Here is a 125,169-nt window from a genome sequence, read left to right on the forward strand (position 1 = left end):
AAAGATGTATTTTCTGGACAATGAGGAGTTTATGTGAAGCTGGGATTTTAAAAATTTTTGTTTGTCCCATCACGCATTGCACGACTGTTCATGATTTCTTGTCTTGTTGGCTTTTTATCTAAAGGGGCCATTATATCCTTGTGCCGAATACACAGAGGACTCTTGTCATACTTTAATTCAATTGCTTGAAACATGTTAGGTGTATTTCTAAAAAGTATAGGTCTAAAAATTTATCATCAGACAACATCACAATATTTTAACAACTGCAAGTCAATAATAGAAACAATCTAAAGCTGTTGTCGAAGGCTTTCATGGCCAAAATCATTGGGTTGCTGTGAGTTTTCCGGGCTGTATGGCCATGTTCTAGAAGCATTCTCTCCTGATGCTATGGCAGGCATCCTCAGAGGTTGTGAGGTCTGTTAGAAACCAGGCAAGTAGGGTTTATATATCTGTTGAATGTCCAAGGTGGGAAAATGAACTCTTGTCTGTTTGAGGCAAGTATGAATGTTGCAATTGGTCGCCTTGATTAGCATTGAATGGCCTTGCAGCTTCAAAGCCTAGCTGCCTCCTGCCTGGGGGAATCCTTTGTTGGGAGGTGTTAGCAGGCCTGGATTGTTTACTGTTTGGAATTCCCCTGTTTTCTGTCTGTTGTCCTGATTTTAAAGTTTTTAATACCAGATTAAAAGCCAGATTTTGTTCATTTCCATGGATCCTCCTTTCTCTTGAAATTGTCCATATGCTTGTGGATTTCAACAAATGTTCTTTCTCCCACCCTGGACATTATTCCACAGATATATAAACCCCACTTGTCTAGTTTCCAGCAGACCTCACAACCTATGATCATGTTTGCCATAGATATGGGAGAAATGTCAGGAGAGAATGCTTCTGGAACATGGCCATACAGCCCGGAAAACTCACATTAACCTAATCTAAAGCTGGATCTTCACTGCCCTATATCCCATGATCTCATCCCAGATTATCTGCTATGAACTGGATTATATGAGACTACACTGTCAGATAATCTGAGATAAGGAGATAATCTGGGATAAAATCCTGGGATTTAGGGCAGTGTAGATCCAGCCTAAATTCCCAGGGTTTACATCACTGGAAACTTACTGGGTTACTCTGGACAGGTCACACTCTCTCAGCCTCAGAAGAAGGCAAGGGTAAACTTTTCTGAACAAATGCCTGTGATAGGTTTGCCTTATGGTTCCCATAAATCAGAAATTATTTGAAGGCACTCGATAACAGCATAGCAGGCAGTTTTTCATTTGCCTTTAGCAAAGAACTTTGTGTTCAAGTCAAGATATTCTTTTCAGCTGTCGCTTCCTCCCTTACTTTGAATGCTAAATCAGCCCTAGTTGGTCACTACTTTGGCAGGTCACTTGTTCATCAGTAAATCTATAACCTGTTTTGGATGGGTGGCTATCTATATCTATATCTATATCTGCCTTGTTTCTTTTCTCTAGTTATGTCTCCCAAGTGCCTTTTGCTTTTCTCTCTCCCGCCCCTTTGTGCTTCCAACGTTTTGAAGTAAGTTTATCAAACTTATCCTTCTCGTGATTCTGAATTCAGCTGCCAAGAGCGCAAGTGATTCATTCTCTAAGAGAAATTAAATTTCCTTTGCCCTTCCCGCAACTCTCTCCTTTAAACATTTACTATTAAATGTAATCAAACCACGCCAATTTTATTTTACTTTGAACAAAGGACATTCTTCATTGCATGACAAATAAAATTCCTGAAATGCTGGATGGCCCTTGGGGTCTCTTCCAACTCTATGACTCCACCTCACTCAGTGCTGAGTCCTCAAGTGACTTTTTTGTTCTTCTAAGAATAGATCTGTTGTCGACCGCGTTTTAGGGGATCGGGCCCTTAAGGAGAGACCCGATCCGGTCCTGAGAGAACGGACCTTGGCGAAGCCAAAAGGAGAATTACGAGCCGCAATACAACCTGAAGCCGAAATGAAGAAGGTCCGCCAAAGTTGAAGGAAAATCCGCCAAGGAGTCTTTATTGAGCAATTCAGCTGAAGAGGACTCTAGTAGCGATCATTCGGTCTACTAGGGTACCATACAATCAAAATAAAGCCATACTTATACAAAATTTCAGTCTGACAACCCTTTGAATTTCCCGCCCTGCTTCCCCGCCCATCTGATCGTTGATAGACTAGAAGGTTGAACGAGGCGGGCTTTCGTTTCCCGCCTTGCTCCGTTGGCCCAATAGGAAGCTGCCTTTTGTCTCTACTCGGGCCAATCAGGAAAGAGAAGGCGGGAGTTATCGAAACAATGAGGTGACGGGACAGGAACTAGCGGATTAAGTCCTGCTAGACCAATTTCTAAAGGGTGCTTAATTTATTAATGGCAGCAATCAAGGGTGTCCGGGTTTCTGTCACGTATACAGATTTTAGATATGCCTTGGGGTGTCAGAGATGGAAGCAAAGATGGGTGGTGATGAGCCATATTGACAGGCTCTGCAGGGTGCCTTCCTGAGGTGTCCTGGTTTTTCCTTTGGGTGAGATATGACAATGTTTGCCTTGGGGCGAATCACCTTTAGGTCAGCAAACTCCGAATTCGGCGACTCAAGCCCTATATTGTCCATGCAATTTGAATTTGATTGGATTTAGCGGTGGCAGATTATCCTTTTGTTTTTGGGAAAGGAAGCCTGGGTCATAGGAAATGGGATAAGTTCTGGGGTTCAGGTTGAGTTCAAAATATTTCCTATTTGATTTCATGATTTGACAATTATATGAAATAAAATGAAAAATAAAATAAAGTTGGAATATAAACCATGCTGGGAAAAATACATATTTTCCGGGGATTCCAAAGAGTACAAATACATATAGGCAGATAGATAGATTTCATGGAAATAAGGGAGAACTCATAAAAGTGAGTTACATTTCATAAAGGGGAATCATGAATGATATAAACAATTGAAAATATTTGATAAGAACGAAGTTCATAACATCTGGAGAACCCAGCGTGGAAATCCATAAAAGTGGAGTTTTAGCAGCATGATTTTACAATTCATGAAGTTGTTATCTCTTGCCTCAGAGTGCAGAGTTTTAGTAAACCACAGTAAACTCCAGTAAAAAGTCTCAATCACCTTCTACTATAAATATATGGAATATAGAACATAAAGTCTTGATTTTTGAACTATCTTTTACAAAGTCCTGGGGGGGAGGGTGGTCACCTCGATCACAGATCCTCAAGTCACTCGCGGTCTCAGCATTGAATGAGAAAGAATGATAGAGTTGGGTTGCTGTGAGATTTCTGGACTGCATGGCCATGTTCCAGAAGCATTTTCTCCTGACGTTTCACCCACATCTATAGCAGGCATCCTCAGAGGTTTTGAGGTCTGTTGGAAACCAGGTAAATGTGGTTTATATATCTGTGAAATGTCCAAGGTAGGAGAAAGAACTCTTTGTCTCCTAACAAAGGATTCCCCCAGGCAGGAAGCAGCCAGGCTTTGAAGCTGCAAGGCCATTTAATGTTAATCAAGTTGGCCATTTGCAACATTCATACTTGCCTCAAACAGCCAAAAGTTATCCCCCCTCCCCGCCGACATTCAACAGATATATAAATCCCCCTTGCCTAGTTTCCAACAGACCTCACAACTTCTGAGGATGCCTACAACAGATATGGTTGAAACATCAGGAGATGATGCTTCTGGAACATGACCATTGAATAGCCTTGCAGCTTCAAAACCTGACTGATTCCTGCCTGGGGGAATCGTTTTTGGGAGGTGTTAGCTGGCCCTGTTTCCTGTCTGAAATTTCCCTGTTTTCTGAATATTGTTCTTTATTTAATGTCCTGATTTTAGAGTTTTTAATACTGGTAGCCAGATTTTGTTCTTTTTCATGGTTTCCTCCTTTCTGTTGAAATTGTCCACATACTTATGGATTTCAATGGCTTCTCTGTGTAGTCTGACATATGTAGAGGTTGTAAGAGTGGTCAAGCATTTCTGCCTTCTCAAATAATATGCTGTGTCTAGGTTGGTTCATCATGTGCTCTGCTATGGCTGACCTCTCTGGTCTACACTGCCTTTCATATTCTTTGATTCATGTTTGGGCAATGCTGCGTTTGGTGGTCCGATAGACTCCTGTAGATGTGAGAGGATCCCTCTTGTTCTTTGCTGATTTTTTATGGGTTTGTAGATAGTTTGTATGTTGTGTTTCTTCATCAGCTTCCCTATGCGGTCAGTAGTTCCCTTGATTTATGACTTTTCCTCTGGGTGGACCTTTAATCTTGTGGCTTGTTCTTGGCTTTGCAGCTCTTCTGATGTTTGTGGTGGAGTATCCATTGGCCTCTGAGGATGCCTGCCATAGATGTGGGCAAAACGTCAGGAGAAAATGCTTCTGGAACATGGCCATACAGTCCAGAAAACTGACAGCAACCTAGTGATTCTGGCCATGCAAGCCTTTGACAACATATAGAACAAGATATCATGCTCTCAACTCAGATGTCTCTGGCAGGACTGCCTTCCAGAAAGAAGAGGCCTGCTCTATATAATAAATCTGTGGTGGGTGCAATCCAGAGCTCTCCAAAAACCAGCTATGGGCTGTTGGATTTAGTGGAACAGCTTCTCTGCTGTCCATTGGGGCAGAATTCACACAGCCTAACATTTTCTCAGGTGAGGATCCAAAGGACTAGAGTGGAAAAGATGGAAGGACTCATGTGGCATTTTACAGCAGAGCTGTGTAAAAGAACTACCCCACTCCTGCTTTGAGTATGTTACGTAAATTACATTGAATGAGGGATGGTAATGCAGTTAGTAAAAGGTAAAGGTTTTCCCCTGACGTTAAGTCCAGTCATGTCTGACTCTGGGGGTTGGTGCTCATCTCCATTTCTAAGCTGAAGAGCCGGCGTTGTCTGTAGACACCTCCAAGGTCATGTGGCCGGTATGACTGCCCCCACTTTAATTGCCATGAATCAAGGCCATGTAATTATGGGAGTTGTTGTTTTACAAGATCTTTTGCCCTCTCTGCCAAGAGTGCTGTTGCCTCAACAAACTACAACTCTCATAATTCCATAGCATTGAGAAGATGACCAGCTCTCAGAAGAAAGCATGAATTTATGTTTTACACCCCATCTTTCTCCTGCAATGGCATGGAGTATGTGTGGCTGCAGCCCCCTCCACACAGCTGAATAAAATCCCACAGTTTCAGCTTTGAACTGGAATATATGGCAGTGTGGACTCAGATATCCCAGTTCAAAGCAGATATTGTGGGATTTTCTGCCTTGATATTCTGGGATATATCGCTGTGTTGGGAGCCCCGGTGGCGAAGTGTGTTAAAGCGCTGAGCTGCTGAACTTGCGGACCAAAAGGTGCCAGGTTCAAATCCCAGGAGCGGAATGAGCGCCCACTGTTAGCCCCAGCTCCTGCCAACCTAGCAGTTCGAAAATTTGCCCATGTGAGTAGATCAATTGGTACCGCTCCGGTGGGAAGGTAACGGTGCTCCATGTAGTCATGCCGGCCACATGACTTTGGAGGTGTCTACAGACAACGCCGGCTCTTTGGCTTAGAAATGGAGATGAGCACCAACCCCCAGAGTCAGACATGACTGGACTTAACGTCAGGGGAAACCTTTACCTATACCTGTGTGGAAGGGCCCTGCAACTCCCTTAAATACTGGCCAGAATGGGTAAAGATAATGGGATCTGTAGTTCAATATGATCTGGCTAAATATTCCTGGCAGCAGCAGTTTTTTAAACTTTAATATTTTTAAACTTGACTAAACTAGAAGTTTGCAGTTTGATCTTGACCCTGAAAATATACTTGAGTGCCACCTAGCTAACCCTCAGGGTATTTCAGATAATCAATGATATCTGTGTGCTGGCTAGGACCAGTCAAGCCCTATGTGATCTGGGTCTGGAATAATTATCTCTCTCTATATGTCTGTATTCTAAGATCTGTAGGGGAAGGTTTTCTTTTGGCCCAAGGGGCATCGCAATCAGGTCCCAAACATCAGAGAGAACTTTCTTGGTGGCTGCTCCCAATCTATGGAACTCCTTTCTGCCAGCAGATAAAGACCTTTTTGTGTTGTCGAAGGCTTTCATGGCTGGAATCACTGGGCTGCTGTGAGTTTTCTGGGCTGGATGGCCATGTTCCAGAAGCATTCTCTCCTGATGTTTCACCCACATCTATGGCAGGCATCCTCAGAGGTTGTGAGGTCTGTTGGAAACTAGGCAAGTGGGGTTTATATATCTGTGGAATGTTCAGGGTGGCAGGAAGCAGTCAGGCTTTGAAGCTGAAAGGCTATTTAATGCTAATCAAGTGCTAACCAACTACAACATTCACATTTGCCTCAGGCAGACAAGGGTTCTTTCTCCCACCCTGGACATTCCACAGATATATAAACCCCACTTGCCTAGTTTCCAACAGACCTCACAACCTCTGAGGATGCCTGCCATAGATGTGGGTGAAACATCAGGAGGGAATGCTTCTGGAACATGGCCATCCAGCCCAGAAAACTCACAGCAACCCAGAAGACCTTTTTATTTAAAGAAGCTTTCAAGTTTAAGCATATGCTGCAAATACATTTGTATTGGGGTTGTTATTTATATTTTCTTATGTTTTAAATATATTTAATGCCATTTTCAACTTTTTAAAATGCTGTTTTGGACTGGTTTTTTTTTAAACTTGAATATTTGAAACAGAACTTTGGTCTAATTGTGTTTAAATTGTTTATTAGTATTTAAAATTGCATTGTACTTTTTAAAATGTTGTATATTGCTTAGGATCCCATGCTGGGAGAAAGAAATTATGTTTACATTAACTAAATCATAGTTAGGTTTTGAATCCTATTGAGCAATGACAACTAGGACTGCCTAATTCTGGTTCAAAATTACCTGTCTCCCAAGGAAAGGTGTGTAGCCACTGACATCTCAGGTTCAGACACATTTTTTGACAATTACTTTTGTGACTGTGATCCAAAAGCCGGCAATATTGGCTTCACAAAAGATTAACCTTCTTGTAAAACACTTAACAGGGATGATACCATATATTTTGCAGACTGTTTAATTATACTTTTAAAACACAATAACTTGTCTCTAACAATCGTTCGGAGCTCCATAAACTTATGAAGCGGTGAATCACCATAAAAACTGAACCTTCCTCCCTTGTCCTTTTTCTTTTGTGCCAGATCATGAAAGGGATTCTGGCTGTGGGATTCTGGGAGTTGTAGTTCAAGAAGTAACTTTTCCAACTCTTCTCATTGAACTTGAACTGGGGAACCTGAACCACTGGTTGGGTGTGTGTGTTCTGGAATTTGTCGTTCAAAGAGGAACTTTCTCCATTAAACTGGAGAAGGAGCTCCCAGTGGCGCAACCCTTGTGCCAGCAGACTGCTGACTTGAAGGTTGGGTTGCTGACCTGAATGTTGTCGATTCGAATCCAACCCAGGGAGAGCACGGATATGCTCCCTCTGTCAACTCCAGCTCCACGTGGGGACACGAGAGAAGTCTCCCACAAGGATGGTAAAACATCAAACATCTGGGCATCCCCTGGGCAACATCCTTGCAGACATCCAATTTCCTCACACCAGAAGCGACTTGCAGTTTCTCAAGTCGCTTCTGACACGAAAAAAACAAACAAACAAAAAACCTGGAGATTATGAACTGCTGGTTGGAGGATTCTGGGAATTGTAGTTCAAAGAGGAACTTTCTTAAGCTCTGTCCATTACAATTGAGATGGGAAACTTGAACTGCTGATTGGGGAATTCTGGGAGTCATCGTATAAAAAATATGTTTCTCAAGTTTTGTCCATTCAACTTAAACCGGAGAACCTGAACTGCTAGTTGGGGGATTCTGGGAGTTGTAGTTTCTGAAGCGCTGCCCATTCAACTTGAGCTGAGGCAGCTAAACTGCTGGCTGGGGGATTCTGGGTGTTGTAGTTCAAAAAGTACCTATCCCAAGCGCTGCCTAATAAAACTGGGGAAGTTTGGTTTAAAGTCAACCAAAAAGCCAGGAAAACAACAAATGCAGAACAGAAGGCAGATTATGACCCGCATGCCAGAGATTTCTGGTGGATAATATCTGTCTACTGTTTGGTGGGATTCTTGCAAGGCACTATAGTCTAGACAGACCCAGATCTTATCCAAGAGACACTACTGATGTTCTTACATGCTTAAAGGTGAAGAGCACACACAATCCCACTTAACACAGATTTGTCATGCCTTATCTGTGAAAAGATGGTGGTCATTCATGCCTCTTCGTTTCGAACAGATCAGCAGGCTACGGAAAGTCTAGTTAATATATTTATATACAGCCCACACATCACTGCAGTTGGACCACCACGGTTGCACAATATGGATTTCTTTTTCTTTATGCTGGGAGACTGGAAAATCTCTGTTGGTGTGCAGGCCGAAGAGTAAACAAGAGGGTCAAACAGCTATAAAACTGTCCTAACAAAAGGACAACACAGCTGCTTTGAAAAGTACACAAGAGATCCATTTTCTGCCCATCAGGATTAAATCACATCCCCTCTCAACTTTAAAATGCCCTGCCTCAGAATAGTGTTTTTGTTCATATCTGAGCACTCTAGTAATAGCTGCATAATGTTTTTTTCTGGCTTGTTGAATGACTTCCCCCACTCCCCAATTCAAGTTCAATGGGGAAAGTTAAAGAAAGATCATTTTTAATTGCAATTCATAGAAAGTTCCAACCAGCAATTCAGGTTTTCCAGTTCAGTTTCAATATGCATAGCTTGAGAAAGTTTCTTCTTGAACTATAACTCCCAGAATCCCCCAACCAGCAGTTCAGGATTAATTGGCAGAGCAATAAAATCTCATCTATAGGTTCAAAGAAACAGCCCTTGAATGGCATTGTCTGCTGAAAAATTATGGTTGCTATTTTCTGTGTGTGTGTGTGTGTGTGTGTGTATATACACACATAGTTTACACACACATACAGTGTGTATATATATATATATATATATGCATTATATATATATACACACACACACACACATACACAGTATATATACAGTGTGTGTTTATATATATATATATAGAGAGAGAGAGAGAGAGAGAGAGAGAGAGAGAGAGAGCGAGAGCGAGAGAGAGAATGTAGTCTTACTCCATACTTTTAGTAAAAATACAAAATACCAGGCAGCTATTATTAGAGCACTGAGATGTGATTAAAGCTGGTATTCTGGTCCATAGTAATTTAACATTGTGAGCTCATATACAGTAGAGTCTCACTAATCCAAGCCTCACTTATCCAAACCTCTGGATTTTCCAAGCCATTTTTGTAGTCAATGTTTTCAATATATCGTGATATTTTGGTGCTAAATTCATAAATACAGTAATTACAACATAACATTACTGTGTATTGAACCACCTTTTCTGTCAATTTTGTTGTATAACATGATGTTTTGGTGCTTAATTTGTAAAATTATAACCTAATTTGATGTTTAATAGGCTTTTCCTTAATCCCTCCTTATTATCCAAGATATTCGCTTATCCAAGCTTCTGCCGGCCCATTTAGCTTGGATAAGTGAGACTACTGTATTGATACTGTTCATTATTGGGTTCTCCATAACAATTTAGCCATCCTTTAGGAGGAATGCAACTTGAAGACAAATAAAGCATATGCCTATGTATGTATTTATATACTGTGTGTGTGTATTTATATACTGTCCTCTTTGATATACTTACCCTGCTATACAAATGCAGAGTTTGGTGAGTCACAAACAGAGACAATGCTGAATGTTTAGGCACAAGAAAGAATTTGGTGGATAACTCTTTCCACTTCATCACATAATTAAATACTTCTGGGTGCTGTGAGTTTTCCAGGCTGTGTGGCCATGTTCCAGAAGCATTCTCTCCTGATGTTTTGCCCACATCTATTGCAGTCATCCTCAGAGATTGTGAGATTATGATTTGTTGTTCTATTTATATTCTGTGATATTGTATTGTTCTGGGCGTGGCCCCGTGTCCCCGTTGGGGAGATGGTGGCGGGGTATAAATAAAGTTTATTATTATTATTATTATTATTATTATTATTATTATTATTATTATTATTGTTATTGTGAGGCAAGTTTATATATCTGTGGAAGGTCCAGTATAGGAGAAAGAATTTTTGTCTGTTGGAGGCAAGTGTGAATGTTGTAATTAATCACCTGATTATCATTAATGGTCTTGCGAGCTTTAAGGCCTGGCTGTTTCCTGCCTGGGGGAATCCTGCGTTGGGAGGTGTTAGCTGGCCCTGGTTGTTTCTTGTCTGGAACTCCCATGTTTTTGAGTGTTGTTCTTTATTTACTGTCCTGATTGTAGAGTTTTTTTAAAAAAAATATTGATAGCCAGATTTTGTCCATTTTAATGGTTCCCTCCTTTCTGTTGAAATTGTCCACATGCTTATGGATTTTCAATGGCTCCTCTGTGTAGTCTGACATGGTGGTTGTTAGAACGGTCCAGCAATTTTGTGTTCTCACATTATACTGTGTCCAAGTTGATCCATCAAGTGTTCTGCTATGGCTGAGTTAGTCTGTAGTGCCTACCATAGATGTGGGCGAAAGGACAGGAGAGAATGCTGCAGAAACATGGCCATACAGCCCCGAAAACTCACGGGAACCCAGCGATTTCGGCCGCGAAAACCTTCGACAACACAATACATACTACATCAGTGGGACCACAGTAGTTCATAATGTTTTAGTGCAGGCATATTGGGCAAGCTGGGGCCCTCCAGGTGTTTTGGACTTCAACTCCCACAATTCCTAACAGCCTACCGGCTGTTAGGAATTGTGGGAGTTGAAGTCCAAAACACCTGGAGGGCCCCAGCTTGCCCAATATGCCTGCTTAACAAGCTATATTCCCAGGCTCTGGTTTTCCTCTCGCGAGAGTTCGCGGTCCCATGTGACGCCTCTTGAATTTTTTTCAAGAGGCCGCCATCTTGCCTCGGCGGAGACATCAGGGACGGTTTGTGGCGGTTTTCCGGGCGTTTGTGAAGAAACGGTGGGCTCTACGCGGCGGGAAAGGAGGCTCGGGCCGGCGGTGGTCTTCCCCCGCCTTCTTTGAGGGGCCCGGGTCCTTGGCCTTGTTTCCTTGGCTTCCTCTTCCTCGCAGAAAAGGCTTGGTGGAGGAGGAGGCGGCGGTGGCGGCAAGATGGCGGTGGAGTCTCGCGTTACTCAGGAGGAGATCAAGAAAGAGCCCGAAAAGCCCATCGACCGCGAGAAGGTAAATAGGGAAGAGCCAGAAAGGGGAGGAGGGAAGCAGAGAGAGAAAAAGAATATCAGAAAGGGAGAGTAATAGGAGACAAAGAACACATTCACAGGTTACACCGGGCCTGGGCAAACTTGGGCCCTCCAGGTGTTTTGGACGTCAACTCCCACCATTCCTAACAGCCTCAGGTACCTTCCATTTTCCCCTCAGTCGCTTAAGTAAAGATTTCAGATTTCGATAAAGGTAAAGGTTTTCCCCTGACGTTAAGTCCAGTCGTGACCGACTCTGGGGGTTGGTGCTCTTCTCCATTTCTAAGCCGAAGAGCCGGCGTTGTCCATAGACACCTCCAAGGTCATGTGGCCGGCATGACTGCATGGAGCACCCTTACCTTCCCGCCGGAGCGGTACCTATTGATCTACACACATTTGCATGTTTTCAAACTGCTAGGTTGGCAGAAGTTGGAGCTAACAGCGGGCGCTCATTCCGCTCCCGGGATTTGAGCCTGGGACCTTTTGGTCCGTAAGTTCAGCAGCTCAGTGCTTTAACACACTGTGCCACCAGGGGCCCCCAAGATTTCAGTATTAATGTCAAAAATACGTAGTCTGGTTTTACATAGATTTTATGCTACATTAGAACAGAAAAGATAAATACAACTTAAGTAAAAAAAAAAAATTAAATAACAAAAAATAAGGTGTAAACACTAAACTAATCTGGGAATCTGCTATATCAACGCATCCAGTGAAGTCGTTTAATAGTAGTAGTAGTAGTAGTAGTAATAATAATAATAATAATAATAATAATACTTTATTTCTAGACCGCCTTCTCTCCCCAGAGGGACTCAGGGCGGTTTACATACATATAAACGGCAAACATTCAATGCCACAACTACTTCACTAATATCAAAAGTATAAAATAACAATGACATACTCATTATAATAAAAATTCCAAACTAGAAAAAAACAATACATTTAAACAGGACACTCAGTAAAAACATTATTGCACAGAGCAAGCATATACCTGGTCCGATTTACATGACCAAGTTGCTGAAAATGTTCAGTATTTGTTGTAGTTTTACTTAGACCATAGCTGCTATGGGGTGGCAGTTATGTTAATCCTCCCCCTCTCCATGTGCTAAGGTGCATAGATGTATCTTTAGCTGTTTCTTAAAGGAGAGGAGGGTGGGGGGCATTTTTATTTCTTTAGGGAGGGTGTTCCAGAGGTGGGGGGTGATCACGGAGAGGGCCCCCTCTCTTGTTTCCACCAACTGTACTTGTGACGCAGCTGGTGGGAACTGGTTTAAAACCAGTATAAAAAAGATTAGGACTAAGTACATTCCAGTCAACTTGGAATACACAAAGCTCATTCCAGATTTCTGTTTAGGAACTGGTCCAAGAGTCCAGAAGAGCCTTGACCCCCAGTGTGACTATCATCCCACTTTCTTTGCTAGTTAACTTGTACCCAGTATGCTTTATTATGCTGATTGCTTGCTTTAGATACTTGAGAAAGTAGTTTTTTTTCATGGTTTCCTCTCACTAACATCGGGGTGAAAACTGGGGGTTTGTTGGCGATTCTGTGTAAGATTTGAGTTTGTATGCAGCGCTTAAGCGGCTGAGGGGTAAAAGGAAAGGGCCTGAGGCTGTTAGGAATGGTGGGAGGGAAGTACAAAACACCTGGAGGGTCTAAAGTTTGCCCATGCCTGGATTACACAGGCCTGCAGAATTGACCGCCATAAACACTCCTGAAAAATGTATCCCAGTTTTATAGGAATTTAGCATCTTTCTTGAGAAATTACCTCCTTTAAAAAGAATATAATAAAGGATTCTAAGTGGTTCTCAAGAGAAACCATCTTATAAATCTTGTAATTTTTTCCTTTCTTTCTGGAGAGCGGTCCGACTCCATTTGTTCCACAGGCGTCCTTAGATAATCTCCTAAAGGTCATTAAAGGTTCATTAAAGGTTAAGTATCCCTTATTTGAAATATTTGGGACTAGAATTTTTTAGATTTTTGAATACTTTTTTTTTGACTATACAGCAAGTGTGGGCAAACATTGGCCCTCTAGGGGTTTTGGACTTCAGCTCCCACAATTCCTAACAACTGGTAGGCTGTTAGAAATTGTGGAAGTTGATGTCCAAATCTCCTGGAGTGCTGAAGTTTGCCCATGCTTGCTGTACAGTCATAATGAATAATACAGAAATATATCTCAGCGATGGAACCCAAGTCTAAATATGAAATTAATTGATGTTTTATATACATCTCATATACATAGGATCTATTTAATATGTATTTTATAGAAATGCAGTTTTAATGTGGACGTTTTGTAGAAATATGTACGTTTGTTGAATTTTTGGTGTTCATGTTTTTAAATTGTGTTGTAACTTGTCTCGGGTCACAGGGAGAGGCGGATAAGAAATAAAATTATTATTATTATTATTATTATTATTATTTGATGCACAGTAAGATTAGTGCACAGCAAACAAGATAACTATGTTAGCTTTTGGATTGGATCACATGTCAGACACTTCCGAAGTGTGGTTCCCAACCTTTGGGCCTTCAGGTGTTTTGGACTTTAGCTCCCATAGTTCCTAACAGTTGGTAAACTGGCTGGGATTTCTGAGAGTTAAAGTCCAAAACACCTGGAGGCCCAAAAGTTGGGAACTATGTTCAAGGACTATGTGATGTGTCAGCGAATAATACATGCAGATCCAAGTATGGTGGGCTTTTGCAGCTGTGAGGTGGTAATTTTGTCAGTGCCGATTGTTTTCCAGTGCTGATCAAGGTCTCAACATGATCTGTATCTCAGGATTACACAGGTTGCTTTTGTCCTTTGCATCTTCTTCGCAATTTTTTTAATGCTCAATATTTTGACATGCAGACCTGTCCCCTCTTGCTGAGGGTTTTCACCACCAACAATGGACGCCATCACCGAATGGATGAATTTGCCCGTGGAAATGTACCCTCCAGTGAGCTGCAGATCTACACTTGGTAAATGGCTATGATTCTAGGCATCTGGTGTGGTCCTACTTTTTAATGGCTAGAGACTGTAATAGCCAATGAAAGGTGAACTATCATCATGTGAAGCTTTGATATCTTCTCTTACCATGTTGAATGCAAAGAGCAGGGGTCCCCAAACTACGGCCCGGGGGCCACATGCGGCCCATCGAAGCAATTTATCTGGCCCGCACAGCGGTGGCTCCCTCCTCCTCCACCGAGTGCATGCCTTCCAAAGCTTTGCTTGTTTATAATGGTATTTTAATTATTATTTAACGAATAATTAATTTTAAGGGGTGCTTTGCTAGTGCTTTTGGTGTACAAAGGCAGAAGGGAGTTTGACTGGATGTCCCAAGGGGTCACTCCCAACCCTCTTTATTATTATTATTATTATTATTATTATTATTATTGACACAAAGACACAGTATAACACAGCAAACGAGATATATAAGCTGGATTTTGTATCACAAAATCACAATTCAAACACTTCCAAAGCATTTAGGACTGTGTGATGTATTATTATTATTATTATTATTATTAACAACATTGAGGCTGTGTGGCCATCTGTCAGGGGTGCTTTGCTTGTGCTTTTGGTGCACAAAGCAGAAGGGGTTTGGACTAAATGGCCCAAGGAGTCTCTTTCAACCTTCTTTATTATTTTATTATTATGATTATGATTAACATTGAAACTGCATTTGTTCCAGTTTTTTTTATTTACTCAAAATAAGATATGTGCAGTGTGAATAGGATAGGTTAAAAAAACAATTATAGTCCGGCCCTCCAACAGTTTGGGGACTCCTGGCAAAGAGCCTCTGCTATCTTTTTATGGAAAACTGATACAGAATGTGACAGAATGTGTTATCTTACCAAACTTGCCATGCACCTGAGGTAGTTTACATCCACTGTGTATCATGTCTAAAATATATTTATAATATTTATGAAGTTCTTAGGATATTACTTTTCTATTTGAGGGAAGGCAACTTGTCGGTCTATGGGATATATTCAGCTCATACCCTAGTTGTTTTAGATTTGCAGAGTGCTGAACTTGGTTTTTTTCCCCCCAGGAACATATCTCTTAAAGCTTCTGTCTTTTCTGTGGCACAGTCAAGGCCTTTTTGTGGGTTATCTGTTGGATGAGAATTGTTATTGATAGAGGAGTTAATCTCATTGGGGAGTGGGAGGAATTGTCTTCTAAGTGTGGTGTTTACTGGCCTCCCATTTCCAAAGGAAATGGAGAATTTAAACATAGTTCCCATTCCACCTTAAAATATAACAGTTGCCATCCCACCTTAAGATGCTTTGTTTCAGCTCCATCTTTGAAGTGAAGAGAAACTATAAGATGCCTCCCCCCCCATGGGATGAGGGCCCTAGTCACTATTAGGTATAGATGCAGAACTTCTTTTGGTTTTGCACCTAATAATTGTTGGGTCAAGCTGAACATCTTGTATAGCATTTCTCACTCAAATAGGAGCCTCTTCCAAATCAGAAATTCCCAGCCTCTGATGTGACTTCACATTAGAATGAGCTATAGGTACCGGTTCCTGGTGTTAGGAGATTAGTTGGCAGTGGGAAAGAAATGGGGTGACAAAATAAAAGGCAATTTTGCTATGGCTTTTTCTCCCAGCTGGCTAGTACACCTTTTGGCATGAAATGTGATGACAGTGCTTAAGAAACTTCTGCATTGTCTCTTAAGTTTTTGAGTAATGATGTAACATCTAATGTGTTGGAGGTAATGATTATTATTTGGTATTTGTTGCTTTTACAACTGTAGCATATACAGTTTTTAAAATACCTAAATCTTGAATGTCAACTTCTTGTTTAATGCTGGGCTGATTCTCTGGCCAGTAGTTTAAGTGTTGAGGAATGATGTCATGCAGATTTAGTCCATCTCCTTAAGTTGAAGGAATTGTGTAAACCCTCTTTGTAAGAGACATCCTAAGCTACAATTAAATGTGGAAACATGACTCAAACCACTATATCAAGCTTCTCTCTTGCTACAGATTTTAGGAGACAATAAGAACAGATGATGTAATTTTTATCATCACCCTCACTAGGTGTCTTAAGTGTAGGTTTAGTTCCTTAAAATTTAGTACTGTGTTAAAGAAGGATTAAGGCTGGATTTTCAATGTATTTCTAAGGAAAAAATGTGTCGATTTCTACTTAAAACTGTTAAATTGAATTTGATTAAAAAGTTACTTCCATATTTTTCTGCAGTATTGTTTGTGAGAGCTTTACAAAGACTCTTATTTATTTCCCGCTTTTCTCCACGGGTGGAATTCAAAGAGGCAAACAAATGGTTAAAAACAATTACATAATGCACAAACACATCATCCCCCAACTTAGCCAAGTAAACAATAAACAAACACATTAACTAGATACATTATATAAAATATACATAATAAACATTAATTATCATTAAAATTATTGGGCCTCAGGCCACAGAGGTTGCCCTTAAAATATACTAAAAATTACAAAGCTCCGAATCTTTAGCCGTGTGGATCTTGCCAGACTAAGATGGCCTTCAGTGATGAGTCTTGGTAGAGATCACTGCCTAGTCATAGCTTATTATGGGTTGTCGGGGAAGGTCTGTTTCCATAGAAAGGTTTTAACCTGGGAGTAAAAGGCTGAAAGACCCTATCTTTATTTCTTTATTTGTGTGATTTTTGAAAGAGAATAATAATAATAATAATAATAATAATAATAATAATAATAATAATAATAATGGGTACCGTGCCAAAAGATCTCAGCCGGCATTTGGAAACAATAGACATTGACAAAATTACGATCTGCCAACTGCAAAAGGCCACCCTACTGGGATCTGCACGCATCTGAAAATACATTACACAGTCCTAGACACTTGGGAAGTGTTTGACGTGTGATTTTGTGATACGAAATCCAGCATATCTATCTTGTTTGCTGTGTCATACAATAAAATAATAATCTATTTATGATGTTGCCAGTTTTATAATTTCTTATTAGATAGGTTTGTGATGTGATGATTATGCTTATTTTTATGCTCTAATGTTTTTTTGCTACATGTTTGTTCACTGCTTTGAGTCCCGATTGGGAGGAAAGTGGACTAGAAATAAATAAATGTTATTCTTAAGACAGAATGGCAACTGGCAAATCCAGACATTCTTCTTCCTCCTCCTCCTCCTGTTCTTCTTCTTATTATATGGGTATAATTCATTAGTTTATTTCCCCATAATTAGACAAAAAGATTTGGCTGAACAACTCTGAGATTCTTATCCTAATAGAGGATTTCTCAGTTCATCATCCCTTTAACAGGTTTGACTTAATATCATGATGTAAAAATTCACTGTTGCTATATCTATATTTTAGTTTATTCTCTATCTTCCAGGATGGATGCAACTCTAAAGGAACTAACCAGTTTAGTGAAAGAAGTCTATCCAGAAGCAAGAAAGAAAGGCACACATTTCAACTTTGCTATAGTTTTTCCAGATCTTAAAAGACCTGGTTACAGGTAAATAATCAGCAAGAACAACAAATACATGTGTTAGAAGCAAAATCTAAAAATTATAGTGAATCCTAGTGAAGAAATGCTCATAATGCTTTACTACAAATTCAAAAATATTATAGGTTTTATACTTGAAGTCCAATAATTAATTAAATCTCTTTCTGGACTGAGAAATGCTTTCATAGATGTGATTTTGCAATTGCTAAAGAACATAAATGCTTTGTCTTTGTATTTGTCTCAACTGAATAGTTCAGAAATCTCTCATCTATTAGTTAAAGTAGCAAACGTAAGTTACAGTCTGGAGAGAAAAGTCCCCATCTAGAGAGGTGAAATGCGTCTTATATTTTGGCAGCCATAAAATGAATATCTGGTGCAGCAAATAGTAAATGGCTAGAGGTGTGTTAGGTTCAGGTTTAAGAATTATTCTTCCCCAAAACTAGTTTCTAGTAAGAGAGTTCAGAAGAGTCACATAAAAGATGACAGGATACACAAAAAATCAACAGGCATTTTTGTATAGCATGCCTTTGCAGCACTCTTCTTGTTATAGGGGGCATCAAGAACAGACTCCCTCAGCATACTTCAAATCTGTATTCAGCGCCTTGATTTGCAGCACCTTAAACCCTTTAGTTGAGATATGGCCAGGCTGAAAAGGTGGGTTTGATGGGGTCACATTTGATCATAGGTGACCATAAACATGAACTGCCAGCACTTATGAGATTATAAGTCCAGTGTACAACCAGGAAAGGGTCTTGGCATGCTCTACATGCATTGCATCAGAACTTGGCAAAGTTAGGTTTTGGACTGGTGGCCATGCTGGCTGATAGATTATGGGATTCTTGTCCAAAAGAAATGGCAGTTCCAGGTTTTGCATTGTATCCTGGCATCAGCCTTTGGCATCTTCATTGAGAAATGTCTTGGGCAGCAAAACTGAGAAAGACCTTTGGAAAGCTGCAGCCAGAACAAAGTAGACAACACTAGGCAAGAGGGAACAGTGATCTAATTTAGCATGAGGAAATGCCCTGAATTTAAATTGAATTTTAATCTTGGTCTTGATTTTTACAAAGGTGAATAATAAATGCTTCCTTTTTTCTACAGGGTGAAGGAAATTGGTAGCACAATGTCAGGGAGAAAGGGCACAGAGGACTCCATGACACTTCAGTCTCAGAAGTTCCAGATAGGGGATTACCTCGACATAGCGATTACTCCTCCAAATAGAGCTCCACCTCCATCTGGTCGCATGAGACCTTATTAATGTTTTCATTTCTCTCAGTGCCATACCTGCAATGATGTCATGTTAGAGGATATTTCATTTTAAAACTGAAAATACTTGGAAACTCACGAAGCCTGGAAAATGCTGATGGTATTTTAAAGTGTTACTGTATATTTTCAGATTTTTCTAAATGGTTGACAATGGGACTCTGCAGTGTTTGTGAAGCATGCAAAGCATTGCTACAGCAGCCATTAATACATGTGCATTTTTGAAATTGGTGTGAAACAGATTTGTATGATCAATTGTTAATGTGTGTGGTGAAATTAAAGAAATCAATGTTATTTCATAAATACACTGTTCACATTAATGTGGATTATCAGCATTATTTATTTTCTATTTATTGTGTCAGAAGCGAACTGAGGATACAGTTATGATGTATATATAAAAAATCAGGGAATCCAGCTGGAGTGACAACTGGCAGTTCAGGCTTGCCTGAAGACTTCCAGCAAAATCAAACACTACTCCGCCCAGTAGCTGAATACATTGTCACATTTATCACTGATAACTGTCTACCCTTTTATGAATCTAGTTTGATTGCTCCCCACTGAGATAGTAGAAATCAACTGCTGTTATCAATTCGTTTTTCTTATTCTTGACATCCTGATTTCCTGCTGTAGGCAACAGCAGTCTATTGCCAATTCTTTTTTTTTTTGCCATGACTCAGGAGCAGCACTTTGCCTTTGCAGACTTAGTAAAGATCTCCATGCCTCTTGCAGCATAAAAGTGGTACCCATTCCTTCCACTTGTGTGAGATGTCAGTTGAACCTGATCCATATATATACTGAGACAGGGATGGTTCTCTAGCCAAACAATCAAAAGTTATGTGATAAAGTACAAGATACACCTTGCTGCAATATTCTTACCACTGTAAGGAGGGATGATGCAACTGGATGTCACCTAAAGGACCCTGGGAGTGAATTATATTAAAAATAGCATTAAACAAGAGGTAAAACAATAGTTTAAAAGCCTATTTAATCCAACATCCTCCCCTCTGGGAATCAGCTGGTGAAATACTCCCAAGAGCTGAGATTTTACTTCTGTTTAAAAACCTTCAATAAAGAATGCCATCACTGAGGAAAGCCATTCCTTGCTTTTACAATGGTATTACTGATTTTCTTTTTTGTAATTAGAATCATTTTGTCCAGGTCTTCTGGAGCACAACTAGCATTTAGTGGTGGTGCATCTGCACAGATAACTTGTCTTCCATAAGTTGCCAGCAATGTATTGTTTTTAATGTATTCTCTCTCATTATAGCTGAGGAACCACATTTGTTATTTTGTCTTACTGACTTTATTTTAAGTGCTTGAGCCCACAGACTCATCCTACTAATATTCATTAGAATGGTATAAAAACACCATATTTCCAAACTTAATTTTCAGCTGTTAGGATCATGGGTTCAAATTAGTTTAAAAGGGCCCCATTAATTATACTGATCCTTTATTAATAATCTTGTGCTCATATTTAGTGATTCTGTTTTTGCCAGTGTGAACATGTAAGGGCTTATAATAGTCGCTTTTAAAAGGGGGGAGGGTACTTTTGACTCATCCAAGGCACTTTAAATATACTGGTTTAGTTTCAAGTTACAAGCCCGAAATGCCGTATTTGTGGTCAAAAAAAGTTCAGGCACCAAGATAGTATTTTCAACAATTTCCTGTGACAATTCAGGCATTAAAATAAAATAAATGATTGTGTAAGAGACTTGTAAAAAAACATTCTAACCATTCTTGACAATGATAGAAAGGGAACAATTTGTCAAAAGCGAAGTTTTATTGCTGCATGTCCTCTTTCTTGCCCTTTTGTCTAGACATTACAAAGGATGAGGTAGTCTCCCTACGTGATGGAGTAGTTTCTTGTAAAAAAAAAATCTAGGTGCCACTGTTCCAGCTATAGTGGTAGCACTCCTGCGTATAACAAAGCCAGTTTTATTTTCCATATGAAATACGGAGATTGTTTTTTTTTTTAAACTAATATTGCCATAAAATAACAGTCCAACCTACAACGATTAAAGACTGTAAAGAGCATCTCTAAATAACAGTTGCATTAGATGAATATAGCCCCCAGTTTAAACACCAAGAAAATTTTCCCATTAAATAGCTAAAATAATAACTAATTCTGCTTGAATGACATTTTCCTTGAATAATGTGAAATGTACACATGGACACTTGACATGCTTAAGTATCTCAATCCCTGAGGCATTTTCTTGTTTAAACTCTCCTATTAAGAGTCAGTTTAGCTACAATAAAGCACTAACACAGATAAAAACCACCTTTTGCATGTGAAGCTACTTCTCATTCATATGGACATCACTGGAAGATATAAGGAGATCTGGAAGCTGACCATAGGACCACATTAGAGGACCTTAGAGATTCCCAGAAAAAACTGCAAATGTTTGTATCGAACTGCTGGAGAATGTACAAGAAATGCATTCATTTTAATCAAATTGATATTCTTTATTTTATTCTTAAATATGATCGTAATCAGAAAATAGTTGTACATACTGTTTTAATTGCTTAGCTATCATAACCAATGCTCAGTGTCTATTAAATGTTTTAAACTTTTAAAAACAGTTGAAATCACAAAGCAATCCAAGCCTCATATTCACTTCATCCTGAATACTTCCTGTAAATGCAACAATGAAAAGAAGCAGTTAACAACAACAACTACTACTACTACTTTATTTTTGTATCCTGCCACCATCTCCCCAAAGGGACTCAGGGTGGCTTACATGGGGACAACATGGTTTAAAATAACACAGAGCAAAATTCATAAATCATCATAAAAGAGCCATCAAACAAGCAACCAATAGCCTGACATAGCAAACAAACACTGAGCTCTGATGGGTGGGTTGATGAAATATGAAATAGAACGCTATATTCAAAGGGTAGGGAACAGTAGTAAAGTGCCAACTTCATAAAAGAAAATGTGCCTATGAAACGTGCCTCTGCTAACCTTAGCTATTGCTTTACAAATTGATTTCCTTGACTGAAATCCTAGTCAGTTTTGTTAATGTATTTGTTTTTAACTCTTCCTTTTTTTGTGCTTGTTTTAAAGTTTTGATCTACTACGTACTGTTCCAAATTCTTAAATATGGAATTTTTCATACATTCCACACATTACTATAATTATTAGAACAGTTACATTTGTTCTTTACCCAGGCTTTTAAAATATCTTTCATGACTTTCTGCAAGAAACTGACAATGGGATGTCAATTCAGCCAGTTAAAAAAACCCCAAAGGAGCTTTTTTCCACCATACTCCAAGACAGTGAGTTCCACTTCTGAACAGCTCTTATGGTCAGGAAGGTCTTCCTAAGAGAGATACCTTGATGGTCTGTTTTTATTGAACTAACAGTAAAAATGTCATGTGTGTAAGGTGAAACTGGATGGGTAAGAACCTGCAGATAAAGATTATTAAGACGTGGTGCTACCCTTTGCTCCAAACCCACAATTATTTACACTTATCACTAGATTTTTGCAGATAAATGTTTTTTATTTACCCTCATGGGAGGACCACCAGAAATATACTACTTACAATGGATATTTAGATTAAGTTATAAATAGGCAGGAATATACATCTCCATGCTGCAAACTTACCAATTTTCCTTGTTCCCAATACCAAGGACAGGCGATATTTCAACCTGTGAAGCAATTTGTTTCTTAGTTTCCTCCAGATATCGGGGCACTTCTCTATTTGGATTGTACTTGGACAGAATCTAAAAAAATAAATCGGTGATATACTTTGAACAAGTTTTTGAAATGTTAACAAAATGCTATACCCCAGCGCTAGTTGCAGAAAATAAAGTTTCCAACCTGAGAAATATTATTTGGAATCACACTTATTTCAGGAGGTGGCGGTGGACTACCGAGTAGGTTAATGTAGTCTGATAATACTGGAGGACGGAGCTTTTCTTCACATTTCAGACATTCATTTGAATACAGGACAGGAACATCAGCACCCTTTGCAACATCTTTCTTTGATGATACTGCAGTGACATAGATTTGCTACATATGAAAAGAAAAGACTCCTAGTATGATACAGAAATAAAATGGCATCTCAATTTACCAAAGCTGTTCCATTTCTTACTTCAGCTTCTGTTTGGAGAGACTGTGAATCTGCCAGAGAGTTTCCTGATCCACGATCAGATACATCCGAAGTCGTAGGGGATTTTGATACAGCTGCATTCTTCCTGCGGGGAATTTTCACGCCAGGGGTGCAGAACTGCGGGGACGCCGGTGAAGCCATATAATCATCATCTGAAAACCCAACATCTGAGTATTCTTAAATGTTAACTTGCCAAACTAAGACTTTTGTTCTTAGGACCAAGAAAAATGAAGATAAGCATTGTTTCCAAAAGAGCCATGTATTAGGAGTCCTAAATAAACACAGAGCGTTAATGAGAAAAAGCTAGAAATACCTGCTGTTAAAAACTTCCTGGTTGTAAGAGCTATTTGGCAGTGGAATTTGCTGCTTTGGAAGCTGGTGGAGTCTCCTACTCTAGGTATTTTTAAGCAGAGGCTGAATGGCCATCTGTTGGGAGTGCTTTGATTGTGTTTTTGTATGATGGGGGTTGGAATGGCTAGCCTGTGTGATCTATTACAACTCTATGAAGAATATGATTAAGTATACAGTAGAGTCTCACTTATCCAACATAAATGGGCAGGCAGAATGTTGGATAAGCAAATATGTTGGATAATAAGGAGGGATTAAGAAAAAAGCCTATCAAACCTCAAATTAGGTTATGATTTTACAAATGAGGCACCAAAACATCATGTTATACAACAAATTTGACAGAAAAAGTAGTTCAATATGCAGTAATGCTATGTAGTAATTACTGTATTTACGAATTTAGTACCAAAATATCACGATGTATGGAAAACGTTGACTACAAAAATGCGTTGGATAATCCAGAACGTTGGATAAGCAAGTGTTGGATAAGTGAGACTCTACTGTACTTATGAACTGCTAAATTTACATTCAGATCCTGAGACTGCATTCCACAGATAGCTTGTATAGGTTCCTTACTAGACTGTAAGTTCCAATTTTGCGCTGTAGAAGTAAGATGATAGTGAGAACTTGCTTTCCCAAACGTCTTTCCCCATTTTTACCTCAACAAGATATGCAAAAAACATCGGGCTGTATTCTTCTGTCATTTTTTTTTAAATGAGCAACCAGAGCAGAAGATACAATCTCTAAACCCCGTGAGAGCTAAGCCAGACAATGAGGGGATGAGCGGGGTAGGTGAATGGGTCAGAGGTTCATTTCCTAACCCTCTAAAGAAAAATTTCAGGGATGCAAGCAAAGAAATGGCAGAAAAGGGAACTACAGATATGTATACTGAGAGATAACCAGAACTTTGAGGAGGAGGGAGATAAAGGGTTAGATTTTGCAATGGCTCAGCATTTGGTTTGTTGGATATGCCATTATTTTGTTATGTTTCTAGCTGTAAATAAGAGATTTGCTAGATTTTCTTAGCCTTAAAGGGCTTTTTTATTAACAGAAAGGCAGGATATAATAACAGTGATATAAAGAAGGAAGAGGAATGTATCAGTGCAGAACCATCAGATCAGAAAAACAGATACTCCTGTAACAGTAGAAAATAGTAACATTTTAAAATCAAAGTTTAAAACTGCTTAGTGCTATTCTGGTGTCTATTGGCAAAAAATACAGGATGGAGAAGCAGACTTATTGCTTATGTTTCAGTCTTAAAACCATATACTATTGAATAAGCCATTTATTCAAAGTGGAACTTGCCTAAGAGTAAACATGAAGAGGATTATGTTGCTTTACACACCTTTCTTTGCATCTCCATTAAATGAAGAAGCAAGATAACACCCTTGACTGAAATATGAAAGCTTAAAATTCAATAGCGTGCTTGGAATATCCCTAAGGAGACCAGGCCTCCTTAAGATGCATAGCAGGTTATATTTTTGGAAAAAAGTGGGGAGTATCAAGTTATGCGAGTTTTCACGTACTAGTTTTATATGCTCTTGCATGTATATATAAGTCTTAATGTTTCCTCATGAATCTCCTATGGTTTTCTTAGGCAAAGAATACTCAGAGATGGTTCTGCGAGTTCCTTCCTCCGAAATAGAGCCTTTGGGTTATGTAAAATCCAGTAAGTGAATTTTTGCTGGTTTATCAAATAGGTTTCTAAAAATAATATAGAAATGCAACATTTCCAGCATTTGCTACTGAACTGTGAAATGTATTGGATGTATTGCTTTGAAATGCTTGAGACTTTTATTTGTAGAATGGTTATTCTCTTTTTCTTGACCCATGAAGGTGTCAGTATTTTCAGAACAAGAGGATAAGAGAGGGGAGCATTTGGCTGTAATCCAGTCCAAGAGTTTGGTCTGCAGGGCAACAACTATGGTAGTTCACTGTGAAGAAGCTGGTGAACATCAGGGAAGCTTTGGTCATCTGAAGGGACAGAACCTATCTTTCACTTTAGGTTTTATTATTATTCATTTTCATATCTATACGCAATCAATAAAATCACTTCTTTGCAGAACTGCTGAACTTAGTTCAGTTAGTATTTAGGTTGTTTAGGATCCCATATGACTTTGCCTGGACGTACACGCATTACAGTTCATTTTGAATACCTAGACTTACCACATATAGTCTTGTTTTTGCTTGGTGTCGATACCTCTGCTGATCCACTCAGTTTATTTGCTTGCCTAAGCAAAACACAGAAATCAGATCCACAGCCTGTGCCAAGGGGGTGGGGAAGGGGTTCAACCCCCCTCCTCAAAATTTAAAGTAAAAAAAAAAAATGAAATTCCCAAGCTAAGTCTACTCATGAATGTTAACTAGTTAACCAAATGCCCATGCTAAGTCTATGAGAAACAAAAATTAAGTTCCCCCAGAACTGCAAGCACTATCTCAAACAAATTTTGACAATTTGTTCACACTGTCATTCCCTATCTTTCCACCAATTTACATAGCAATAGCAGGAATAGCTGATATAGTGGAAGCAACCACAACTGGCAGACATAGCCTAAGCCCCTAATGTGCAGAGGGGTGTTTGAAGCCTCTCATGAAGAAGACCAGACCTGGTGGGGATGGTTGAGAGGGGCAGAGCTGCAGGCTATTTAAGGCTGCTCCCCGCCCCCCTGCTGTGCTCTTTGCTTCAACTTGAGGTAGGAGGCAGGTTCCTAATGGGGGATTTCTCTCCTTGCTCACTTCCCTCCTCTTTTCCAGAGGATAGTAGGGTTCCCATTGCTATGCCTTTGCCCCAGGGATTCACCCTAGAATTTGGGCAATTCTTTTGGCATTTATTGGCATGGATTTTTCCTGTAGAACGTAAGGGCTGGCAGTTTGGGTGGCTGGACTAAGCAGAGTTCAGTTCCCCTCCTGGTTTGCCTTAAGGAAGGCACATCCTGTAGCAGAAGTTTGACCCACCCTTAGAATAAACTCCTAATAAATTGTTGCCTGCATGAGTCACTCTCTCTCAGCCTCAAGTCAAGATTGCTGGGCCACATAGGAAGATTGCAGACACCTCCTTCCTTTAAAATAATGGTTAATGAATTGTTGTCTGGAGTGAGTTACGTCTCTCAGCAACAGCAAGGTATAAGCAATTCCACTCATTAACTGTGCCATTGCATAGTGGGGCCTACATTTTATTGCATGCCTCATGTTCAGAGTTAATCTGTGGCCTCATGTTAGGCTTAGTTCTTGCAATTATATTAGGGGCTCTCTTTTGTTTCAGGTCTCATGTTAAGACTTTAAATCTTGCCATTATATTGGGAAGTGTCCATCTTGTTCTAGGCCTCGTGTTCAGCTGTTGTTGCTTCAGGCTGGGGCTGTTTTGGAGGCCATGTGGTCTTCCCCTGTATCTTGAGAGGCCCTCCCAGTCCTGCTTGGTCAGACTCATGACCTAACAAACTAGAAGGCATCAGATCTGGTCTGTTCTGGAAGCTGTGCAGTCATACTCTCTTAGCCTCAGAGCAAGGCACAGACACACTATTGGAAGTATAAATGTTCATTATGTAGCCGACTTCCTGGTTTGGGGTGGGTATCCTGGCTGTGGCCTTCACGGCTGTATTTTCACCTCATGCTAGGATGCATGTTGGGTCCTTCCTGGAAGAGTCTGTTTGCTTTGCTGCCACAGGAGTTGCCATTTTCTACAGTGGAGAGAAGTTACCAAGTTCCGCTTGCTCAGGCTCATAGTCTAACCCCCTTAAAGGCCCAGAAGTTAAGCAGTCACACTCTCTCAGCCATAGAATAAGATACACACATTCAGATTAAATACAAATCTTCATGATATTACATATTCATTATGATGAATATCCTGGCAGTGTCTTTCAGGGCTGTGCTTTTGTCTTATGCCAAGCCTCATGCATTTGGGGGATTGCAATCCCAAAAAACTCCATAAGAAAAAACTTAAGTTTAAATACAATTTCCAATGTTTCCAGGTATATAATAGCTATAATTTGTGCTTCCTTTAAAAGTTTATAATTTGATTTCTCCTAAACTATCAAGTGTTTTTGAATAATTAGCTACCAGATTAAAGGTATTTTATGTCGTTTCTAAAATTTTGATAATATGTATGGGTTACTGGATCTTGATTTTTAGATATGCCAATTTAATGTGTGTGTGTATATATACATAAATAAATATAAAAGCGATATTTCAAAATGCTGTATCTCTTATTCTAATCACCATTTTTGTGGAATTTGAACAGTTACATATTTTATTATGTAGTTTCATTTATTTTTTATCCATGTAATTACCTTGATATTCCTTGAAATATTATTTTAAAAAAACACATGAAACTAGTCATATCACTGTTCTCTTGCTTTTCCCCCTTTCAGAGCTCTCTTATGTTACCTTCTTGAAAGCAGCTGTGGGTTATGTCTTACTGTGCAATTGATCTGCTAGCTTGAGTTGTTTTTCTGAGACTTAAAGCCCTGTTAGCTGCTATTAGTGTTTCCTGTCATCCACCTAACTTGAGAAGATGCCTAAATGTTTATCAAAGCAACTGAACGTTTTTGAGTTCATAGCAAAAAAGAAAATGCCAAATATTGAAGACCAAGAAGACAGCAGGTTGAGAACCATTGCAGTAGCTGGAACTGATGAAGACCCCAAAACATGTACGTCTGAACTGCAGGTGAAAACTGTTGAAACTACGGTGTCTACCAGTGGTTCATCAAATCTAAACCTTGCTAAAGAAAACCATGGAACAGGAGCGAAGACAAGAAGCTGTGTCATTGTTAGACCTTGGACTTTATGTGAGTAAAACTGTTTCTGATGACCAAATAAAAGCTCAATTAGTGCAAAATCCAGACTCTACTGCCAGGGTAAGTATTTCCTGTGGAAAAGAAGAGCTAAGTTTTCAGCCCAAATGGTTCTGCAGATTTCCCTCGCTAACCTACTTATTTCATCTACAAGGTGCACTCTGTAAGTACTGTGTAGTGTTTGGAGAAGTTGGGGATAAAGGTGGTCATCAGCAACTTGATGCATTGGTTGCTAAACCATTTGTGCGATTGAAAGATGTTTTCAATGGACACCAAAAAAAAGGACCATCATAACAACTTGTGCTTGGCTGAAAGCTTCTTGCTAATTCACAGTGGAAAATGTACTGATGTAATCCGTCATTACGATAAAAGAAAGTAGAAATAAACTTCTGCCAGTTGTGGAAACAATTGTCCTTTGTGGCCGGCAAGAGCTGACTTTAAGTGGGTGCAAAGATTCAGGATCTATTACCTGTGAAGAACTTTTGCACAGTGATGGTAATTTCAGGACCTTGTTGAGATCTTGTGCCAGATCAGGAGACATTGACCTATAAAGTCATCTTGAAGCTGCAGCTACAAATGCCCAGTATACTAGTCCTCAAATATAAAATGAACTAATAAACATGTATGGTTGAAATATGCAATGCATCACAGTGTTTTTCTGTTTTGGCAGATTAAACTTTGGATGTGAATACCTCAGAACAGTTATCGCTCTCGGTAGGTACATTGATGTTGAAGTTGAAGTTTCTCCCCAGGAGAAGAACAAAATGGAATATGCGGAAGCTGACCATGTGGCTAGAAACTTTGAATAAAAAAAAGATGTGTCCCTGAGAAGTATCAGTCTAACAACAGGAGACAGCAGGAGAGACAGAGAGAGAGGCAAACAAAAGAGGGGCAACGAGGGAAGGGCTTTCCCTGTCAGCTAACTTATCTGCCTATTTCCTTGATGAGGACTATAAATTTGTGCAGGATGTGGCTGAGTTCCAACAAATGCTCTCTGAAAGTCCCCACAGTTGTCGTCCCTGTTCTAGAAGCTGTTTGATCCATCTCTCATTCGCCCCATTAAGTCTTATCACAGACTATGAAAGCTGTGATGTTCAGAAAGGGCTGCAGTTTGCCCAACTCTGATCTACGGTTGAACTGGTGAGAACTGTAGCAAGTCTCACCAATCCTTCACCTGCATTTAATGGTGAAACATTTGAAAATACAACTTTTAACTTAAAAGAGATACATACACAACTGAAGTATGCTACTCACCTAATATGTTTGGCATTATTAAGTAGAAAGATGGTTTGATCATCTATAAAACCTGTTGTTTCACACACATCATTCACACACAGGTCACGACCACGGATATGGAAATTTTCTGCTTTGGGTGATAAGCACTTATTATTGTCCCTCCTTGATTCTTTCTTTGGCACACGCACTTGGGGTTGAGTGCACATTGTGGACGAAGTGCTTGGTAGAGCGTATTTTGACAATCCAAAATCTGAAAGCTGTGGAATTTGCAGCGGACTAACAGGGCCAGATGACTTCCCAGAATAACCAAGGTCTTTTGGCTCCATGTGATCAGTCGTAGTAGTTCTGGAGTGGATTTCAGTTTCATTCCCCATAGCTTTCAAAAGAAGAGAATTAGTGCATGCTCTCACAAACAGCCAACATTTTAAAATATTTCAAAATCCTACATTTGTAGTTAGTGCAAAAAATACCTCACTATGAATGAACATTACCAATCTTCTAATTTTAGTGAAAACATCAGGATTGATCCAGGCTGACTGCTTTCTTCTTCTTCCATACAGATTCTACCCTACAGTACCAACTATAGCTCTTTAACCATACTATAGAATTAATGCCTAGGTTGATCCTGATGTAGATTAATAGTAACTAAGTATTGTAAACCTAATTCACATTCTGATTTTGAATTCTAATCGTGAAAGAAGTTTTATTTATCATTAATCACAGGTATAGTATTTAGTTATAATACCGTAAGCGATAGAAGAGAAGGAAAATAGTAACAAAATAATTCATGCCATGATCCCTCTCTCCTAAGCATCAATTAGGTGAATGGGAATATAACACTGAGGGTGCATCTATAGCGCAGAATTAATGCAGTTTAACACCACTTTAACTGCCATGGCTCAATGGGTTTTGTAGTTTGGTGAGGAAGAGGTGGCTAATTACAATACAAATCCCACGATTCCTTAGTATTGACCCATGGCAGTTAAATGTTGTCAAAATGCATTCATTCAACAGTGTAGATGCATCCTGGGCCACCTTCTGTTACATTTGAAAAAAAATAAAGCAGTATTTTCAGGAGACCTTTTCCACCAGAATGCTGATGTAAATGTCACTTAAAGCAATGCAGAACTAAAGGGGGAGAATATTTATAGATGAAGTTCTTAATCCAGTTAAATGCTAACATGTAGATGCAAGAAAAAACAGTTTAAGACATCAACCAAAGTGTACAATTCCTACAGTTTCAATGCTAAATGGAGTGGGCTGGATCCTTGTTGCCACGCAGATGAGTCCCACGGTCCCTGTTAGCCAAAAGAGCTGTTTCATACCCAGTGGCATGAAACAGCTCTTTTGTATTCGTGACATTGTATTAGTGAGCTGTATCTGTTTCTAAACATACCTAGCATATATTCCATATCTAATCTTTAAGCCAATTATAAAATATAAAGTGAAGCATAGAACAGAGCAAAACAAAAAATTAAAACTAGGGTTGTATTAAAAACATTCAATCCTCCCAGACTTAGAAAAGGTACCTGTATCTTTGGGAGCAGGTGGCTTGTAACCATATTTCTGGATCAGTTGTCGTATTTCCTCAAGATCTCCTGCATTTCTTTTCATCAGAACTTTGCTGGCTTTTAAGAAGTCATATGCAGTATCTCTTTCTGAAGAACTCTTCTGAAGTATATTGTCAGCTTCACTCTTCAAGTCAGGAAAAACAAAACCAAGTTACAGTCAATGGATTGTACATTAGCAAATGATCTCTCAGACTCATGATTTAAGCTGCACTTTCATGACCACTAACACAGAAGCAGCAACAAAATGCTTCCCAGTCCAAGGGGTGAATTAAAATGTTTTATTTAGATTGGATTTTTTTTTTAAAAAAACCATTAAATATAAGTTGCATATGAAATTGGCTAACATTAAATTATCTGATAGAAACTTGTTGGATCACTCAGTTTTGAGTATTGTATGTTTACACTGTGACTGTTAATTTCCCCCTCAATCAAAGGAATTTCTGTAATTTTCCCTCAATCATAGTTCATGCACATTTATTTTTTTTGTTTGCTAATGTAACGGAATGGCCTACCTTGCAAGGTTGGTGTGATAGGAAAGGCAGAGCCAGGCAAGTGAGGAGTGATCAGGCAGCTCCATATATGTTAGTGGAGTCTGATTGGTTGATGGCATTGGAGGGAGTTGCCTAGCAAAAGGAGGTAGGCAGCGTCAGAGAGAAAGAAAGAGCTGGTCAGACAGAGAATTCGTTCAGTGAGGGAGTGGAGTTTCGAAGAGAAAGGAAGAGTTTGAGAGATGTTGGTAAAGAACCTTTTTGAGGAGAAAAGTGTAATAGCCTTTGGGGAGAAGTGCTAGATATTAGAGAGAGCCTCTAGGGGATAGAGTGCTTAAGTTTAGTGCCTTTGGAAAGGAAGACTGTGAGGTTTTAAAAAGCCAGTTTTGTTCTATTGTGAGGGAACATAGTTTCTGAAGAAGTCAAATTAAAGTACCATTTTATTCTAAGGACCAGCCCGTTTTCTTCTGTAACCAATACGCAACCTTTTTGTTCAAGTACAAATAAACTTCACAATTCAGTTTTTATTTCGCCTCAAGTTTTCATGTTCCTTTCTGTTCCTCATAATAAAGAGTTCACCTGTCCGTTTATTAACCATCGCTCCATAAGTCAGTTTCCCTCCATTTTTGGGTCTCTCTGTGTGCTGGCTCCGGTGAGCGGTGGTACATATATGTTATAACTGGTGGCAGCAAAGGTACATATAATATAATTGGTGGCAGCAAGTGGCCTCGCCCGCTAGAGCTACTTTGTTCTTTAGGGCATGACTCAACCGAAACAGAAAAGAAATATTAAAAAGAAAAAAGCCAAACCAGTCCCTCTATATACGCTGCCTCATAAGGTACCATGAAGTTATAAGGAAGATCCTTTTTGTGGACTGTATTAAAGATCAGAAAGAAAAACGTGGATAATGATTGCAATACAAAAGCTTTACTGGATGAAATAAAGTGTAAACAATATTGTCTTTAGTTTGGTGCTTGCTCTTGTATCAGTTTTAAAATAATACATCCCTTTGTTTCAACGATTCTGCAATATTAACTCTAGATCCTTCCTTAGATTTTTGGTTTCAGTCCTGACAGCCCTATTTGTTACCAAGCTTCAAATATTCTTCATATATTCTATATGAAGCTTGAGACTTCGTGGCCGCTTAGTGGGCCTATCTTTGACCGATTTACTCCGCTTGACAAGGAAGATGTCGCTAGAATCCTAGCTGTTGCAAAACCAACCACCTGTTCCCTTGATCCGTGTCCCTCCTGGCTGGTGAAGAGCTGCCTGGAAGGTCTACTCGATCCGTTGAGTAATATAATCAATGGCTCTCTTGAACAGGGGGTCTTCCCGGACAACCTAAAAGAGGCAAGGGTTCGTCCCTTGCTAAAGAAGCCTAGCTTGGATCCCATGACCCTTGCCAACTATCATCCTGTCTCCAATCTCCCATTTTTGGGTAAGGTGATAGAGCGGGCTGTACTGGGACAATTGCAACAATTTCTGGATGATACAGCCGGCCTGGACCCTTTCCAGTCAGGCTTCCACCCTGGCCATGGGACGGAGACAGTCCTGGTTGCCATTACAGATGAACTTTGTCGCCAGTCTGATAGCGGCGGATCAGCGCTACTGGTACTTCTCGACCTTACTGCAGCGTTTGACACCGTTGACTACGATCTAATGATTCACCGTCTCGCCATGTCCGGAGTTCGCAGTCAGGCCCTCAATTGGTTCAACTCATTTCTGCGAAACCGGAGCCAATGCGTGGAGTATATGGATCAAGTCTCTGACAGATCTCCCCTCCTATGTGGGGTACCCCAAGGTGCCATTCTCTCCCCGCTTCTCTTCAACATCTACGTTAGACCCCTTGCTAGCTTGGTTCGGAGTTTCGGCCTAGACTGTTATCAATATGCGAACGACACCCAACTCCTTCTGTGCTTGGAGCCTGGAGCAATGTCAATACCAGACAATTTCACCTTATGTCTGGAGGCTCTGTCGAACTGGCTACGTGCTAGTAGACTGAAGGTGAACCCGGCGAAGACTGAGATTCTCTGGCATGGCCGCTCGACTGGTCTGACCCATTTGCTACCCACCTTCGATGGTGCTGCCCTATCTCCTTCGCCTACCATTAAGAGCCTGGGTGTCATTTTGGATTCGCAGCTGACAATGGAAGCTTAGGTCGCTGCTGCCAGCAAACAGGCCTTTTTCCACCTACGACAAGCGAGGCAACTGGCACCCTATTTATCTGATGAGGCTCTGGCAACAGTCATCCATGCCACGGTCACGTCTAGGCTGGACTATTGCAACACCCTGTATGTTGGCCTTCCGATGTCCACAACCCGAAAGCTCCGTATTGTTCAGAATGCGGCAGCCAGGCTACTCACAAGAACACCCATGAAATGCCACATAACACCAGTGCTGCAGCATCTGCATTGGCTTCCAACTGATTACCGTGGTCTATATAAGATGCTAGTTCTGACCTTTAAAACTCTTTACGGCCAGGGCCCATCGTACCTTAGGGACCGTCTCTCCTTCTCCCATCATCGGAGGTCGCAACGACCATCCCAACGAGACTTACTTTATGTACCGGGTCCTAGAGAAGTGCACTTGGAAAGGACCAGGCGCAGAGCTTTTTCTATTTCTGCCCCTGCCTTATGGAATGCCTTGCCGCCCCATATGAGAGCCGTGCGTGAGTCAGGGCCTTTTACCCTAGCACTCAAGACCTGGCTCTTTACTAGAACTTTTAATCTATGTTAATTTTATCAATATTTGTATGTATATATTTTTATCCTTTACAATTTTATCTTGTAAATCGCCTGGAGCATCGTGGATGGAGGGCGATTAATAAGTAATTAAATGATGATGATGATGATATATGTATTAATGAGAAAATGAAGTTCGGTCATATATTGCAGTGAAAAAAAATTGAAAACCTTAAAACTTGGGTATAAACAGGTGGGCCTGCCAGCTTCCCATAAAACAAGCCAGTTAAAAAGGTTATTTTCTAGACATTTTAAATAAATCGATGCTTCGACATAAAGACACATCTCAAAACATTACAGTGTCTGTACAGATCCTGATTTTGGGGGGAAAGAACACCATACAACAATCCTTGCAAAAGTTTAAATAAATTAGCAGGCATAACAGTCCCTAACTACTTAAGAGCTTTCGTTATCCAGTGCAGGGCACTCACTGGACCTTGGAACAGGCCTTCTGGGAAAATGTTGGATGTGGTCTAGTAAATTGCAAGAGGTAGATTACATTGGCGGGGGGGGGGGGGGGGGGGGGAATCAGATATCCTGTCTTTGGTATGTAGAAATATTTTGTCCAGGTGCAAAGCTATCATTAGATATAACACAATATAAACAAATCAAAATTTGCATGCATTGTCCTCCAGGGAATTACGAGATCGACATGGAAAATAATTGCTAATGAAATTACTTAAACAAAAAATAATGGTGATGAGGCAAGCCAGAAGTACCTTTAGTGTCCTGATGTCAGAATACATTTCATGTAAATATGTCATTGGAGAATCATCTTCAAACTCTTTAAAAAAGATTTTAATGAAAGATTAAAAAGATAGTACAACTGAGCATCTTAACAAGATCTGCTGTAGACTATGGCATTGCTATCTTGTTAGAACTGAGATGTTCTGCTGGGATAATGACTAGATGTAGAAACCACCATGAGCCTCTCAAATACTGAGGGCAGAATAAAAACATAATATATTTAAATATCTTTGTGCAGATATTGTTCCTACCTAACCAGAGTTCATTGTCTAGTTAAATCTAGTTAAGATGAGATATTTAAAGCTTGTATAGACAGACATTAGTGAGACATTATCTTCTTACAATATACGAGGCTGAGATAACTGCTTTAACCAGCATTTTTCTCTGAATATGTAACATGACCACGGAATCTACTTCAAACATGCTAACTTGCTACCAGTTTTTTTTTATTCACATGGAACATTTTACCTTTACTTACTTTTCATGATTGTGTTATATTGGTTAGGGTCTAAGAAACATGAACTAAGTCAAATGTCCCTTTTCAGAGTTAATAAAACTTCATTTAACAAGTCTTACTGAATCGCATAGGAGGAAAATGCAAATAAACTTTCTGGAACAGAACTAGCACAGAATCGTAGACCCCATGGGCCATCCAACCTCATTCTGCCGTGCAAGGCCACACAGTCCAAGCATCTTCTATTTATTCAGTTCCCTCCTTTACAAATGGCAGTTGTTTGCTCTGTGTACCGGTAAAGGACAGTACAGTGTTCCCTCACTTATCACGGGGGTTAGGTTCCAGGACCACCCGCAATAAGTGGAAATCTGTAAAGTAGGGACGTTATATATGTATGTATTATTTTAGTAGTTATACATTAAGTCTTTATCAACCAATCGTGTGTTGATAAATCGCCTCCTTCTCCTCCCGTTGCCCCATGGGCTCCTTTTCTTTCCCTTCAGCTTCTCCTTTCTCCCTTCATTAGGCTGTAAATTGTATTTTTTATTATTTATAATATTATTTTAGAGTTTATTGAAAAACCGCAAAACAGCAAATCCGCAAAAAGAGAACCGCGAAGTAGTGAGAGAACACTGTACAACATAAAACCTACATAATATTACAAAAGGATATTGGTTCCCCAAAGTTCTGCAGAATGGGTAAAATCTGGCAATTAAGTGATTACTAGAATCACTATCAATGATGTAAAATGATAACCGCACAACATTTTATCTTCTTTATAATGTGGCTTCTAAGTGAACAAATCCTTTAGATAGAGCCAATGTGACGAAGCGGTTTGAATGTTGGACTAGGACTCTGGATAATTAGGATTCAAACCCTGCTCATACATGGAAAACCACTTGAGCTAGGCACAGTCTCTCAGCCTCAGAGGCATACTGGCACCAGTGCATTGTCCTTTTGAATGCTTGGGTATTTACAGGGGCTTTCCAGGACAATTTATGTGGAAGATTTTAGAAGTCCTTCATGGCTTAGGTTTTATAGGATAGAATTATTTTGTCCAGTTTGGATGCAGAACAAGATGCTCTGATAGTGACTATTCTAAACTGATGCATTCTACAAAGATCTGGAAGCAGAAAGCCAAGCAGATGCAATGAATGCTTGTTACTGACATTTCCTAAGAGCACATTTCCTTCCTCTTGATTCAGAACTGGTGTATATAATCAGCAGAACAAGCTGTGAACAGAAGGCTCTTTTCCCCTTAGAGTACTTCCACGTTTATTCACCCTGGAAAGCCAGCCAAATAATCACCCCGGAGATCATAATTTCATAGCCACAGGCAGAAACAAATGGCATTAAGTATCTAATGGATAAATAAGCAATTATTTCTGGCTTTCTTACCTGTGTCATTGCCATGAAAACCCTGCTTCAGATGCTTAGACTCCCTCTCCAGAGTAAGAGCGATGGTGCGCAGTTTGTCAAAGAAGTTCGAAGTTACATCCATATTGGAGAAAAATGTTATCTTCTGATTACTGTCAGTATAATATGTAGAAAGCGCAGAAAAATAAACTTTTTAACAAAGTCTGTAAAAAAATAAGATTGAGAGGAGGAGTAAAAACTCAGAAACATATGTGAAAGGATTAGAATCATAGAGTTGGAAGAGACCACATGGTCCATCTAGCCCAGGCATGGACAAACTTCGGGCCTCCAGGTGTTTTGGACTTCAACTCCCACAATTCCTAACAGCGTACAACTACAACTCCTAGGATTCCATAGCAAAAAGCGATGGCAGTTGAAGTGGTGTCAAACTGCATACATGCTATTGTCAAAGGCTTTCATGGGCAGAATCACTGGGTTGCTGTACGTTTTCCAGGGTGTATGACCATATTCCACAAGCATTCTCTCCTGACATTTCACCCACATCTATGGCAGACACTCTCAGAGGTTGTGAGGTGCTGGAAACTAGTAAAGTAAACTAGCCGTTCTCCCTCTGGCTGCCAGAAAGGTAGGTCACGCTGCCTTTAGGTCCCACCCCCTTCGTTTCCTAGCAACCCCCTCAGCCAAAATGGCACTCAGGGGACAGGCAAAGTTCACTTAGGCCTCATCCACACTGCCTATAAAATACAGATTATCTGATTTGAACTGGATCATATGACAGTGTAGATTTAAGGTACTTCAACACAGCTATATAACCCAGAATGCGAAGGCACGTAATCCACAGTATCTACTTTGAACTGGATTATCTTGTGCCCACACTGCCATATAATCCACTTCAGTGTGGATTTTATACAGCTGTGTAGAAGGGGCCTCATATAATCCAGTTCTAAGCAGATAATATAAGATTATAAATATAATAATAATAATACAGTGGTATAATAATACAGAATAATATAATCTGTGAAATCAGGACTGTAAAGAAAGAGCAAAACTCTGAAAACAGGGAAATTGGAATTTCCAGAAAGGAAACTGTAATGAAGTATGAATTTTGGTTTATAGATGTTATGTTTAATTATAGGTATATGTTTGGAATGGGTAAGTATTAGACTTACCAGTGTGTGGGGGATGGTAGCCAGCTCAGCATTCTGAGGCAGGTTACCATAGAAACGTAGCTGCTTCTGTAGAAATGTAACTATTTCGAAGCTAGCAAGAAAGGGACGGAGCTAGCTGGATGAAAAAGGAGGGAATGTTTTAAAAAGAGTTCAGTCTGGATTGGGGGAATCACAGAGAAGTTAAAATCGCAGTCTATGATCTGAGAGTCACAGGGAATAGAGTGGTTCCAGGTTTAGGGAAACCAGGGAAGTTCAAATCTTAGTCTGTGCTCTGATGAGGCACAGGGAAGATTGATTCTAGGTTGATGGGATCAAGGAGACTCAATTGTTCATTTTGAGTCAGTTTTAAATAAGTTGGTGACTTATTTAATGTAGTCTGTGTCCTGGAAAGGCACAGAGAATCTGTGATAGTATATCACAGGGGTGACTGTGGTTTGAAGTCACTGGATAGTCCAAGTTTCAGACTTTGGGAACCAATCCCAGCTGGACTCACAGAGATCCATTGAAGTAACAGTTAGAAAGGAGCAGAGGAATAGGTTTTAACTACTTTAAGTAAAAGAAGTGATACTTTATAGAGAGTTTGATTCATCTCATTTTAGTATTGTAACTGTTAATAAGAATACCTCTAAGTGAGAAACAACATTGTAACCACTAAGCTCTGTGCCTGAATAAACTTGTTATTGCTCTTCCAACATCTAAGCCTCTGTCGCATATATTCTAAACCAAGTTATGCTACCATCTAAAGTGAATAAGAAGAAAGGGAAAAAAAGGAAAAGGTCTCCTCCCTGAGTCTTTGGTGGTCACGCATTGCTGAAATAGGAGGCACTTCCTTGCAGAAACAATCAGGGCCAGTTAACACCTCCCAACAAACTATTCCCCCAGGGAGGAAGCAGTCAGGCTTTGAAGCTGCAAGGCCATTAAATGCTAATCAAGGCGACTAATTGCAGCATTCATACTTGCTGCACAGACACAGTTCATTGCTATTCAACCTGGCCAACCAAGATTTCCCCTAGGTAGAAAACCCCCAGGCTTTGAAGCCACGAGGCTACTCCGTCCCACTCAACCTGGCCTAGCAAGGAAGATGCCCTATGTAGAAAGCGACCAGGCTTTTAAGCTGCAAGACTATTCAGTGCAATTCAATCTGGCCAAACAAGGATTGCCCTACAAAGGAAGTAGCCAGGCTTTGATTGAGAGTGCTACTCCAGCTCGCCAAACAAGGATTCCCCTAGGTATAACACAGCCAGGCATTGAAGCTGCAAGGCTATTCAGTGCAATTCAACCAGACCAACAAAGAATTAACCTTGGTAGAAGGCGGCCAGGCTTTGAAGTAGTGAGGCTATTCATTACAATTCCAGCAGCCCCAAAAAACATTCCCCTAGAACGCAAGTACCCAGCCTTCCAAGCAGCAAGCCTGTTCCTTTGCATTCCAGCTCACCAAACAAGGATTCCCCTAAGAAGAAAACAGCCAGGTTTTGAGGCTGCAAGGCTATTCACTGCTATTCCACCTGGCCAACAAAATATTCCCATAAGCCACAGCAACGCATGGCTGGGCACAGTTAGTATATTATACATAGAGTCTCACTTATCCAACATAAACGGGCCAGCAGAACGTTGGATAATACGGAGGGATTAAGGAAAAGCCTATTAAACATCAAATTATATTATGATTTTACAAATTAAGCACCAAAACATCATGTTTTACAAGAAATTTGACAGAAAAAGCAGTTCAATACACAGCAATGTTATGTAGTAATTACTGTATTTACGAATTTAGCACCAAAACATCATAATGTATTGAAAAGATTGACTACAAAAACATTCCCTGCTAAAAGGCACTTTGTTGGATAATCCAGAATGTTGGATAAGCGAATGTTGGATAAGTGAGACTCTACTAGTAATGCCTACCTTCGTGATCGCCTATGAACCTGTTTGATCTCTTCGATCTTCGGGGGAGGCCCGTTCCCTCTAAGCCCTCTTTTACACAGAAGTACAAAAAACCCACCCACCTGAGAAGTAGTAGAAGTAATAAGCCGGCAAGAGACGTTTCCACGACTGAGGCCGCCCTTGACCCGAATCAGCTCCTCGACGGAGCTTCTCTTTTGAAGAACTCCCTTCAGCAACCGAGGCTCTTCTTCCTCAGCCGCCTCGAACTTTGAATTCGCATAGACAGCAACCTCCGATTGGCTACTCCGGAGAGGCCCCGCCTCCAGCCGCCCCTTCGCGTTTGGTCTGAGCTCTCGCGAGAGTCGAGAAGTGGCTTGTGTTCGGCCTGCTTGGCCGCCATCTTGTTTCTTCGCAAGCGAGAAAGAGAGCGGAGTCTTGTTCGTTTTCGGTGAGTGTATTTAAACGGAACTGGAGGCTCTTTTAAGATAATGTTGACGCAGAAGCAGAGCGCTTTGGATGTTACCTACACCTGTGATAGAAATAACGGACTTCCAAGTCGATTTGTGGCTCCCTTATGAATGCGAGGCCTCCATGGCTGCATGCACACCCTGTAATGAATGGAGTTTGATTCCACGTTAACCGCATCAGTGCTATGGAATCTTGGGAGGAAGAATTTCATACAGATAGGGACAAAATTATTTGAATTGTGAGTTTTCCTGGCTATGTTCCAGGAGCATTCTCTCATGAAGTTTCGCCCACATCTAGGGCAGGCATCTTCAGAGGTTGTGAGGTCTGTTGGAAACTAGGCAAGTGGGGTTTATATATCTATGGAAACTCATGTCTGATAGAGGCAAGTGTGAATGTTGGAATTGGTCGCCTTGATTAGCACGGAATAGCCTTTCAGCTTCAAGATCTGGCTGATTCCTGCCTGGGGGAATCTTTTGTTGGGAGGTGTTAGCTGACCTTGATTGTTTCTTGTCTGGAATTCCCCTGTTTTCTGAGTGCTGTTCTTTATTTACTGTCCTGATTTTAGAGTTTTATTTAATACTGGTAGCCAGACTTTGTTCATTTTCATGGTTCAGCAAATGACAAGAGAGATCCTCTCACTTCTGCAGAAATCTACCGTATACTATGCAGCTGTGGACAACTCTGCATAGGGACCACCAAACGCAGCATTGCCCAAACACAAATCAAGGAACATGAAAGGCACTGCAGACTAACTCAACCGGAGAAGTCAGCCATAGCAGAGCCCTGGATGAACTAATCCGGATACAGTATATTATTTGAGAACACAGAAATGCTGGACCACTCTAACAACCACCATGTCAGACTACACAGAGAAGTCATTGAAATCCACAAGCATGTGGACAATTTCAGCAGAAAGGAGGAAACCATGAAAGTGAACAAAATCTAGCCACCAGTATTTAAAAAGCTCTAAAATCAGGACAGTAAATAAAGAACAATACTCAGAAGACAGGGGATTTCCAGGCATGAAACAATCAGGGCCAGTTAACACCACCCAACAAAAAATTCCCCTAGGCAGGAAGCAGCCAGGCTTTGAAGGGGCCAGGCTATTCAATTTTAATCAAGCTCTTCCTCCCAATCTGAACATTCCACAGATATATAAACCCCATTTGTCTAGTTTCCAATATTTCTCACAACCTCAAAGGATGCCTGCCATAGATGTGGGTGAAACATCAGGAGAGAATGCTTCTGGAACATGGCCATACAGCCCAGAAAACTCAAAACAACCAGTGATTCTGGCCATGAAAGCCTTCGACATAACATTTTTTTTGGATGTAATTAGTCTCTCACTTATCCAAGCTTCAATTATCCAAGGTTCTGTATTATCCAAGGCAGTCTGCCTTTTAGTAGTCATTGTTTTTGTAGTAAATGTTGCAATGTTTTGGTGCGAAATTTGTAAATACAGTAATTACTACATAACATTACTGTGTATTGAACTGCTTTTTCTGTCAATTTCTTGTAAAACATACTGTTTTGTTGCTTAATTTGTAAAAGCATAATGTAATTTTATGTTTGATAGGCTTTTTAAAAAATCCTTCATTATCAAAGATTTTCGCTTATCCAATGTTCTGCCCGTCCGTTTATCTTGGATAAGTGAGACTCTACTGTATTTGGATTTTGTCATGATGTAGATGTGTATGATGAGGTTTATCAGTTTGTAAGTATTCTTTGATTAGTATTTAAGTTTATAAGTTTTATATTGTTGCTGTTTATTATTTTGATCTGTTTGTTCATTCTGGCATTGACCACTTGCTACTTTTGATCTGGAAACCACCCTGAGATAGGGTAGGTTACAGATAAAGTTTATTATTATTATTAAAATGTGTCCACATAATAAGAGTTTTCTCCCACAAGTTTGTAGTTTTAATTATTGGCATGTTGCTGCATCTTGATCTGCCCTTACTCCACAGGATTGCTGTGAAAATAAAGTAGTGAGGAGGCAATGTTATGTATGTTGGCTCAAATTTATTACAGGATATTAATATAAATGTATATAGAACTTGAAATGCAGCAGAGACAAGGGTAACACAGCACAAGCAAACAATTTTTGGTGACTTGGTTTTTAGTCTTGTTCTTGGGGTTATTTGGAGCACAGATTCAGAAATTTGCATTGGATAGACAGCACCAGCTCTAGTTTTTTAGATAGAGTGATCATGATTTTCTATGGGCAAGCAGATGGCAACTGGTAGATGGCATATGTTCTGTATCTCAAAGAACTAGAGCTGATAATGGGAAACTGGTTTCATTTTTTGAATGAGCAGGTCAAATACACCCAGTAACTGCACCTAGTATTCGAGTCACCAAAATGTGTGTTGGTCAGTGTAGTGTAGGTCAGCTTGGATATTTATTCCTGACTTAAAAATGTAACACGACAAACATCTTGTGAGATGAATCCACAAAGGATTGTGATATAATAAACACTTTAAAGTGCCATCGATCTTTTGTTTTTGCTGTAGCACATTAATCTGACATTCCCTTTAGAAGTTAAGAATGGAACTAATATGACAGAGGTGAGCATTAAAGTAATTCATTACTTACTGCAGGAGCTAGAATCATAGAGTTGGAAGGGGCCCCAAGGGCCATCTAGCCCAACCCCCTTCTACCATGCAGGAATACACAATCAAAGCACCCCTGACAGATGGCCATTCAGCCTCTGCTTAAAAACCTCCAGAGGGAGAGACTCTCCACACTCTCAGACAGCATATTCCATTGCCAGGTCAGGAAGTTTTTCGATTTTCGGTTGAATCTCTTCACCTGCACTTTGAATATATTACTGTATGGTCTAGTTTTTAGAAATCAAGTTTGTCCCCTGCTCAATGTGACATTCTTTCAAATATTTAAGCATGGTTATCATGCCCCTTTCAGCCTTCTCTTCTCCAAGCTAAACATATCTAGCAGCGTATCAGTTGCTCAGGAGCACAAGGAAGCAGGTACTGTTGTGCTAATGTCCTTCTGCTTTGGCAGTGTGTGAAGAAAATTTCGTTTTAGATGGGACTTTATATTAATCCCTTGGTCTTTCTCTGAGGGAGTATATATACCTGTTTGTCATTCTAGCCTGCCTTTCTCCCAAAACTGGGAGTCAGGGTGACTTACACATTAAAAATACAGCTAAAAGCTTATGAAGAAGTAACAATATTAACATGATTTAAAACTATACTTAAATTCCATTAAAAGGTTAAAAAGCATATTGGTAAAATGGTATACTGATACATGAATAGATCAAATGGTGGTTTGTCTAACTTATCATGGCATGTAGCCTGCAATTGTAAATAATATTGGTTTGTTGCATATAATAAAACAGTATGTCATCAAAGTTGTTCTCATTTGTTTTAAAGGAATGTTTCTGACAATAACACTGCTTCGAAATAAAATTCCCGGGAGGCAATGGGTTGGTAAACACAGAAGACCAAGATTTGTTTCTGTTCACACGAAGAACAGAATGATCCGGAGGCTGGAAATCGAAGCTGAAAATGAATATTGGTTGAGCCGACCATATATGACAAAAGAACAAGAGTATTGTCACAACCGAGAAGGTAGGCAAGCATATTTTAAGGAGCTTGTGGCTGCAGCAAAATCCAAGTTTCCTGAACACAAGTATGCTGCTGAACATCTGGACCATCTTAATGTGACCAAGAAATGGACATGTTCATGAAGGACATAACGCAAGCATTCAGGTGGACTGTTTGGGGCCAGTGACTGGACTATTTATATTTGCTGAAAGTGGCAATACCCAGTTGTAGTGTGGCCTATAAATAAATGTTTTGCTCTCCAGCTTTAAGTTTTCTGTTGAATCTATTTCACTGGTGCATGCTTTATGCATATGCTCTTTATTCAAAGTCATTACTACTGTTTGTTGGCATCCTGTTCAATATTTATAAGATTGTAAACCAGGCTTACAATTTTGTAACTTTTGTGGTTCAATTTTACAGTAATTACTAAATTTGGTCTGGAAGCACCCAAACCAAGTGATTTCTGGGATAGGAAATGGAAAATACAGTGCTCTGCCTGTGGCTGAACATTGAGGCAAGCAGCTGCAGCAGAATCCCAAGAGATTTCTCCAGATGCGTGTCTCACAATATTCTACACAACTTCTTAGTCCTGTAACCTGCAATGCTTAAAAAGCCTTTGCTTGGGGTGCTATCTGTCTTAAGAGGCAGGGTTTTTCTTGGTGACATTGACATAAGTAGCTACAATGATAGGGAGTCTGAACAAAGAAGTGGGGAAAATGAAGAATCTTCATTGAGTTAATAACAGCCTTTCTTTCATAGGATTGCCATAAGTTGAAACGGACTTGCCAACATGTAACAGCTATTGTTACTTTGCACCACAGTATTCCATTAAACAACATCACAGTGCTTTATATCCCATTTCCCTCTGCCACCATGGCAAGGGCTGCCTTGCACATACGGCAGAAGGGATCAGTTACTGATGAGCTGTGCAGTAAGACAAGTATCCCAAGCTAAAACAATTATTTCTGAATTTTAAATCTGGTGGGGTAAAAGAAGAGTTGAATTGGGCTGGACACGAACAACTAAATTCATCTTTGAAGATTAAGATTCAGGAAGTGGAATGTTGTTTACAATAGGAAGAGGTGATTCAAGCTGTTTCAGATGTGGAGGTTGTACTGTGAAAGATTATGTCCATGGCTTGGGAATACTATTTCATCTAGTTTTGACTAGAGACAGACATGTCTTTGCTTGCACAGAATACTTTCTAGCACTTGAATGATACCACATCTGTAAACCTTTCTGCACAGGAACAGCATGGTCTGGTTCCAGTTAATGTTCCATTGGCATTTTTGTAATGCATTGTTAAAGCCAACTTTAAAGCAATTTAGATCTTAGGACCACTAAAAATAATGAATACCTTCTCCCATATCAACCTTCTCATACACAAGATTTTCCACTGGTAGGTGACAAAACATTAATTATGGGATTCTCTTCAACATGCTTCACCATCCCCATTCTATTTCTTATTTAAATTGTAGGCCTGGAGGCAGGGAACTGAAAAATTAATCATGTGTAAGTTGTCCTGGGAAGCTTTGTGATTGAAGTGTGTCCAAACTGACAACATGCATCTTTGAGCCAAGGTAACAGAATAGGGAGCTCTGACGTGAACTGGTCCATGAGGTCACGAGTCGGAGACAACTAAACGACTGAGCAATAGAGTAGGAACTCAAAATGGAAATGGAGCTGGAGCCACATATTTCTTCACTTGTGTAACACTTGTGTAGCATTTTAAATCAGACCCGCCCCCGCTTCTGAAGTCTTCTTCCACAAACGGTTTTTCTAGTCATTCATACCATGCACAAACTAATAACTAAAGTGGTTACCTCCACCACTGATTAGCAATGTAGTTTACATCAGCCAGTTTATGTTCAAGGTATTTATTGATTTCATTTGCTTTGCGTTTATTGTGTCATAATTCATTAACGTATCACCACTTTGGCAAAGGGCTTAGATGATGCATTTTTAAAAAACTTGAACAGGAGTTATAATTAAGACATGAATGGAAGTTGGAACTTTGATATACAAAAGACTCATCATGATCTAAAATTATTACATTGGTGGAAAATACACATGAAGATATTACAAGGTGCAGTTAAAAGTATGAAAATTTCAGGCAAAATGATATGTATTTTTATATACGTCATTTACTTATAAAAGCCCATTTAAAAAGTCACTTTGAAATATTAAACAATTAATGGCAATATGTTTTTGTGCATAGGAATATTCCTATCTGCAACATAAACAGATGCATCATTCACATTATATATCCTCTAAATAACCTCATACCAGTTTAAATTTGAATACTTGCAAGCTTACTTAGTACAATGGAGATACCTATATTTAAGTAATATACTTGCATATCTTTTGTCATAAATACAGTGCAATGCATCTGACATATACCCACTGGCAAACACACAGAATGTGACAACCTTACTCATAAGCAGAAGATGCCACTCAAATGGCCACATAATTTACATTGGGGAAAAACATAATAGACTGCCTGCAGTCCTAAATCATTTACTTGAAAGCAATCTCTGGTGATTATCGGTAGGATTTCTTCCAGGCATATGCATTTAGGATTGAGGTAAAAGGCTGCAGTCCTTAAACCACTTGGTGTTCTGGTGGAATTATACATTTCAGATATTTTCAAACCTACAGTATTATACAACATATCCATTTCATATAATTTATTAGTACTTTGGTACCAAAATCCAGATGCATATAATACGTAATCAAATAATAAATTGTTTAACTCTGCTGGATAATCTGCCAAAACCCACCTTAAGTAATTTATTTGTAAACATAGTCATGTTCTTTCTACCATTGACAAGATTCAAGTAATGTTTGGAACACACATATTGGATATAAAGACTCTATAAAAGGCTGTCATAGCAAGTAGTTATGATTTTACTACACTCAATATTATGCTTGACATTTGATAAAACGAGGCACGGGCCTTCACTGATTCATTTACTTGCAGAAGGTATCAATTATGAGAACAGTTCACTAACATAAAAAGCTGGAGATCTGGCTAGACTTTCTAGTGTGGTTTCTTAGAGTAAAAAAAATCACTAGAAAATCCTTTCAAAAATCTACTTTTCATCCTAAACTTAAATCTTCCCTATTAAAAGTGGCTAGCAAGTCTTGATTGATTTAGAACAAAGCCATGGTTGGTAAGTATCTGAACAAGCCAGAAATGTACTTAAACTGTATTTATTAGTCTGAAAAATAAATGTGCATATAAGAAGCTTCTAAATATGTAACTCCTCACGGGCCAAAAAAATGTTTTGATGAGAAGACTAATGGAATTCACTGACACATCTTCTAGTATAACAAACTATACACGTATTGCTCTTTGGTATAATTATGTAATACTAGTCGGATGCCTTGTGTGTTAAATAATACAATTTAGGTTTTCTCTGCTCTACTATAGCAGAAGTGTAGCTGCTTGCCTGATTCTGTGGCACCCAGCAGGTTCACTGCACCATATCTTTTCATTAAAGAAAGAATTGCTTCCCTTTCCTTAGGAAAGGGAATGTTCCTTGTTTCAAGTTTCAAGGGGAAAAATGAGTTTTAGGAAACCAGGCATCTTGATTTCCAGTTTTGGTGTGTGGTGCAGCTTCTGGGAGATCTGGCCCAAAGAATGTGCTGATCCTTATTATACAGATAGTTTCACTACTCACTGAAGTCACTTTTAAAAAGTGGTCTAAGGACTGCAGAATAACAATCCAAAATGTTAAATATTGACACAGTAATTTTAACCCCCCCCCCCCCCCAAAATAGTGGGGGGAAAAGGAATGCATTAGCAGAAATATGTGAACACCTAACATTTATGTAAGTGCAGATGGACCTTTATTCCTATGTACACTTAACAAAGAGAACCCTGTCACCTATTCATTTCATGTTTGACATACTGTAAAAATCTTGCTGATGTAGATATGTTGACAAACCTAATCTCATCATAAGTGTATACTGTCTTGCAAACTTAAATCTCATTTTGTTGCCCTTTGAAGCCGAGGATCAAGTCACAGGAACTCAGAACAGGATGAGCAAGGCAAAGTGATTTCCCCTACCTACCTCAGCATTCAAAGCTCCCAGCTGATAAAAATTATGGGGTTACTTTGTGGGGCAGATACACTCATCTAGTCATATCCCTCTTGAGCTAGAGAATCTGTCTGAAAAGTGCTCGTATGCCACATACAGATTTCTTCTGCTTTTATCCTCAAGTGAGTGCCAGTTCAGTGCTGGGAATAGGGCCAAATCCTTTTGTCAAGGTAAAGGAGCAGAAGTTAGCATTAGCACCAACAGCCCTGAGCCTGACCGTACCTTTTGCACAGGACAGCACCAAATACACCTTTGAGTTGGGCTGGTCACAAAGGTAGCACAAACTCTTAGCTTTCTGCTCATTTTACAAACTGATCCATGAGAGTAAAGCGTATGAAAATACGTCATTTTGCATATATTCCCTCTCCCACCCATGTTGCCTAAGATTTACAAAGCAGAACCAGTTTTTCTCATAAGAATCACAAGAGAAAGAACCCCAAAAAACTCCGGAAAATATTTTTTACTAAGTTTCCATGAACCTGGAGGAGATCAAGTGCAATTTAGGAAAGAGGCTAAAATGTACACATCAAGGCAGAATGAAGGGCCATCACTTTCATATAGCCAAGGGGATACCTCATAACTAACGTCTCTTTCTTCCGTCAGATAGTAGTGGTCAGTCTGATTTGAGGGCTGTGGGTGTACACTATACCATTTAGATATGCACCCAATAACTTGCTGTTCTTCATGAATTGATCAATTGAAGCTTACATAGTCTGCATCATTACTGACATTATTTGCTTATATATTTATGACTACAGGACAGGACTTCAATCCAGAATTAAGGAGGCCATTGGTGGGATAGTAGGCTCATGGAAAACAAAGTACACCGTAGAACAAGTTTCTTCTTCTCTTTTATGGGCACATTCTTTACTCAAGGAATGTTCCTGGTAAAGGATCCTTGTGAAATCCAACCTCATGAAATGCAGTACTTATGTGTTTCCTTTCTCATAAGAGAGACAAATAAGTGGATGACCTTTAGCCTTGAGACTAAAAGAAGACTAATCAGCCAGCTTCAGAAGGGATTGGTAACTGAGATTACCACCACAAAGCTTAAGAAGCAATATTTAAGTAAACATACTGACAAGGACACGGAAGAAACTAAATTACATTACTGAATTACATTCCTGATATGGCTTATATTAAACATGTTTTCAAGAAATTAAAAGGTTTCTTAAAAAAAAAAAAAAGGTTGAGAAAATGAATTTATCATACTAATATACCAAATTGCTGTGAGGCCATAATTTGGAAGCATACAAACAAATGGAAACCTTCCTTGTCTGATAATGTATTGCAACAGAGTAAAATGGAAGGAAGAGAACTTCAATACCAGAGGACTAAAAAGCCAGGGTTTGTGGTTGGCTGCTCAGCCTGAACTTTGTCAGTACCGCTGGTTGACATATACTAGTGGTGTAGAAAACAAAAAGACATCATGCTGCTAATCCACCTGGTGGTGTTTCGGCCACATCTAGCTGTACTGTGAATTTCAGTGGCTGAACTCTATGGTTGCACGGCATATACTCCTTTCCCCCACCTCGTTCCCATGGTCCCATCATCTCCCATGAACTTTGCAGAATCAGTCCCTTCCACCACAGTGCAGCCGGAATGCATAGGTTTTTACACTCTTGGAGTCTTGCCCACCCTTGCAGGGCATTTCTGGATTTGGCCCTTGTAGTGGCATAAGTCTGTGTTACAAAAATGCACATCAAGAATCTTAAGGCATTAAATGTCCCACTCTGCAAGTGCTTATAAGCATCCACTGGATACGATCAAGAATTTCATTTTTTCATATCCTGTTAACATGCTGGCACTGTTCCATTGATATATCAGTGTCTTCCTTACAAAATTAATATCCAAGCACAAACATACTGTAGAAACCTATGTGGAAAACAAATTAAATTAGTGTGATAATGGGTGAAGATAAGTTGGAACAGAAAAAAGACAAGATTGAACTAATCTACATTCAGCATCTAATCTTGTTCCTTATATATAGTTACTTTAGTGAAGATTTCTCCCAAATACAGATCTACACATGAGCTGTCTGCTGGCTGCTTTCCATGCAAACAGCATGAATCAGAGTTGTCTTGGAAACTAGCAATTGCATTGCAAACTAATTTATATCAAGACAGTTCACATTTCTACCTTCAAGTAACACCCCTTGAGTCTAGACTAAATATGTCTGGTTAATCGTCAATGCTTTCTTTCCTTTAAAGTTTTCCAAATGAAAGCAATTATCTTGTATGGTCAATATTATTTCTATTTTTGAGCAGAATTTGTCTTACCATTTCCCCCACAATGAGAAGGATGGACAATGAAACCAAGATCAGCTCTCCAGTGAAACTACAATATGCTTTTTTACACCTAAAAAAAGATAAAGAAGAGAGAACAGTGTGCATCATTGAGACTCAATGATGCATTGTGCATCAATGACAAATATTTTAGGAAGGCTATATGAAACAATTATCTGCTAATTTGTATAATTTGAATAAAAACTATTCCCTTGCTAGATGAAACAACAACGATGGGATACTGAAATTATGTTCCCACACAGATTATTGTAATCCACCCACTGGCTAACATTCAATACCTGATTTAACATTTTCGTCTTCTGAACTGGCTTCTGCCCACTGGTTGTCATTTGCCAGCAGTCGATTTTGGGATTCACTGAGTGGCCGAGTCGGAAATGGCTGACTGGGACCAGAACTGAAAAATACAATTATTGTTAAGGATTGGAATCGACCACTGCTATGGCACGCCCTTGCACTCTTCATTAAATAAACTATATTCCAGACAATACCACAAGAAACCAATATTGTTTATCATTTCTTCAGACATAATAAACTATAGTTTGTTCTTGCATGAATCTTAGCCTCGTACACAAGGAAAAGAAATCTACAGCTTGAACTTACACTTAACAAGAAGCTACCGTGTTTCCCCGAAAATAAGACAGTGTCTTATATTAATTTTTTCTCCCAAAGATGCTCTAGGTCTTATTTTCAGGGGATGTCTTATTTTTCCATGAAAAAGAATTCACATTTATTGTTCAACAAAAAAATGAACATTTATTATATATTGTACAGTAGTTGTCATCACAAACCAACATAACCAGCCAAACTGCAAATCCTATCAAGAATTTCTTGTTACTACCATTATTACTACCATTATTTCCATGTACAACACTCTATGGTACGTACATTTACCGATCCTGTATGCTCTGGTGTTCTGTTTGGCAGGCATGCTTCCAATCAAAAACTTTGCTAGGTCTTACTTTCGGGGGAGGCCTTATATTTAGCAATTCAGCAAAACCTCTACTAGGTCTTATTTTCTGAGGATGTCTTATTTTAGGGGAAACAGGGTACTAACCTTTCTTTCCTCATAAAGGAAAAGAGACCACACATACAGCTCATCCTGGTTTTCACATGTGACCAATCATAAAGGTCATAAATGTCTGAATACACTTTGAACAGATGCCAGTATATATTTTTTCTTGTGTTGTGAAAATGTTTCAGTAAAGTAAGTCCCTTGCTCCCACCAAAATCCCTGAGAATAAAATCTCCACACCTTTTGGCAGGTTCATTTTGGCTTGATACAGTAAGTTGCTCTGGATCCATGATCACCAGACGTGTTGGAAAGTTGCAGCCATCTCCTAAACTGTACAATAAAATAAACATGAAAGTATTAATTCTTGACTAAAGATTAACAGTGGACAGAACCCAGATATTGATTCATGCAAATGGTCTGGTAGACCCAGATTAATCCTCCCTCGGGGCAGTCCCCTGGTACCTAGGTTTTCTTTAGTTGAAGCTTCTGACTGGTCTTCAAGGGCAGTTTCACAAATAGCCTGTAGCAGTAATCCAGCTAGTTTAGCAGAACATACTTTCAGCTGTAGCTGAATCAAGACTAGTAAACGTCTAAAATTGTAAACTGCTTCTCAAATTCAAGTTAATTGTTCGTCATCCTCTCCTAATCACTAAACTCCAAATTTCACCCTTTAAAACAGATCTGAAAAATTAAAATAGTACCTTGTAAAAATGGGTAGCAACCAGTACTTTTTTTCATCTCCAAAAACTTCTTTCAGATTTTTGCTGCACCCAAGCGAAAAACCATTTTTATCAGGTCCATTCCGAAACATTGGTGCCCGGAATGCTTCTACATAATATAGGAAAACAAAGTAAAGTAACTGAGATGGGAAAAGTATTTTCAAGAGAACAGCAACATAATAAAAGTGTTACTTAAATATATATACCGGTACTTATCCACCAATAGAGACAAACATGTTCTTATCCCATAGCTCCCATTACAAATAAATGTGAGAAACTTGATAATAAAGAACTGTAACAATCACTTTTTATTCCTTTTGACCCTAATATTTACGAACACATTAAAAGAACACAAAAATATATTAATAAATATTTCTTATGTCTGATAAATAATGTAAACATTGCAATGTTAATTTTAGTCAGCAATAGAAAAACAAACCAAAACAGTCAATTTTCTTTCACATCATTTACTAACCTATTGTTGATCTGTTTTTGCCAACTAGCCAACAGTGGTAGCTAAACAATGATAGTATGCTGATAAAGAACATGGCTGCCACAAAGAAAAGGAAGAGAACGTGGAACTTTGCACGTGTGTCTAACAGTTCATTCTATGGGGAACAGAAAAAAGATTAGTATAAATCACTTTTCATCAGCTTTCTGTTCAACTGATACCCTCACACACAACTGCCTCTCTCTATTAAAACCAATTGTCAATACAACTGAACAGTGATGAGCATATTCACCCATTCATTTATTTTAAGTATTTACTGATCATTTTCTGCCCGTCACAGCTCCCAAACCAATTTGTAAAAACAGTTATAAATTGCAAATCAAATGGAACAATATAGTTTCGATTAATGTTCACTTAAACACTTCTTAGATCACATTAAAGCATTACATAACTAAATCATAAAGTTTATTGATAATCTTTTATCAAAGATATGTGTGTAGAGTGTCAACATAAAAGGAATTGGGAAACGTTTTAATACAAAGAACAGATAGTACCAGTTGGATTTAATCCCCTCCCTGACGGCCATTTCCGTTTCACTGTGTATATGTCTTATTTAGATTCTAAGACTGAGAGCAATGGACTGTCAAATTAACAATTTTTGAGATGTTCTGGAAGTCTTTTTGGCTGAAGAACAGGATCTAATTAAGAATGTCTTTTTGCAGGGGGTTGTTGTGGAAGTTTATACCTTCTACCAGTTACCAAAGCCTCCCCAGGACTCACAGTTTATAGAATCATAGAATCATTGTGTTGTAAGAGACCAAAAGGGGTATCTAGTCTAACCCCCTGCCATGCAGGAACATTATCCAACAGGATCCTCTGGAAAATCAAATATGTTTCAAATCCAACTGTTAGCTACTATTAAAAGGGTTCCACTGAATCAATGGGCATTTGCTAAGTCAATATTTAAGTACATTCAATTGATTCAAACTCTAGTTGGGAACATCAACAGGATTTAATGTTTGTTCTAAATAGGGCAACGAAAATGATCAAAGGTCTTGAGACCATGCCCTATGAGGAGTGTCTTAAAGAACTGGATATGTTTAGCATGCAGAAGAGAAGATTGAGAGGAGACATGATAGCCATATATAAATATGTGAAAGGATGTCATAAGGAAGAGGGAACAGGCTTGTTTTCTGCTGCCCTGGAAACTAGGACTCGGAACAATGGGTTCAAATTACAAAAAAGGAGATTCCACCTGAACATTAGGAAGAACTTCCTGACTGTAAGAGCTGTTCAACAGTGAAACTCACTGCCTTGGAGTGTGGTGGAAGCTCCTTCCTTGGAAGCTTTTAAACTGAATCTGGATGGCCATCTGTCGAGGGTGCTGTGATTATGCTTTTCCCGCATGGCATGGGGTTGGACTAGATGGCCCTTGTGGTCTCATCCAACACTATTATTCTATGAAATGATTGATATTTATTCAAGAGGGATCAAGCATGTTTTCTGCTGCTCCAGAAACTAAGAGCAACTGGTTCAATTAGATGAAAACGAGATTTAATCAAAACATTAGGAACAAACTCTTGATAAGAGATGTTTGACAGTGAAAAATGCTGTCTCAGAATATGGCAGAGTCTCCTTCTTTGGAAATTATTAAGCAGAGTGGATGGCCATCTCTCAGGAGTACTTTTGATTGGCAGGAGGTTGGATTAGATGGCCTTTGTGGTCTCTTCCAACTCTATGATTATATGATAAAGCAGTGGTTCTCTATCTGTGGGTCCCCATGTGTTTTGGCCTACCTGCCAGAAATCCCAGCCAGTTTACCAGCTGTTAGGACTTCTGGGAGTTGAAGGCCAAAAACATCCCGGGACCCACAGGTTAAGAACTACTGTGATAAAGAGACTCAAGAAATACATTCACTGTTTTTATAAAAAAACAAACCCCAAAGGAACTGACTAGGCTTCAGCTTTTTCAATATGTTAATCGCTTCATTTTATGAAGGACTAGAGGAATTTATAGAAAAGGGACAACTACAATTATTAGAGGCACAAGCAGAACAGATAAAAATATAAGTAATTATGGCGTTCTAATTTGTGAGGATTATGAAAAAAATTAAAAAATTTGATCAAAAACAGTTTTAATTTAAACAAAATTAAAAGCAGAAATGAAAGCCACATTGTTGTCCTTCATTTTCAAATTTCCAAGAGAAGACACTTAAAAATAAAGTAGTTATTATTATTATTATTATTATTATTATTATTATTATTATTATTATTTATACATTGTTGTTTGCCACTGTTTTGCTTCATTGTTTGTTGTCTTATTGCTTTACTATTTTATTTTTGTGCGGTTTTGTTGGTCATCTTAAATCGTATGCAAAAGAAATGCATTCCTTATACTGAAAAAATGTATGCATAACTGATTTGTAACTGAACCAATGTTTTTAAAAAGATCAGATAGAGCAAAAGAGATTTAGCCATATGCAGGCTATATACTAGAAGTATATAGGCAACCTTCTATATTTGCTGTGGATAGGGACACAGGACCCCTATGAAAGTGGAAAAAATCACCACTAAAATAACACTATTTGTTTTATCAGAGAGAACACCTCTCTAGTAATCTTGAGGTGCTAACAGTAATTCAGCCTACAAATGAAATGTCCTGACTTCACATTAGTGCTTACTCAGCGAATATTGGATAACTGATCTGAAAATTTATTACTAAAAAGGGACTTTTGAAGAAAGTATGGAGATAAGTATCTAGATGCATGTGTGGTATTTATATATTTGGCCTTCTCCATAAACATTTCTGCACCACTACCACCCCAACTCCCAGCAGACTGCTGTGACAGCAATGGAAGTGAGTTCAACCCTCCCATCATACCCATATAGATTAATGTCAGGAGAGGAAAGTGAATCATAGATAGCATGTCCCTCTTAGCACATTTCCCTCATCATGGTGGTCTCTTCAGAGCTTTGCCCTTAAATAAAATCTGGGGGAGACAGAATTGGGTTATAGGGATCTGTAGGAAAAGCACCTTGAGGTGACTGGTGCTTGGCCCATAAAAGGGTTGGACTAGCTCAATGTCCTCAAATCCAAGAAACAAGAAATCTCTGGACAAGAAAAAGAGAACAGACTTGCACCCATTTCTCTGTTGACACCAGTTCACAACAAGCCCAAGTACGCAAGTTAGTGTTATAATGGTGGTTGTTGTGTGCTCTTAAATAGTTTTTAACTTATATAGATCCCTAGATGAAATTATCATGGGGGTTACTTGACAAGATTTGTTCAAATGGAGTTTGCCATTGCCTTTGTTTGAGGCAGAGAGTGTGTGACTTGCCTAAAGTCCCCCAGTGGATTTTCATGGCCAAGTGGGGATTGGAAGTCTGGTCTCACAGAATCAAAGTCTAACATTCAAACCACTATTTCACACTAACTCTCATGGAAATTAGACCCAAAATATTGTTAAAGCTTAAAATATTTAGACAAAATTAAGTCCCAAACAATTCCAATGAAATACATTTCTAAGAAGGCAAACATTATGAAAGAAATTATTTTTTTCATCATTTAGTGAGAAAAATAATTTTACTCTAGTTTTACAATTACAGTATTTGTTCATTTTTTTTAAAAAAATTATAAATTTAATACTATAGTTACCATAGTTATTTATGTTCAAAACTCAACTCTTTCTAAAAGATTACCTTTAAAATAAAAAATGCATGAACTGCCTCTTTATTCATAAGATTTGTGATGGTTTCAACATGCTTTTAATTCTCTGTCAGCACATCCAACACACGTAAGAGTAATGGTTTCTTCCTTAGGATCTGTGCAAATATCTTTTGATTGTATAAAAATATTTTATTTATTATATAGGAAGTAGTAGAAAAATAGTGATCTTATGATTCAGTATTAAAAATTAATGTATAAAAAGGACACACTAGAACACTAGACTTCAGCTTAAATTGGATTTTACCTTTGGACAATTCTCAGCAGATTTCCTGCGGCAAAGCTTTGTGCAAATAAAGACAATTTATTAAATAGCCATACCCCTTTGAGGATATTATCGAGAAACAGTACAATGCTGTTAGAAAATGGGTTTTGCGTGCACAAGGTGTAATGCGTGCAGCATTCAATGGGAGGTCTACATTCACTGAATGAACATGTAAGGTGAATTTGTGTCTCCACAATGAGATTGAAGGGATAACCAATTTTAATGGTGTAGATTCAGAACTCACCATTAAAATTACGAGCATCATCTAATGCTCTAATCCTCACCATCTGATGATCTACTCTGAAGCTAATCTCTTGTACACAAAATTGAGAAATCTGATGGAAGTTAATTTCTATGATTATTCCACATTTGAACTGAACGTTTTTGAATACTGTACGTACACATGGACATGTTGACTTCATGCTAGGGCATGTTTTGAGGCCAAAATTGTGGATTTTTATATGATCTGTGGATAAGTCGAGGGTCATTTTGCAGAGATAGGAAAGTACCAATGCTAGTTCAGAGGGCCAGCCACCTCTAGCCAGTAGCCACTGCTGCCCAGGTATTTAAAAATACTAGAAGCGGTGCCTTTGCGGAAAGCTCTTGCCTTTTGCCTCTCTACCCCGAGAAGGGAATGGTTTCTTTTTACAGAAATAAGAGTTAAGGTACAGGACTCGGAATGAGTTAAGTTCCATGAATTCTGAATTAAATTATTTTCTAAAAATAGTTTTATTGAATTTTAAAAATAGAAATGCAAAGGATGCCGGGGGTGGGGTGGGGGGGGGGGGGAGAAAAGCATATACATGCAAGCTAGAAATATACATTAGTATAACCTGACCATGAACTAAATCCTATCAGTTAATCTCAACTTGAGGGATTTAGATCCATCTTTATTTGGATGATATATGGTCAGATGATTATGAATGTATATTATTATTATTATTATTATTATTATTATTATTATTATGAATGTTAATGTGTTGTTTTGATTCAAAGAAATAGAAAAACGCTAACTTCAGCTGCATCATGACTCAACAATTTTCACTTTAACGTCATAATGGCAATCCAACAAAATCAAGAGTATTTTCAAATGTTCTGAAACTACTTTTAGAACATTTTTCTGGTTATATATCAATTTCCACACCATTAACGTTTTTGCTATCTGTGATAGAAATGGTCAAACACAGATGGAAATAGAGGTTTCACAAATCTAAAGAATGAAAACTGACCAAAATTCTCCCCCAAAAGAGAGAATTTAATTTTTAACTTAACAGACATATACAATGATAATACTACAACATCTCAGGATACAGATTTAAGCACAATCTTCAATAAATAATGGCAAGCACAGTTCTATGGTTACTTTCTTATAGTCCACTATCATATGCATCAACACTAAAAGAAGAAAGATATTTCTGGAAAACCTAGATGTTTAAGCTGTTTCACACTGAATAGCTAAACTAAGTTCATTTTTAATCAAAAGGAATTCTATTAACAAGATTAGATCTAGCCACACACCTATGAAATTCTCAGAAAGTTCTTAAAAGCAGTACAATCTGTGATTCAAGATCATACTATGTACTGATTCTGGTAGCTATAGTTTGGAAGTTCTGACATAGTACAAAGAGCTCCTTGCTTATTGTGTCACAGGGAGAAAGATGCAGGAAATGGGAAACATCTAGAGACAAAAAGCATATACAAAAGACTTGTTCATTGGGCCAGGATATGTACAGTTAAACTAATTCTACATCTGCTTATGCCTAAGCAAACATATGGAAGTCCACATGGGTCCTAACATTGGTCTCTTCCTGACAGAAGGATATTGTGAAGATAAAAAATCCAGAAGCATAATAAAATATTAATATATTAGTTTTACTCTGGGTGAAAAGACACATTATTTTTCTATATGAGATGCATGCATATACTCCTTTGTGAAATGAAGCATTTAAAATGTGACTTTTGTTAGCAATTCTCACACTACACAAGCAACTCTCCTGCATTCTATAGATGTTAGTCAAGTCTTTTCTGAAACATAGTTGTGCAAGTGCATAGCATTCAGACAACATGCAACACCACAGAGATGACTGGGCTTGTGGTGTATAATTTTCTAAGCTACAGCATAACCTATAGAAATTATTTTAATAAAGGTTAAATTGTAATACTTGGCCAGAGCAGCAAATACTAAATATTTCTTAAATTAAATAAGATAAATATTTGTACTGCTTATTGTGAAACTGATTGTGGTTATATGGTTTGTCAAAAACAAAAGCATGATGCTATATTAACTTAAGTTATATGCACAAATTGGATAAGGGCTTCTGAAAAAACTTACTGTCCAAAACTTTATAAAATATTGCAGAACTGTAGCAGCAACAAATAGACAATATAGGAGGGAGTATAATAAAAACAGGAGAAAAAATTTGTAGTTGGAAAATCCCACGCAGTTATTCACCCTGAAAAGAAATAAGGGAATGTTGCTTCAATTTCCTTTTATAATAGAAACATCTCCCCTCTGCCATTTTTGCAGCCCACAAACATTTGATACTGTTGCTTTGTTGCCAAAATTGGGGGATGCCATGACAGTGAGAAATCAGCATTTCCCCCTTAGCACATGGTGTGTAGAGGCTCTGCAACTTACTTTCAGAGTCTAGAAAGTCTGTATATCTTCCAACATTTCACTAATGAAAACTAGAACATATGTGGATAAGCAACATCAGAATGTGGTCAAGATGACAAAAGTTAATTTGGAAGAATAGACAAGCATCAGTTTCCTTTTGCCTGAGTCAACAGAGAAGGGCAAGATTTTGTCTGCTTCTCATCTCTCCCTCCCTCCTAGTGAAGCAATTGAGTGAAGCAAGTGAAGTAAGCCAAGGACAAAAAAGTGAAAATGGATGGAGGGAAAGAATCTTGGACACTTTAAAAGCAATTTTAAAAGTGGAATAGAGGATACATCAGAACTGTCTCTGCCAAATTGGGACAGACAGAGTAATAAAATTGGAAGAGACCACATGGGCCATCTAGTTCAACTCCTACCATGTAGGAAATGCACAAAGTACCTCTGATGGATTGCCATCCAGCCTCTGTTAAAAAGCTTCCAAGGAAGGAGCTTTTAAATAGTCAACTGTGCTCCAGGAAGGCTTACTGAATTTGAAAATTACATGTATACTGTTGGCCCTTGATATCCACTGGGGTTTGGTTTCAGGAATCCTCTGTGGAGACCAAAACCCAAGGATGCTCAAGCACCATTTACTATACAATTGTATGGTAAAATTGTGATTCTTACATAAAATGGCAAAATGAAGGTTTGTTTTTTGGATTTTGTTTTGCATGTTTCCAAGCCGTGGCTGATTCAATCAGTGGACAATGGAGGGCAAGCTATATTGGAATGTCTTGCTTTAAAAGAAAAGTGGTGCTGGGTGTTTTTTTTATAATGTTGCTGATGGGAGCAGAGGGAGTTCCTTGCAGCTTCAGACACCGCCTATCCCTTTTTAAAGAGGAATGCCAGGTAACATCTCGCAGATTTTATTCTAGAGGGCAGTTAATCAGTTAGAAAATGTATATTCCAAAAGTAACAAAAAAACTTGAAATAAAAATACTTTCTCTGTAGGCAGAGTATATAATAGCTGTTTCTCAGTATGCGTTACACTTTTAATCAAGGTTTTAAAAACACTACCAGATGAACAGGCCAGAAGTGGTACTTTGCTGCCTGCGTACACAAGCAGAGTTTGATTGTTCATAATTGTTTCCATTTTCAGACTCTCTTTCAGTGTAATGATATCCCGCAAACATTTTTATTTCAAGCTTTAAGTCTTATACAAGAAAGGAGTATCGCATTCAACTGAGGACAAACTGTTTGCTAGTCAATTGTGTTAAATAATAATGCTTTAAAGAGTGCAACCTAAACTTGTACAAGTTAATGACATAGTTCCCACTCATTTTAATAGAAAGGATTAAAGCTTGTATTAAGAGAAATACGACTTGCTAAATCTAATCCAAACTTAAGACTTTTACAATGGACCAATCAATAGCAATGAAGCATTCATATTCTTCCAGGGACAGCGATTTCTTCAAGGCAAAGATGCTGTTGGACAGTGTAACTATATTGATGTAGGTGTAGTGGCTGGAGTAAGAAGAATACAGATACATTAGTGATCAAGGGGAAGACAGGGAAAGCCAACTCTGCTACCATGTGGTGGGGAAGCTGCCATGTCTTGAACAGAGTAACCTTTTTAATGCCTGAATGGATCTGAAGCTAAAAGCACTGGGGTGGCTGCGGAGGGGGGAGGATGAGGGGAGTGTCTTGGGAAAATTGACTGTCTTGCACCCAGACACAAGGCAAGATGGAGACAACTGCTACCCGCTGAGCAGCCTGCCTTCCTGGATGGAAATAGTCTTTTCTGCCACATCCATTGCAGCAGGCCATGATCCTAAAAAAAAGTACACTATCGGTTCATTTAAACTGCAAAATCAACGCAACTTGACACCACTTTCACTGCCATGACTCAATGCTATGAATTCATGAGAATTGTAGTTTGTTGAGGCACTAACACTCTTAGGCAGAGAAGGCTTAAGACCTTGTAAAACTACATTCCCATGATTCCAAAGCACTCAGCCATGGCAGCTAAAGTGGTGTCAGGTTGCATTAATTCTATAGGGTAAATGAGCCCTAAGTTAGTATAATAGGCATGTACACTGATCTAGGCACTAACAAGATTCCAGTTCTACTTTTGCCCTTGACTAATCTTGTAGCCATTGACATGGTTTGGTAATCTCCCTTTTAGTAGGAAGAAAATAAAGATCAAAGAAAACATACCATGGACAATGATGATCCATTTTCAGAACACATCTAAAGAAAGAAAAAGAAGGCATGTTTCAATGTAACAACAATATAAGAGCATTAGCATACCTTTTCCAATAAGCAAACTATTATTTTATTTTCCACCTTTGTGTATTTTTCATTATATGAGCTTTTATTGTAATTCTCTGTCTTTTGTGAGCTGCCTTGTGTGGGATAAAAGTAAGGTGATGTATAGATCTAAACCCATTGTTTCAAAGCTTTTTGCAGTATTTTAGCATGGAAAGTGTAGTATCACAATATCTAAAACTTCCAGCTACCAGAAGATGGCAGATTAGGAGCCATATGAAACATTACAGGTAAGACAGACAAGTCTTTCGTATTCGTCATTTCTTTTTCATTAGAGGAAAAGCATCTAACAGAATCCAGGTGTAGCAATGGCTAGGAGTAAAATCAGCAGAGTCCCTTTTCACCCTAAGTGCTAACCAAATTCAATACAGCACAAATGCAGATGTGATTTAATCACATGCCTGAAGTGTTATGCAGAATATTTGTGTGTTTATCTATATCCAGCCATCCATTGACACATTTAGTGGTGGGGAGGTGAAAGTGAGTAATCAATGAACTTCGGGGGACCAGGTGTAAAAATATAATCTGCTCCTTTCATTTCTACAAGAATTGTATTAGTGGGGATAAATGTTTCAATTTTTAAAAAGTGTAGGGTGATATGAGTGGTCACTATCATGGGGTTGAGTTACATAGCTTTTTGTACAACCACGATTTTGTACACTTTCTCTCATACAATCTGCCCCTTAGGACACTTAGGTCCTCTGGGAGGCAGCTACTTCAGCATGTCAGAACTCGACTGGCGACCGTCACCTGGAGGACCTTTTTATCGATCGCCCATAGACTGTGGGAAGATCTGCAGGAAGAGCCCCAACAGCTAAATGAGCTGATGGAATTTACAACACATCTGAAGACCTCTCTCTTCCAGCAGGCCTACCTAGCCAATTTTAATCTTGAATTTTAAACTTGCGTCTTGTGTTCACTATATTTTAATCTTTCTGTGTATTTTAATATATGTATTTTATAGAAATACATTTTAATATGTGTATTTTATATAATGATTGTGTGTTTTTGTGTTTTTAGCTATATTGTAACCTGCCTTGATCCACAAGGAGAGGCGGATAAGAAAATAAAATAATAATAATAATAATGTAATTTCCTACTCAACCTATTTTTCCACCCAGAAAGGAAACAAATAAATAATGACATTAATAATTTTCTATTTCCTTCTGTAAGTGGATGAATAGAGGAGTTGGGGAGGGGGGCTTCTACACAGAACAACAGGCAGAGAGGGATTACTAGACCCCTGCTGTTCCTCCTAGGGTCTAATTGCTTTTCCCTTTAAGTATGAAAAAGAGTTCAGGAGACTTATGTGCATCAATTCCATAAAATTGTTAGCATTCAGCCAGACAAGAATGCTAATTAATTTGTATAAATGGCAACTGCCAGGAAAATACTATTTCCATTGACCATAAATATATTTGTGTCATTGTGTGTGCATTCCTTCCAGCTGCCTGTGGTTTTTCTGCTAAGTTGGTAGTCTGCCATCCAAGTAATAACAAGGCTGACCCTGCTCAGCTTCCAAGGTGACACTTTCTAAAACAGGCATTTACAGCCTATATTATTATCATTATTATAAATTCATTATTTTTCTCCCAATACTAGGACTCAACATAGCTTACAAAAGGAAAACATAGGTAAGATATGTACAAAATCATAAATCAGAACACACAAGAGTTATTATTACAATCCAATTGATGATGATGATGATGATGATGATAATAATAATAATCTTTTATTTATATCCCATCCCCTCTCCCCTCGGGGCAGCTTACAAAAAGAAGAAAAAACCCAAACAATATACATAGTATCAATTACACTTACAATCCAAAAAACAAAATCAAAGCAAACAGATCAAAAGGACAAATCACAATACATAGAGAAAATAATCCCAATAAAACATTAATTATAGCTCATAACATCAACTACATTACTCAGAATAAAAAGTTACTATTAAAATGCAATTACATTTCTTATAAAATCATAAAAAATAAAAGGACTCCATTAAAATATTCACATCAGCAAAAAAGAAGTACAGTAGAGTCTCACTTATCCAACATAAACGGCCAGCAGAACGTTGGATAAGCGAAAATGTTGGATAATAAGGAGTGATTAAGGAAAAGCCTATTAAATGTCAAATTACATTGATTTTACAAATTTAGCACCAAAACATCGCAATTTATTGAAAATATTTACTACAAAAACACTGACTACTAAAAGGCAGACTGTGTTGGATAATACAGAACGCTGGATAAGCCAAGGTTGGATAAGCAAGACTCTACTGTATAACATTAAAGCATTTAATTTCCAAAAGTGTGTTGGAATAGAAAAATGTGCATGATGATCGAAGGCAGAAAGGAGGAAGTCAGCCTAAGGAAGGAACTCTAAGTCTTGATGGAGTAACTGTGAAGGCCCTCTTCTTTGTTGCCACCAGATTAGTTTGGGAAGGACCTCCTCCAAAAATTTTAGAGTCCAAATAGAAAACATAAATTCAGACAGCCTGGACCCAAGGTGTATGGGGTTTTGTAAGTTATAACCAGTACTCTGCGTTGCATCTGCTAATGGACTGTGAGCCAGTGCTGCTGTTACAATAAGAGAATTGTATACTCCCTGCAGGCAACCCCAGTTAACCATCTGGCTGCAGCATTTAAGCTAAATGGATCACTGCACACACATTGGTAGATTATTTTGCTATAATGAAAATGTACACTACACGTATATAAAATGCAAAGTGATACTGTGGACCATAAATTGCCAATGGATATAGTGATTAAGAGGACAAGGTATGTGACAGAAAATCCATGGCTTAGAGCTCACCTTATTCACAAACACAAAACAGGTTATGTAAGGGATAGCTATGCAATTTCTTCTTTTTTTAATGAAATGCAGCCATGATTTATATGATGTTTGGAAGTATCACAGGGAGGGATTATTCGTGTTCTGATCTTACTGTTTCTCTGCCCACTGTATACAAGAGATTTGGTAGTGTGCCCACAAGGGCTCCAGAGGCATTCCTGCAAAATGAAGATGGCAGGTATCTGCAATCTGCGGTTGCTTAGCAGTAGGCCCAGGCATCTTGGAAAAATATGTCAAAGAAAGAGAGGCCCTTCCCCATAGCCATGTAAGTTTTGGAGGCAAAAGAGCAACCAGGGTTGTGTCAGCGAATAAAGAATTGTATCTGCAGTTGGGACAAAATGGAAATCAGTGCCAATTCCCATCACAATCTTAGAGAACGTGGGAAAAGGGATCCCAAAGAGAAGAAACTGGTCGAAGGCACATCAGAGCTCTCTAGACTGACTCAGCTTCACCTGGAGATGTTGAAATGAAGAGACAACACACACACACACACACACACACACCTTGCCAAGGTGTTTCAAAGATAGCATCAGAAGCTTTTGTCTTTCTTTCTACTTTACTTACTCATTCAAAGAAAGGAGAAGAAATCAGCTGCATGCTCCAGAAAGCTAGTTCTTCACACCATGGCTCAAAATGATAAGCATGCACAGGGAATGTAAGCCTAATATATAAAAAGCATACAGTGGACAGGTGTTCAAACGAATAAAGCTTATGAAAATGATGCAGCCATAATCTATACCAGGGGTCCTCAAACTTATAAAGCAGAGGGCCGGTTCACAATCCTTCAGACTGTGGAGGGGCCAAATTATCATTTGGAGGGAAAAAAATGAACAAATTCCTATGCACACTGCACATGTCTTATTTGTAGTACAAAACAACAACAACAATGAAAACAATTGTAACCAACATAAACCTATCAGGATTTCAATGGGAAGTGTGGGCCTGCTTCTGGCCAGTGAGATAGTCAAGTTAATTAGGATTGTTGTTGTTGTGTGCCTTCAAGTCATTTCAGAGTTTGGGCGAGCCTAAGTCTAAAATTATGTATTTATTTATTCATTTACTACATTTATTTATTACATTTATATCCCGCCCTTCTCACCCCGAAGGGGACTCAGAGCAGCTGTATGTACATACTGTTATGGTTGAGCCTTCGGGCTCTGGTGATAGAAGAAGGGGTCGTAAGACTCCTCGAGAGTCAGACACTTGCGAGGAGCGTGAAAGAAAACGGCTCCGGGATTTGTTTACAGAGCCGACAGATGAGGACTCTCATTTGAGGGTTTTTCTGAGGGTTTGGAGGAAGAGATGGCCAGCTCGGAGGAGGACGACATGGAATGGAGTCGTGTGAGGGAGGATTTGGGTGTTGGGGAAACGGGCAATGAAAGCATGGGAGGTGATTGGCGGGTTGCAGGATCAGACCCATGGACTGGTTGGAGGGATGGAGCGGGATCCACAGCTGGGGATGCTGTGGGGCGTAGTCGAAGGTGCTTAAGCTCTGATGAGGATGATGATGTTGGGGCACCTGGAATTGGGATGGCAGCTGACAGCGATGATGAGCTTGAACTGGGATAAATTGGGGTTTGGGACCAATGTCTAATTGCGTTGGGCAAGGTAATCTGGACGAACGCTTGGGCTCTTGTTGGGGAACTTCCTGAAGACGGGTGTGATTCGTTACTGGATACGTAAGTTTACCAAGGACACTGGGCATCGACGGCGGGAGGAACTGTGCGGGGTTTTTCTTTGTGCAACTTGTGTTTAATCTCGATAGCTTGGACCTCCGTCGTCTTTTTGACGGGCAATATCTACTCGCACTGGATTGACGCTGGACTGACTGACTTCGACCCTGGATTATCCCTTCTGCTGGCTATCGGTGAGACCTTTGGACTTCTTGACGACTATGTTTGGCTATTGACCTCTGGACCGGATTGGGACCCTGCTGACTGCCGTTTCCCTGACTGCTGCGCCTGGACCTGGATATCGTTGGCCGCTGAACCTTAAACTGAATCCTGACTACGCCTACGCTTTTGTTCGCTGCAGGAAGGAATAAACAAGCCTGGTTTATTCTCCTGCTGGTTCTGAGTAGCAGAGAGGAATCTGCTACCAGTCTGTTGTTTGCATTGTTTGCCAGGCTGAAGTAAGCACTTTTGATTTAACCCGGATTATACTTCTGTTTAACCCGGTTTATTCCTTTGAACCGTTTAAGCTCAGACTGAGCTGTTTTTTGTTACTTATCACACTGAAGTCAAGTGTTTGCCTTGTTCTTTGTTTACTACGGGCGTTTTTAGTTCTGTAACCTCAATAAACTAAGTTTTGTTTTACTCGCTGGCGTTCTGTCTGTGACACATACAATATATTATATTATTAGCATAGCACAATATTAGCACTATATTGAACTATACCACTATACTGTAATATTATATGCAATATATATCATATCATTAATATTATTATATGGTATTATTATTAGTATTATATTGTATAACATTATAATATTATTATCAATATTATATGTATATACAATATATTATATTATTTAAAATGATATAAAAATATTACATTATAAAACTGAGGGCAGAGGCCAGGTAAATGACCTTGGAGGGCTGCACCCGGCCCCCGGGCCTTAGTTTGGGGACCCCTGATCTATACTGTCATGAAGTAAAAAATGATCTAAATTGTCTGTCCACTTCTATTTCTCATTTCACTTTTCATCTGTAGAAGACAGAATGACTCATAGTTGCTGAGAGATCTGTATTAATCTTATTTCTGATAATAGTGTTTCAACAAATTAAGGTAAAACAATTTGGTATTAACCCCACCCCAACATACCCCCATTGTCAAGAAATAGCTTGAACACTGTGGCTTCAGATGCAGTTGCTAACAAATTTAGAAAAAAATCATAATTACCACCGGTCAATCCTCCCAGAGCTAGCAGATACTTACAGATCACAGGCAGAACAGTGATGACACCGATCGGGCTTGATTAATTGGCATCTATCGCAGTATCTTATGGCTGTTGTAAACATTTTCAAAAAAATCACAATGTCAAATAGGGATTTATAAATTAAACGATTCAGAGTTTGAAGAGTCTTTGCTTTTCATAAAATGATACATCATGTCTCAAGATACTAAAAAGGATATTGTGTCATAAAGAATAATGTATAAAAAACAATGAGAGCTCTGCCAATAACCTGCTTCCTCAAAATACATGAAGTGCACTGTAAAAGTAGTGGATGGCTCAACTGAAATAGATTAAAGGATGTTTTCTGTACTAAAATTAAAAGCAGCATTAATGCAAGAAATACAGGTCCTAAACATAAAAGCATCGTAAACAATAGAGTTTCAACAGTGACTTTTTCATGATTCTACACATTCACACAGCTCCTGCTCTGGAATATATGAAATAATAAGTGTGCATGCCAAAATTATTTCTAGAACAAATTTTATTCCTGAAAACCAATCAAGCTACTCAAAGCTAATAGCTATCTATCCATTAGTTGTTTAAATAGGCTAAAACCAGAATCACACAAAGAGACAATTAAGATAGGATGTCACACTATTAATAAGGTGTGCACCAGGCTTGATTGTTTCCCTCTTATAGCTCTTCCTTTTGTGCAAGCCAATCATTTCAAATTCTCTCTCGTAAATAGATTTTGAAACAATTTTCAACAGAACATTCAAAACATAAAATGAATAAAAAATAACACAATTTTAAACAATTAAATTTGAGAGCTAAATAATGGCAAATTATGGCTTGTCAGAAAGATAAGAGAAGAAATCCATGAAGGGAAGAAATCAAGGCACATGCTTAGTCCCAGTCAAATCTAATGGTGCATTTGAAACAATACTGAGTACTCTACATTTTGTATAAACATACCTCTTGATGTTGTTGTAGTATACACAGGCAAGTCTTTAGCAGCTCTTCGTAAGATTTCCTGTTGGGATTCTGGTCTCTCTTCTTTTTCATATTGCTCCTTATCCGTTTTTGATAAACAGAACTGAAGAAGAAGATGACAGAAGCTTGATTATTTTTTTACCATATGCTAGTCAGCGCTTGAATGCCCTGAAGGTGCCAGTTCCCATCTGATTTTGGAAGCTAAGCAGGGGCATCCCTGGTTAATATGTAGATGGAAGTTCACAAATGAATACTAGGTTCTACAAGCTATATTTCAGGGGAAGCAACTGGCAAAAGTTCCTCTGAGTATTACACCTGACACTTAATTATAACCAAAAGGCCAAGAAACGAATATTCCTCACTGAGAAAAACCCTATGAAATTCATGTGGTCACTATACACCAATAGTAACCTAACACACACAGTAATATAAACATGATATACATGAGCCTTGTAAACAATTCAAAGAATAAATGTACAGAATAAATCAAAAACACATTTTCTTTGTAAGTAGAATAAATTTAAAACATACATTTTTTGCATTTAGCACTGACATAAATAATAATAAAATAGTTATTATTATTATTATTATTATTATTATTTTATTGTATGACACAGCAAACAAGATAGATATGCTGGATTTCGTATCACAAAATCACAAGTCGAACACTTCCCAAGTGTCTAGGACTGTGTGATGTATTTTTGAATGATGCGTGCAGATCCCAGCAGGGTGGCCTTTTGTAGTTGGCAGATTTTGTCAATGTCTATTGTTTCCAAATGCCGGCTGAGATCTTGTGGGATGGCACCCAGTGTGCCGATCACCACCAGGACCACCTGCACTGGTTTCTGCCAGGGTCTTTGAAGTTCAATCTTGAGGTCCTGATAGCGGCCGAGTTTTTCCTGTTGTTTTTCATCAATGCGACTGTCACCTGGGATGGCGACATCAATGATCCAAACCTTTTTCTTTTCCACAACTGTGATGTCTGGTGTGTTGTGTTCCAGAACTTTGTCAGTTTGGATTCGGAAGTCCCACAGTATCTTTGCGTGCTCATTTTCCAATACTTTTGCAGGTTTGTGATCCCACCAGTTCTTTACTGCTGGGAGGTGGTACTTGAGGCATAAGTTCTAATGGATCATTTCGGCCACATGGTTGTGCCTCTGTTTGTAGTCTGTCTGTGCGATTTTCTTACAGCAGCTGAGGATATGATCAATGGTTTCGTCGGTTTCCTTGCACAGTCTGCATTTTGGGTCATCAGCTGATTTTTCGATCTTGGCCTTAATTGCATTTGTTCTGATGGCTTGCTCCTGGGCTGCAAGGATCAGGCCTTCTGTCTCCTTCTTCAATGTCCCATTCGTGAGCCATAGCCAGGTCTTCTATTTATTATTATTATTATTATTATTATTATTATTATTATTATTATTATTATTATTTACATCCCTGCTTTATCTCTTTGCACCATTCTATAATGTACATAGCTTCTCTGAAATTCAATTTGTAAAGTAGCTGTCAGAACTAAGGTTGCTGTGTTATTTCTGACCTAGCTGTTAGGGTTAACAGAAGCATGATGCACAAAGATTTAACAAGAAACAACACGTCTAACAAAGATGCTTGTTGATTATTAAAGTCTCAGTCACCTGTTAAAAAGACATTTAAATAAGATATCCACTATACTCAGAGGTAATATAAAACAATTAAGCCATTAAGACAAATAACTTTTGTAATCTGCGGTGATTTAAATACCTAGTCTGCCTGAATAAATTACTTAATTGATAATATAATTAATTTTAATAGACACAGTAGCTTAGGATAGTAAAGGTAAAGGTTTCCCCTGACGTTAAGTCCAGTCATGTCTGACTCTGGGGGTTGGTGCTCATCTCCATTTCTAAGCCGAAGAGCCAGCGTTGTCCGTAGACACCTCCAAGGTCATGTGGCCGGCATGACTGCATGGAGCGCCCTTACCTTCCTGCCGGAGTGGTACCTATTGATCTACTCACATTGGCATGTTTTGAACTGCTAGGTTGGCAGAAGCTGGAGCAACAGCGGGCGCTCACTCTGCTCCTGGGATTTGAACCTGGGACCTTTCAGTCTGCAAGTTCAGCAGCTTAGTGCTTTAACACACTTCGCCACCGGGGCTCTTTTAGCTTAGGATAAGAAGCCCATAATGTACTACAGATGGTCAAGTGAAAGTGTCTTACAAGGAGGTCAGTAGAAAAAAAAAAGATTAGACAAGTTACTTATGTATTTCAGAAAACATGACAAACACTATTCCTTTGTTGTCCTGTTTCTATCCCAATTAAAAAAACTTCAAACAAGACAGAATTGTTATTTTTTATTACAAAATGTGATGTCACAGTGCAACACCACCTGGTGATTAGAACAAAACTATTTTCAGATAACATCATACAAGATGCTAAAGATGCTTTTTTACAATGGGAAAATTATATTTGATATGTGGAGATAACAATTTTGGAGAGAAATCCATTCAAGAATATAAACAAATGGGGAAGTCTAAGCAAGAAATAACTTTGCATTGAGAATTCTTTAAAAAAAAAAGTCAGATTGCTTTGTGAGAAAATACAAGTCTATCAAACAATCAGCTATCACATGGAGTAGAAACACCTCCCTAAAGTAGCTATTTCTACCCCAATCCTTTATGTGCCCTCCAATTCTCTTTTTCAATTTTTCAGGTGACAAAACATCTTAAAACAGTCAAAATAAGATGAACAGAATGTCCCCTAACCTCCCTCTCTACTAAGACCCAAAATAGCACCAACAAACAACAACAACTAGAGGTGATTTGAGTTATACACCCAGCACGAGAGTGAAAACTGTTCCCCATCCCTATTGTTCCCTCTGCCCTAAAATTCTGGGGCACTACAAAAAAGATGTGCTCTTTGCTTCTTCTCTCCAGAAAATCTGGATAGCTCTCTATATGGTTCGTGTTAGATTAGCAGTTGTAGTAGAGGCTTGGCAAATACTATAACGCCAAAACACTGAATCATCTTTAAACATTAAACTATCTTGAAACAATATTAAAGAAGTGAAGAGAAGAATCAATTCAAGCAATTCAAGTAAAAAACAAGAATCAGGAGGTCAGGAAACCAGGAGTATTGTATCTCCGTATAACAGATGCAGAGTGAGATAAAGTAACCAAACAAATGGAAGCTTTTGCATAATTAATGCTGGTCACAGTATTTGTGTTAGCTGCATACAGAAGAATCTAATTAATGCAGAGAACATGCAGATCTAGACAGGAGATAGCCTTCTATCCGTAATGCATCCTTTTAGTCATTGCAGTCCAGCAAAATCTTTGTACAGAAATAGTTTTAGCTAGAAGAATACATAAAGCTAAATTCTGGTGGAGAAAGAAAACCAACCATGCTTACAATGAAGACTGAGGTGATAAGTATAATTATATTGAACATTTAAGGAAATAGACATCAAAGTTTGAACAAGAATACTAAAATACAACAAAAGCACTGCTTTCTGACCCAGTAGTTGGTCATCCAGTAGGATATAAATACAATTTTAGGAAGAGTCATTTCAATTTAATTCACCCAAATGGACTATTGTACCATTTCCAGAGAATGTGATGATTTGTTTGCATTGTGCTGCACATTTACTTTCCTCACTATTTGGTGAGGAAAGGGTGATTATGAAAAATAACTCAGCATAACAATAGCTGACTCCATTCTGATGGTGTCTGTTATGTATTATTTAAGTTTCTCAGAAGTCTATTCACAATAATAAGCATACTGAAACAAATGTAAGACTTGTTAGTGAGACTAATAGGGAGCTGTTATTATAAGAATCTTTGTGAGCATATACCCACAATGTATTTAAAAATACCAAACTAAGAAACTGTAATAATCTGATCACTCCTTCATGGGTTACTTTATATGGAAGTGTTAAACAATTAATATTCAGATTAATTAAACTGACATGTTTGCTTTAGAAAGTAAACACACGATTTTAATTCACTGCAGTGGAATGCTATTACTAACTAAACTGAAACACTAAAAAGCAAGCAAGACTACAATTTAAAGCAAGCATCAGTAACAAAAACAATTCAGTAAGAGTGGCATCATTTTGTCAATTTTAACATTTACCTCACTGGAAGGAGAGGCAGGAGATGTAAAAATAGTCTTCCAATAGGACCACACAAACATGACAAACGACAGATGAAAAATCACAAGGTAGACAACTGCAATAAAAATAAAATACAAGCAAGGTTTCAGTGAGTACAGCTAAAAATAACAAACATAATAAAAACATGCAATGGCTAAGATGCAAAACACATCTATTTTTTTCCACTTTTAGCAAAATAAATTTAAAGACACTGCTGCAGAATAGCAAATGCATGCAATCCCAGCCCGTTCTAAACAATAAAACAGTACAGAATCATTGTTACAAGGGATAGTGTGGATAAAAAACTGATTTTGAGACAGGGAGTGGGTTGACTTAAATTAATAATTAAAACTCATTTTGACTTTAATTACATTAAGACTTTATTTTTTTAAGTCTAGTTTAATATGCTATGTGAACATAATAAAATATTAAAGCAAATCTACCATTTCAACTGATGCTTTAAAAAACAGTCAATAGCCCTGTATATGGACCTTCATCTTAATTTACAAGTGGAAACTATGATATGGGCTACACCTTTTAATGCTATCTCCTGTTTATCTGATGTCTATATTGAGCCATTGAGTTAAGACAATCATGGGTAAAACATCTGGCATCAGAGGCCGAGGGCTATAAATGCTATATTTATTATTGTAGGCTTTAGAGTTGGCAAGTCATCACAAGCACAGGGATTCAGAATTTGTTTCCAACAGATGCCACCGTATCTCACCAGGATCATCCATGGGATCTATCTGCAAGTTTCATGATTTCAATGTCAAACACTTATTTCCATATTTCCTTGCCCCTTCCCACCCATATCCCATCTAACTTGATCAAGAGTTTTAAAAAACTGGCAAATTATGTATTTTCTAAATTGGGTGAACAGCTATTGCTTGTTTCTCCTTCCAAGAGAAACAAGTGTATGTTGGTGTATGTTAAAACCATCTCGTATCTTGTATAGTCTAATTTGAATATTTGCAATCTCTTTAGTTTGCAATTAGATGGAAACTGGCCATCATAAATATCAGATACTCTTTCACATCTTCACCATATTTGTTTTGTTGACCATCTAGTCTGACAAAGAGTTCTGAAGAATTCAAAATCTTGCATCATATTTTCAGTTGGCTTAAATAATGTATTGCATGGATATGGAAGACAGTATTTTCTTTTTGCAATGAATCTACCAGGATCATATGATATTTCCAATTCATGTCCTCTGACTACTAGAGCTTTCAAGTTGTTCTTAAATTATGAATTATGAAATATATGACTACCAAGTAAATATATATTCCTTGGAAAAGCACTTATCTCTTTAATAGCTCTTGAACTATAAAATTCTGAGTACTGGATCTAAAGATACTTTTCTTACTGCTTACACTTGGAAAAAACAAACAAGAGAGAGGGACAAAAATCATCAACATTTTATGCTAAAGTACTATGCTTTTTGTTTTGTGTGTGCAGTTGTTTCCTATCTCAATATAGCCTAATTAGCCTTGGCCTGAGTTTAGCCAAATCAGCTCTGTCATTCTCCTCTCCTTTGGGATAATGTAGATAGTGTAGTGTAGATACTCCCTTAGAGTCTCTTGGGCTTTACCATTACATTCCCTGGTTACTGCAGAATGGCTCATGAAAGAGTGGAAAGGCAACACTTTAGTTTAATTAATTTAGGACATCCATTATCCATATCATTGGGCTGTAAGAATGTTTTTATTAAATGGGTATTTAAGAAAAACATTTTCACTTTAATGTTTTTTCATGATCATCTACTGAGAATCATATAAATTTCATTTGGCTTTTGTTTGTTATACATATTCAAAAACTTAGAATCTAAAGTGGGTTGAAGCAAGCTATCATTCCAGTTATGTTTGGAACAAGAAACGGTCATGTATATGATGTACATAGCAGTATAACTGTCCTTTATTTAGACTCTTCGTGTTAAGTCGCAATTGAGTTTCTAGGCCATCAAAGAATACAACTACATTTAGATTTAGAAAGAATCAGCAGCCTGGGGTTGAAGCAATGATGTGTTTCTAAAGGATATTTAAAGCCATGAAGACAATCTTTTACCATTCACAGTAAAAAAGCAATCCATCTCAAAGCACTGTATGCATTTAAAATTTGGTTTCAATAACACCAATAATAATTTTATGGGAATATCAGCGTTCACTGTTTAAAGTACAGCACGAGATTATGAATTTGTTTATTACATGATTTTTCATTCATGAATGAGAAAAATTTTTTTTACTATGCTGGGAAGAATTATATTAGTTCCTTTAAGTATCAAGCACCTTTTTCTAATATGTATTCCTCACCTAATTATTGTTGAAACTACAGTCCAAGAACAGATTGAACATCCCTTATGAGATTCTAAAATCTGGAATGTTCCAAAATCCAAAAGTGTCCACATGGGTGGCTGGGATAGTGACACCTTTATTTTTCTGGTGGTTTGATGCATACAAACTTTGTTCAATGCACAAAATTATCACAAATATGGTATCTAAAACGATCTTCTGGCTAAGTGTATAAAGTGTACATGAAATATAAATGAATTTCATGGTTAGACTTGAGTCTCATTTCTAACACTTTATTATATATTTATTTATTTATTACAATATTTACATCCCACCCTTCTCACCCAACAGGGGACTCAGGGCGGCTTACAAAAAAACACACATATAAAAATTGTACAATACACTATAAATCAGTTAAAAAAAGTATTAACTTACATCGGACATTCATAAATGACATTATAAAATAGAGATGGGAGTGTTCAAGTTTAAAAGACTGGGTCTGTCAATTGAGTTCCAGCGTACATAATAATAATTAGCGCTACGAATTGTTATTCGAAAGCCTGGCCCCACAACCAAGTTTTAACTTTCCTACGGAAGGATAGGAGGGAGGGAGCCTGCCTGACTTCACTGGGGAGGGTGTTCCATAGGCGGGGAGCCACTACTGAAAAAGCCCTGTCTCTTGTCCCCGCCAGCCGCACCTGTGAGGCTGACGGGACCGCGAGCAGGGCCTCATCTGATGATCTTAAGCTTTGAGGTGGGTTGTAGTGGGAGAGACGTTTGGACAGATAAGCTGGGCTTATTGTGCTCGGTAGCTAATCGGCAGCCAGTGGAGCTGGCGTAACAGAGGAGGAGTACGCTCCCTGAACGCCGCTCCAGTTATTACCCTGGCAGCCTCCCGTTTGACTAATTGAAGCTTCCGAGCAGCCTTCAAAGGCAGCCCCACGTAGAGTGCGTTGCAGTAGTCTAAACGGGATGTAACGAGAGCGTGGACCACCGTAGCAAAGTCTGGATTCCCAAGGTACGGTTGCAGCTGGCGCAGAAGTTTTAACTGTGCGAAGGCTCCCCTAGCCACCGCTGAGACCTGGGGTTCCAGGCTCAACGATGAGTCTAGGATCACCCCCAGACTGCGAGTGGAGTGTGGGGAGTGTGACCCCATCCAGCTCAGGCTGTAACCTTATACCCTGTTCAGCCTTCTGACTGACCAGGAGGACCTCTGTCTTGTCTGGATTCAATTTCAATTTGTTGGCCCTCATCCAGTCCGACATAGCGGCCAAGCACCGGTTCAGGACCTGAACAGCCTCCTTAGTGACAGGTGGAAAGGGCAGCTGCGTACAGATGACACCGGACCCCGAAACTCCTGATTATCTCTCTCAGCGGCTTCATGTAGATGTTAAACAACATGGGAGACAATACAGAGCCCTGCGGGACCCCACAAGTCAATGGTTGTGGGGCCGAGCAGGCATCCCCCAATGACACCATCTGGGACCGACCCTCCAGGAATGAGTGGAGCCACAGCACAACAGTACCTCCAAGTCCCATACCCGCGAGGTGTCCCAGAAGGATACCATGATTAACGGTATCGAAGGCCGCTGAGAGGTCCAGTAGAACCAGCAGGGACACACTCCCTCTGTCCAGTTCCCGGTGAAGATCGACTAAGGCGACCAAGGCTGTCTCGGTACCATGCCCTGACCTGAAGCCAGATTGTGCCAGATCCAGAAAATCAGTTTTGTTAGATTCATTTCAATTGGTTGAGCTCGAGGATGTGGACAAGATCCTTGGAGAGGCGAGACCGACCACATGCATCCTGTACCCCTGCCCATCTTGGCTGGTGAGAGAAGCCAGAGGGGATTTGGCCGAGTGGGTGAAGGTAGTGGTGAATGCCTCCCTTTAGGAGGGCAAGTTTCCAGCGAGCCTAAAAATGGCTGTGATTAAGCCGCTGTTGAAAAAGCCATCACTGGATCCCACTCAATTTGGAAACTTTCAGTCTATCTCCAACCTCCCCTATTTGGGCAAGGTCTTGGAACATGTGGTTGCCTCGCAGCTCCAGGGATTCTTGGATGACACTGATTTTCTGCAAATATTCCAATATCCTTCTAAAATCTGGAATCTGAAACATTTCTGTTCTCAAGCACTTCACATAAGGGATATTTAACCTGTACTAACATGACCCCACTGCCCTGTAGTTAGTACAAACTTTTCTGGGACTTACCAGGATTTAGGTATGAAGATAAGCAAGACCAAAACCTGTTCCATCTTGTTAAGAATCCCCACATCATTTATAAGTCTGCAAAGTGCAGCCATTGGCCTTACTGTTCTTAATCTACCCTGATTTTCAAAACAGGTAAATTTAAGCTACATTAAGAAGATAAGAAAACACTAACTAGCAGGCTTGCTATTACCCTTCTAAATCCAGAAACTGGCTTTCAATAACTGAACATATTCTGTTTCTAAACAGAATTTGAAAAATAGTGAACAAACCACATTCTGAAATTGATTGTGGGAAGGCTTTGGAAGTGTCGCATAATGTTAAATATTTAATGTTACTTCCTCTTTCATATCAAAGGAGAAACTGTTGACCTACTTTTCCAAGCTGATAAAGAATGAAAGTTTAAGAAGATAAACAATTAAGCTCCAATGCACTTACATTGAAGGATCCAATTTGTTTGCCTAGGCAATACGCACAGGCTAGATTGTCCTGCAACTGACCACATTTATTTTATACACCATTATGCAGAACTCTTAAACACTTAAAAATATTTATATTGCAAGAATCAGAGGAAAAGCTTGGATTTAAGACTGCAATTGAAAGGTTTAAAAACATATTCATTTTTTTAAAAAAACAACAATGTTTATGTTTCAGCTCTTAGAGAATCTACTCTAAGTTGTACTTATAGTTGTACTATCAAATCTGATTTTTAAAATCCAGAATTAGTGAGTGGGAGCTTGAACATGAGAATTGAGAGCCACTGATTACCTTGGGCAAGTTATATCTTCTCAACCTAGAGGAAAACGATGGCAAACTCCCTCTGAATCAATCTGGGTCCAAGAAACCCCTATAATACGGTCAGAGTCAATGTGAAGGCACATTACAACAAACTACAAAAAGCCTAAATATGGAATACATTTGAAAATCTGTGTTTTAATTTCAGGATAATGAGTAGGAGCTTGATTATTAGCATGTATAATAAATCCAGACTTAAGTTACAGAAGTACCCATTTAAGTTTAGTTGGGTTATTAATTACTGTTTTTACCTCCAGACTGGATTACTACCATGCACTCTACGTGGGGCTGCCTTTGAAGATGGCCTGGAAACTCCAATTAGTACAACAGGTGGCAGCCAGGTTGTTAACGGGAGTGAATTATAGGATGCTGACAACCCCCCCCCCCCTATTAAATCAGCTCCACTGGCTGCCGATAAGTTTCCGGTCCCAATTCAAGGTGCTGGTTATCACCTATAAAGCCATAAATGGTTTGGGTCCAGCCTATCTTTGCGATCGCATTTTCTACTACGAACCTGCGTAAACTTTAAGATCTGCTGGGGAGGCCCTATCCTTGCTCCTGCCCCCATCCCAAACACGGTTGGTGGGGACAAGGGAGAGGGCATTTCGGTGGTGGCCCCCCGGCTTTGGAACTCCCTCCTGAGAGAAATTAGATTAGCCTCTACCTTGGCCACATTCCGGAAAGACCTGAAAACCTGGTTATTTCAATGTGTTTTTGACTAATTCGGCACAATTTGACAGAGTCCTTTTACCCTACACCTATACCCAGCTATTGCACTTTATTACTACTTTATTATTAGTGACCTTGCAATATATTTCACATGTATAATTTATTGCTTTGCCTCTAATTTTTGAACACGCCCACTGTACTCGGCTTTTAGTTCTTGTTTATCAGTTGTTGTTGAGTTTATGCTTTTATGATTTGTATATGTTTTTATGTAATAATTCATTGTTATTGAATGTATCTTATATTACTGTATTTTATTGTTGCATTATTGGGCTTGGTCCATATGTAAGCGCCCTGAGTCCCTTTGAGGAGATGGGGTGGAATATAAGAATAAAGTTATTTTTATTACTATTATTAACAAAGAAGTCAAATACATTTAGTCTGAATTTTGAACTGAGGTGACACTAGAATTAGTGTACGAAATTTTTTCATGTAATAGAGTGACTTCTTTTTTGAAGGAATTCTAAGACTCTGTCACAGCAGAGACAGACCGCTCAGATGTAAGACCATCATTCTATGTATTCCGTTATATAATTTTAAAACAAAAAACTGTAATTTTATAGACATTGTGATGAACAAAGACATATTTCATTATAAGACATTATACTGCTGGTTCAGATACAAGACAACAAAGGGAAAAATAAATTGGTAAAATTGAATTTGTTAAGAAAATATGAACATTGAACAGGAAAAAGTGACAAGAACAAAGTGGCAAGAAAGATGGTCAGGAAAACATTTTATAAGTAGGGATAGAAATCATACAAGCACCGGGACAACATGAATGCTCCCAACTAGCATACAGTTATTAATGAAACTTGGGATGGGCAAAACATACACATCTCAGGCTTCTACTTGTCAAACCTATTCCTTCTCCTAGATAACCTTCCAAAACAAACTTATCAACATGCCAGGCTGAGGAAGTCTTTGATCGTGGCAGTAAGACTTCTCAGTAAAGGAGACTGCTAGAAAAACCTGGAGCAGAATTGCATGAGAGTGGCTCTGAAAGGTGTCAAAGGTTCCTTCCTTTTCTTTTCTTTTCTTTTCTCTTCCTGGGAATATTGCAGGTCCAGCTGGTGGGTCCACACAATGTTCAATATATCTCTGGTGTTGCTAAGAAGTGTGCTTAATTTATCTCCCTCCTCACTTAGGAAGCAATTCCACAGCACTGAACTGTCTCCTGCAACTCAGTAATAACTGTTGCTAGAAACCTTTTGAAGTCCTAACCTCCACTCTGCACCCTAATACTGGTGCAAATATATACTAGTCAATAAGCAGCTACAACTTCATTTGAACTACAGGCTGACCTTCTTTTAAAAGATCAGGAAGGTTTGCTCAGTAAGCTGACTAACTGGATCAGAGAAGGTGGGAGGCAATTACCACTCTCCCTGTTACAGTTTAGTGCTGGCTTTTTAACCTCTAAGTCAGTACTATTTCCAGTTTAAGCCCCACCTACAACTGGATTTTTCTCCCTCACTCTCACTTTCTACTTTCTATACCAAAAAGGAAAGAAATGCACCGGATTAACGCTTTGCTCTCTGGGGAATGATTAAGAAAACACAAACACACACAAAAAGAACTAAAACCACTACAGATTGGGCTGCAGAGGGAAGAAACATCTGAAGCGGATTTATTTGTGAGAAGTAAACACAGTACCTGCTAAATGGTTCACATGTTGGGATTTATCAGGGAAGTGGGAGAATATTTAATATTCAGAAAGATGTACAGGGAACATAAGCTTCTAGGAAAGAATGCACTGTTAGCTTCTCCTTAATGTTAGGAAAAGGACAGTTTGTCACTGATAAAGAAAAGTAGAGACACTGCAAATATGCAGAGATGACTGCTGTCTAAAAGGAGGATTGGTAAGCTACTAAATATAGACATTATTTGTAGATGCTGTTCCCAGGAAATGTACTTAGGTAAGAAATTACTCTATTGAGAATTTTCATTATATACACTCTATTAAAATTACAATTTTGGAGAATGTAGTTCCTTGGGGAAACCATTTCGCTTAAACTGGTAAGGAACTATATACTAACCTTTGTAGCATAGCCGTGAAGTTTCAGGAACTGTCTTTAAAATTGTAATTTTTAAAAGAAATGCACTACAATGTGCTTTCCAAGACTTTTTGTGGATACCTGAAACTGTGGGTAATAGTACACCCTACATTTTGACTATACTTGAGCTGCAGACATAGCAAAGAATCACACTGAAGGACTTTGAGAGGCCTACAAAATGTCTGGTAGGGATTTTTTGAAGTGTAAGTGAAAGCATGGATATAGAATCCATGGATAAGGCAGTTGTATTGTTTTCAAGGCTCTCCATACTCAATTCTGGAACTTCTGCTATTTCAGAACACAAACCACCCACCAACATTTTCTGAAAACTGGCTGATTCCTCCTACGTGCCATACTCCAAAGACATGGCTTTTTTTTGGAGCATAGAAGTACAGTATAGATGGCCAGTCAACAGCAAATTCTTGGGAAAAGTAACAAATCTAAACTTGTCAGCTTCTATAAGCAAGTTAAACATACAGAAATAAAGAAGACAAAAACATTGCTTTGTATGCAGAGAAATAGTCTTACCTTTTTCTCCAGTTGAGGTAATAGTAACTACGGAAAAAAGCAGAAAACTAGAGTGAGTATACCTGCAATCTTATACAATCTTTTATATAAAATATTTGAAAACCTGATCTAAACCGATAGAAGTAATCCTAAGAAAAATGCATTTCTGCATTCTTTAAGGACTAAGAATGTGGAAGAATATAATGTAGTTGTTCAATATCTAAGCACAATCCCGGACTTCCGGTGTGGCATGTATGGCGGCTGGTTGGGCACTCTCAGATCTCTTTCAGAGTACCCGTCCACTCCAGTTAGAGCTTTGCTGAAATGAAATGCAGTACAGATGACTTAATAACAGATAATAGAGATCCTTAATATTTAGCATGAAATCACCATTAACTGCTTATTAGTTAATTAACTGCTTATCAGAAAAACCCTACCTACAACTGCACAGGTAGCTTTAGAGTACAATCTTCTACATGCCTATTGGAAAAAGGGGATAAGGAATGCAACCTTTCAAATGACATTACCATATTTCTGGGATGGTAGTCATCTCCTTTCGGCAAAAGCTGAAAGCTGGTTCCATGAAGACTCAGCCTCCTTTAGCATCCTGACAAGACAGAGGCCCTCCTGGTCAGTCGCCCATCTGATCGGGGTATTGGGTGGCAACCTGTGCTGGACGGGGTTGCACTCCCCCTGAAATCACAGGTCCGCAGTTTGGGGGTCCTCCTGGATTCAGCGTTTGACGCTTGAGGCTCAGGTGTCGGCGGTGGCCGGGAGGGCTTTCGCACAACTCAAACTTGTGCGCCAACTGCGACCATACCTCGTGAAGTCTGACTTGACCACGGTGGTGCATGCCTTAGTTACCTCTAGACTGGACTACTGTAATGCGCTCTACGTGGGGCTTCCCTTGAAGACGGCCCGGAAACTACAATTGGTCCAGCGCTCGGCAGCCAGATTAATAACAGGGGCGAGCTACAGGGAACGATCTACTCCCCTGTTTAAAGAGCTCCACTGGCTGCCGTTCACTTTCCGGTCCCAATTCAAGGTGCAGACCATCATCTATAAAGCCCTAAACGGTTTGGGACCCACCTACCTTAGGGACCGTATCTCCTACCATAAACCTGCTCGTTCCCTTCGTTCATCCGGGGAGGCCTTCCTTTCACCACTGCCTCTGTCCCAGGCCCGTCTTGTGGGAACGAGGGAGAGGGCTTTTTCTGCTGTGGCCCCCCGACTGTGGAATTCATTGCCCACTGAGATTAGGCAAGCCCCCACCTTGTTAGCCTTTAAGAAAGATCTAAAAACATGGCTTTTCCGATGTGCCTTTGGGGAGTAAATGTAATATATTGCTCTGGCCATTCCCCTTGGTTTTTATCCTTTAGACTGCTCCACCATTTTATTTCCCTGTTTCCCCCTATTCCTATGTCTCTCTCTCCCGAGTTTTTAATTAAGTGTTCATGTGACCTGCCCTGGTTTTCATTGTTTTCTCCGATTTGGGTTGTAATATATATTCGATGATTTTGCACTGTTATATTGTGTTATGATTTGCTGTTTATTTTGTTATATTGTATGGTGTCTGGGCATGGCCCCATGTAAGCCGCCCCGAGTCCCCATAGGGGAGATGGTGGCGGGGTATAAATAAAGTTTTATTATTATTATTATTATTAGCATAGTAAATCTCTTTGGGTCTCTCTGAGACGACTTTTATCATAGTACGGCAAATAGGCAGTAAGCAAGTCTCATGGCTAAAACATGACTAATTACACCCAGAGGTACATTCAGACATGAATACATGCAGAAACTAAACCCTGGCTGGTTACAGGAAGTTTCAAGAAGAGAAGAACTCAACAGAGTCTTTGTGCACTTTCCTGAGGGGAAGATAAACAGAGAAGAAGAGAGACGGGAGTATTTTAAGGGCTGGAAAGCACACCTGAAAGTTCTCTGGCCATTTGGTATGGATAACACTTTTGTCATTACTTAGAGATATCCCCATAATGGATGACTGAGGAAATTAGAAAGTTCAAGAGGTGGCATTTCCACTAAGCTCTCAGTAGCCACAGATTTTGCATGCATGATTTCAACCATCCATAGTTAAAAACATTTTGAAAAAAATCCAAAAAGCAAACCCTGGTATTGCCATTTTATATAAAAGATATCATTTTACTATGTCATTGTACAAAATGGGATTTGAGCATTCATGGATTTTGATATGCATTGGGGGCAGAGCCGGTCCAACAATGAGGCGAATTAAGCGGTCACTTGGGGCGCAAAACATACGGGGGCGCAGTCGAGACTGCTTTTTCTGTTGATTTGTTGTAAAACATGATGTTTTGGTGCTTAATTTGTAAAATCTTAATGTAATTTGATGTTTAATAGGCTTTTCCTTAATCCCTCCTTATTATCCAACTTTTTCGCTTATCCAACGCTTTTATTTTTCAGTGATTGGTTTGGAGGGGGGGGGGGCGGCCAAAATTCTGTTTGACTACACTTGAAAAATACCTAGGGCTGGCTCTGATTGGGGGGGGGGGGCAATCAAACCACTACTGAGCATAATGGAGCTTCCAGGCTAAGGGCTGAATTTAGGTCACAAATTGTGAACTTGCATCTTTGCATCTTGCATCCACCCTTTGATCTACCTTTTGACTTACCAAGAGTACCCCTGTCATCTCTGGATTAAATTTTGGTTCATTTGCCTTCAATCAGACCAGTACAGATAACAGGCAGTGTCTTGGAATCAAAACAACTTCCTTGGACCAAGATGGAAAAGAGTAACAGAGTAGCAGAATGCAGTGACATCTGCATTCTGATAGCACTGCATTCTGATAGCAATGAACCCCAAAACTCTGGACGATCTTTCCCCGAGGCTATTGTCTTTAAGTAGCATTAAAAACAAAACTCTACCCTGCAAAACTGCACAGACCAATGCAATTTACTGTAGTTCTGAAATGGAAAAGAACTATTTAAAGTATTGAACACTATCAGCAAAATAGATTTAGCACTTAAACAGTTCCTTAAAATTTAGACTAAAACACAGCATTGATTCGGAACCTGAAAAGCACAGAAAGCATCAGCTGTTACTATTTTGGTATTTTGTTGGACCATCAACTTGTCTTTGTTGAAGTTCAGTTCTGATTCGTCAGCCCTGACTGTAGCATGTGTTGACAGTTAGGAGGTTCTGTAACCAGCAATGAAGTGAACAAAGCAGCTGTAAAACAGATTTCAGTTACTATTGTTGGCAATGTCTTGGATTAATCTACAGTGGATTAATAATTAATCATGACAGGATTACACATATACAGTAGCAGATTCAACAAGCTAATAATAACGTTAACCTCATACAAAAACATTTACAAAAAGGAATGGCAATTAGCAACACTGCGGGGATAATTTAGTGCAATAAAGTAAAATGTAAAGACTTAATACTGATATTTTACCTTTTTGTGTGCCCTCCATCAAGGTCTTTATGTAAGGACACCTAACTGTCCAACTTATTAAGCCTATACAAATGCATACTCTAGTAAGACATGAGAACAGGGATATGCTAAATGCAATATATGGTAAATAATAGTTAACATGGTGAACATACCCAGCTGCTCTCTTTAGCTCTAACATGGCTTAAAGCAAGCATGAATATTTAAAAGTATTTCCCCCCTTTTAAAACAGTGGTTCTCAACCTGTGGGTCCCCAGGTGTTTTGGCCTACAACTTCAAGAAATCCCAGACAGTTTACCAGATGTTAGGGTTGCTGAGAGTTGAAGGCCAAAACATCTGGAGACCCACAGGTTGTGAACCACTGTTTTAAAAGAAGTTAGTTTGCTAGTAAGAACTGATCTCAATAAAATGTAATCACATATTTACCAAGAATATCCCAACGTTATCTAGACTGTGCTAAATGAGTGCACTGATTCTTAGAAATAATTTATACCTTGCAATATGAAATGATGCAAAAAACAACAGCTCAAAGCAGCTAAAACATTTGAAAAAATAATGAGCTTCTCCTTAAAATATAACAATCACAACTGAACTGGAATGCCAGGAATGCCATTGCCAAAGCTATAATTACTTAGATGAGTTAGGCATCTTGTATGAAAAGATTATGCAATGTTTCCATCAATGTTACTATAGAAAAAAGGATGGCAAATGTTGATCAAAAGGTTTGAAAGAAAGACTAGAACAATTGGGATTCACATTAGGTAAGATAAAAAAGATACGTCATAGACCACACTTAAAGTTGGCCCTCCACTTTGTGGGAGTTAAGGGCACAGGGCCCTGACAAAAGTGCTAGAAGAGTGAATATCTCTAAAAAAGTATTAAACTTTAAAAAATTAGTTACAAATACTGTAGTACAAACAGCAAATTTAAGTTGGCCTTCAGTAAATAAAGCAGGAGCGCTCAATCCTCATGACTTCACAAGGTACATTTAGGGAACACTTTCTATATACCGTATAATATACTTGAGTATAAGCTGGGTTTTTCACCCCTTTTTTAAGACTGAAAAGCCCCTCTTGGCGGCTTATATTCTGGTTGGCTTATTTATTTATTTATTTATTTATTTACAGTATTTATATTCCGCCCTTCTCACCCCGAAGGGGACGCAGGGCGGATCACATTATAACACACATAGGCAAACATTCAATGCCCATAAACACATCAAACAGAGACTGAGAGACACACACAGAGGCAAGTTAACCTTCTTCTGAGGGGATGTTCGATTCTGGCCACAGGGGGGAGCAGCTGCTTCATCATCCACATTGACGGCACTTCCTCATTCCAGGTCGTAAATTAGTTAATCTTGCCTCCCCACTTTATAAGTGGTACCTTATCTCCTACTTGATAATTGCAACTATCTTTCGGGTTGCTAGGTCAGCAACGAGCAGGGGCTATTTTTTATTTTTAATTGACGGATGCTCACCCCGCCACGGGCTGGCCTCGAACTCATGACCTCATGGTCAGAGTGATTTAAGGCAGCCCGGCCCCGGCTTATACTGGTGTATATAAGTAATTAGAGTTGAACAGTCGTATTTTAAATTAAAGATTTATGTAAATATTCAAAAACATTTAACCTACTGATGCCTCAATTAATGTAATTTTATAGGCATCTATTTTTATTTTTGAAATTTACCAGTAGCTGCTGCATTTTCCACCCTCGTCTTATACTCAAGTCAATAAGTTTTCCCAGTTTTTTGTGGTAAAATTAGGTGCCTTGGCTAATATTTGGGTTGGCTTATACTCGAGTATATAATCAAATCTTCATGGTTGAATAAATACTTTTGGGTGAGGGAATACAATGATGAGCAAGAAATCTTTTAGGAAATGGTGGACAGGGTGCCTGTCCTCAATTTTCATTTCCTTCACTCATCTTTCTGTTGCTGTCATATACATACAGTATGATCCTCTACTGAAATGAACAACTTCCACTGGAAGTTACTGTAGAATTGGATCTAGCAAATGTCTAGAACAGTATCCTCTAACACAGGGGTCCCCAAACTAAGGCCCGGGGGCCGGATGCGGCCCTCCAAGGTCATTTACCTGGCCCCCGCCCTCAGTTCTATAATATAATATTTTTATATCAGTTTTAATAATATAATATATTGTATATACATATAATATTGATAATAATCTTATGTTATACAATATAATACTAATAGTAATACCATATAATAATATTAATTGTATGTTATATATTACATATTATATAATAGCATAGTGGTATAGTTCAATATAGTAATATATAATGCTAATATTGTGTTATGCTAATAATATAATATATTGTATGTACATACAGCTGCTCTGAGTCCCCTTTGGGGTGAGAAGGGTGGGATATAAATGTAGTAAATAAATGCAGTAAATAAATAATTAATTTTAGACTTAGGCTTGGCCAAAGTCTGACATGACTTGAAGGCACACAACAACAACAACAACACTCCTAATTAACACTCCTATCTCATTGGCCAGTAGCAGGCCCACACTTTCCATTGAAATCCTAATAGGTTTATGTTGGTTAAAATTGTTTCCATTTTTAAATATTGTATTCTGTTGTTGTTGTTGCACTACAAATAAGAAATGTGCAGTATGCATAGGAATTTGTTTGTATTTTTTTTTTCAAATGATAATTCGGCCCCTCCACAGTCTGAAGGGTTGTGGACCGGCCCTCTGCTTAAAAAGTTTGGGGACCCCTGCTCTAACACAACTATATGGTAATTTTTGCTGGAATCATGCCATAAAAACACCTGGAGGACCCAGAAAATTCCTGAGGAGGACATATGAATGTAAGTAGAAAAGGTTAGGGTTGTATTATATACATAAATATACTTGCCCCCTGGGGAAAAAAAAACACACACACCCATGTGCAAACAGATATAAAGATGTCTTCTCTCTCCTTTGTGAGTGTGTGCAAACACACCCTGATTTCATTACACAGAGATGAACTCCCCCTTCGTACAAGTTGAAATCCAAAGTGCACCTCCCCATCACTAGTCAATTATTTCTGCCAAGAGCTGAAGGGCTCCAGGAATCAACTGCCTATAGGGATGAAAGGAGGCACTCCAAGGGCACTGCCGATTCACACTGCCTTTGGTTCACTGGGGAGGAATTAAAGCTCCTCCAGTCATCCTGTTTCAACCCAAATCACCGTAATTACGGTAGCTTTCCCCGCTTAACAAATTGGTGCTATGAACTTTTCAACAGTCCCTGGGTCCAACCTGCTGGAAGGGTGTGTGTGAAGAGCACTGGATAAATTATTTTGGCTGCATCAAGACTGCAGTGTGAAGATATTTTTATTGTCTTGGGGCTGCAGGGGTCACGCTGAGATCGAGATCCCCAGTCTCAGTCCTGATTGTCTGTGTGCTGTTCATAGCAGCTTAGGAACAGCAGTCTTTTCCCCATTGTCCAACTGCTGAACAAGACCTGACCTCACAATCTTTTAAGATGTCATCATCTTGAAATGTTTCAGAACCACTTATATATATTTTTTATTTTAGGGGTCAAAAAGATTTTGTTCATCATCTTAAAGATAAGAGTAGAGAGTACAAGTTGAAGAATCACATCTCCCGTGATACTAGCAATTTTAATCTGACCATAGAAAAACAGATATGCTGTGACTGCAGATTTTCAACATAACATTTGACAAAGAAAAAGAGTCTTGCTTAGAAATATATCAACATTCACAAATGTCTGATCAAGGATAATATGTTCCATCCTCACATACCTACAATATACTTTAGCTGTCATTACATAAGGTCTGCAAATGAAGAGACACTGTAATAGGTTCGAATGGCATCGAATTGTTGCCAAGTGTTAGCCACTCTGAGTCCCTCAATGAGGGAGATAGAGTGGGATATAAAACAAAACAAATAAATAAAAATAATTAGCACCCAATCCAAATTATGGTATTTGAGACAGAACATGTGAAGTGACACTATAAACTATAACAGAAAAGGAGAAGGCATGTCAGTCTACACTTCAAATACAGTATTGTATGCCTTGCACTCAGCAGCTCTCTTCAGTTTTGTATATTTCTGATTCGTCAATCATTTGTATGGACAGAGAAAGTCCTATGAGGAAGTTGTCAGAATTCTATCTCCATTTGGAACAGCTGTACTCTCACACACCTTTCATTAAGTTCCAGTGGGTCATCAAATGGATAAGTTCTCCAGTGCACCATGCCCAAAAATGTTGATCATTTCCAATCCAACATGGACTTCAGCCAACAGCACTGTTTTGAAAATCTTGGCATCATTTTACCCACTCTGAATCAGCTGGATTCCACACAAAATTATTTGATACTGAATAATTTCCAATAGGATTAAGCATTTATTTTGGGAATCCAAGAGACTACTGGCTGATTATTTCTAGGAATGATCCAAGAGCATAGAAGTTTACAGGTTCCCCACCTTCAGAGACATCAAGTTACTTCATGTTTTACCCTTTTAGCAGATAACAATTTCCTCTCCAAAATACATTGGAAGACCATGCTTCCGTTTGCTTGCTCCCACATTTATCTTGGATTTCAATTCTTGCTAGAGGGTACCACATATACTCATGTATAAGTCGGGGATAAGCTATGGATTTTGATATGATCCATGGATTCCATAGAGAGGGGAAAGCTCCAGCAGACCTCAGGTGCCAGCTGCCCTTGGCTGCTTCAGCCATTTCTCCACTCAGGCCTTCAAAAAGGCCAGAAGTGGCACCACAGAGAAAAGTGCAGAGAGAACAAATACTTCTTTTAGGTTCTTTTGGGACAGACCATCTCTTGCCTTTTGTGACTCTACTTTGAGAAGGGGATGGTGCCTTTTTATATAAGATGTAAGGTGTAGTACTCACAGGGCCCTGTGGATAAATCGACCCAGATTTTGTGTTAATTTTTGAATAAAATTTTATATATTTAGACATGAATATATAGGGTTGCTTGTTCATGCTAAGAATGGGCCTTTGGTTTATGAAGTATTTTGGAATAATCAGTACTCCTATGCCAAAATTATTCCACATGTTGTTTGGAACAGCCCTAGTACCGAGTGCTTCTGGAATATTAGTGAAGCATGCTCTGGTTCAAAACAAATTTTCTAGTTTCCATAAATGTTATTTTGAATTCACCAGGGTAGCTTTCATGAACATTATGCCATTAAACTCAATTTATTAAATTGTACATAATAAAGGAAGCAAAGTTGGGAAACACTAGTCTAGGCAGTGGGAAATGATTCAGACACAAAAGGGGACAGTATTCTTAGTATCCTGTCTTTAAGCCCCAGATGTTTCCTATTCTACTAGGTATTGCACTTAAAATAATCAAGAAATTCTGGGAATAGCTGCTTCTATTATCCAACCTCACTTTTCAAAAGCCTTCCCTGAACCTATTTTCTAATGTTTTAAAAGCATTCACCACTATTCAGGCTTTAGCATTCACATGGTTCATATACAATTCATTTGAAAAGCACACATAACATAAGAATGTTCAATCAGGATGTCCATCTGTTTCAGAGATAGGTGCAATATTATAATAGTGTATATTGGGATCCTGATCTCTAACTACAGAGCACTGCTAACCCAATTCCAGTTTCTTGTTTTCCTCATCAGGCAAGGATGTTTTCCAGAAAAAAAAATGCATGAACACTGAGCCAGTTGTTTACTGCATTTAGGTATAACTAGCTGTGCTCGGCCACACGTTGCTGTGGCGAAGTATGGTGGTATGGGAAATAAAGTATTGAGGAATTAGTGGTAGTTAAGGTAAAAGGTAAACTTTTTCCCCTGGCATTAAGTCCATTATAAATAGGTTATATAGCTGTGTGGAAGGGCCTTGAGTCTACACTGCCATATAATCCAGTGCAAATTAGATAATCTGTGGAAGAGGCCTAAGTGAGGCCTAACTCGGCCTGTCCCCTGGGCTGAGTGGGTTGCTAGGAGACCAAGTGGGCAGAGATTAGTCCTCTAACTGGCAGCAATTGGATAAAAACAATTATTCCTTTCCCTCTAATTAGGACTTTACTTTTCTTTTCTTTTTGTTGTATCAACCTAGAGGCGTGGATGATGGGTTGTGTTGTCAAATTTCGAGGTTGGGGGGCCTGTAGTTTTGTTGGTCGCTGTGATGCCATCACTCATTTATATATATAGATCAAGGTAGTTGTACATAGAAGCTATATCTCATGAATCAATATAACATAATGTGATAACACACTTTAATTTTTTTTCATTCAGCAACTTATTTCCATGAGGTCACAAAGAGTCGAAAACGACTGAACGAGTAAAGAAGAAGAAGAAAACTTATTTCCCCCAGTCAAATTCTAGCTCTCTGCGTACTCACTTGGCTCCCAGCCATTCCTTTTGTTACATTTCTTCAATATTCTCATGTCCCTCCAGAGGTGTCACTTGCTTTTCATATGCTTCTTTGTTTTTTTATTTCTTCCCAACACCCTATAATAGCTTTAACAATACACAGGTACATGTCAGTTAACAAATAAGTTGCTTTTTACAAGCATTTTATTTGCATCCATTCAGCCTCCTCACTTTTTCCTCCTCATCCTTTTAGCATCACCTGCATTGAGAAAAAGGTGAAGGATAGGTAGGAAAACACAAGACTTTGTATGTCAAGTTGCAGCAGCGCATCTGCAGGAGATAATGCCCCCCAAACCCTGGAAAACAGGGATTCTATTCTATCCTATCCTACTGTTGCTGTGCCTGACTACAACAGGCAAGACAAATTTCATTTAATGATAGAATCCCTCACTGACAGCAAAAGAGGAAAATCAGATTGGTCTTACTCACTATTCCCAATAGGTTAAGAATATAGATCTATAAGTTTAAGCACCAAAATAGAAATCATACAGAAAGTAGAAGCGACTGAAAGAAACTTTCAAGTGGTCTGTAGAAGAGTAAAAATGTTTTCAATCTTATGCAAGGCTTGCCTGACCTGGTTGTTCCCTCTCATATGTGCATATTATTAGTATTAGATAAAAAGTTTGCTGAAACATGTTGAACTGCTCACCCCTTTTATGGTCTAGGAACCTATTCCTATTATTCCCATGTTCTTTCTGCCTCTGGTACCAAATTTCCAGTTAAAGAAGCAATACCCAGGAATACACTTACTTCACTAACTGAATTATACCTGCATTAACATTGGGTTTTGCAACAATGCACCTATGCTGATCATCTTAAACATTTATTTATTTATTTACTTACGTCTCTTTTATCCCGCCTTTCTCAACCCCAGAAGGGACTCAATAAGGCTTCACAACATAGGCAATGCCTTTAAAAACATAGTACAATAAAAATAACCGCAACATTAAAACAATTAAAGCATTTGAATCCATACGAGTTAAAATTACGTGATCCACAGGCGTATTCCGGGGCTGTCTCACAGGTCAATTACACATGTTTTGTATTTAAGTATTGCACTAGATTTTTGAAGGCTTGGTCAAAGAGCCACGTCTTCACTGTTTTGCAGAATGTCAGGAAGGAGGGAACTGATCTAATCTCTCTGGGCAGGGAGTTCCATAGCTGAGGGACCACCACTGAGAAGGCCCTGTCTCTCGGCTCCGTCAATCGTGTCTGCGAAGAAGGCAGAGACTAGAGCAGGGCCTCTCCAGATGATCTTAAACTCAGAGATGGTTCATAAAGGGAGATATGTTCAGACAAATAACCTGGGCCAGAACTGTTTAGATCTTTATAGGCTAAAGCCAGCACTTTGAATTGTGCTCAGTAGCAGATTGGCAGCCAGTGGAGCTGGCACAACAGGGGGGGTTGTATGCTCCCTGTGTGCAGCTCCAGTGATCAATCTGGCTGCCGCTCGTTGGACCAGTTGCAGCTTCCAAACAGTCTTCAAAGGTAACCCCAAGTAGAGCGCATTGCAGTAATCTATTTGAGATGTAACCAGAGTGTGGTTACATTTATAGGGTACTCCTATCAAAAAGGACTGGGATATTAAACTGACCCCACAATGTTTACTGAAAAGTAAACCTTACTGTTGGTATTTTCAGCAAGACTTGAGGCCCAAATTACAGTACTTCTAATAAAACATTATTACAATTTGGATTAAGGCAAGAGAACCTTTAGCCCTTAAGATGTAAATGACTTTGATCATATTCTGACAGTATGGCTAATAATGAGAGTAGTAGTAGTTCAGCAGCATCTGGAGTGCCAAAGGCTCTCCACATTTGCTTTAGATGTAGATAATTTAAACCTTCTCTCAATCACGTCAGGTACTACCATCTGTTTCATTAAGCAAATGGCAAAAAATATTAGCCATAAAATGACATTTACTTTTATCTAGGAGAGTAATTGACCTCTCAGAAAAGTGCAGCATTTAACATTCTGAATCACTATAAAGTTTAAATAAAGGGAAAAAATGTCTTCATCCTTGTTTTGCCCTGTACTGCAAAGTACACACATTAATCAATCTCAGCCCAGGACTTTCAGGCATCACAATAAAATTAGAATGTCAAGTACTTTATTATTATAAGTAGGGCAAAAACCCATCATGGTGCATGTCACATGCCATGATTTTGACTGGGAGGAAGCTGCCTAGAAGAAAACTGAAAACTTTTACTGCTATTAAAAGTCATTCTGAATAGCACCCTCTGTAACTTGATGGTGAAATCACAGATTCTATGAAAAGAATGGGGCTCTTTTCATAAGCTATATACTCCAAAGGATAATAGCTGGAAGAAAAATTGCTGACAGTTTATAAAATATTAAAGATCCAGTTTTGCTTTAGAAAAGGAAGATCTACATAGGCAGAGAGAGAGATCTAAATCCCTGATGGCAGTTTGATCTAGCAACATACACTTCCTGACAGATCATAGTACACTTGTAGCCACAATATCATTAATACATTTTAAAGCAGAGTGAAAATCTTAAGGATATCTCTGACTTGCATAAAATGCAAAATCATGTGCCTTTATCTGACTGACACATGATGAATTGAAAGAAGAAACTGTTATCCTAATTTCCTGAGAAGTTTTGTGGTAAGTCCAAATTAATATATTCCAGTTTAGCCAATTTGAATTCTAGGAAAACTTCAGGTTTGATTTGCTCACCAGGATCCATTTATAAGTCTTTTTAGCATTTCCATCATCTCCAGAGAACTCTACTTCAGTGGAAGTTGCTAAAAACTATGCCTGGAATCCTGTAGGTGGATGTACTTTCTCAATGCCTGCAGGAAGTTAACAGTGGCGGCTGAGCAAATGTTTGCATGTCTGTGGTACCTGGTGGGTATTTTCAAAGGCCACCACTCTGAACAGCACCTGTCTAAACCACTTCTTCCTAAACTGTGGGTCGCAATTCCAAATGGAATCTCCTTAGATCAATGTTGAGGTCCCTAAAAATTGGCTTTTAGAAAAGCATGACCTTTTAGAAATCATAACCTTTTAGAGAATGGCATTTACAGCCTTTTAGGGAGGAGCCAAAAAACCGTTTGAGTACAATCTTCTCAAGTGATATACAACCAAGTGTAATTATGGAAGGCAATTGGTTTCAGTTGTTAAGCCTGAATAACTTGTTGTCTCTGAACTGTTAGGAAACAAAGAATATGCCAATGCATAAAAATTGCAGTTCTTTAGAAGTGTTTTTCAGTGTCCAAAAATATATCTACTCTCCTATAAAACATAGGAGAGTAGATATATTTTTGTTTTATATTATGCACTCAAGAGACAAAATAAAGTAGACTTTGGTAAAAATGACATATTTGGTTTACTCACAACTGTCATGTGTTCGGCATAAACAGGTACAAAACTTAGAGGTCAGTTACAGATATGTTTGAGATAGTTTTGTGTGGCATCCAGTCACAACATCTCTCTTAGAATAAACAGCAGGCAACTGTTTGCAAGTCTGAGATCTGAGTAGTCCCAAAGTCCAAAGAAGTCTGATAGAATCTGTGCTCACCTCAGAGCAGATCACATGGTCTGCAGCCCCTCTCAGCCCTTTTCAGGAAAAAATACAGAGCAAGGAAAGAAAGCTGCACACCAGAACATACATACAATAAGTAAGCAAAAGGATTATAAGCAAACTAGCTGTGCCCGCCATGCGTTGCTGTGGCGAAGTATGGTGGTATGGGAAATAAAGTATTGAGGAATTGGCGGTAGTTAAGGTCAACGGTAAAGGTTTTCCCCTGACATTAAGTCCAGTTGTGTGTGAGTGTGCGGGTTGGTGATCATGTGTATTTGTAAGTTGAAGAGGTGGCATTGTTCACAGAGTCCTTGGAGGTCATGTGGGTGGTATGACTGTATGGAGCGCCGTTAGTTTTGCGTGGGAGGAGTAGGTATTGATGTACTGATATTTGGATGTTTTGGAACTGTTGGGTTGGGAGAAGGTGGGATAATAGTGGGGGATGGCTCCGTTTCCCGAATTCAATACCTGCGACGTTTTGTTGGAGAAGTTGAGTAGGTTAGCGCTTGAAGATGCTGCGTCATTAGGGGATATTATGTCCTAAAGGTTGTGAATATACAATATTTGTGATTATTGGGTTTTTTTGTCTGTTGGAGGTAAGTATGAAAGGTGTGTAAGAGTTGTTGTAGGTGTTGTGAATGGGTATGTTATCATTGGGATATTGGAGTTGTGTAAGGGATGTTGTAGGTTTTCTGAATGGCTATAGAGCACATTACCATCAGTATATTAGAGTTGTCTAAGAGATGCTGTAGGTGTGTTTTTGAATGTGGTGTGTTGTTAGAGTTAGTTTGCCTGGCCCATGGCTTTGAAACGGGATATGGTTTTGTTTGGGTTGGTGTGTCAGTGTAGATGGAGGGTAGAAGTTGATTATAAGTGAAGATAATCCAGTTGAAATGTGACATTGTGGATATGGGTGGTTGTGGGTGGGTGTTGTTTGTATGAATGGAGGAGGAAGGAGAGGGTGGGAGGGAGGAAGTGGATGGTGGTGGTCTTGCTTTGAAAGGGTAGAGATGCAGGGGTCTGGGTTGTAGTGGGTGGAGCTTGTGTGTAGGAATGGAGGAGGGAGGGGTGGGTGGGAGGAAATGGGTGGTTGTGGGTTGTCTTGGGTGGGTTTTGTTTAGAGAAATAGAAGAAGAAGAGTGGGAGGGGTCGGGTGGTGGAGCGTGTTGGATGGGCCTTGATTTGATAAGTGGAGAAGGAGGAAGAAGAGGAGTGGGAGGGAAGAAATGGAGCAGGCGCGATTGGCGGAGACGAGAGACAGGACCTTCTCAGTGATTACCCCTTGGCTATGAAACTCTCTCCCTGGCGAGAATAGGTCAGTTCAAACACAAATGACCTCCTATATATACAATTGAAAATAAACCAGTTCAGTAAACAATATGTCTGGCAAATTAGTTATACTGTTTAAATTCACAGTAATAACAGACAACATCAAATGGATTGTCCAATATACATTGAAATGCAGTCGGTGTTAAATTCACAGTAATAACAAACAACATCAAATGGATTGTCCAATATACATTGAAATGCAATCTCCCTGGCGAGAATAGGTCAGTCCCTCCCTCCTGTCCTTTAGAAATACAGTAAAAACTTGGCTGTGGGACCAAGCCTTTGGGACAGTGCTATAACAGCAGCAACAGGAAATTTCACCCTGCTGACCGGATTCAGTACGGCTGACTTGTGAAGTTTTTAAATAATTGCTTTAATGTGAAGATAACTGATTTTAGTGCTTATGTGTATTTATAGTTTATTTTATATTCCAGCACTGAATGTTTGCCGTATATATTTTGTGTTCCACCCTGAGTCCCCTTCGGGGTGAGAAGGGTGGAATATAAATGTTTTTAATAAATAAATAAATAAATTTGCAGTGAACGCTGCAAAGATACTTCAGCTATACTTCAAAAAAAAAAAAAGGAAAGGAAAACTAAGAAGATTAAGAAAAAACCAGAAATATGCTTACTGGGGTAGTTTCAGGAGAGAATTGGCAAAGATAATGTAGAAATTTACAGTGAGAATCATTAGAGCAAAACCTTGGAAGAGGGAGAAGGAATTACTTACAATAGAGTCTCACTTATCCAACACTCGCTTATCCAACCTAATAACCTAATTTTATGTTTGATAGGCTTCTCCTTAATCTCTCCTTATTATCCAACATATTCGCTTATCCAGCGTTCTGCCAGCCCGTTTATGTTGGATAAGTGAGACTCTACTGTATTAAGTATTAGAGAAGAAAAGTAGTAGAGTATATCCAAATGGCCAAGATCATCAATGGCATTAAGGGGAGGAAACAAAGAAGAATTTGGTAGAAAATTGAGATGGGCCTTTGGGTATTTAAAAAAGACAAAAATAGATTTTAAAATAGCTGAATGGGGGATTAATTAGTGTAATTATAAGGACAGATTTTGTTAGATACTAGTCTTAGAGGAAATCTTATAAATGCTGATTTATTATCAGTAAATATTTGGTTTTTATACCCATTTTATAGACCTATATACCCAGGATCACATAAAAATGTATTGGGTGGAAAGGGGTCACAAGTAGAAAAGGTTTCAGGAACTCTGGGCTAAACCATCATCCCATCTTGGATGACATTGCTTCATGTATCTCCCTAAGCCCCCTCCCCTCCCCTTAAGCTAAGCATGTGAGAGAAAGAATTCCTAGCAGTCACAGACTTCTCTTGCTGCTATGAAATAATTTTTCTTCCCTTCCCTTTTTCATCTTACTGGCACCTATGTTGTTATGCCACTATCAGAGTCAATGGCCTAAATGTTTCATCTCTACATTTTCAAGATGTATCTTCTTTATTTGCGTCTGGCACAACCACAGAAAGAATTCCATAGCTTTCACAATCAGAGGTAGATGCAATATGTATTTGCTTGACCAGCCATTTATAAGCTTTTTCATGTTTTCAGGTATATATTATTTACCATTCCTAAGAATAAGTTCACATAACCTTTTTAAAGTCCAAAGAAAAAAATATATATATACCCAACAGATATGTGCTGTTTGCAGGAAATAAAATGTTGCTGCATACTGAGACAGACTACTAGTCCATAAAGAGGATGATGATGATGATAATAATAATAATGATGATGGTCATGATTTTGATTATATTATACCCTTTCATCCAAAACTAGGATTTAAATATGGATTTTAAAATTAGATCAAACATAACATTGATAAAAATATAAAATATTATCATCACCATGTACTTAAGCCATCTATGACATTAACAATTATCTCTAAAACAAATGATAAATATTATAAAAATCAATTTAAAATAATTTTCAATTGGGAGATAGCAGCTCTCTAAGGCTCTAAGGAAGATCCCCCCCACACACACACACCCTTAGTTTTATTAGTTTTTGGTAGTCCTTCACGATTTTCCATCCAAACAATAATTTGACATGTTCAGGCTTGCATGGTGATGCCATCAAGAAAAACATCAGTAGAGAAATAAATGAATAGAATTATTGATTACAGTATATACTTGAAGATAACTATGCTTTTAGAAATCATTTTTAGAATCTATGTTAAATAAAATGGCTTTTATGAAGGTCTTAATTTTAATGTCCTATGGGAAATTATGATTTAAGAAATTTTGTAACATTGGCAGAAACGAGGCATACAAAAAAAGCAAGGGGGGAGAGTACAATTCATAAGCTTTTGATTAATTCCTGTTAGAGCCCACTATATCTGAACTGAACCTATATGTCTTCAAAGCTTTTAATAATGTGACACACTGCATATATGCAAGGACGTATTATTCCCTGACATGGGCTTTGTGCATTTTGGTTACTTAACTCTAGCTCTAGGAGGCATTCTGCCAAGATACACTTCATAGGGTAGGGAATCTAGACACATACTGACACATATTTTACTCCTAGTAACTGTTACATTCCTGTTAAAACTGCTTTGATTCCTGCATGAAACAATGCAATTGTGATATAGTAGGCACCGTTTTTCCCATCTGATTTAATCATCTTTGTATATGCTGTATGTGTGGTTTTAACTTGTTTTAATGTATTAGGTAGTTTATTATTTTTGCAAACTGTGAAGCCCCTTTTGCTCTTCTACATTTCAAATTGTGTTACATTAATTACATTGATTTGGTTGTCTGCCTCCCCTTTGGCTATGTGCAGGATATACATTTTAATGTATTATAAAATAAATGCTCGACACAACTGAATCCATCCAATAAGCCACTTGTAAGCTGCCCTGAGTCCCCTCAGGTGAGAAGGGCGGGGTATAAATGATTGAAATAAATAAATAAATAAACAATATCATGAAAGTATTCAGTGACTGTTGAAACCAATCTGTCTACACCTTATATGCAGCATTTCTGCTTGGCCTGTTCAACGGAAAAAATTAAGCAAATTTCAAGGTATATGAGCAATCCATGTCTTGCTTTGAGTCCCTTCGGGAGAGATAAAGCTGGGTATAAATAAAAATAAAAATAACGAAGGACAACCAGTGTCCTTAATTAGCAAGATATTGCAGATATAAAACATACACCTGTACAATTTGTACACATCATTCTGTTTACAAAAGCCAATTTAATATGAATAGAATCAATGGCAATATGTTTTCATTTCAATAGAGATTAGTTCCACGAGGTTAAAATTTACAAGCAGCAAAAATGGTGAGCCAATTAACTGAAAAATTGCTTAAGAGAAGGAAAACAGGAAGCTCATTTTTAGGAAATGCACACAGAATAATCTCTTTCATTGTGAGTTGGCTGTAAATATTTATCATCTCCTGCTTACTTACTGGTACTGACTGAAGGAAACTCGGGCCCAACTATACTGCGATATAATGCAGTTTCAGAATACAGATGAGTCTACACTGACCACATAATTCAGTTCAAACGGTATTATATGGTGGTGCAGATGGGACCTTGGTGTTCAGTTTAAATATTTTTTAAAGAAAACTTATCAATTTCTTCTATCTACTCTAATTGTCAAGACAAATTTAAATTGTGACTATGATTGCAATGCTATGAGAGTAAGCCTCAGTGGACCTTACTTTTCACTGGTATGCAATGGATTGCAGTGCTTACATTAAATTATCTTGAGCAGGCATTATCAAATGAACCATAATGAACCAAAGAGTTTAGGATCGTGCTAAAACTTCATCATTATCGTTATCTTCATATTCATTTATCACTGCTTTGCAATTGATAGTCAAACTTCCTTATTATCTAGAACAATTATCAGATCTTTGGTATCATGCATTCAAGGAGTGTGCAAAGGAAGCACACTAAAGTGCTGCAAGAAGCCAATGCACTGTTATTGCAGCCTGCAGCTCTAGACTGAATTCTGAGCATTTCAGCATTAGCCAAAGCACCATATTCTTCTCTTTTAATGACAACTTCAAAATGTTCAGAATACAGCACTACAAGACACAGGGAGACCAGTATTAAAAAAAAACCCACCATGCTGTCATTAAGAAACATATGCCAATTGTCAGGCAAAACCACAAAATATAAAGGGAAACAGTCTACTTAACAGAAAAAAACCAAGATTTAGAGACAATACTCAACCCAGACTGTAGTTTTATTAAGATTTCTGAGTATACAGGCTTTCTTCTATACATGTCACAGAATTGTGCTGTTACTGTCCTCCAGATATGCTTTTGTATGCAAGACTGCAAAAGGATGAAATTCCTCAACTCTTGAATTCATGAATCTAAAGACTATGAATTTAAAGATTTTAAAAGTGCAAGCTTTTGGACACATAAGGATGGACACTGGATAGGATGTTCATTCAGCTTTAAGAACACATGCAACATTTCTAAGTGTGACTAAATATGACGCACTAGATATCCAAGGTTAGGAAGAGACCAAGCAACAGCTGCCCTATATATATACATACATACATACATACATACATACATACATACATACATACATACACACACACACACACACACACACACACACATATATATATATATATATATATATATAGGGCGGGGGGGAGGGTTGATCATCAGTGCAGGAGGAAGCAAAGAAAGAAGCAAGCAGGTAGGTAGGCAGAGGCAAATTGACCAAGGGAAAACTCATGATACTGCTATTACAGAGTATTATCCCAAAATGTATACATTCTTTAACAGCAATAGCTGCTATAATGTGTATTTGAGATGTAAGTACTCACAGGCACCAGATTCTTTCTTATCTTGGGAGTTAAAGCAGGGTTAGCACTACTTGGGCAGAAGGTCACTAAAAACTCCATGTGCTGTAGACTACACTTGAGAAGAAGGAACTAGAAAAAGCATTTCTGGATATCCCAAGCCTAAGAAATCCCTATGAATTGTATGGTGAATTCACCTACATACTTCATCCTAAAAGCTTTGTATATTTATAGCTGTAATAATTATTGCCAGCCTAGTAAAAGGTCAAGGTTTCCCCCTGACATTAAGTACAATTGTGTCCGACGCTGGGGGTTGGTGCTCTTCTCCATTTCTAAGCCAAAGAGCCAGCGTTGTCCGTAGATGCCTCCAACATCATGTGGCCGGCATGGCTGCATGGAGCACCATTACCTTTCCACTGGAGGGGTACCTATTGATCTACTCACATTTGCATGTTTTCGAACGGCTAGGTTGGCAGAAGCTGGGCCTAACAGCTCACCCAACTCCCCAGATTTGAATCGCTGACCTTTCGGTCAGTAAGTTCAGCAGCTCAGTGGTTTAACCTGCTGTGCCACTGAGCTCCTAAATACCTAAATGTACCAAAACCCATTTGGTCTTGGAAGCTAAGCAGGGTTAGTCCTAGTTAGTATTTAGGTGAGAGACCAACAACAAATACCAAGTGCTGCAGGCAATATTTTAGAGGAAGCAACTGGAAAAGCCACCTTTGAAGATTCCTTTCCTTTAAAAACTTCATAAAATTCACGTTGATGCCCTAAGTAGATAGGTGATTTGAAGACACACATGTCCTTTGGAACTTACTGAAGTATATGTCTGTATAGATATACGAGGGTTATCCAGAAAGTAGATTACGTTTTGGAATTTAAAATGAACAAAGTATAGGAGAAAACATTTACCATGTGCAGTTGAAAGCCACACCCAAATACCACTTCTCAACATAGTCACCATTCAAATCTAGGCATTTATAGCGATGAATAAGCTTGGCAACTCCTTTCCCACAAAACTCTGCCGCTTGTTTCCTCAACGCAGCGTTTTGGCGACGATGCGCAGCTGCGGAAAGGGGTGACCGGCTGGTTGAGGACGCAAGTGGCAGAGTTTTGTGGTGAAGAAGTTGCCAAGCTCATTCATCGCAATGATAAGTGCCTGCCTAGATTCAAATGGCAACTATGTTGAGAAGTGGTATTTGGGTGTGGCTTTCAACTGCATATGGTAAATGTTTTCTCCTATATTTTGTTCATTTTTAATTCCACAACATAATCTACTTTCTGGATAACCCTCATATGATGACATTATCAATCTAAACGGTATATTGATACAGAAGAGGCAAAATGTGGTTGCTATAATACAGGTTACTTGAACACACACTCAGATGTCTATCTTTTCATCTATCCATCCTGCAGTTAGCAAGAAATCCATCCATCCATTCTGTAATTAGTATTCTTTTGGTGGATGGGAATCTGCCAACAAATAGTGAAGGTTGTATTTCTGAAGAAAATCCCTTCTGAATCTTCCTTGCCTCAGAAAAATCTTATGAAATGAATGAGGTTACCCTAAGTACAGAGACAACTTGAAGCCACAGAGACCCACAAATGTATCTATTTGTATTAAAGAACAAATATTATATGCCCATACAAACATCCGAGTCCTTCTGGACTCACTAAAGCATATTTCCGAATGGATATGTATCCATTTGTATTGAAGAACAAATGTTATAATAGGGTTTCAGTGTTATAACATTTGTTCTTCAATACAAATTGATTCCTTTGGGGGTCTATGTCCCTCTAGGGGATCTTCCACACAGCAGGAATAGCAAGGCAGATAATCCACAATATCTGCTTTGAACTGGATTATCTGAGTCCACACTGTCATACAATCCAGTTCAATGTGGTTTTTATATAGCTGTGTGGAAGGGACTTAAGTTGCCTGCTGACTTAGGGCAACTTGAGTACATCTATTTACCCATCCATCCTGCAATGAGTATACTTTTTGTGAATGAGGACCCTTCCACACAGCCATATAACGCAGAATATCAAGGCAGAAAATCCCACAATATCTGCTTCGAACTGGGTGGTCTGAGTCCACATTGCTATATATTCCAGTTCAAAGCAGACAATGTGGGATTTTATTCAGCTGTGTGGAAGGGGCCCGAGATTTCAGAGAAAAAAAATCCTGACTCTTCCTTCTCTTAAAAAAAGCTTATGAAATTCAATGGGGTCACCCTAAGAAGAGGCAACTTGAAAGTATGTAGGGAGACCAGTATGTGGGTCTGTGTCTCGACAGGTAACTTGGAGGCACATAGATAGACCCACATCTATCCATGAATCCACATATATTGAAGAACAAATGTTATACTTATGATTTAATAAGATAAACACATTCCATTTATATACAGTAGAGTCTCACTTATCCAAGCTAAACGGGCTGGCAGAAGCTTGGATAACAAGGAGGGATTAAGGAAAAGCCTATTAAACATCAAGTTAGGTTATGATTTTACAAATTAAGCACCAAAACATCATGTTATACAACAAATTTGACAGAAAAAGTAGTTCAATACGTGGTAATGTTATGTTGTAATTACCGTATTTACGAATTTAGCACCAAAATATCATGATATATTGAAAGCATTGACTACAAAAATGGCTTGGATAACCCAGAAGCTTGGATAAGTGAGACTCTACTGTATTGAGCATTTTTGTAGGATATTCTGTAGTTAAGAGCAATAAGGAGAGGGTTGCCCTAACATTGAAATCCACCCCCCACCCCCCAAATTACAGGGTTTCCCTCAGAAATGTTTTCTCCAATCACCAAGCGCAAAATAACAAATGATTTAATCAAAACTACACATTCCATCTGTATACTTAGGGGGAAGGCACCCCGTATTTTAATAGTAATAAGAGGATTTTTGGGGTATTTGCCTCAGAAAATCCTACATTCATTGAGTTGCTAGGCAATTCGAAGAAGGCACATCAACCCACAAAACAAATCCACTGATGTTGAAGAAGGAATGTTATACTAATGATTTAAATCTGAGCGACGCATTCCATTTGTATACTGTACATTTTGAAGGGAGACACTCTATAGTATAAATATAGTATAAATATAGTATAAGAGCAATAAAAAGAGGATTGTTGAGTCTTCCTTGCCTCAGAAAAGCCGACACTCATGGGGCTGCCTTAAATCGAAAGAGAACTTGAAGAAGGCACATAGACCCACAAAAAAACCCACTTATATCAAAGAAGAGACATTGTGCTAATTATTTAAATCAGAGCTGCACATTCTACCTGCATGGTGTACATTTCTGAGGAAAGACACCTATAGTTTAAGAGTAATAAGGAGAAGGCTTCCCTTTACACCCTGCAGTTTAAGAGTAACATCTGTATACTGTACATTTTGAGGGGAGACCCACTATAGTTTGATGTTGAAGAAGAAATGTTATGCTACTGATTTAAATCGGAGCTGCACATTCCATCTGTATGTTGTACATTTTGAGGGAAAGACGCCCTATAGTTAAAGAGTAATACAAAGAGGACTTTTCAGTCTTTGACCCCTTCCATACAGCTGAATAAAATCCCACATTTTTTGCTTTGAACTGGAATATATGGCAGAGTGGACTCAGAGTGGACCCAGTTCAAAGCAGATATTGTGAGATTTTCTGTCTTGATATTCTGGGTTATATGGCTGTGAGGAAGGGGCTTGGGTCTTCCTTGCCTCTGAAAACCCAATACTCAGGGGGCTGCCTTAAATTGCCAGGCAACTTGAAAAAGGCACACAGACTCACAAAACAAATCCACTGATGTTGAAGCAGAAATGTCATGCTAATGATTTCAGAGTTGCATCTTCCACCTGCATGCTGTACATTTCGAGGGGAGACACCTATAGCTTAAGAGTAATAAAGATGTTTCCCTTTATACCCTGAAGTTTAAGAGTAACCGGGTCTCATCTGTATACTTGTACATTTTGAGGGGCGACACCCTATAATTTCAGAGTAATAAAAATGAGATTTTTGAGGCCACTTCTAAACTGCCAAATAAAATCCAGATTATGTGCTTTGAACTGGATTATATGACAGTGTAGAAGGAGCCTGAGTATTCCTTGCCTCAGAAACCTCTATACTCAGGGGGCTGCCCTGAATCGCCAGGCAACTTGAAGAAGGCACACGGACCCACAAATGAATCCACTAATAGGTTGCTATATGGGCTGTATGGCCATGTTCCAGAAACATTCTCTCCTGATGTTTCGCCCACATCTATGGCAGGCATCCTCAGAGGTTGTGAGGTCTGTCGGAAACTAGGCCAGTGGGGCTTATATATCTGCGGAATAATGTCCAGGATGGGAGAAAGAACTCTTGCCTTCCCTGAGGCAGGCGTGAATGTTGCAATTGGCCACCTTGATTAGTATTCAATGGCCTTGCAGCTTCAAAGCCTGGCTGCTTCCTGACTAGGGAAATAACAGAAGACAGGGGAATTCCAGACAAGAAACAATCAGGGCCAGCTAACACCTCACAACAAATGATTCCCCCCACACAGGAAGCGCCAAGGCTTTGAAGCTGCAAGACCATTACATGCTAATCAAACTGGCCAATTGCAACATTCACACTTGCCTCGAACAGACAAGAGTTCTTTCTCCCACCCTGGACATTATTCCACGGATATATAAACCCCACTTGCCAACAGATCTCACAACCTCCGAGGATTCCTCCCAACAAAGGATTCCCTCAGGCAGGAAGCAGCCAAGTTTTGAAGCTGCAAGGCTATTTTATGCTAATCAAGCGGTAACCAACTACAACATTCACATTTGCCTCAGGCAGACAAGGGTTCTTTCTCCCATCCTGGACATTCCACAGATATATAAACCCTACTTGCCTAATTTCCAACAGACCTCACAAACTCTGAGGATGCCTGCCATAGATGTGGACGAAACGTCAGAAGAGAATGCTTCTGGAACATGGCCAGACAACCCGGAAAACTCACAGCAACCCAGTGATTCCGGCCATGAAAGCCTTCGACAACACATTGAATCCACTAATGTTGAAGACGCGATGTTACGCTAGTGATTTAAATCAGGGCTGCACAGATTGAGGAGAAGACCCCCTACAGTTTGAGAGGAATAAGGAGGCTCCCCAACCCCTTCCTTCCCGTGGCAGGATCTCCTCACAGAAGCGCGTTCTTTCTCCTTCGTTCCTTCCCAGCTGCTTGCTACTCACACAGGCAGAGCTCAACCACGTAGGCGTAGTAGGACCAGGCCACGACCAGGGCGATGAAGGCCACGGGGACCCAGGCCAGCACCTTCTGGCAGCACTTCAGGACGTGCGACGGCGCCATCTTGCCCGCCCTCGAGCCCCCGCCGCCCGCAGGAGCCATCGCTGCCTCTGCTGCTGCCTCTGCGGCCTCCGCCTCCGCTGCGGAGAAGGCGCCTCCCTCCGCCCCTCCGAAGGGGCCGGGCCTACGCCGAAGGGGCCTTCCCACCGCTCCTCGCCCAGGCAGCGCTTCCTCGGCTCCCCTTTCGGCCTTCCCCGGCTTTCGGCTTCTGAATGCCCGCCGCCAACCCACCCACGCCCCATGTCTGCCCTCAGGCCTTGCCCTCCACACGCATGTCCTCCTCAAGTGAGAGCTACCCCACTTGGATACCAACAACAGGAAGTGCCACGACGCTCCATTGCAGGGGTCCCCAAACTAAGGCCCGGGGGCCGGATGCGGCCCTCCAAGGTCATTTACCTGGCCCCAGCCCTCAGTTTATAATATAATATTTTTATATCAGTTTTAATAATATAATATTTTGTATATACATATAATATTGATAATAATATTATAATGTTATAAAATATAATACTAATAATAATACCAAATAATAATATTAATTATATGTTATATATTACATATAATATTACATTATAGTGGTATAGTTCAATATCTATATATATAAAAGAGTGATGGCATCAGGGCAGCGGACAAAACAACAAAACTACAGGCCCCCCAACCTCAAAATTTGACATCACAACCCATCATCCACAGCTCTAGGTTGATACAACAAAAATAAAAGAAAAATAAAGTCCTAATTAGAGGGAGAGGAATAATTGTTTTTATCCAATTGCTGCCAGTTAGAAAGCTAAGCTCCACCCACTTGGTCTCCTAGCAACCGACCTAGCCCAGAGGATAGGCAGAGTTAGGTTTCACTTAGGCCTCTTCCACAGATTATCTAATTTGCACTGGATTATACGGCAGTGTAGACTCAGCTATATAACCCATTTAGAATCTTATATTATCTGCTTTGAACTGGATTATCTTGACTCCACACTGCCATATAATCCACTTCAGTGTGCATTTTATCCAGCTGTGAAGAAGGGGCCTCATATAATCCAGTTCTAAGCAGATAATATAAGATTATAAATATACAGTAGAGTCTCACTTATCCGACAAAAACAGGCCGGCACCTTTACCCTTGACCTTAACTACCACCAATTCCTCAATACTTTATTTCCCATACCACCATACTTCACCACAGCAACGCGTGGCCAGGCACAGCTAGTAGTAATATATAATGCTAATATTGTGCTATGCTAATAATATAATATATTGTATGTATGTACAGCTGCTCTGAGTTCCCTGCTGCTCTGTAGTAAATGAATAAATAAATAATTTTAGACTTAGGCCCGCCCAAGTCTGAAATGACTTGAAGGCACACAACAACAACAACAACAACAACAATCCTAATTAACCTGACTATCTCATTGGCCAGAAGCAGGCCCACATTTCCCATTGAAATCCTGATAGGTTTATGTTGGTTAAAATTGTTTTCATTTTTAAATATTGTATTGTTCTTTCATTGTTGTTGTTGTTTGGCACTACAAATAAGACATGTGCAGGGTGCAAAGGAAATTGTTCGTTTTTTCCCACAATGATAATTCGGCCTCTCAACAGTCTGAAGGATTGTGGACCGGCCCTTTGCTTAAAACGTTTGAGGACCCCTGCTCCATTGCATGTCAGTTTGAACCTGGCATGGGCAAACTTGGGTTCTCAAGGGCCGAATTGTGGGAGCTGGAGTCCAAAACATCTTGAGGGGCGAAGTTTGCTCATGCCAGGTATAGACCCATTATCTTGGGGACTGTCTGCAGGCCCAGTCGGGAGGGGTTTAACCCCCCCCCCCCAAATGACTTTTCAGGCCTGTCTCCTGGACAACAAGGCCTTGAAATTACCATCATTGTGCAGAGGTTCTTTACAGGTTTTATTTTCCCATGCAATGCCAGTAAGTTTCCGCAGGATGTTATTGCATGCAGCTACTTTGTGCTTGGTATTCATGCAGTGTTTCCTATATGTTAGTGTTTGATCTAAGGTGACACCAAAATATTTAGGATGGAAACAATGTTCAAGCTCTTAGCCTTCCTGGGTAACTTTCGATTTCCTATTGGCTTCACGGTTGTGTAGGTGGAAAGCACACACTTGTGTCTTGGCAGGGTTTGGCTTCAGGTGGTTACCTTTGTAGTAGCTGGAGAGATCTTTCAAGGCATTAGTAAGTTGGATTTGAAGTTTTGAAACAAAAGCATTGCTTTTAAACATTTCCACAGGTAATATTTTATCATTTAGTTACTGTATTTATATACCTCTTTTCTCACCCCTGGTGGGGGACTTAAAGTGGTTTACAACATATTCATAGCAAAATTCAATGCCGAATATACATGTGGAAACCAAACCATAATATCAAACAGTAACATATAGCTATAAGCTAAAATCACCAAAACCATTAAGCATAAAACATAAGCAACATTTAAACAATTAGGACATAGTATTAAAACATCGTAGTATCAACATTAAAATCGCATGATCCAAAATCGTAACCGAAGCCATTCCAAATTGTCAGTTGCATGTAATTCTATTTATTCCTTGTTATGCATTGCTTTACTGACCAAAGGCTTGGTCCCACAACCATGTCTTTGTTTTCTTTCTGAAGGCCAGGAGGGAGGGAACTGATCTAATCTCACTGGGGAGAGAGTTCCAGAGCCAAGGAATCACCACTATGAAGGCCCTGTCTCTCATCCCCACCAACCGCACTTGCGAAGGAGGCGGGACTGAGAGCAGGGCCTCCCCTGAAGATCTTAATCTCTGAGATGGTTCATAGAGGGAGATATGTTTGGACAGGTAATCTGGGCTGGGACTGCTTAGGGCTTTATAGGCTAAAGCCAGCACTTTGAATTGTGCTTGGTAGCAGACTGGCAGGAGCCCCTGATGGCGCAGTGGGTTAAACCTTTGTGCCTGCAGGACTGCTGACTTGAAGGTTGGGTTGCTGACCTGAAGGTTGCCGGTTCGAATCCAGGGAGAGTGCGGATGAGCTACCTCTGTCAGCTCCAGCTCCGCATGCAGAGACATGAGAGAAGACTCCTACAAGGGCATCCCCTGGGCAACGTCTTGGCAAACGGCCAATACCTTTACACTAGAAGCGACTAGCAGTTTCTCAAGTTACTCCTGGCACGAAAAAAAGCAGACAGGCAGCCAGTGGAGCTGGTGTAATGGGGGAGTGATATGCTCCCTGTACGCCACTCCCGTGAGAAATTTGGCTGGCGTCCATTGGACTACTTGAAGACTTGAAGCATCCGAACAGTCTTCAGAAACACACAGAGTGCATTGTAGTAGTCTATTTGAGATGTAACCAGAGCATGGACTACTGTGGCCAAGTCTGCCTTCCCAGGGTACGGGCGCAACACGCACAAGTTTTAATTGTGAGAAAGCTCCCCTGGCTACCATTGAGACCTGGGCTTCCAGGCTCAGTGATGAATCCAAGAGAACTCCCAAGCTGCGGACCTGCGTCTTCAGGGGGAGTGCAACCCCATCCAGCAAAGGCTGTAACCCTATACCCTGTTTGGCTTTGCGACTGACCAGGAGTACCTCTGTCTTGTCTGGATTCAGTTTCAATTTGTTTGCCCTCATCCAGACTGTCACAGCTGCCAAGCACTGGTTCAGGCCCTGAACAGCCTCCTTAGCAGCAGGTGGAAAGGAGTAGTAGATTTGAACGTCAACTGCATTCAGATGGCATCAAAAATACTCTGGATGATTTCTCCCAGCAGCTTCATGTATATGTTAAACAACATGGGAGATAATATGGGACCCCACAAGACAATGGCTGTGATGTCGAGCAGGTGTCCCCCAACAACATCTTCTGGGAACGATCCTTCAGGAAAGACTGGAGCCACTGCAGAACAGTGCCTTTGGGCCCCATTGTTATAACAGCCCTGTGAAAAATATTCAACGAACCCTATTTTGGAACATGTTTAGGTTATTCTCGTTTTCTTTGATTTAGGATTGAAGAATGAGTCAAACTACACATTTCCCAATCTTTTTCCCACATTGAAGTCAACTCAGCTGCCATTTATTATAGTCTTATTATACTGGCACTTCCTTTCTTGATTGACACTCCTTCTTCCTCAGAAAGCAGTGACCCAGCAAGGTATTCCTCCTTTTTCAATCCAGCTTGTTATGTACGTCAGATGAATGTATGCACTCTACTTGCATATTAATAACAATTAGTTGACATTTGCTTCCGTAAATAGTTATGATGAATGCAATAAGCACTTTCAAAATGTGTCCACTCTAAATAATTGACCAGTAATGACATTTAATCAACTATTTTTCATATATTACACATAAGCTTGTGGAAAGAATTTTCAAATGGGATGTCTTCATGTTGCAGTTTATTTCCAAGTTTTCATTAACTAGAAAAACTTACTAAAGACCTAAGGACGTTGCAATTTCTATATCTACAAGCATTGAAGTAAAGAAGAAGTACAGAAGGTGCTTACTAAACAGTAGGTTCATGATTTGAAATCAGATCCAGATCTCTTTGGCTGAATCTACACTGCCATATAGTGCAGTTTAAACTGCATTATATAATCAGTGTAGAATAGATCCATATAAGACAGTTCAGTGCAGTTAAAACTGCATTATATGGGTCTACAGTCCTTGACCATATCAGTGTAGATCCAGCCTTTCTTAGACATTTGTTCCAAATAATACCTTTTTTTGGTTCTAGCTAGTAATAGCTATGCCATAATATATAATACACTTGTCTTATTACAATTTTTATGTATGTATTTAATTTATATCCCACCTTTTCCCCACCCATGTCACAATATACATTAAAGCAAAATGCAAGTTGAAACAGAGGATGAAAATTTAGCAATCACATGAAAAACATGAATTTAAAACAATTAAAAAGGCACTTACAGCATAACATGGACAAATACAGAAATTCAAAGAACTTCTGCTAAGGCTGATTAACTGTCAAAGGCCTTGGTAAAAAAAAAAAAAAACAAATCAGGACAGTGCTCTTTTTGTTATTGTTGTTCTGGCCTTCCTATAGCTTGCCACAGTTTGGACTTGATGATGGGGATTTAGTCACTTGACAGACATTTGGTGTGTTTTAAAGCAAGATGGCTTGCACAGATAGCTACCTTCTCACCTTGCAGGTCATTTATCCAAGGATACCTAGCCATAGCACAATGGCTCCTGAGTCACCTTTGTAAGTTATCGGTGACTCACTTAAGTCCTATTCATTTTAATATCTATTCTGACTAAGCCTAGCTTCAGCCCAGTGTAATTCAATACCAGGAAAATTGCACAGTATTTTGCTGCTGCAGAAAGTAAACACGTGTGACTAACCTGGAAGCCATTGTGCTACCAGTCAGGCATCTTTGAACAGGTGATATGGGAGGTGGGAGGAATCTATTCTCCTAGCTCCAAAATTGAAAGCTAAACTGGGTATATGGTCTTCATAGAAAACTTATTTAGTTGAAGGTGTTCTATATTAAATAGAAACAATTTAAATAGCTGCACAGCCTCCCACTGGTTAAAAGATCAACATAAGGTGCATTTTGAACAAGCAGTTCAGAGAACTTCTAGTTTCGGTTGCAGTGGACACAGTTCTTCATGTCTGGTAGCTGTGTCCCAAAGATGGTTTTGAGCAGAGTTTTTCAAACTGTGCTTCAGATGTTTTGGACTTCAGCTCCCAGAATTTCTAACAGCTGGTAAGCTGGCTGGGATTTTTGGGAGCTGAAATCCAAAACACCTGGAAGAGCACAGTTTGAGAAACACTAGTTTTGAGGGTCTTCTGGTCAGCACTATTGTAAAGTAGTTTTCAAGGTGCACTGGAATCCTCATGAGCCTTCATGAAGATGCTTACAAATCATGTCAAGGAAAACATGTGGCATTCTTATAGTCACAGGTCTACTACATCTTCCTTGCTTGAGAAGTTAGAAGGAAGGTATATCCAGACAGAAACGTCAGGCTCTGACTTCCTCCCAAAAAGTTATGATGTAAATGGAACAAAAACAAGAAAAGAAGGTAAATTACTTTGTTCTATTTGCAGCTGCGAAGTGCCTTCATTTGTATCTGTATCATGTACTGCATGAGGATATAGACCACTATGTTAGTAGCGTGCAGCGATAATCTCAGGGAGCACCTGTGCTGTCAGGTCAGGCAATAAATTTAGGCATTGCAACAGGCAAAGCATGCCACTTGGAACTAAATTAGATTGCTTTATCTTCTGCTGGAAAATTATGTCCCAGGGAAGGATAACACACGATCCACACTCAATTCAGGATTCCTTAGTCCAGAAGCTAAGCTTGGTGTCTTCAGATCCAAAAATATAATGCTCCAAAGGTTCTCCCACTCTCTTATCTTATATATAGAACACCCTCAATATCCATACGCTCCTGAACTTACCACAGAAACAGAAGAACATTGATAATAGCAAGAAATGAATGACTACTTCTGGAAGTTATCATAGCGTTGAACTGGAAGACCAAAAAAATTCCCAGAGAAATGTCCTCTCTAGGAATTTGCCAGCATCTCTTTTAAATTCTGATGTAAATATACCTTAGAATTTCCCAGAAGACCTGGAAAATTCCTAGAGAGGACATATTTTGTCAGATACAGCTCAGTGAAATTGTGGGTATTAGTACCTCCCCTCTTAAGCGGTACCTAATTTTATCTACTCACAGCTTGTTTTCACATTGCTTAGGTGGGCAGTAAGCTGGGCTGAAGGTCGGGCGCTCACCCCGACCTGGACTTCGAACTGCCAACCTTTTCGATTGCTAAGATTTATTGCAGCTTGTGATTAACCAGCTGTGTGTGCATATACATACAGACATACAGAGCGAGAAAAAAGACGAGTGCCATAATGATGGTCAAGTGACTTTTCATATACACACACATACACATGCACTCACACACACAGCTGAAGGTTTAGATCAGAAATTGGGATCAATATTTTTTATAGTGAATTTGATCTCTGCCACCAAAGAGATAGGTTTTGGTGTCCTTATTAGCATTGAGGCCAAATGTTAATATTGTGCAGTGGCACAGAAAGGATTTGTTCTCTTAGATACTTTTTGCTTTAGCATGACAGCTTGAGAACTGGGAAAAGATATTAAGCCTGGGAACAGACTGAGTGAAAAAAAAATGTCCTTTAGCAATCTGCTTGTTCAGTTTGGGCAATGGAAGAGGGGCACATTTGCTTCTGGACTATATAAATTTTTCCTGGCAACAGGGTGCATCGCAGCTCAGGGCTGCCATGCATAACTGGATAACCATACAGAGATTTGTTGTTAGAGTTGTGTGGCTTCATATCACTTCTGACTTATGGAGACCCAAATGCCAACTTATTACAGGTTGTTTGGGGACTGAGTGTGTGTGATTTGTCAAGATCGCCCTGTAGGTTTCCATGGCCAAACGAGGCTTCAAACTCTTGTCTTCGGAGTCATAGTCCAACACACAAACCACAATGCCATGCAGGCTCTCCATTCACAGATGGTCTGGCTGAAATTGTTTTTTTTAGGTGCTCATTTCTATCACTGGTTTTGCAGATCCCTTCAGTAAAGAGCTGGAAGACATAGCTGCTGTATATCATCTGCTACATCAATAAAGCTTATCTTTAAGCAGGCAGTGGTAAAACCGCTATTAAAAAAAGACCTCCCTGGACCCATCTGTATGTATCAACTACAGATAAAGTCTTTGGGAAGCTTCGGACTGCAGCCAGGTCCACAACAAAACAAGGTCACTGTAGTAGGGCTGAATGATAATACTGGACTGAAACAGAGAGGCAAAGAAATTAGTTCATGGGTGACTCCAACTTCGAAGCTACCAAGTGATGCATTCACTTCATTTCACTGGCTTTCTCTGACAAGGTTTCGGCCTTTATTCAGTAGAATCAATACAGGCTTATCTAGTGAAATGTGCTTGACTTTGGTGAAAATCCAGAGATCTCCTTAGTATGCAGAACAGCTATTAATCTCGCTCAGGCAGCTGCTTATGCAGGAACTAGGGTGCCCAAGTTTTTTCTGCAGGCAGAGGTATATTCACAGTAGCTGACTAAGCACACTGCTCTATCCAGCTCCTTGAACACCTACATGGACACTATGGAGTTTATTATTAAATATGATTGTCAGGCTCACTTCAAAGGATCAGTCTGAACGCAGATCAAAGATAGCTGCTCTCAAATTCAATCTTTATTGAAGAATACATGACTTTGGAAAAGTCGAGAATGACCTAATGTTTACATACATCTAATTTTATCACTTCTGATGCAACGTAATATCACACGCAAATATCATCATCAAGCCCCACCTTCTGGATCACATTTCTACCATGATTTCTATTCCCACACACTACAGCAATTATAATTGTTTATACTTTCAACTCTGAGTTCCCAGGCTCATTTTATCTTCTCCCGCCAGGTGCTTGCAGGGTTGTTTTATGTTATGAAGTCAGATTCAGGGCTTGGAAATTCAGCCCTGGGATCTGGCTCCATGACATGGCGCCCTCGTTCTCTTCGTCCTCCTCTTCGGTTCTTCTTTCATCATAGTTCTGAAACAAATCAAACAATAACTCTATGTGTCCATTTTGTCCAAAGTCCCCATATACTTTTTCAGTAAGCTGCGATGGAATACTGGGTGTATTTTCCCTAAACTTTTTGGCAATGCCAACTGGAAAGTCACTTCATTGATAACACCCTGTATTCTGAATGGTCCAATATATTTGGGGCCCAGTTTTCTTGAAGGTAGCCCCAATTTGATGTTTTGGGTACTTAACCACACTAGATCTCCTTTATTTAATTTATCGCCTTCCACCCTCTTTCTGTCTGCGAACGCTTTATACTTTTTGTGTGCTTCCTTTAAGGATGCAGTCACTTGACTCCAACATTCTAGCATTTGCGTTTTCCACTTCCCTGCCTCTGTTTCCTCATTTTCTGTCCACCTTGGCAACTGGGGTAAAGGCTGTATTTCATACCCGTAAACTACTTCAAAGGGGGTTTTATTTGTTGCTGAATGTATAGTTGAATTAAAGGCTAGTTCCGCAAAAGCCAACCACCTAGACCAGTCATTTTGTCTCAAGTTAGAGTACATTCGAAGGAACTGCCCAAGCGTTTGCTGAGTACGTTCTACCGCCCCGTTTGTCATGGGGTGAAAAGCAGAACTTAGACTCCTTTCTGCTCCTAGCATTTCCAAGAATTTTTCCCAAAATTTTGCTGTGAACTGTACTCCTCTGTCACTGACTACTCTACTGGGACATCCATGTAGTTTGTAAATATGATTTATGTACAATTCAGCTAGTTTCTCAGCCGATGGTAGTTTCGTCAGCGCTATAAAGTGAGCCTGTTTAGAAAACAGGTCTAATACTGTCCAAATATAACGATGTCCTTTGCTCACCGGCAGTTCTCCCACAAAGTCCATAGCTACACATTCCCAAGGTCTGGTAGGTTCCGCTACTGTTTGTAACAATCCCATAGGCTTCCCTCCTCCCGATTTATTTCTGGCACAATCATCACATTGAACAACATGATTCTTTATGTCCTTCCTCATTCCTGGCCACCAACAATGTTTTACTATTGCCTTTGTTGTTTTTGTAATTCCTGTATGACCAGCGCTCTGGTTGTTGTGAAAACGATGCAGAATCTTAATCCTTAATATTGCTGGGATATACAGTTTCTTGTTTACAAACCAAAATCCCCCCTTCTGTTCCCCCTTTTCTGCGTTGGACGCGATCCATTGATCTCCTTCATAAGACTGTTTAAGTTCATTTCCCCAGTTTCCTTCCCCGCCGAGTTCAACAAAAGCCATGTCCTCCTTTTGGGTTTGTGCTCTTGTCCTGACAGCTAAGCCCCATTGTTTGTCAGAGAATATTGTCCCCTCTTTTGCTGTGGTTATGCCTTCGTGTTGAGGCATGCGTGAAAGAGCATCTGCCAAGACGTTCTGCTTCCCTTGAAAAAACTTTAATTGGAAATCGAACCTGCTGAAGTATTGCGCCCATCTAATTTGTTTGGGGGACAATTTTCTAGGAGACTTTAAATACTGTAGGTTCTTATGGTCAGACCAAATTTCAAATGGGATTCCGCTTCCTTCGAGGAAGTGTCGCCAGCATTCTAAGGCTTTTAATATGGCTAATGCCTCTTTTTCCCATATTGGCCAACTTTTTTCAGTTTCGCTGAACTTCCGTGACAAATATCCACAGGGTTTTAAGTTCCCATTTTGATCTTTTTGCAATAGTACTGCCCCATACGCACAGTCTGAGGCATCGCAATGGATTATGAAAGGGCTCCTGATATCGGGGTGTTTTAGGATGGGTCCTTCAGTGAAGCATTCTTTTAAGGTTTCGAATGCCTTTTGGCATTCTGGCGTCCAACTCAGTTTGGCGCCAGGAGCTTTCACTTTTGCTGTCTCCCCTTTCCCTTTTGTTTTTAAAAGTTCTGTAAGGGGTGCGGTTATTTGCGCGAAACCTTTTATGAAGGGTCTGTAAAAATTTGCAAACCCCAGAAATGATTGTAATTGCCTCCTTGTTTGAGGCACTCCCCATTCTTTCACATCTGCTACTTTAGCTGGATCCATAGCTAACCCTTCTGGAGATATCCGATACCCCAGAAAGTCAATTTGAGTTTTATTGAATTCACATTTGGACAGTTTTGCGTACAGCTTTGCTTCTCTTAGTCTCTGCAAAACTTCCCGGACCAATTTTACGTGCTTTTCCTTATCTTCAGTTACAATCAAGATATCATCAAGAAATATGAATACCCCTCTGTACAATAACGGGTGTAGTATTTCATTTATAAGCTGCATAAAGCATCCGCCTCCGTTTTTTAACCCGAAAGGCAAAATTTCGTATTCAAAATGGCCGAATGCGCAGGAAAATGCAGTTTTCCAAGTATCCTCCGGTTTGATCCTTAATTTATGATACGCTTCAATTAAATCCAGTTTAGTAAATATGCTCCCTTTCTTCAATACGGTAATTAAATCCTTGACTAAGGGCATAGGGTATTTATTGTCCTTAGTAATTGCGTTTAAATTTCGATAATCAATGCACAATCTTAGGGAGTTGTCTTTCTTTCTCCTAAATAACACTGGGGCCCCGAGAGGAGAATTGGATGGCTTAATGAAGCCTCGCGCCAGGTTTTTATCAATGTATTTCCTTAATTCCTCCTTCTCCTGCACAGACATGGGATACACTTTTGGTTTGGGTAAGTTTGCTCCTGGGGTTATTTCAATTTCTACTTCTATATTCCTTTTGGGAGGCAATTTACTGGCCTCTTTCTGATTGAAAACATCCACAAAGTCCCTGTATTCAGGTGGCAATAGCTGTGGGTCTATTTCCCCTGCTTCATTTTCCTCGTCCTCCTCTTCTGCAATTTTGCTTATCTCCCATTGCATCTGCTGTTCTTTGAATGCTAGGCTTTTTCCTCTCCAATCTACTTCAGGATTTGCCTGTTCGAGCCATGGTATCCCTAATATTACGTGGTATGTGGCAATAGGGGCTATCACAAAGGATATTCTTCCTTCCCATTTGCCTATTTTACATGGGATTCCTCGTATTTCCTTTGTAGATACTTCCCCAGCAGCGACTGATCCATCTAGCTGCGAAAATGCAATTGGGGAGTCAAGCGCCATCTGCTGGCATTTCAGCGCTCCTGCTAACTCCGGGGTTATAATATTTCTAGAACACCCACAATCCACAAATGCCTTGCAGGTGGCCCGATTTTCTAGCCCTGAGAGGCAGATGGGCACTACTATCATGCGGTTGTCCCGACTCACCAGTTTTTCTGAAGATTCTGGGGCCTGCACCTCCTCTTCCGCGCGCCTCCCGGTTGCTGGCTTGGGCTTTGGGGCTTTTGGCGGCTCCCCCTTCCGGGCCCAGCATTCTGCTGCTCGATGGCCCGTCTTCCCACATACAAAGCATCCCGGTTTAGGTTTGTTGTCGTCTCCTCTGGAGGGAATCCCCGGCCTCCCTCCGGGTCTTTCCTGCTTCCTCGTTTCTCCTCGACCCCTCGCCACCGGTCTTTGCTGGCCGCTGCCGCTCCTGAAGCGCTTTACTTGGGCCAGGGTGGATTCGACGCGCCCCGCTAGTTGAATCCATCCCTGGAGCGTTTCGGGGTCGTCTCTGTGCGCTGCCCAGCTGAAAATCTCGGGGCGCAGTCCCTCTTTAAATAACTCCACTTTGGTCACTTCAGACCATTCTGGTACCCTTTCCGCGAGGTGAAGGAATTCCTCTGCGTACTCGGGCACTGTTTTGTCCCTCTGCTTTATTCCTTTCAGCTGGTCTCGAGCCCTCAATTGCTCTAGCCGGTCTCTGAACCGGTTTTCCAGTGCGGCGAGGAAGCGGGGCACTGACCTCAGGCATGGGTCGCGTCTGGCATGAAGCTGCACATACCAGCTGGCTGCTCCTCGCTTTAGTGTGTTGCCGATGGCTCGAACCCTGCTTGCCTCGGAGGGGAATGTGTGTGCATTGTCTTCCATGTATCCTCTGATGCTAATTAGAAAAAAGTTCAGTTCATCTGATTCCCCTCCGTATTCTAGTTTGAGATCTTCCCTTCTAGGCATCCATTCTGCAGCCCGTTGATGCTGTCTGGGAGGCATGGGGAAGGGTTGCATCAGGTTTCCTCGGGCGGCTCCTTGGAACACGCCGCGCCCCACTCCGGTGGTCATTCTGCGCGGCTCCCGAAAGTCTGCCGCCGCTGTCGGCTCTTCCGCCCATCCGCATACTGGCCTTGCTGTAGCCCCCTCATCTCGCCTTTCCTCGTCGTACGGCACATCCTCCTCCTCTTCCTGGATCCCCCGCTCCTCTCCGCCTTCGTCTGCCAATCCACTGGACCCGATCCCTGGCCCCAGTGGCCTTTCCACCCCGACGCCCATTCGGGGGGTTGGGAGCTCTGTTGGAGATGGCGGCCTCAGAGTTCCCAGGGCTCGCTGACGCTCCACTTCTCGCGCCATTCTGTCCCGGAACTCCAGCTCCCGCCAGTATTCCTCATCTCCCTCGTCCCTTGCCGCCACGGGACTCTGCGTTGACGCTCGCTGGCCCCTCTGGCTCCAATCTCCTTCTTTACTTGGTTCTCTCTCGGCGCCATATCGGCTGGGCTCCTTTTGGAGATTCTCTTCCAATAATGGCACCAATCTCCCCACGGTTTCTGACAGCCTGGATAAATTAGTTTCCAGGATGGATAACCGCAGGGCCACGGTCTCCGGCATACTTCCTCCAGATCCCCAACTGGTTTCTGCAGCCGCAGAGACGCCTCTTCCTCCCCTGGGAATTCTCTGGGTCACGCCGTTCGGCCTGGGGTATCCCGTAGAGGAAGCTATGGCTTGCAGCGTTTCTTCTCTCCTCGGCCGGGCCCCTTGCAAAGGCCTCTCTGCCCCATTTGGGCTTTGATCTCCTTCTTCACTCATTATCACTTCACTGCGAATTCCGCAGGAGGGTGAGAAATGGATTCTCGACTTTAATGTCAGGCTCACTTCAAAGGATCAGTCTGAACGCAGATCAAAGATAGCTGCTCTCAAATTCAATCTTTATTGAAGAATACATGACTTTGGAAAAGTCGAGAATGACCTAATGTTTACATACATCTAATTTTATCACTTCTGATGCAACGTAATATCACACGCAAATATCATCATCAAGCCCCACCTTCTGGATCACATTTCTACCATGATTTCTATTCCCACACACTACAGCAATTATAATTGTTTATACTTTCAACTCTGAGTTCCCAGGCTCATTTTATCTTCTCCCGCCAGGTGCTTGCAGGGTTGTTTTATGTTATGAAGTCAGATTCAGGGCTTGGAAATTCAGCCCTGGGATCTGGCTCCATGACATATGATTATGTATAACTTGCCAACTGCTTGGGCACAGTTAATCTTTATAAGAGTATTTTTATGCTACAATAGTACATACAACGCTTTGGATTTATGTGATACACTTTAGGATTTTCCCCTCCTAATTTGTAAGTTACATCTAATTTATATGAATAACAGTACCAATTTAATTGATCATTCTCAATACAGTTTAAATAAACATACCAGCCTTCGTTATTGGAATTAACAAAACAATGATCATTTCAGATATCTCCCAAATCATGACAGATGCAAGATGCCTTGCCTTAAGAGATGTAATGCTGTCTTCATCTGTCTTACATTTGTTCTCTGGCTTCACACAGAGAACATAATTAAATTAATTGTTGCTAAATTTAGGTCAAAAAGGAAAGTGAGTTGTAAAGCACATACACACAATACATACACAGAAGTCATTTCTGCAAAATGTGATGGGAAATGTATTCACAATTTTCACAGGGGATTTAAGAATGCCCCGAAGAGAAGCCCTTCCACATCCAGAAGTCCTGCCAACCAAAATCTGAAGTGTAATTAGAAGTGGTAGTAATTGTCCCCATGTCAAGTATTGCAGAATTTCAGTATTTAAGACTACCTAAGGGGAATGTTGATGTTATCCCTACCTGCTGTTGGCCATGGATCTGGAAGTTTTAGTGGTCAAACTGGTGGACTCCTAAGAAACTCCTGATACAGCCTAATTGACCAATAACAGTGGACCCGCAGACCTCTCAAATGAATACATAGGGTGAAGGAATCATGTCGGTTTCACCCAGGTTTCCTTTACAAAGCAAGCAGAGATGTGCTATTTCTCCCTTGAGTTTCAAAGTCTATGAGGCCATTTATCAAGGGCTAATTAGAACCATCAAAATCCCTTTCTTTAAAAAGCAGCAATAGGAGGAATATTTTCTCCCAAGGTCATGCAACTTTACTTTCAAATGTTGTTTGTTTTTATTTCCTTACTGTTGTTGCTGACTATATTCTGTTTACAATCCTGTGGATTCAGATTATAAGAATGATCGTGGCACTTTTGGAACAACTGATAATGGTAAGAAATGTATGACAGTGGAATAGAAGGTCTCAGAAAGTGGTGGACCAACATGTTTGTTGGAAGTTTTAAATGAAGACTACTCAACCATCTTTCAAGGGTGCTTTAGCGATGGATTTTTGCACTGGCAGTGGTGGGATTACATGGTCTTTGGGGTCTCTTTCAACTCGGTGATTCTATGACAGGTTTTCCTATTATAGTTGCTATTTCCTGGAGCATTAGTTCAGCTCTTCTTATCAAACATGTTAGTAATTTGGCAGCATAGGTCCCCTGAAAATTAGGGATAGCAAAGGAGCCAAGTGAGAAATAATTTGAGTTTGGCCCCCACATGTATATTGTTTCGATTTTATAACCATAGCTAACTTTTTTCATCTGGCGAATAATGCATACAACAAAATACTATTACAGTAGAGTCTCACTTATCCAACGTGCTGGATTATCCAATGCATTTTTGTAGTCAATGTTTTCAAAACATCGTGATATTTTGGTGCTAAATTCGTAAATACAGTAATTACTACATAGTATTACTGCGTATTGAACTACTTTTTCTGTCAAATTTGTTGTATAACATGAAGTTTTGGTGCTTAATTTGTAAAATCATAACCTAATTTGATGTTTAATAGGCTTTTCCTTAATCCCTCCTTATTCACTTATCCAACGTTCTGCCGGCCCGTTTATGTTGGATGAGTACTGTATTAGAACACTGTAGCAAAAAAAATGAAATGAGATACAAAAGAACACCTACCTTGAGGATGTTGCACCATATAGCAAGATCCTAGACAGGTTTGCTTGGAGGCAAGATATTTTGAGTCAATGAGACCTTCCCAGATAAATAGGCATAGCTTTGTAGCCTGAAATCCCATTGAAGCCAAAGATATAGGTTTACTTGTTTGTTTACAACCAAAGCCACTGTTCCTATATTTCTCTGGATTTTATTTATGGGCTAGATTTTCAATATAATTTGGGATATTAAAAATATATTCTCCACCCTCTTTCAGAAACAGTTACAGTAGTTCACGAATACAGTGTTCCCTCACTTATTGAGGGGGTTACATTCCAGGACCACCCACAATAAGTGAAAATCCACGAAGTAGGGACCCTATATTTATTTTAATATTTATACATTATTTTAGTAGTTATGCACTATTTTAAGCCTTTATCAACCAAACGTGCATTGATAAATTGCCTCCTTCTCTTCTCGTTGCCACTTGGGCTCCTTTTCTCTCCCTTCAGCTTCTCTTTCCTCTCTTCCTTAGGCTGTAAATTGTAATTTTTTAATAATTTATAATATTCTTTTAGAGTTTATTGAATACCTGCAAAACAAAGAATTCGCAAAAAGCAAACCGAGAAGTAGTGAGGGAACACTGTACATGAGTTACTTACTTACTTAGGCGATCCCTCGTAGTTCGAGGACGATAGTCTTCCATCCTTGGTATCTTGGGGGTGGGTTCTTAGGTGGCTGAAGAGACCGATTCTTGACCCGCATATTCTCCCGCAGTGAGGATGTCGGTTTCCAGGTGGAAGGCGGTCCCGGTCGGGGTTAGCTTGACGCTCCTTCCTCTTGGCACGTTTCTCCCTTAAGCCCTCCGTTCGTGCCTCTTCGAACTTCGCAGCACTGCTGGTCACAGCTGACCTCCAATTGGAGCGCTCAAGGGCCAGGGCTTCCCAGTTCTCAGTGTCTATGCCACAGTTTTTAAGGTTGGCTTTGAGCCCATCTTTAAATGTCTTTTCCTGCCCACCAACATTCCGTTTCCCATTCTTGAGTTCGGAGTAGAGTAACTGCTTTGGGAGACGGTGATCGGGCATTCGGACAACGTGGCCAGTCCAGCGGAGTTGATGGCGTAGGAGCATTGCTTCAATGCTGGTGGTCTTTGCTTCCTCAAGCACGCTGACATTTGTCTGCCTGTCTTCCCAAGAGATTTGCAGGATTTTCCTGAGGCAACGCTGATGGAAACGCTCCAGGAGTTTGGTGTGACGTCTGTACACAGTCCACGTTTCGCAGGCGTAGAGCAGGGTTGGGAGGACAATGGCTTTATAAACAAGCACCTTGGTATCTCTACGGATGTCCCGGTCATCAAACACTCTCTGCTTCATACGGAAAAATGCTGTACTCGCAGAGCTCAGGCGGTGTTGTATTTCAGTGTCGATGTTGACTTTTGTGGAGAGGTGGCTGCCAAGGTAGCAGAAATGGTCAACATTTTCTAATGTTACACCATTAAGCTGTATTCCTGGCTTTGCAGAGGGATTAGCTGGTGCCTGTTGGAAGAGCACTTTGGTTTTCTCGATGTTCAGTGAGAGGCCGAGCTTCTTGTATGCTTCTGAGAAGGTGTTTAGAGTGGCTTGTAGGTCTTCTTCTGAATGCGCACAGACTACGTTGTCATCGGCATATTGGAGTTCTATAACAGATGTTGTGGTGACCTTGGTTTTGGCTCTCAGTCTGCTGAGGTTAAATAGCTTGCCATCTGTCCGATAGATGATTTCCACTCCGGTGGGAAGCTCCCCATCAACAAGGTGAAGTATCATAGCGATGAAGATGGAAAATAAGGTAGGGGCAATAACACATCCCTGCTTGACACCTGATTCCACCTTAAATGGGTCACTTTGGGAGCCGTTGCTGTCCAAGACTGTTGCCATCATGTCATCATGGAGGAGCCGCAGGATGTTCACAAATTTGTCAGGGCACCCGATTTTTTGGAGGATGGTCCAGAGAGCGCTGCGATTCACTGTGTAGAATGCCTTTGCAAGGTCAATGAATGCCATGTACAGAGGTTGGTTTTGTTCCCTGCATTTTTCTTGGAGCTGTCGAGCAGTGAAGATCATGTCCACTGTTCCTTTGGAGGGACGGAAGCCATTCTGGGATTCTGGGAGGGTGTCTTCTGAGACAGGGAGAAGGCGGTTTGCAAGGATTCTTGCAAGGATTTTCCCGGTGGAGGTTAACATGAGTTAACAGGGGAATGAATCAAAGGCCTAGAGCTCCACCATGTGGGAATTTGGAATATTTTTTTCTTCACATCAAACTCAAGACACATTTTTTCAGAAAGGATCAAATTCCACACGGTCCATTGTATAAAGACCACTTTGTGAAAGCCTTCACTTAAAACATGGCTGCTGTCTGCAAAACACGCTTCCAAACTGTCAAATTGCTGTGGTACAAAGAAGCCCCAACTTCTCTTTCATCATGTGGATGTATGTTCCTTGTATATCCTTGCTTCTTGAAAAGGAGGCCAGGGAGTCGCTGTTAGTGTAAGATAGTCAAAGAAGAGTATACTTCTGGAGGTTGAATGTGCCAGGTAAGGGGAAGTTGGGATAGGTAATTCAAAGTTGTCCTTTTTTCAGTCTTTTTTTACATCTCTAAAGATCCAGATTGCCCTGTCATCCTCCCCTCTGGTGCTGTGCAAGTTGGTCTGCAGTAAAACAACTATCAGCCACAACTTGGTTTTGGATGAAGGGGCAACTTGGCCTGTTACAGACATGTTGGTGGATGTGTACTTAGCCCCCCTTTCAGCACACCCTTTCCTTTCCTGTCACAGTATACTGGGGCATGGCTCTCATTTCCCTGGCTCTATGCCCATCCTAAATGAGATATTTCTCTCTCTTTGTTATTGTCATTTCAAAACCTGTGAACTCTAGTGGCCATTTTATCATTTATAACCAATGTCTTGGCACTGCAGCTTTGGGCATCAACACGTCAGCAAAAACCTTCTTTTTTGTCTGCTAGGCAATACTTTCTAGTATATCATTTTTATTCACTACCATTTCTGCTCCCTCCCCTGGAAAAACCTGAACCTACAGCAGATGCTGGTAGCCTGCATCTAAGAGGTCTGACCAATCCTCTGGCAGTCACTAGAAAGGATGACATTGTTTGAGGAATTGACATGATGTTTTCCAGATTGGCACAACTGGGTAGTCAGATTGCTGTGTGTGCAACCTTTGGAGGCCTCTCATCTCCTCCTTCAGGAGTCTTCAGAGGTAACAGCTATTTCTGCAGGAGACAGTTGCAATGTCCTCTTTCAATCTTGATTCACCTATCACTATGCAAGCAATTAACCAACCAACCTGGGTTTACAGATCTTTACCATCTGGTTCAGGATCTAGCACAGGCATGGGCAGACTCTGGTCCTCCAGGTGTTTTGGACTTCAACTCCCACAAATCCGGTAGTTAGGAATTGTGGGAGTTGAAGTTCAAAACACCTGGAGGGCCAAAGTTTGCCCATGCCTGATCTAGCAGGACCCACTCAGATGCAATAATTTCTGTCCTACTGCCTACATTATTACCTGCTGGGAGAAATTATGTTGTTTCTTTAGCAGCTCTCACGGCTGCTGGCTTGCCAGTACTTGTGACAATTGCAGCAGCGACACCTGAAGCCTTATGTATGGCACTGCAGCAGTCATGGCACACATTCCCCCTGCTCTGGTTACTAAGTAAATCTTCACTGCAGCATCCAACAGCAGCCTCTAGTAACACTTGCGCAGCAATTTTGCAAGCAAGCAGTATGGCACATGGCGAGCATACTCCAGCAGGTATTCCTGAAGAGATTCCTTCCCTGTTTCCTAACTGGCCAGTATGTGGCCAATTGATAGTCTAATGGTAGGCACTTCTCAGTAAGGCATGTGTTTGTGTGGTTCTTCCTCAGGCAGGTGTAGAAGGATTCAATGCTTGAGCTCTCCTTCTCAACTATCCACTGACTCCAGTTCTGTC

General features: G+C 39.6%; 4 protein-coding genes across 7 annotated transcripts; 2 read left to right on the forward strand and 2 right to left on the reverse strand.

The window, feature by feature from the left end:
• Positions 1-10,853: 10,853 nt before the first annotated feature.
• sap18 (Sin3A associated protein 18) lies at positions 10,854-19,197 on the forward strand. The gene is made up of 4 exons (XM_062974634.1): positions 10,854-11,169; positions 14,027-14,136; positions 17,504-17,626; positions 18,716-19,197. Exons 1-4 carry the CDS (start codon positions 11,098-11,100, stop codon positions 18,870-18,872), a joined length of 462 nt encoding a protein of 153 aa, XP_062830704.1. The 5' UTR covers positions 10,854-11,097; the 3' UTR covers positions 18,873-19,197.
• Positions 19,198-21,319: 2,122 nt separating this feature from the next.
• Positions 21,320-40,075, reverse strand: ska3 (spindle and kinetochore associated complex subunit 3). 3 transcript variants are annotated; one of them, XM_003219253.4, is made up of 10 exons: positions 39,915-40,075; positions 36,761-36,942; positions 34,881-34,945; positions 30,891-31,056; positions 29,380-29,737; positions 25,502-25,566; positions 22,973-23,142; positions 22,699-22,890; positions 22,483-22,601; positions 21,320-21,509 (listed from the first exon to the last, which is right to left on the reverse strand). In XM_003219253.4, exons 2-10 carry the CDS (start codon positions 36,861-36,863, stop codon positions 21,494-21,496), a joined length of 1,254 nt encoding a protein of 417 aa, XP_003219301.2. In that variant the 5' UTR covers positions 36,864-36,942; positions 39,915-40,075; the 3' UTR covers positions 21,320-21,493. The 3 variants fall into 3 exon arrangements, with proteins under 3 accessions (XP_003219301.2, XP_062830703.1, XP_008106199.2); XM_062974633.1 differs by lacking the exons at positions 36,761-36,942; positions 39,915-40,075 and adding an exon at positions 31,445-31,555; XM_008107992.3 differs by lacking the exons at positions 34,881-34,945; positions 39,915-40,075 and having other exon boundaries at positions 36,761-36,880.
• Positions 40,076-40,125: 50 nt separating this feature from the next.
• Positions 40,126-44,088, forward strand: mrpl57 (mitochondrial ribosomal protein L57). Its single transcript, XM_003219268.4, has 2 exons — positions 40,126-40,240; positions 43,653-44,088. Exon 2 carries the CDS (start codon positions 43,655-43,657, stop codon positions 43,967-43,969), a length of 315 nt encoding a protein of 104 aa, XP_003219316.1. The 5' UTR covers positions 40,126-40,240; positions 43,653-43,654; the 3' UTR covers positions 43,970-44,088.
• A 1,599-nt stretch (positions 44,089-45,687) lies between these two features.
• zdhhc20 (zinc finger DHHC-type palmitoyltransferase 20) lies at positions 45,688-105,779 on the reverse strand. 2 transcript variants are annotated; one of them, XM_008107993.3, is made up of 14 exons: positions 105,497-105,779; positions 80,798-80,824; positions 72,182-72,276; positions 68,055-68,175; positions 67,121-67,190; positions 61,220-61,252; positions 58,739-58,859; positions 56,389-56,424; positions 52,443-52,575; positions 51,950-52,076; positions 51,489-51,578; positions 50,515-50,630; positions 50,210-50,288; positions 45,688-49,805 (listed from the first exon to the last, which is right to left on the reverse strand). In XM_008107993.3, the coding sequence occupies exons 1-13, from the start codon at positions 105,651-105,653 to the stop codon at positions 50,251-50,253; spliced, it is 1,164 nt and encodes a 387-aa protein (XP_008106200.1). In that variant the 5' UTR covers positions 105,654-105,779; the 3' UTR covers positions 45,688-49,805; positions 50,210-50,250. The 2 variants fall into 2 exon arrangements, with proteins under 2 accessions (XP_008106200.1, XP_003219317.2); XM_003219269.4 differs by lacking the exon at positions 56,389-56,424 and having other exon boundaries at positions 105,497-105,774.
• Positions 105,780-125,169: the final 19,390 nt, after the last annotated feature.

The sequence above is a fragment of the Anolis carolinensis genome, chromosome 3, assembly GCF_035594765.1.
Source record: "Anolis carolinensis isolate JA03-04 chromosome 3, rAnoCar3.1.pri, whole genome shotgun sequence".
NCBI lineage: Eukaryota > Metazoa > Chordata > Lepidosauria > Squamata > Dactyloidae > Anolis > Anolis carolinensis.

What these genes read in the sequence shown, in the direction of transcription:
- mrpl57 (XM_003219268.4), top strand. Translation starts at nt 43,655, where the DNA reads ATGTTTCTGACAATAACACTGCTTCGAAATAAAATTCCCGGGAGGCAA.
- sap18 (XM_062974634.1), top strand. Translation starts at nt 11,098, where the DNA reads ATGGCGGTGGAGTCTCGCGTTACTCAGGAGGAGATCAAGAAAGAGCCC. An exon ending in AGCCCATCGACCGCGAGAAG is followed by an intron (nt 11,170 to 14,026) that starts GTAAATAGGGAA and finishes TTTGACATGCAG; the next exon opens with ACCTGTCCCCTCTTGCTGAG. An exon ending in CTTAAAAGACCTGGTTACAG is followed by an intron (nt 17,627 to 18,715) that starts GTAAATAATCAG and finishes TTTTTTCTACAG; the next exon opens with GGTGAAGGAAATTGGTAGCA.
- ska3 (XM_003219253.4), bottom strand. Translation starts at nt 36,863, where the DNA reads ATGGATGTAACTTCGAACTTCTTTGACAAACTGCGCACCATCGCTCTT. An exon ending in CTGACATCAGGACACTAAAG is followed by an intron (nt 31,057 to 34,880) that starts GTACTTCTGGCT and finishes CCTGACTTGAAG; the next exon opens with AGTGAAGCTGACAATATACT. An exon ending in ACCTGCTCCCAAAGATACAG is followed by an intron (nt 29,738 to 30,890) that starts GTACCTTTTCTA and finishes TTCTTTTGAAAG; the next exon opens with CTATGGGGAATGAAACTGAA.
- zdhhc20 (XM_008107993.3), bottom strand. Translation starts at nt 105,653, where the DNA reads ATGGCTCCTGCGGGCGGCGGGGGCTCGAGGGCGGGCAAGATGGCGCCG. An exon ending in CACTGTTCTGCCTGTGATCT is followed by an intron (nt 61,253 to 67,120) that starts GTAAGTATCTGC and finishes TTCTTTCTTTAG; the next exon opens with ATGTGTTCTGAAAATGGATC. An exon ending in CTGCTGAGAATTGTCCAAAG is followed by an intron (nt 52,576 to 56,388) that starts GTAAAATCCAAT and finishes TGTTCCCCATAG; the next exon opens with AATGAACTGTTAGACACACG.